Source organism: Mytilus galloprovincialis, chromosome 9, assembly GCF_965363235.1.
Source record: "Mytilus galloprovincialis chromosome 9, xbMytGall1.hap1.1, whole genome shotgun sequence".
In the NCBI taxonomy this organism is placed as follows: domain Eukaryota; kingdom Metazoa; phylum Mollusca; class Bivalvia; order Mytilida; family Mytilidae; genus Mytilus; species Mytilus galloprovincialis.
The window spans coordinates 29846541-29990719 of record NC_134846.1 but is presented as its reverse complement, the minus strand read 5'-3'; the positions used below and the strand labels follow the sequence as shown (position 1 = coordinate 29990719).

The following is a 144179-nucleotide window of genomic DNA, read 5'->3' as shown; positions in this document are numbered from 1 at the left end:
CATTAGCTTGCATTTGTCTGTATTATTTTAAAAACCCTTCTTTAGGTCCTTTGTGCTTTAAAAATGCATTCTTCATTTATCATTCTAAATCTTCCGATTTACACAGCAGAAGGCTAAGTATCCAGCAATTTGTCTTAGTTAATACCGCACTCAGAAAATAAATGCCATACCTACTCTATTTCAGCTTGTCAAATGTTTTTCGATGAAAGTTTGATGTATCATACAAAATGTGATTTTTAGCCAATTGATTCCTTAAATTTCAAAAAATACTGGAACCTCATTCAGACAAAATAGGCTGGTTTTTCTAAATACAGCGTGCTTGGATGATTCTGTTGATGATATTTTTAACAGTTGGCTAACTTAAAACTTTACATTTTATGGATTGTTATGAGGCTCAACGCAAATCAACGTCGACATGAGTGATTTGAAGCAACTCTAATGTATAAAGATATGCAATAAAAATAAAGATTTATATGAGTTAAAAAACAAAAAAATATGATGTGCCACTCTATATTCAAGATTAGGGAGACAGAACTTTTGGCGGTAAAAATATAAAATAATTATTAAGCAAAATCGATGAATAGTTTTCCTAAAAGTGATCGGTGTAAAGTGTAAACTATAAACTTTTTGGGGGCTGATGAGAAGGTATCGTTTTGCTCAATCAACAAAGGTCTCAAGTGTTTAAAAAAAGCTTTTTGGAAATTCGGCTGTTTAACTGAATGTCATAACATAATGTCAGATAAACGAATTAAAAATTTGAATCTGAAAAATCCAATATAGTTTGAAATATAATACTTCATTACACAAGTGCGGGCGTTAGATTTCTTTATTACATTGTTTTACATATAATACGGTGCTTTTTATCGCCAGCTACTAGTAAGTAGTATTGGTTTTGGTCCTCGGTGAATGCTGTACGATGACCTATCATTGTAATGTTAACAACTATGTCATTTGGTCTGTTTTTAAAGAGTTTTGTCTCATCGGCAAGCATACCAAATGATCTCATTCGTTAGATTTATTATATTTAATTAAGCAGCTTCACATGCATCTATAACTCTTTTTTTTTTCAACATTATTCAATAAAACCTGAGAGGAGCTTAATGTATATACTTCTTACATACACAGATGCTTTTTTATAAGTTTTCCAACGGTTTAGAAATAGTATATAAAAATACCGAACTCCAAACCATGGTAGATATGAACACAACTACGAAATTCCTGGCTTTGCACGATTGAAAGAACATTGACATGTTAGTATCTCAGACCTTGATTTAAACTTTTCGTTCCTGTTCTATTCTAATTTATTATTCGTTATAATATCCATGCTTACCTTACTCTGTTTATTCGTCACAAGAGATGTCTTAATATTGCAAATTTATGGTCCTTTGAAAGCCATGAATACTTAACCCTTTGATAACACAATGAGTTTACTGTTTTCATTACATCAGCTCGTCAAAGATTATAAGGCTTATGCTAGTTAATTGTATTTAAAATGATAAATGCGAATATGATAATCACAAATTTAGTTATGAGGACGACATACCTTTCCTACGATTATAGCTTAACATTTTCTGTAATTCAGAAATCAAATAATTTTATAACAAAATAAACAAACTCTAAGGCATATTTAAGAAAGGGAACTTCATTTACTTAAAGTAACATAGGCCGTTAGTTTTCTAGTTTCAATGGTTCAATGGTTGTTATTTCAGGGTCTTTTATAGCTGAATATGCAGTATGGGTTTTGTCTACCAGTGACCCAAACTTGTTAGTTTCTATGTAATTTGGTCCCTGTTTGAGAGTTGTCAATTATACCACATTTTCGTATTCTAATATTCATTTTGTAGACAGCATACTTCAGCTTATTTTGTGTGTTTTTATCTTCTTAGCTTTTTTTCAACTGTTCAAAATATGAAGAGGAAAAACGAATTACTATGATATAATTTATTTTCTTCTGCAATCTGCCAACTATTGTTCAAATAAGAGGTATACAGTGCGTTTTGGCTTTATTTATACTTGACAATGACAATGAGGGTCGGCTGAAAATAAATCTTTACAAGAAAAGAGATGATTACAGCTCCCTAATTGTGAACTTTCCATGTCTATGTAGCAACATTCCAGCAGCGCCTGCATACGGAGTATGTATCTCCCAGCTGATACGATATTCCCGGGCTTATATTTCCTATCATAATTTCCTTGATAGAGAGTGGCTGCTCACAACACTTAATTTTCACTCGACATTCTTTATTTGTCTGATTATTTTTTAATAATTCTTAACATAGTATGCATTTGTCTAATAAGGTTATTGATTTTTCTTAACAAGTGTCTTGACAGTATGAACATTGTCTAAAAAAAAATTTTCCTGTATCATCTGATAAGAGTCTCGATCAGTCTTGGCATATTCTTGACATTCTTAATAATGTCTGAATTTGTCTTGATATATTCTTCACAATCTAAATAATGTCTTGACACATTCTTGACAGTCTTAAAGCTGTCTTGATATATCTCGACACATTCTTGACAGTCTTAAATATGTCTTGACACTATCTCAACAGTATAGGTTTGCTTGAAATGACAGAAATGGCAAAAGTGCCAGTCAAATTTGCTTTACTAAAATAGTTGACTTGAGGCAGTTTTAAAATGTGACCATGTGTCTCTTTTGGACCCCACAATTCGTCTTTTGTGTAAGGGTGGCTAAAAAAGGGGAGCTTTTGTTTCCGTCAAAGAATTTGTTCTCATCTTGATTCAAAAAAGACTTTTGTAGTGTAAGGTACTATTAAACAAAGAGTTCCAAATGATGATTTTCGTTAATTTTACAGACGACATGTACATCAAGAGTTGGTTGACCGTTATGGAATATCCGTTTCACAGATGATAGCTGATATGTTCCTTATGCCGTAGCTAGAATCCTGTTCCCTTTTCACGAAAGTGATCCACCGAATAAGACTTATTGTCGGCTTCGTACTAACATGATCAACACGACGACTGCCACATGTGGAGCAGGATCTGCTTCCTCTGTCGCATTGCCTGAGGTCACTCTCAGTTTTTGGTGGTGTCCGTGTTGCATAGTCTTTTTTTTTTCTTCTAATGTTGTATTTTGTGAACTATTGTTTGTCTGTCTTTTTCTTTTTATGTCATGGCATTGTCATTTTATTTTCGATTTATGAGTTTCACTGTCCCTCTGATATATGTCACTATTAGTTTATGAAAATTTATTTTTGATAATAAACCGTTCTATAAGTTTGATGTTGATGACATAATCTTTGTCCGACACAAAACAACGTGCCTCGATTTGACGATTTAAAACCTAGATATTCATTGGAAAAGAGGGACGAAAGATACCAAAGGGACAGTCAAACTCATAAATCTAAAACAAACTGACAACGCCATGGCTAAAAATGAAAAAAACAAACAAACAACAGCACACATGACACAACATAGAAAACTAAAGAATAAACAACACGAACCTCACAAAAAAACTAGGGGTCATCTCTGGTGCTCCGGAAGGGTAAGCAGATCCTGCTCCACATGTGGCACCCGTCTTGTTGCTTATGTGATATCAAATCCGGTAATAGTCTAATTCGGTAGGTCACATTCATTAAAGGGAATGGGATTGTAGTTACGACGTAAGGAACATATCCGATATCATTTGTGAAACGGTTATTCCATAACGGTCAACCAACTCGTGATGACGTCCGTAAAATTTACGAAGGGATGATTTCAACTTCACCATTTGGAACTCTTAGTTTAATAGCTTCCTTGTGAGCAGCAACCCTCTATCAAGAAAATCAAGAGAGGAAATGCAAGCACGGGAATATCGTATCAATTGGGAGATATATACCCCGTAGGTAGGTGCTGCTGAAATGTTGCTACTTAGAAATGGAAAGTTCACAATTAGAAAATTGTTTTCAACCGACCCTCATTGTCAATTTCTTGATGTAAGTCAAGATATAAGGCCGACTTAACTGTATCTGTAGTATCTTTTATCTCTAGCTCGATGGGATAGATGCGTTCCACATAGTTACCAAATTTTGAATTATTTAGTGAAAGAACATCATCTATATAGCGGAAAGTAGAGTTAAAGGATATTGCTAACTTCTTATCTTTCTTCCTAAGAAGTTCCTGCATAAAATCAGCCTCATAATGATAAAGAATCAAGTCGGCAAGTAGAGGGGCAGAGTTTATTCCCATTGGAATGTCGACAGTCTGTTGAAAAACACGTCCTCCTAACGTAACAAATATGTTTTCAATCAAGAAATCAATCTTGATAATATCAGTTTCAGAGAATTTTTTGTTTGAATCAGAGTGATCCTTTACAAAGTAGGATTTATCCCTCCCTAAGACAAGATACTTGTATCTACGTTGGCCATTCTTTTTTATGAAGCAAAGCAATACCAACTCTTGCAATTTGTCTCTTAGTTTGGAATGTGGAATACTTGTGTAAAGAGTAGAAATGTTTTAATACTGTTATAAGATGAAAGAGAGTTAGATTGTATGTTCTCTAAAAGATCTTTGGAATTTTTAACCTGGGAAACAAAATACATGCAAAGGACTTTCTTTATGATTTTTAAATGATTATTAAAAGCGATACTTGATATGACATTAAGGCTGGGATCAGCTGTTGAAATCACAGAATTTCTATCAAGTTAAGATTTCCGTATAAACAACTTTAGAAGCATTATAATAAAGTTAGTGAGTAATATATATTGTATCAGTGAAAACCAAAAATAAATTTAATGTTGATGACATATACATATATACTGGTTGTTTTTTCAAATATATTTACAACGTGTTTCGAGAAAATGGTATAACTTTTGAAACAATATACAATGGCCTTTCCTAAAAAAAATAATGAGTAGCAAAAGCGATACTTGATATGACATTAAGGGTCGGATCAGTTGTATCATTGCGGGATTTCTATAAAGTTATTTTTTCCGTATAAACAACATCAGAAGTATTAAAAGAAAGTACGTCAGTAGTATATCATATATCATAGCTGAGAGAAAATAGTTAATCGACTTCAATTCTCATAACAATTTTCAATAATTTGTTCTTCAGTTATGCCATGGTTTATACAATATATGTACAGTTAAATTTGCGCTGTGAATAAATTGATAAACTATCCAAAAAAAAAAAAGGTACAAACTGCCTTAATAGATAAACTTGATTTAGATGGAATAACTTTAAACTCACCAACAACATGTTTTTTGATATTTTAACAGATTGTAATAATTTAACAGATTTTTCTCTTAAAACAAATTGTGACTTTTTGTCCAATGGAAAGGTTATCTCCGCCGTTTCTGGCAGAACTTTTTTTAAATTTTTTGTCCCCAGTGCTTTTCAACTTTATATACTTGTTGACTTTCAAACTATTTTGACGAAACGCGCGTCTGCCGTATAAAAATGTAAGTCTGGTACCTTTAATAAATATTTGAATTAGTGTCAGTTTGCATGTCGAGTGATGCATGCACCTGTCCTAAGTCAGGAATCTGATGTACAGTATTTGTCGTTTGTTTATGTAATTTATACGTGTTTCTCGTTTTTTATATAGATTAGACCGTTGGTTTTCCCGTTTGAAAGATTTTACACTAGTAATTTTGGGACCCTTTATAGCTTCATTTTCGGTGTGAGCCAAGGCGCCGTGATGAAGGCCGTACATTGACCTATAATGGTTTACGTTTATAAATTGTTATTTGGATGGAGAGTTGTCTCATTGGCATTCACACCACATCTTCCTATATTTATAGCATTTTATGTTTACCCTGTCAACGCATAAGGTCTATTTTGGAGTTTTCTCTATTTCAAATCTATTGACTAGATTGAAACATCGGTAAACTGCCATCGCCCTAATTAATGCCTTTTGGGTTACAAGTTCTTCACATAATATTTTCTCGGTGTTTTTGTTGGGTGTTTTTCTATTTGATACCATCTGATGAGTTAAGTCTTTATCAACTGATTTTGATAGTTCGTTCTTATGTTGTTTACCCATTCACATAATGTATAACTATTATGTACCTGTCCCAAGTCAGGAGCCTGTAATTCAGTGGTTGCCGTTTTATTGGTGTATTACATATTTATTTTTCGTTCCTTTTTGTACATAAACCAAGCCGTTAGTTTTCTCCTTTGAATAGTTTAACATTTGTCATTTCTGGGCCTTTTATAGCTGACTATGCAGTATGGGCTTTATTCATTTTTGAAGGCCGCACGGTGACATATAGCTGTTAATCTCTGTGTCATTTGTTTTCTTGTGGAGAGTTGTCTCATTGGCATTCATACCATGTCTTCTTTTTTATATTGGCTTTCATTTATTTGCGTTAGCGTTACTTGTGTGGATACTTCCGGATGTACTTACTAATAGGTGACATTTTAAAATAATCGAAAATTTAAGATTGATACTTTAAGTTGGAAGAGAAATAGTTCACAATTAAAATAAGCTAAAAAAAAAAATTGATATGTTGTGGAGGTCCTTTAAGGGATATTTGATTTTTTAAATGGTGGGAAAAGGCTGACTAGATCTTTTTAAGATATAGAAAGATGTGGTAGGAGTGCCAATGAGACAACTCTCTATCCAAGTAACAATTTATAAAAGTAAGCATGACCTACATAAGCAGACGACATCTACTGTACACCAGACTCCTGACTTAGGACAGGTGCAAACATTTGCAGCGGGATTGAACGTTTAAATGGTTCCAAACCTTCTCCCTTTTCTGAAATAATAATATAACATCACAATAAAGAAATACACACTATAAAATATTACCTTATATTTGAATTGGTTTCATTTGGATCTTAAATAAAAAGGAAGGATATCTAGAACCTTTTGAAATTTTGGTGAATAACCTTTTATGAGTAAGTGAAGTCTTCCAAGAAAACAACTGGTGTAAGGGGTCAAAAAAGTTTACCCTGTATTGAAAGGAAAACAACAAGGAGTTCGAACATCTGACACAAATTCCTTAACTTTACCTAAGTACATCGTAAACAAAAATAATCCAGTAAAGCGTTAAAGAGGCAACCAGTTTAAACCTAAGACTTATTAGTGATTTGATATTTCCTTACGTTTTATTTTGTTAGGTTTTTTGGAATTTTCCCCTTTTTTTTATTAACCTTCAAGTTTGTAATCTACTAAACACCTTTTTTTCTTTAAGTTTTTAATGGACACAGTGTATTCTGATATACACAACAATGTATTTATACCTTCAATTAACTACCAAACACTAAAAATGATTCCATTAATGAGATGTTAATCATGATCATTATGATTTAAGTACAACATGAAATTGATCGGATAACAGGTCTATTGAATATCATTAAATCTTTCGTATGACTTCATAATTAAGTCTACATATGATCAATAGGAACATAACGTTAATCTTTTTCCGTAAAGACCGTCTCATCAACACAGTTTAACGTGAAGCATTAGTTCATCAACAGAATTAAAAGAAAACAAAAGATACACAAGGGAACAAATTACAGTCATTAAAAGAATGACAGCATCTTGGCCAAAGGAATCAATGATGAATGGACAAACAATGTAGGTTGCATTTCTAAATATTGACAATGCAATTTCCCATAGGAACTCCTTTTATGCATTTGTTATGGCTTAAAAAAGTTTTGAAAAAACTTAACCTAGAATTGAAAGTTCATATGCACTACATTGTTTTTCAAAGGTCAAACTATAGGGCTGTGCGGCATATTTTCAACGTTTATATGCCCTGAACTTTTCAAAGTTTAACCTAACACAAATTTTCTGACCTACACCTAAATCGAATGAAGGGTTACCACAGATTTCAATGTAAAGAATATGCGCATGTATATTTACTGGTAACATTTCCAAGTTATGTCTCTATGAGATGGAACACAGAGAGCATAACTGGGAACCAGTATGTACACAAAATTGATTTTCTATCATATTAATTATCCAATCCTGCCTCTGTTTCCAGTCCACATATTACTGTATGCCTATTTGTCAATTAAATATAAAAAAAAGAAGATGTGGTATGATTGCCAATGAGACAACTATCCAAAAAAGACCAAAATGACACAGACATTAACAACTATAGGTCACCGTACGGCCTTCAACAATGAGCAAAGTCCATACCGCATAGTGAGCTATAAAAGGCCCCGATAAGACAATGTAAAACAATTCAAACGAGAAAACTAACGGCCTTATTTATGTAAAAAAAAATACATTTTCTAATAGTCCAGTCGATTAGTGCAGATTTTTGACAAAATTGCTCAGATTGTGGTAAATCATGAAATTTGGCATAGTAGTAGTATATGTCATGGACAACATTTTAAGCTATGGACCCAATCTGAAAATCGAAATTGGCGGAAGAGGCGGCCATTTTAAAATGGCGGCCGTTTGATCTCAATAGATTAATAATAGAAAATCATGAAAATGATATTAGAGAAGATATTGACATGAAATCTGGTTGATAGAATAACAGTGCTGAATCCAATTGTCTTGTAGAACAAAAGTTTTGGAAATATTACCCATATTGAATGGCGGCCATCTTGAAATATTTTTTTTTTAAGCCACAATATGTAGTCATTATTCGATATAATAAAAATATGCATTGTGGAAGATATATACAAGTGTATTTGTTTGAGGTATATAAACAGGACAAAAAGCTAGCCTTTCCCCCTCCCCCGAGTTATTCTTCTGTTTTGTAGCGGGTACAAAAGCATTAAAATGCGGACACGTAGTGAATCATAAAATGAACTATTACTCTGAAAGCAATATTCGTGCAACCGCTTTTTCGACATAGAATAACAGGAGAAGTTTATTTTATACGTAGAAATAAAGCAAGAAAATATTTGTCGTTTATAATAGTTGGCTGATTACTGGATAATTCGTTTTGTTGATGTTGTTAATTTGAAACAACTTTCATAAACCTTGATTGCAGACATAATGAATTTTATATCATACAAGTAATGTTATAAGAACACCAACTGCTCAAATGTTCTCAATTGACGTTAACAATATCTAACAATAAATGAAATATACATGTACATGTTTTGTCAAACCACACTCTGTTTATCATATTCTATCACACTGTCCTTCACATTAACATAGTTGTACAACTTAATACTGCCTTTACACATTTGCAATTCCTTAGTAACCGTTTTCACTTTGACTTACAAGTTAAGCGCATGCTGCAGGAAATTACTATATAGTCACATGGTATATTCATCGCAATTGACAAGGACTGTCATCTGAGGACTTCATATATATTGATTTTTTGGTAGCCATCTTTATGATGGCCATTTTGAAAACATGAATTTCCTATATATCATTATTCGCTTATCTTATTAATTCACTGTTTGCATTCATACTATTTTTACTAATTTATGTTGGAAATTCACAAAGAGGTCAGATAAGGCATGCACATATTTACAAAATTAAGACATCAGTATCAAAATTTCTGCTACTTACACGATTGCCTAAGTAACTTTTTAAAACAGAAATTACGTATATATTATATAATTTATGACCAAAAGTTTTATTTTTTTTTGGAAAAGATCAAATTTTAGATTTTTTTCGAAATTACTGGAACTAAATATAAGAAAAACATAATGGGCAATTAGACTGGAAGGCATGTGTGAAACGGCAAGAGAGGACATGTAAGGGTTTGCAATGCCAAGCAGATACAAACAGAACAGTCATAAACATTTGAGCTGGCAATCACTTTTTTGATGCAAGCATACGAAGATGTTGGGTCTTAAATTGGTTTTCCTTTCGCTCAATTCGAAACAGTTGAATTAGGGCTATGGAACTGCAGAAGCACTCCAGAATCACAAGGCAAAATGGCACAAACCATGTCAAACAAATTTTCAGACCTCAAAATATTTCATCAGCAAAAGGGAAAACATACTTCTGATGTTGAAGATAAGTTGCTAATTGAAAGGAAACAATAAGTAACCAGGCACTGTAAAGTAGAACTAGTTCAAAAAGAACAATAACTGCAATGTATTTTTTCTGTGGTGATGTATCTGAAGATCTCCATGGTACATCGACATTTTCAAATCGACAAAATAGGGCATGACTTTGCACTTGTACTACAAGACATATTCCCTTAGCCAAAGTAAGAGCTGGAGATGTCAAATCACAAGTATCATGCTTGATGATTGATGAAACTTGACAACATAGCAAATAGGCAGAATAAAAGACACAGAAAGAAAGCCAGGAATCTTTTATCCTTCGAGTGCTTTCCTAAATAATGAAATACATTGATGGCACAGGGTCTGGAAGAAGTATTGTACCAATCTCCAAGTTCGCAGATCAAACTAAATTGTACAGTAAACGCCTGGAGGATCTCGGAGTTATCATGGAAGGAAGAACTGATACAACGCAGTTAACAAAATTGGAATGTAGCTGCTATAGGATATCTATAAGTATACAAGCAAGATAAATTAGTGCTCTTGATTTTCAACAAATGTAATCGTGAAGCTCTGAAACAGATCTAATAAAAAAAGGTAAAAATGAAGGCATCTCCATAGCCATAGCAGGCAAAATATATATGCTTGATACTAAGAATAACTTTACAGGGACAATCAATAACAGCTGTTGACACGAATCAGTTCAACAGACATAAGTTTCCTTAGTAAGAATGATTCAGGATGGCCAAACATCAAGACATCAGTCCAGAAATATCGTTCAATGGCAGACAAGACTTACTGTTTCTCAGCTATAAAAGTTCAATTGTGCAACTCGTCGTTGAAAGGATACAACTGCAACTTATCAGTCCTCAGATAGAGAGTAAGATGTCTCAAAGATTGTGGAACTGATTCATTTGGAAAGCCTACATTGAATGTCCCTGTAAACCTTTTTATAGTAAAAAGCTTAACTCTTCAAACTTTTCTAGTTACTTTGACTATGAAGAGGTCTGCATCATCACGACTAAAAGACATGGCCTGTTTCAGAACTTCCCCAACTTATTCGTTGAGAATCCGGAGAAAGACGCAACCTTTCATGTGTGCTTGCATATCATCTTTGGCAGCTAGTATTCAATTTTTCAGAATTGTTGTATCAATCATTCCTTCCATGACAACTCATATTTACTAAGAAAGTTTACTGTACAATTTACAAATATCATCAGTTTCAAATATTAAAACAATATCTGATCCATAGTGTGAGTCGTCATTGTTTTCTATCAATTTGGCGAGCCCAATTCCATGGATAACAGATTCTTGACTTTTTTCTGTGTCTCGAATTCTGTCTAATTGCCCTGTCGTGCAGTTTTAACAAACATTTAGCATGATATCCAGCACTGAGTCTTGCTAAAAGAACAATGGTTAGTAGTTCGAGTGATAGTCACATACTCTATTGTCGATCATAATTGTCGAGGCTTCATGATGATAGTCAGATACCTCATCACGATGAAAGAAAAAAATTCCTGCTATCATATTGTTCTTGTTAATTCAACCGTGGCTGGTTATTTTATTGTTATTTTCAATCCGTGACTCATCTGAGACATTTTTCGTTTTTCCTGACAAAATATATTTTGATCTTAAGATTTGCTTTGACATGATAAGAACCTTTTGCCTTGTGATTCTCCCATTACATTGCCTTCGCCAACTTGGAACAGTTGTATGCTTACAGAAAATGACTGATTACCAGCTAAAATGTCTATGTCTGGTCTTTTTGTATTTGATTGACATTGCAAATCCTCATGTGTCCTCTCTTGGCGTTACGGAATTCTTTCCAGTCTATTTATTATTTTTTCAGCTCCATTGACTTAATACCTACATATTATTTCTTTTCAACATACAGTGGTCATAACTTATATTGTATATATGCATTTTTTTTTTGGTGGTAAAAAAGTAACTAAGCCCTACATGCTAAACTGCAATTAAAAGAATTTACGCATATTTTTGAAATACATTTATTAGTTAACATATGCATGCCTTATTTCAGCACTTGGTGAATATATTATATATGAATAGCAACAGTCATATACATAAATTATAAGAAAAACTAGTTGTAAATGCATATAAAACTTAGCATTAATTCAAAAAAAAATAGAATAGAGAATAATGATATATTTGAAATTTACGTTTCCAAAATGGACACCATTCAAGATGGCCACCTAATATTTCAACAGTCCTCAGTTGATATCCTTTGTCATAAGATATACGAAATTTTATCAAAATTGGTACATGATTTCAAAATGGCCGCCCAGAGCCGCCATTTTGATTTTCTGAATTGGGTCCATAGCTATAAATGTTAGTTATGACATCAACTAACACTCTGCCAAATTTTATGCTTTTATCACAATCTGACCAATTGTTTCACAAATCGACTGGACTATAACTCAAATGGTCAATTTAGAATTATTGTCACAACAGTATCATCTGTAACCATATTTCTGACATAATTTACCTAATAAGTATACTAGAGGTGTACAAACAAAGCCATATTTGAAATAGTTGTAGGTATGCAGATACCAGTCTGAGATATAAATTCCCTTAAAATGTCATAGAGATGACTGCTAACATCTGATTTTTGCATAACTTCCAAGCATAGTTATTGTTTTCTATATCAAGAACTTAAAAATCATAAAAACATAGCATTTACAAGTTAAATTATTTGTTTTATGACCCAGGGGGTAGGCAGTTTTCTGTTTTTCACCCCTGGGTCCTCAAATTTCCTAAATTATTCTGCTGTTTCTAGCAATTTGGAATATTTAGTACATATTCAGGATAGAACACACTATTGTAAGTTTTCTTGAGATAGTTTTGTATTTCTAGCTTGTATTTTTTATGCCGTGGTGACAAAAAAAGCAATTTTAGGTGTTCCGGCTTACTTTTTGGTTATCGACAGAACACAAACACCCCATAAATAATATTCAGGAAGGATCGACAAGTTTCAAGGACTGCGAAGAGTAAATATAAGCACTTCTTAACAATTTAACTTACATATATGCAAAACTTCAAACTTCAAATTCAAAACTTCCTCAGGCAACTTGATCTAGATCTAACCGCTCTAACCGCACTAACAACATTTCTCTTGTGGTATAACTACAAACACTGTAATTTTACAGATTTTTTCTTATTATAAACTTTTTTACTGAGGGTTGAAAATTTTTTTTGGATGATGCATGTTTACCCTGCTGATACATCAGGCCAATATCATTTGAAGATCTAACTTTTTTTTTGTGTTGTTGCTTCCTTTTTTCAATTTTAAATCGATTGACTAGATTAGAACATCAGCAAACTGCCATCGCCCTAATTTTGGTCAAAAGCGCTTCATATGTTTATGTTTTAGGTAGCCAAACATTCTTGGATTTCATTTAGTGTGTGTTAGCGTAACATTTAAGGATACTAAAGGATTGTACTGAGTTGAAATTACAAAAATCTAGATTTTAAGATTGATACTATAAGACGGAAGAGCAATAGTTCACGATCAAAATAAGCTAAAAAAAATAGGTTATGACGCCCCTTTTCGGGATACTTGATTTTTTTTAAATGGTGTGAAAAGGCTGACATGGACTTTTACCTTATATTTGCATTAGTACTATTTCGTTCGTAAATCAAAATAAAGGACATCTGAAATATGCTGCAATTGTGGAAAATGACCTTTTTATTAGCTATTGAAATCTTATATGAAAAGTAAGCAGGATCGAAACTTTAACCCTGTATTAACTGAAAAACACAAGAAGTCCGAACAGCTGATACAAATTCCTAAACCTTCATAATAACATCCCTAATAAGATTATTCCAGTAAAACGTATCGGAGGCAAAGAGTCTAAACATTGCTAAACGTGTTACTTTAGTGATTTGCTATTGCCTTACGTTTTATTTTGTTAAGTTTTATGGCATTTTCCCCTTTTTTAATTAACCTTCTCTTTGTATTCTTGTTAATACCTTTTTTCTTTAGATTTAAATGGAATCAGTCTATTGTGATAGATCTAAATACCTCCAATTAGGTATCAAACACTACTTACAAAATAGTCTATGGTCTATATGAACAGAAAGTTAATCTATTCCGTAAAAATTGTCTCATCATCACAGTTTAACACGAAGCATGAAGTCATTAACAGAATTAACAACAGATTTCCAGGGCAATTAAGCACAGTAAATCGAAGAATAACAACACCTTGACCGAAGGAAATAATGGTGAACGGACAAACAGCATGACATACATAGTGAATCACAGATTTGTCATCACCAACCGAAGTAAAAAATTGTTGCCGCATGGAGAGTATAATCTGCCCATGCTTGCTAAAAACATGTTATTTTAATGGAAACAGTCTATTCTGAAAGATTTATACCTTCAATTAAAATCCAACTACTTCTTGGAAACATATTCTTTTAATTAAAGTTGTTAAGCATGAACGTAATGATTTATTTACAAAATGAAATTGAAAAGATAAAAACCGAAGGAGTCCGAATATATGACACAAATTCCTAACCCTCACCTAAGGCTAAGTACATCCTCAACTATATTACTCCGGTAAAGCGTTTAAGAGGCAACCAGTTTAAACGTGCTACTTTAGTGATTTGATATTGCCGTAAGTTTTATTTTGTAAGGTTTTATGAAATTAACCCCTTTTCAATAAACCTCCAAGTTCGTATTCTGGTTAATACCTTTTTTCTTAAAGATTTTAAGATTTTAATAGATTGTGAAACAGTCTCTTCTGATAGATTTATACCTTCAATTAAATACCAAACACTACATGGAAACTTTATTCATTCTAAAAGATGTTAATCATACCAACATTGAAGTATTTTCTAGTGGGTAAATGACTTGTGCACTCACAAACTTATAGTTAAACTCATCATATACTATTATACAAGGATTGGAGTTTTGTATTTTCGCAAGAGACTCATCAGTAACGCTCGAATAAAAAATTGTGAAATAAGCCAAATTATACTTGAAGAGCATTGAGGACCAAAGTTTCAAAAAAATGTCAAATACAGCCAAAGTAATCTATTCCTGAAGTAAAAAATAATTGGTATTCAAAAATTCAAAGTTTTGAGTGTACATGTAATACGATATTTTTTTTTCTCGGATGCAGTATGATTGTCGTTTACACTATTTCTCTTTTTATTAATGTAACTTTGAATAAGTTTATTAAATCTAGTATTTCCAAACCACCCCTATAAGATATAGCTTTTTGAAACTTAAAATTTTCTTTAACAATAATAATAGTCTTTTATTCAGAAGCAATACAGCTTATAGAATTTACATATATACAAATATAATAGCATCAGTGAATAATTACATACATGTTTTATAATTACAAACAGTTTGTATCAATGGCGGAGAATGACAACAAATAATATAACTAATGAAATATAAGTATAATATTATGAATAACGAATCTTATCAGCTTAATAAAGGTATTTACCTAGATTGTTAAGCTCTTTAATGTTATGAACAGACAATAATTGTATAAGTTTATAACAAGATGGTTTTTTCCAATAAAATGGTTTTATATATGGTTTCCTTATATCAGAATATCAGAATATAGTAAGCTTATAGTACTATATTACTTTTATTTTATTTTCTGAAGACTAATTGTTTACAATTGCTAATTAACCATTATTACTAATGAAGTAATTACTAAGTATTACTAATTAACTAGACTTACCTGAAGCGTTAGTTAACTCTGTCTTTGATTTAGACACTTGCTTTATTTTAAATCGTTTTATCGACCAAGGCGGTAATATCTTCCATAACCTGATTGGACAATTTTATATCGCATTACGCTCAACTTTATAGATAATATGCACACGAAAGATATTTCCTCGTGAAATCAAGCACGCTTAAAGTCGATGTTTCTTTGGGAGTGATTGCAATTCAGGTTAAGTAAAATTTATAAAATCTATAAACTAGAAATTAACAACTATTTGTTATTTAATTTATGACCCCACAGAAACACGACGTTAGTCTAAAGCATCATTTTGCGTCTGAATTCGCTATTTGTCGATTTGTCGCTTCTTTTTCTTTCAATTTTTGTCATGGGATTGTCAGTTTGTTTTAGACTAAGGCCAAACAAATAATACATGTGCTTCCGCTAAACCTACCTACGCTAATTGTTAGTGCCTACCCTAACACTTGTTATGCCATTATGAAACATGGACTGTAAAAGCCAGACTGATTCCCTAGTTGTAACTAGCTAAAAAAAAATTTAAAATAAAATGATATTGCCTACCTATCTACCCTATTTCTTCGTCGGTATGGGACTAAATAGATATTGTAGTTACATATATATATGCAGTATAACTTTAAAAAGTAAATTCACAAAAATACTAGACTCCGAGAAAAATTCAAAATAGTCCCCAATCAAATGGCAAAATCAAAAGCTGAAACACAGCAATCGAATGGACAACAACCTTAATATTACTGACTTGGTACGGGCATTTTCTTATGTAGAAAATGGTGGATTAACCTAGTTTTATAGATTGCTAATCCTCTCACTTGAATGACAGTCGCATAAACATTATATTGACAACGATGTGTGAATAAAGCAAACAGACATAATAGGTGAAAAAAGTCAAAACTACGGGTACAGCAGTCAATATGGTGGTCTTTAATCAATATAAAAACAAACAATTATGTAAACAAATATTTCTCATGACAAAAAACACAAAGGCGGGTACATAAGTACAGTGCCACGTCATATGTAAAAAAAGAAAAAAGAAACAGAAAACCCATATAGACAAAGTATATTAGCAAATACAAAAGACAATGATGTGTTCATCCTTTTAACAATATGACATGTAAAATCATGTTGCAATTTAATCGGAAATTATGGTCCAGTGATATAACTACACCTGTCAAATGAGTATATCTTCAGAAAACATGTCAATGTTTTCATCAACCCTTTACTGTTGATTTATTTATATTCGTGGGTATCAATTTTCGTGGAGTAAGGTAAACTTACATGCTCGTGAATATATAATTTCATTGTGTTTGCGAATTCTGCATAAAAGCCTATGAAAAATTTTTAATCGTTGAACATTTAATTTCGTGGTTCACCTTTACCCATGAAATCCACGAAATTGGTTTTAGAATAAAAAAATAAATAATCCATAGTACAAAACTACGAAATATTTTAGTTTTATTTATTCCTTTGTGACAACACATAGTATGCAATATGCGACCAAGCATAATAAAAAAAATACACAGTACACATGCATTACAGATCTTAAACATGTATATCAAACAATTTGGTGACTATGGAGATGATAACGACGTTTCTTAGTTTATACATTACAATTGACAGTGACGTAGTCGTGAGCTCTATTGAGTTGTTATAAAGATTTATGGCTGAACAGACGTGTTTGTTTATATCAGCGAAAATATCCTACTTTTAACCTTCACAGTGAAATTTTTGAGAAAAAAATATCAATATTCTTCAGAAATATAGAAAGTCTTTGCATACGACTTTCACATCACAAAACAACGTTATCCTTCCATATTGTTTTTTCGGTATGGATTGTTACTTTATCATTCATGAAATTATTTCGTCTGTATGTATTATAAATAACTATATCATTTCTGACATACACAAAACAAAATCAAACCAACTGATTATTGACTTAGCGTACATATTCCCTCTCCTGGAGATATATATTTTGACACAAGTCTGGTTTTTTTTACAAATACGAAAAAAATAGATGCTCTTAATGATATTACCAAGATTCTAACTTCTTATCTAGGTCTATACTAAATATCCCATAAGACTGATCCTGATAGGAACTTGTTAAATCACTAAACTACGATGGAAAAAACGATAACTCAACATTACATTGTAGATCCAAATAGAAAGTATTACCATAAATCACTCGTAACCAGACAAATGATGTTTTTATTTGAAAACCAAATGATGACATTAGTATATCTTATTAATCGATTTACACTAATATTTTTTTGTTTTAAGTGCATTTGATTCAAATATAATGGTGAGTGAGTGTCTCCTTAAATGCAAGTATCACCAACCATGCAAATCCACACTCAGTCAATATGGCCTAATGAGAATTGGACATAATCAGTTAAATTACGGATCTATTCAATTGACTGGTATCAAAGTGCATGGAATCTACATTGTAACTATAAATCTTTACTCCCAACATTATCTCTACAAATCATTCAAGTATGTTCCGATTACAGTAAAAATATACTATCTATTTGAATGCCTAAACAATTCTTGAAAAAGAAGCCACAATAAATGAATCACAATGATGTCAGTGGAATTGTTAAATCAAATTGTTAACTATCTGTTATGCTATCAAGCTGAAAAACAAGGCTCTGGCCGCAGTTTTAAGCGCTTTTTAAAGGCCAAAATATTGTTCAAAGTCAATTAACAACAAAGGTTTTATATAGTCGTAATTTGAACTTGCATTCATGAAAACGATAAGGTAAAATATGAGCCTCTTCTTGAACATATTGCACTCACCTTGTTCGGTTTAAAACCCAATATGAAAAACATACCTGGGTGCAAAAAATCATGGAAACAACACGTTATATATTGTATGCGACCGAAACGCTTTTGTTGATCTACCTCAGGAACGCTCAATGCATGTCAAATATCTAAAAGCAAAGGGTGTAAATAGTAAAATAAAAAAATACCGATTCTCCGAGAACAATTCAAAACGGGAAGTCCATAATCGAATGGCAAAATCAAAAGCACAGACACATCAAATGGACGGACAACAACTGTCACATTCCTGACTTGGTACAGGCATTTTCTTATGAATAAAATGGTGGTTTAACCTGGTTTTAAAGCAGCGCTAAACCTCTCTATTGTATTTATATATATATTTGTTAAATATAGTGATTTTTTATTTTTTTTTATTTTAATGGTGAATTTTTTGTGACTTTTTACGGAATATATTTGAAATTTTTATAGAATTTTAAGCTTTTTAGTGTCTCATAAGTCGTTTTTATGGCTGGATATTGATTGTTTTATGTGTATATATTTATATAATGTTGCTTATATTTATGTCAATCAATATGTGACACTTTAATAAACTATTTACTTACTTTACTTACTTACTATGACAGTCGCATCAAAATCCATTATATTGACAACGATGTGTGAATAAAACAAACAGATAATTTTGCGCCTGTCCCAAGTCAGGAGCCTCTCGCCTTTGTTAGTCTGGTATGATTTTTAATTTTAGTTTTTTGTGTATAATTCGAAGTTTAGTATGACGTCCATTATCACTGAACTAGTATGCATATTTGTTTAGGGACCAGCTGAAGGACGCCTCCAGTTGCTGGAGGTTTTTTATGATTTTTATTTCAGAAGAAATTTCAACAGAAATCACATGTTTTTCCTTAATCTTCTTTGGGTACAAAGTATGATGATAAAAAAATATGTCCATCAAACTATATGTCCATGTTAAATTTTTTCTAGCTGTATTCTAACTGTTTTTGTGTTGTTTTTCCCATGCTGGTTAACTTTATTATGTTACAAGACTTGAACAAATAAATTAGATACATAAAAGACATGAAGCCATATAATTATTTACTTCCATTCCGTTTGAACTCTGGTAGATTGTTGTCTCATTGTAATTATATCACATCTCGTTATTCTAATATGACCTTCGATGACCATATATACAGTCTTTAGATCTTTACATGAAATTGCAATTATGTATTAAAATCGATACTTATCAAAGTTCTATATTACCATGACTAATACTCAATTAAGGTTCTGAGACAAAGAATGTGCCCTGTAATTATGTCATGCCAGATGCTACTAATGAAATATGACTGTATTCTTTATACAAAGAAATGAAATGTGCTTCGTCGAGTAACGTCTAATATAGTTATAATTTCAAGTGTTCAACAGACTTCCTTCTAACTTCTTAGTCTTCAGTTACCTGTAATCAGTATGACATTTAGATAATCATAATAATCAAAATATAGTGTTGTAGATTATATTTTGAAACATATTTTTGATAAAGAAAACTCAGTCGAATCGCTCACATACTTAATTTACTTTGTGGGTGAAAAGTAGAGTTTCATCTCCCAATCAATTATTCCGTAGGCATAAATTAATGTATTACTTACAGGTTGCAAGAGCGCATTTTTTAAAACCTTTTCCATAGGTAGAAGTGGTATCCCTTCATTTCTTAAAGATTATACATTATCTGGAGAAAAAAATTGTAGCAGTTCATGTTACTAGAAATGTCACGGTTGTGTAACAGCCACACAAATATATACATGTATGGTCATGCGGCAGAAGTGGGAGTGAAAATGCAGTTGATGAACAACGTCTATTTGTGTCGCTAAATAAAAGAAGCATTGTTTAATAGCTCCTACTTGCAGAAATTTAATGCATTTACTTTACTTTATAAAAAAGGAACTTATTTTTTCTGAAATTTTTAAACCGAAAAGGATAAGCATTTGAATAAAAGAGATTCCAATCCAAAACGAACAATTTTTATCTAAGAAGCTGGCATTTTAACTGGTACATTTCCTTAATTTGAATGTGTTTCTATATAAATCATACAGGAAGCAATCGTTAAAAGTAGTTATTCATCCTGAAACTTGAATATAAAGCCTCTAAATCTGCAACACAGAAATCTAGGGAGAGATGTTTGAGAAACAAGAGCATTGTAAACGTCTGCTTCTGCTCGCTGGAAAAAGATTATGGGTACGATTCCTTCCGTGCAATAAATTATTTGGTACTAACAGTTCTCAAAAAAAAGAAAATTTCTTCAATTCAAACCCGCCGCCCTGTGTCAAATATAGCCGACCATTATTCGTTCATTATTTGCTTATAAATACGTGTGTTAATACGCTGCACTTTTTATAAACTGTCTCTAGTGTTCGCTATCAATTCTCAGAGGTGAAATAACCCTATCAGCGTGTATGTACCCGTTTCGGCGCTCATGTATATATTTGTGTGGCTGTTATAGTAGGGTGCCCAGTATCGAAAAAGACGTCTAGTTAACGAGTTTAAGGGCATCCGATACAGTTTCTCGATAAAATGTCATTTTTATAATTTTTTAATATGTTGTAGGCCTTGGCGAGTTATAAAATAAAACACAAAATAAAACATAGGTCACCGTGCTTGTTTTCGAGAAAATTGAGGCTGAAAATTGGGGATTTGTGCAATTTTGTAAAACAATTAGGCAATGTTATAAATTTTTTGGAGTAGATATTTTTCGTCGTAAATTATTAAGATCGGGTTCAATCTGAAGCTGTGATAAGTGGCAATAAGGAAAAAAATAAATCACTACATTTTTGTACACGAATAACTATAAGATTATTCAAGTCTTGCTTGACATTGCGGACCAGATGCTCAAAGTGGTATTTTTCTAAACCTAAAAAAATGGAAAAAAAACTGTTTCTGAAAATGTCATTTTTATCATTTTTCTGCATAAACTGCATTTTGTCATGCTTTCTCCAAATCTCAAATAAAAAATATAGGTCACCGTGCTGGATTCCATGATAATCACGATTTATCCTAAAAAAAAATGCGTCACCCCTTTGTAACCTCAACGTTAACGCTAAAGTGCACGACGTCGCTGGCAGACAATTTCGACGTTATCGCTTCAAATTACCGGCGACATTTTTCAGATGTATAAATATTACTTGTTAAGTACTATCTATAAATTGGTAACATTGTTTTCGGAAGGAAAATCATGTGAATAACAAATACCTCTCTGTGTTTGTGGTCTAAGTGAGAAACTTCTCAAGAAAAGTTATTACGGACTGTTGATAATTTTTACGGCTTTCAAAAATTTAAGACTCGATCGGCAATTTAGAACATGACATACAGGTACATTTACTGTACACACTCGTATATTATTTCATACTGTATGATGACCTCTAGATGTTGTTCTTTGTTTTGTTTTGTTTGGTTGGCTGCTGTTTCATTACACATACTCCTTAATACCCTTTAATTCACGTTGTTATCACTGAGAAAATCCGTTTTTGTTGATACGAATTTTAAAAAAGTTAGCGTCGTTTGGACAGTAATCAAATTTGCCGTTACTTTTCTCGTTTGAGTTGTTTTACATTGTCATTTCGGGACCTTTTATAGCTGACTATGCGGTATGGGCTTTGCTCATTGTTGAAGACCTATAGTTGTTAATTTCTGTGTCATGTTTGTCTCTTGATGAGAGCTGTCTAATTGGCAATTATACCACATCTTCTGTTTTATGTGGTCAGAAAACAGAAGCAAAATGTTACAAAGGAGAATCTTCAATTTGCTAATGGATGCTTTTGTCCAGACAGAGAAACTATAATTTTGAAATTTTTGATTTGGCAAAAAAATGATTGAATTAATAGCGAGAGGACTGGATATATTACGATTAGTTGCAATTAAAATCATTCTCTCATAGCGTAATTTTATTGGTAAATAACTATATATTTTTTTCACCACAGCGCGTACATAAAATACCGCATGTCCATTCCCCTGTCTGTCCTTCCGGACTTCTGGTTAATTAGATTTTTCAAGTGTACAATTCTTGCCAACTTTCTATAAAACTGATATCGTATGGACACGTTCGAAAATCAGTGCATATCAACTATTCTTTAAAAGAGTTATGCCATTTGGAAATATTAATTATATTGAAATTGCATTGTATTTTCTGTCATTCCGTCATTTCTCTAATATATCTATAAAAAAAATAAAGAAAAAATAAACAGCTGCGCTTCGAGCGCATGATACGCCCTTCGTCTCATGAAAAAAAAAACAACATAATATATGTTTTTAAAATAACACGGGGGTCGTACGGAAGTCATGCTAGGTATATCCTGACTCATTCATTATTCTTGCTCAATAATAAGTTTATATATCACAACATGTTTTATATGATCCCCAAATTAAAGCTCAATAAAAATTCAAGAACTCAAAAATGAATTGAAGAATCATCACGAAAAAGTATACAGATCTTAAGAATAATTTAACTAAAAAGTATGTGAAGTTCTATGCAATTATTATAGATAGTTTCTGAGATACGGCGCGACATGTGAACCCCCAGCCCCTTTTTGTCATAAACTCAATAACTCTAAAATCAAATTCTGAATCATTCTCAAAAGTATATACAAGTTCTTCAGAATTATTTAACTAAGAAGTGCGTAAAGTTTAGAGCAATAGTCATAAAACGTTTTCTAGATGCAGCGCGAACTGTAAAAAAAACTGTTCTAGTTACAAAGTCCTGTAACTTATAAAGTTCACCAAAAATGATACAGACCGTTTGACCATCATGACTGAAAAAGCAACCATGTTCAGTTTAATGATAATATGCTGTACCATATTTACGACGGACAGACGGACGCGGGCATTTCTATACCATTTTACGTAAAATTTTTACGGGTGCATAAACATATTGTTTGCTATTGCCTTTTGTTAGATAAACTACGTGCAACGTGGAGGAAATAGAAACTTTGTTCTTTTACAAAAGTTGTATCATTGTTTGTGTTAGCGGCATACCATTATTTTTTGTTTACATTTAAATTAAATAAATTTTTCAGAAAGGAAATTGACTTCTTCGTGTACATACATTTTCGGTATTAGTTTTTAAATATTATTGGTTTTCTGTGCTGTAATAAAAAATCGGATCCGGACCAAATCGTGGATAATAAAATTTTAATTGACATGCATGATATTAGTAACACCAAAAGGGTCAGTCGTCTTGAGATTGCTCACTATACGATATTTGTTGAAGATCTTAAAGAAACAGTAATATGTTTTATTTCTTATTATGTTATTAGACTGTTATCCTGGTATAATCAAATGCACTGACTAATATTAATGGCGTAGAAATTAGCATGCGGGAGAAACAGAAATTGGAGCATGGAAATTCCACATTACGTTTCGTATTACGGAAAATGACACGCATTACGTCCCGCAAAAAGTGACGTTTTGCGGGAATTCAAACGCTTAACGTCGCGCCAAGAGTTAACTCCCTTGAAACTGTATCGGATGCCCTTAAGTTAACGGATAACACACGGCTATACTTATATGCAAACTATTGCAAAATCATTATATTTTCCAATCATGAATGTCGTCGTAATCTCCCGTGGTCACGTTTTTCAAACTTTTGTGGTTTCTCAGGGTACCCAAAAATACCCCATCTTACAGGCCATCTTCAACACGCAAAATAAAATTATTTCTTTCTGTGTTATCTGTTTAAATGAAACTTATCATTTAGCTTAAAAATTAAATTTATTATAATACGAAAGCTGAAAAGATTTATATTATTTAAGTACAAGTATTTAATGATTTTAGTAAGACTATTTTTTTAGCTGAAATTTACCACATTTTGAACGAAAGAAAATTTATTGCGTGTTACTTTCATGTGATTTTTACTCTGATTGCATCAATAAGACATGGTTTATATGTGTGCCAAATATCTTTCGTGTAATGTTAATCGGTGAGAAGAAAATAGCAATTTAAAACACAAATTTAGTGATAATTCTGCCTTGTTTCAAACACGCCTTTTCTCGAGACGTTAATCGTTTTGTAGCTGACACTATAGGTCATTATATAGGACAATTGTCACTAACTTCTTTTCGTTTTTTTTTTTTTGTTTTTTTTTTGTTTTTGCTTTTTATATAGTCGATTTGTATATTTGGAATAATCCAGTTAGTTTGAAGATCGTTGTTTTGTAATTGGAAACATTTTTTTTGTTGGTTTTTATAACTTTAATTGTTTCTTTTTCAAATCCTTCGGTCAAGTTTCAGACCCTGAATATGGCACACATTCACAGTCTTGTTAAACTATGCCCATCAAGCCCGAAACGAAGTAAGAATGAAATACAATGGAAAAAATGTGTTATATGTCAGGGTTCTTCGACTAAATTGCTTAGTAATATACGAGGAATTAGCACAAACAAAAGCTTTAACGAGGTTATGGGATCACGGAAAGATTTTAGTTTATTGCATAATGCTTCAGACCTAGACCATCTCCGTACTGCATGATTACAAAATATTGTACCATCATTCTTGCTATTAATCTTACACTAGAAGACACAACTGCAGTTATTTTAAAGCTGAATCAAGTTCGTTGTTCGTCTTAAAAGTGTTTCAGGTCATATATAAAAGGTCGTCAAATTCCTGACTGGAAAAGGTTTCTTTGAGTCAGTGAAAACCAGCAGGCCTTAATCAGATTCATTTTTGAATCGATTGTTCAGTATCATACATATGATCGATCAACAGTTACTGTGATATATAGGAAGTCATGTTCTAGCTAGCACCTTCAATGACTCTAAATCAGTTAAGAATTCGAAGGGGTATTCAGGTTTTAAGAATTACTTTGTACGCCCGGTGAAGTAGATACTCGCATGATTTTACATGTATTCATGTAGACAAAGAGTTCGGTGTGAAAGGAATCAAGGTTAGGATAATAATAAAGTCACAATACACAACTGTTCGATTTCATTTTTCTGTATGTACCTTATAAGTCATTTTCAGCTATCGAATGAAAGTGAAAATTAAGCAGTCTGTAACAATAAAAAAAAAACATCTACTCAATTTTGAAATCGTAGGAATTATAGTTATAATCTATCCAGTGGGGATTCCGAAAGATATGTAAAAAATAAATAAAAAAAGACCCTGCACTATGTATACTAGCCTCGATCATAATTTTCTATTTGCATTTGTTGTTGTTTTTTCGTGTTTTTGTCATGTTGTTGTCTGCTAGTCTTCATTTTATAAGTTTTCAATGATCCTTTGGTTTTTCACGCCTTTTTTGTTTGCAATTGTTTTAAGATACATCGGTGCTGTACGTAACCCTCTCTCTTATTATATTTTTTGAATACTTGTAGACATTAAAGCCAATTGTTGCTTATTTAGTCATCTATATATATGTAGGATTGGTGTTTTACCTGTTTCTAATAGACGTTTTGTTTTCACAACTTTTACCCCCCTTTTCCCCCCTTTTCTCTGTTTACAGTAATTTTTACTTTTTTAAACCAAAGCTATACACAGAGCTTTATATTCAACCAAGTTCGACGTTAATTTTGAAACAAAACATTTAAATATACTCTTTCAAACCCAATAACAGAAATCTGATATTTACTTAGAAATTGACGAACACCTTACTATCAAAATACGTGAAAAACACATTTTGTTTGCGACAAACGATTAAAGTTAAGATCTAGAAAACATCTTTAGATCTTACTTGTAACGAATTGAATACAAAAAATTGAAATTTAGAAATTGAAATAGGTCAAGGTCACTGTTATTTAACAGCTGTTTGAAAATTTCAAATTTGCACCCTATATGCAAAAAAGTCAATTTAAAGTCATTTTTGGCGATAAAAATATGAAATAAGTTCTAAATGTAGATACAAAAGACATTTTTTCTATAAATTATTTGTTTTTATCTTGCTCCAAATGCATAAATGTAGGCGAACCAAGCTATCTAAATGTGACAGTGCATTTTTCTTGATTTTTTGCTTTGACCTTTGACCCTGATTTAAAAAAATCGTGACCACGAAAGACAACGACGACAACGCTATGTCGATTAGACATGTTCTCCTCTTTCCAATGATATGAAATATAGCCGTGTGTTATTCCGTTAGGGCAAATCGATCAAATTTGTTGATTGGGCACCCTGCTATTACACAACCATGACATTTCTAGTAACATGAACTGCTACAATTTTTTTCTCCAGATAATGTATAATCTTTAAGAAATAAAATAGGGATACCACTTCTACCTATGGAAAAGGTTTTAAAAAATCTTTTTTTTCAAATTAGTCATTTCAATGGAGATAACTCTTTTAGTACAACATGTATACAGTATATATAGGGAAATTTTCATTTTTTACTTGTAGCAAGAAATCTAGTTCGGTGAGACCATATTTTTTTCCCTTAAAATATGTTATAAAACCTATCTTCTCGTATTTCATTTAAAAATTTCTTTTTATGCACAAAAATATGTTTTTTCATTACTAATCTAAGCAATTCTGGCAATTTTGAACGACTTGTACTTTGAAAAATAGCGTGGTAAAAAGGGACTTTTTAAAAACGTTAATTATTACTCTAACGAAAAATCGTAGCTTCTTTATCATTGTATGTAACATATTATCTACAAACTAAATTCAATCAGCGTACGGGAGGTTCATGTCCATCCTGTTACCGCTACTTAAATCAGCCATTAAATTATTCTCCGTATGAATATTGAATCAGTCAGTGTTGATTTCAAAAGTGCAAAGTAATCTTTACATTTAAAACGCATCGTTTCTTGAACGACCGTGTAGAGAAAAGAACTTTCAAGACATTTAGTGCAAAAATTATAGAGTGTACTTTTTCTTATGTCTATGCTGTTACCAACAATGTTGATTAATTACACCAACAGTATGCTTGTTATGTTTTTCTCATATATTTTATGATGGTATGATACTAAACCCCTAACGGGAAGGATTGTGCCTGATATTCATATGATGAAGACATAATCCTTCATCAGTTTAATTGAAGTCTGGAGCTGGCATGTCAGCTAACTGCTAGTAGTCTATTGTTATTTATGTATCATTGTCATTTTGTTAATTTCTTTGGTTAAATCTTTTGACATCAGACTCGGACTTTTCTTGAACTGAATTTTAATGTGCGTATTGTTATGCGTTTACTTTTCTACATTGGCTAGAGGTATAGGGGGAGGGTTGAGATCTCACAAACATGTTTAACCCCGCCGCATTTTTGCGCCTGTCCCAAGTCAGGAGCCTCTAGCCGTTGTTAGTCTTGTATTATTTTTAATTTTAGTTTCTTGTGTACAATTTAAAGTTTAGTATGGCGTTCATTATCAAGTATATATTTGTTCAGGGGCCAGTTAAAGGACGCCTCCGGGTGCGGGAATTTCTCGCTACATTGAACACCTGTTGGTGACCTTCTGTTGTTGTCTTTTCTATGGTCGGGTTGTTGTCTCTTTGACACATTCCCCATTTCCATTCACAACTTTATTGTAAAAAGTGCAATAACGTGTTGGAAACCAAAGTCCCAATAGAAAACCATAATCATTTCACCAAAGGGAGTAGTTATTTCACAACAGCAATCAAAAACGAAGAAATTTTTCTATCCTGTTATGTCTATCCTGTTTCTATGGTTGCTATGGTTACAGTAACAGGATAGACAATTGTAGACAAAAACATCGTTAAAAACGAATGAAATTTTTCGTTGTTTGAACACAACTTAGGGTTATAACGTCTTAATCTTCCCAATTAAGCATTTCCAGGTGCAATACTGATATCGGTAACAGGATAGATAAAAAGGTAACAGGATAGACTTTTATATAGTGATATATCAGAAACGGACGTTCCTGTTTCCAATGAAATAAAGAGACAAGTAAACTAACTTATAAGGGATTTACTTGATGTTGGGTTTATTTGAAAGGGTGAAAAAATGCCGAACAATATAAATTGCTTTCTTAGACTTGCATTACTGGTGGTAATTTTTACAACCTTTGAAAACCAATTTTTAGAGGCATTTTTCAGTACAACCTGGAAAATTGACAACAATCTATTATTTTACAGAATGAATATATATAGAAGATTATTCTCTTGAAAACCATCTAATTGGCTACGTAAAACCAGCTTAACATTTTATCTAAACCTTTTCTTAACAACCCAAATGATTTCTTTTGAAAATGGTAACAGGATAGACAAAACATTGTACCACCGATCAAAAAATGTTTCAAGATATTCTTGTATGACATCATTAAGATTGCATCTTTTAATATGTTGTTCTTAAAGTACTGTTTGTTTTGATTTGCTTATGTAGAGGGTTATTTGATTAAGTAACTTTTAATATTTTTTTCAATTTCAAAATTCGACATTTTTTGAAAATGACCCATGTACGATACAATATGCGTAAAAGGTTGTCAATTCAACATTATTATATTTTTTTATTGTAATGATGGATACTAACATTAAAATGGCCTTTTTACATTTTTATTATAATATATAACTACAAATTTGTATCGCTATCAAGTTATAAAGGATGGAAAATATTAGGCCCAAGTGCCAAAATATAAGAATATGGAAAATTAAAACGGTGGACTGCAAAAAATAAAGAAAAACTGACAGAAAGGAAGACTGCCAACCAACACTCAGATCAAAGGTTAACAAAAAATGAATATCAAAAGGAAAATATACCTAGCTGGTAGAAAAAGGGTAACTGTGCAAATAATAAGGTTAGAAGGACATGCAAAATACTTATGCAGATTTTTACAATAGTCATACTGATCAAAACAAAACTACTCACATACATGTATGTAACAAACGAAAAAATATAAATTTACACACAATTGACTGCTGTCTCGAAACAATATCACGAATATGTTAGACCAGTCTAAATCGAGAATGATCAATCTCTACCCACAATTTACAAAAACATGGACAGCAATAGTACACTATTGAGTCAAATAGTTCATAAATACTGTAATTAGATAACTTGATGAAATTGAATCTGAATTCCTATTTATCTATATTGTAATCATTTAAAATGTTTATGGTGATGAATGTTGATGACATATATCTTGATGGTTTTGATCGACTTACATTAAATATTTAATGAATTTTCCTGAAACTGATGCCAGCTCTCAACCAATTTATTTTAAACCATAAATGTAATAAATGGGAATAATATACGTCATTAATCTTTTAATCGGTGTGTTGTTCTTTTCTGTCTCAGTTTGTTGTTTTTGAAGATATATTGTTATTCAGCTGTGTCATTTTGGACTCTTGTGGAGTGTTGTCTCATTGGCAATCATACCACATCTTTTTTTTTATATATATATAGTAGTAGGCTATTTTGCCGGCTTGAATTAGGATATAATAATCAGAGCCGGCGAAATAGCAACTTTGCTCTTTTGTCGGTGCCAGCAAAATAGCCTGACTTTTTTAGATTTATTTCAGCAATGATCTCAGTTTAATTAGTATTTGATTTTATATAGGTGAAGAGTTACATACGGTTAGTCCAAATAACTAGCATGTCGTCTGCAATTTTATTTTATTTTTTTTTTTTTTTTCGCAGAAAATACTAAAATAGCCTTGCAATACGTCCTAATTAATTGGGCTAGTGAAGCCTATTCGGTAAGTTATTTCAAGGTTTTTAATGGTAATGACAGAGAAATATACAATATTATTATTATTGCATCACTCCGGGAGCTACCATTTGAATTGTATGGAAAGGGGGGCTAGGATGAAGAATTGTGTCCTGCATTATTTTCACGAGTTGTAATCTATGTCCTGCCTTATAATTTTTCTTTCAATTCGGTCCTGCCTACACTGCATGACATATAGGTCATTTTTAAAAAATGTCGCATTAAAGTTAAAGTTAGTTTACTTTTCTCTTTATTTCATTGGTAACAGGAAAGTACGTTTCTGATATATCACTATATAAAAGTCTATCCTGTTACCTTTTTTATGAGGCTCCGTTTTACTATTTATTCACTATTTTCTGATATCAAAAATTTAATTTTTTATATCAAAAAATATTTTCTGATATCAGAAAATGGATTTTTTGATATCAAGAAATCTATTTTTTGATATCAAGAAATCTATTTTTTGATGTCAAGAATTCCATTTTTTGGAAAAAAAGTACACTCTATATTTTTTTGCACTAAATGTCTTGAAATTTCTTTTATCTACACTGTCGTTCAAGGAACGATGCGTTTTAAATGTAAAGATTACTTTGCACTTTTGAGATCAACACTGACTGATTTAATATTCATAGGGAGAACAATTATGTCAAACCGTTCTCGTCAAAACTATGTTTAAACCATTTTTCGAAAAATTTACACACTGAAAATTACAAGAAAGCACAGTGAGATTTAAAACTTGAAACACACACTGAGAATTAAAAATTACGCACTGAGATTTCAAAAAGACGCACTGAGATTACAAAAATGAAAAACACACGCTGAGAATTGAAAATTACACACTGAGATTTCAAAAAGACACACTGAGAATAAAATAAACTGAAAACACATGCACACTGAGAATTTGAAATTAAAACACTGAGAATTTAAAATTACACACTACGCACATATCTAATTAACATGCTTAATCTGAATCTATTACAAGCTTAAAACAACTAGGGGACAGAACTCGCTAGTCCTTCGATTTAGTTCAAAATTAACTTTAGAAATACAAGAACACTGAAGAAAAATACCCACTTACACTTATTACAAAAAATAAACAAATGGTGAAAAACTTTATTAAAATTATAAGAAAACATTAGAACAATCTGCAAAAAAACAAAGAATGCAATTTTTTTACTCAAGTGTCTATTATAGCATATAAACGTAGCAAAAATATAAAAGATTACCTTGCAAAATCAGGGTAACAGTTCGGGAAGACTTTTGAAAAGGGACCCATGCTTAAACGATTTTAAGTTAAAAAAAATCCCGATACAGCTGGTGGTAATGATCTGAATAATAGGCAACAAACTTATGAATATGAGCTGAGACTATTATAGTAGTCTCAGATATGAGCGATGTTAAGTCTTGAACTTTATTACGAATGTTGGTTGAAGCATGGAAGTATGTTAATATAATACTTCCATGGTTGAAGGAATCGCATTTCAGTATAATGACAAGAGTTCTTGAGATCAAGATATTAATCTGTTGAATTATTCATCTCATGAATATTCATAAGTAATTTGCATATTAATCGCAGTGTGTAATTAACAATTATCAACGGTGTGTTTTTCAATTTATTTCATCTCAGTTTGTCTTTTTAAAATCTCTGTGTGTTTTTAATTTTTTTAAATCTCAGTGTGTAACTTCGATTTCTCAGTGTGTTATTTTAGGTTTTTAAATCTCAGTGTGTATTTTTTTTTTTTTTTTTTTTTTTCGAAAAAATGGTTTAAACACAGTTTTGACGAGAACGGCTTGCCATTAACAATTTAAGGGCATACGATACAGTTTTGAACCTGTATTTACAAGTTAATGAAAATTAGGCTATTTTTTACCTGATTAAATCAAATATGTAATAAAAAATATACCTTCATGTGCTACTTTTTGAGTAAAATGAGGTCAAAATTTTGTATATTTGCTCAAAATTCAGATTTGTGTCCGTATTTTCTTTTTCGAAAGATAGACATAACTTTTTTGTTTTAAAAGATAAACATAAATGGTTTTTTGTTAAATAATCGGTAATTTCTGTATTTTATAAGTATCATTAAAAATTATGCAATTTTTATTCAGAAATAACTCATATTTATCAAATGTTCATGAATAGAGGAACAAACGTCATTTTTTGCTGCATGTTTATCAAAATTTTAAAAAATCCTCTATTTACAGTTTTTTTTTTTGGCTTTAACATTGATTCACTGATAGGGTCTTTGCATCGGAACTAAACACATTTATTTCTAAAAAAACAGTTGTTGGCATGACACGGGTTATGTTCTTCTCATATATTTTATGATAGTATGATACTAAACCCCTAACGGGAGGGATTGTACCTGATATTCATATGATGAAGACATAATCTTTCAATCAGTTTAATTGAGGTCTGGAGCTGGCATGTCAGTTAACTGCTAGTAGTCTGTTGTTATTTATGTATTATTGTCATTTTATTTATTTTCTTTTGTTACATCTTTTGACATCAGACTCGGACTTCTCTTGAACTGAATTTTAATGTGCGTATTGTTATTCTTTTACTTTTCTACATTGGCTAGAGGTATAGGGGGAGGGTTGAGATCTCATAAACATGTTTAACCCCGCCGCAATTTTGCGCCTGTCCCAAGTCAGGAGCCTCTGGCCTTTGTTAGTCTTGTATGATTTTAAATTTTGGTTTCTTGTGTATAATTCGGAGTTTAGTATGGCGTCCATTGTCACTGTACTATTATGCATATTTTAGGGGCCGGCTGAGGGACACCTACGGGTGCGGGAATTCTCGCTGCATTGAAGACCCATTGGTTGCCTTCGGCTGTTGTTTGCTCTATGGTCGGGTGGTTGTCGCTTTGACATATTCACCATTTCCTTTCTCAATTTTATTATAAAATTTGGGTCACATAATGTCCTTGCAAAATGAAACAAATTGCCGTTTTAAAAAATAGGGGTCCATGCACTCGTTTTCAAATTAAATCAGTTTGAATGATAAAAATCAGTCGAAAAATGCATCTTTTCCCGATATGTCATAGTTTGACGTCGCGAAAATAACATTTTACGTTAGCAACGTCATTACCTCCCCTGTAACTGTATCGTATGCCCTTAATTACTACGTGACAGCTCAGTGATTTAAGTAGCGGTAACAGGATATACATGAACCTTCCGTACGCTGATTTAATTTAGTTAGCAGATAATATGTTACATACAATGATAAAGAAGCTGCAAATTTTCGTTAGAGAAATAATTATTAAAGTTCTTAAAAAGTAAATTTTTCGCATTGATATTTAAGTACGTTGTAGTGGAGTTGGTGCTTTGTTGGCAATAGTTGCTTTGTGTGTCTGTGTCATATTTTCGACCACCAAATTGATGACGTATACACATCAACACAAGCACATGTTCAGAAAATAAAATGGGACGAGGAAAGAAATTGGTAAAGTATTTATTTGTAGATTTCTGCGGGGAAAATAAGGATTTTATCTACAACGGAGAATCATATTCATTTTTAACAATGCATATTTTTCTATGAAATTCACATCACTCGGGCCAGGAATATAGACTGTTCTCAGCTCCGGCCTAAATTATCCACAAATAATTTATCAGTAATCAGTCAAGGGTCTAACTTAAATAAGTTATTCATTTGTGTTATTAGAGAAAAATAACATGCATGTCGTTATTGTGGGCTAAAATATCAAAATACTGTAATAACATATAGTATGTTACATGTTTCAAAGGGACAATATACATGATATACAAACTTTATTTTGTTAAAGGGAAATTCCGCGATTTTTTACTTATCATCTAATTATGTTCATCTTAACATAAAAAAACACATTTGCAAAGTTTTAAATTTATATTCCTTCTAATAACGGAGAAAATCAAGTATTTGTAACTTTTTTGGTTGAATTCTCGAGTGGGTCGTGACGTTTTAGCCCGATTTGTTGAATTCTGGGAAAAAATAAAATCTGTTTAACTCTTATAGCTTATCGACAATATACGTAATTAAAAGCGCACAGCTGACGAATGGTCGTAGTTATTAACCACAATATAAGAATTAACGAAAATGAATATGCATATACTGTTTTATATTGATTGAATTAAACTCCTATAAAATGATCTCTAGTAAATGTTTTGGAATAAATTTCATTAATTATTGTTGAGATTTTTTTCATAAAATATTTATTGAACATTTTTACTGATATTGAACTGAAAATATTTCAGTTCTATTTACCGTTATTGTTTTGATAATCATTTCAATGCAACTAATGTGTGAGCAGAGTGTGTATATTAGTTTGTAAAGGTCACTGTATATTTCTCGGCTTGAGGTCAATTCGTTTACCTTCTAGCTATTTAGCCGCAGGTGTGAGTTCAAGCGTACACAGGTATAAATGTTGTTATTTGGAAAGGATAAACAGAAAGGATTAGAAAGAGTATGCTGTATTTAATACACTAAGATTTAATACACGATGAGAATAAAGATACAATAATTAAATTGTGTAAATTAATTGAAAATAAAATTCAGATTCGTAATTCCGAAAGTGTATAAAAATAAAAGGAATTATTACATTGGTTGCAATGAATTACATTGATTTCCCAGTTAGATAAAAACCGATAATTTCACATGTGAAATAAACGTGGTTATTTCACTCTCTGACGTCATACAACAATAGGCGTTGTCAAGACGTCAATAACGTCGGATCAAAACAAATTGTCAATGCGTAGGAAAAAGATATAGTTCCTTACATTTTCTACATTAATTTCATAAAAAAAAAGCCATTTGCCCATGTAATAAAAAGCATAACTAATCGCCGTATTTGAATATCAAAAATAAGACAACTTGTGACCGAACGCCGCTATGGATTAAACTCGTGCTGCGCACTCGTTTAATCCATGCGTCGTTCGGTCACGCGTTGTCTTATTTTTGATATTCAAATACGGCGATTAATTATACTATAAACAATTTTTGATTACTTTCTTAGCGGCAATTGGCATAAAGATTCAAATATGAAGTAAAAAAAATAGTAGTTTTAATCTTGAATAAAAACTTAATGCAATATTACCCAATTTGATATACCATTGCACATCTGTTTGATGTCATTGACTTTACCCGAATTTCTTAACTTGTATTCAAATCTGGCTGTGTTTAAATGCTAACAAGAGTGCACACGCTGAAATGTCTCGCCTTCTATACTAATCATTGATATTATGTTGATAGTCCTAAGTATAAAGCTAAGCTTTATTACAACTGTCACATAAACTTAACATTAACCAAGATAACTAAACAAAGACCAATGAACCTTGAAAAAGAGGTCCAGGTCAGATGAACCATGCCAGGCAGACAGGTACAGCTAACAATGCTTCTATACAACATATATAGTTGACACATTACTTATAGTTTAAGAAAAATAGACCAAAACACAAAAACTTAACACTGTGCAATGAACTGTGAAAATGAGGTCATGGTTAAATAAAACCTGCTCGACTGACATAAAGATCATAAAATATTTCCATACACCAAATATAGTTGACCTATGGCATATAGCATTAGATAAAAAGACCAAAACTCAAAAACTTAACTTTGACCACTGAACCATGAAAATGAGGTCAAGGTCACATGACATCTGCCCGCTAGACATGTACACTTAACAATCATTCCATACAACAAATATAGTAGACCTATTGCATATGGTATGAGAAAAACAGACCAAAACACAAAAATTTAACTATAACCACTGAACCATGAAAATGAGGTCAAGGTCAGATGACACCTGCCAGTTGGACATGTACACCTTACAGTCCTTCCATACACCGAATATACAGTACAACCTGTGACATCCTCTTAGTTATGTCCACCCTCTTGCATGGTCAACTTCAATGGTGAACATTTATTGAGGTATTCAATCTTGAGATGTTGGCCATTTATTGGGGGTCATAAAACATAGGTAGATGTGTTATCTAATTATGTTACCTGTTAAAATCAATCAGGGTTGAAGTTTTTAGTTGGTATGTTTCATTAAAATTTACCTGTACAGGTAATTCAGTTGACAGTTTTCTTTTAAAATTGACATTTCACCTTTTTAGCTCACCTGGCCCGAAGGGCCAAGTGAGCTTTTCCCATCACTTTGCGTCCGGCGTCCGGCGTCCGTCGTCCGTCGTCGTCGTCCGTCGTCGTTAACTTTTACAAAAATCTTCTCCTCTGAAACTACTGGGCCAAATTAAACCAAACTTGGCCACAATCATCATTGGGGTATCTAGTTTAAAAAATGTGTGGCGTGACCCGGCCAACCAACCAAGATGGCCGCCATGGCTAAAAATAGAACATAGGGGTAAAATGCAGTTTTTGGCTTATAACTCAAAAATCAAAGCATTTAGAGCAAATCTGACATGGGGTAAAATTGTTTATCAGGTCAAGATCAATCTGCCCTGCAATTTTCAGATGAATCGGACAACCCGTTGTTGGGTTGCTGCCCCTGAATTGGTAATTTTAAGGAAATTTTGCTGTTTTTGGTTATTATCTTGAATATTATTATAGATAGAGATAAACTGTAAACAGCAATAATGTTCAACAAAGTCAGATTTACAAATAAGTCAACAGGACCGAAATGGTCAGTTGACCCCTTTAGGAGTTATTGCCCTTTATAGTCAATTTTTAACCATTTTTCGTAAATCTTAGTAATCTTTTACAAAAATCTTCTTCTCTGAAACTACTGGGCCAAATTAAACCAAACTTGGCCACAATCACAATTGGGGTATCTAGTTTAAAAAATGTGTGGCGTGACCCGGCCAACCAACCAAGATGGCCGCCACAGCTAAAAATAGAACATAGGGGTAAAATTCAGTTTTTGGCTTATAACTCAAAAACCAAAGCATTTAGAGCAAATCTGACATGTAGTAAAATTGATTATCAGGTCAAGATCTATCTGCCCTGAAATTTACAGATGAATCGGACAACCTGTTGTTTGGTTGCTGCCCCTGAATTGGTAATTTTAAGGAAATTTTGCTGTTTTTGGTTATTTATCTTGAATATTATTATAGATGGAGATAAACTGTAAACAGCAATAATGTTCAGCAAAGTAAGATTTACAAATAAGTCAACATGACTGAAATGGTCAGTTGACCCCTTTAGGAGTTATTGCCCTTTATAGTCAATTTTTAACCATTTTTCGTAAATTTTAGTAATCTATTACAAAAATCTTCTCCTCTGAAACCACTGGGCCAAATTAAACCAAACTTGGCCACAATCATCATTGGGGTATCTAGTTTAAAAAATGTGTGGCATGATCCGGTCAACCAACCAAGATGGCCGCCACGGCTAAAAATAGAACATAGGGGTAAAATTCAGTTTTTGGCTTATAACTCAAAAACCAAAGCATTTAGAGCAAATCTGACTGTTGTAAAATTGATTATTAGGTCAAGATCTATCTGCCCTGAAATTTTCAGATGAATCGGACGACCTGTTGTTGGGTTGCTGCCCCTGAATTGGTAATTTTAAGGAAATTTTGCTGTTTTTGGTTATTATCTTGAATATTATTATAGATAGAGATAAACTGTAAACAGCAATAATGTTCAGCAAAGTAAGATTTACAAATAAGTCAACATGACTGAAATGGTCAGTTGACCCCTTTAGGAGTTATTGCCCTTTATAGTCAATTTTTAACCATTTTTCGTAAATCTTAGTTATCTTTTACAAAAATCTTCTCCTCTGAAACTACTGGGCCAAATTAAACCAAACTTGGCCACAATCACAATTGGGGTATCTAGTTTAAAAAATGTGTGGCGTGACCCGGCCAACCAACCAAGATGGCCGCCACAGCTAAAAATAGAACATAGGGGTAAAATTCAGTTTTTGCCTTATAACTCAAAAACCAAAGCATTTAGAGCAAATCTGACATGTAGTAAAATTGATTATCAGGTCAAGATCTATCTGCCCTGAAATGTACAGATGAATCGGACAACCTGTTGTTTGGTTGCTGCCCCTGAATTGGTAATTTTAAGGAAATTTTGCTGTTTTTGGTTATTTATCTTGAATATTATTATAGATGGAGATAAACTGTAAACAGCAATAATGTTCAGCAAAGTAAGATTTACAAATAAGTCAACATGACTGAAATGGTCAGTTGACCCCTTTAGGAGTTATTGCCCTTTATAGTCAATTTTTAACCATTTTTCGTAAATTTTAGTAATCTATTACAAAAATCTTCTCCTCTGAAACCACTGGGCCAAATTAAACCAAACTTGGCCACAATCATCATTGGGGTATCTAGTTTAAAAAATGTGTGGCATGACCCGGTCAACCAACCAAGATGGCCGCCACGGCTAAAAATAGAACATAGGGGTAAAATTCAGTTTTTGGCTTATAACTCAAAAACCAAAGCATTTAGAGCAAATCTGACGTTGTAAAATTGATTATTAGGTCAAGATCTATCTGCCCTGAAATTTTCAGATGAATCGGACGACCTGTTGTTGGGTTGCTGCCCCTGAATTGGTAATTTTAAGGAAATTTTGCTGTTTTTGGTTATCTTGAATATTATTATAGATAGAGATAAACTGTAAACAGCAATAATGTTCAGCAAAGTAAGATTTACAAATAAGTCAACATGACTGAAATGGTCAGTTGACCCCTTTAGGAGTTATTGCCCTTTATAGTCAATTTTTAACCATTTTTCGTAAATCTTAGTTATCTTTTACAAAAATCTTCTCCTCTGAAACTACTGGGCCAAATTAAACCAAACTTGGCCACAATCACAATTGGGGTATCTAGTTTAAAAAATGTGTGGCGTGACCCGGCCAACCAACCAAGATGGCCGCCACAGCTAAAAATAGAACATAGGGGTAAAATTCAGTTTTTGCCTTATAACTCAAAAACCAAAGCATTTAGAGCAAATCTGACATGTAGTAAAATTGATTATCAGGTCAAGATCTATCTGCCCTGAAATGTACAGATGAATCGGACAACCTGTTGTTTGGTTGCTGCCCCTGAATTGGTAATTTTAAGGAAATTTTGCTGTTTTTGGTTATTTATCTTGAATATTATTATAGATGGAGATAAACTGTAAACAGCAATAATGTTCAGCAAAGTAAGATTTACAAATAAGTCAACATGACTGAAATGGTCAGTTGACCCCTTTAGGAGTTATTGCCCTTTATAGTCAATTTTTAACCATTTTTCGTAAATTTTAGTAATCTATTACAAAAATCTTCTCCTCTGAAACCACTGGGCCAAATTAAACCAAACTTGGCCACAATCATCATTGGGGTATCTAGTTTAAAAAATGTGTGGCATGACCCGGTCAACCAACCAAGATGGCCGCCACGGCTAAAAATAGAACATAGGGGTAAAATTCAGTTTTTGGCTTATAACTCAAAAACCAAAGCATTTAGAGCAAATCTGACATTTAGTAAAATTGATTATCAGGTCAAGATCTATCTGCCCTGAAATTTTCAGATGAATCGGACGACCTGTTGTTGGGTTGCTGCCCCTGAATTGGTAATTTTAAGGAAATTTTGCTGTTTTTGGTTATTATCTTGAATATTATTATAGATAGAGATAAACTGTAAACAGCAATAATGTTCAGCAAAGTAAGATTTACAAATAAGTCAACATGACTGAAATGATCAGTTGACCCCTTTAGGAGTTATTGCCCTTTATAGTCAATTTTTAACCATTTTTCGTAAATCTTAGTTATCTTTTACAAAAATCTTCTCCTCTGAAACTACTGGGCCAAGTTCATTATAGATAGAGATAATTGTAAGCAGCAAGAATGTTCAGTAAAGTAAGATTTACAAACACATCACCATCACCAAAACACAATTTTGTCATGAATCCATCTGCGTCCTTTGTTTAATATTCACATAGACCAAGGTGAGCGACACAGGCTCTTTAGAGCCTCTAGTTTTAACAATTTTCACAAAATTTGTAAAATTTTACTAACATTTTCCACTGTAACTACTGGGCAAAGTTCATTATAGATAGAGATAATTGTAAGCAGCAAGAATGTTCAGTAAAGTAAGATCTACAAACACATCACCATCACCAAACCACAATTTTGTCTTGAATCCATCTGTGTCCTTTGTTTAATATTCACAGAGACCAGGGTGAGCGACACAGGCTCTTTAGAGCCTCTAGTTTTGAAAATGTAGAATAAAATATTGTTTTATTCTGTCAATTTATTATTATTTTTCTTTGTCATTAATTTTTATTATTATTTAATAGTTTTTTTTCATTGCTTTTTTGTTTCTTATTCTTTTAATTTCTTCTTGGTAAGAATCTCGAGTAGAAATGGCAAAAAATCAAAGATAAAGTTATTGACAAGCATTTGAAATAAACAGACTTTTAATTATTGTTTTTTTTAAGTAAAAGGTTAATGTACATGATGTACATTGTATTCAATTGTTTGTTTGCATTATTAAATGAATTATTACTATGAATAATAACTAATAATCATGCAAATGACATTTAAAAAAAAAATGAAAGTAATTAAACAATAAAATTGAGAAAGGAAGTCAGTTTCTTAACAAAATAAGATGATCAATATCAATCCTTTTACAATAAATTTTGATAACATCTAATACATGTAATATTATTCTGGAAAACTACAAGCATCATTATATGGTTTAGGAAAAAACTAATTTTGTTTATCTAATTTTTTTTTCAAATCTCAAAACAAGAGTTGTGCACAAACAATCACTGAATAGACTTATTTTCCAAATGCCCACCTAGTTATCATCAAAATTTGATAAATGTTCATTAAAAATGCTAATCATAATGAAAAATGTTCTTATATCTGAATAAAGTGAATCTTATGAAAAGAAATTATTTAAAGAAATTGTCTTGAAACTTATCCATGTTATCAAATATGTTATCTTCAGTTTGGTTAATTGGTGACACTTTTATGGTCTATTAATTAAATCAATTTTTTTTCGGTGTATTATATTGTCAAAAGTGCTGGACTGGCATGATACATATTCTTGGTATACATTTGCAAAGAATATTTCACTCAACCTAGGCCTTTTAGATAAAGTTAATAATTGCAGGGACTTGAATGAATTAATATAAGACTTTTAAAGTCCTTGATAAAAAATTAATTTAAAGAAAAATCTAAGAATAAAAACTTATGATAAAAACTTTAAACTTGATTGTGTCAATAAGTGGAGAATTATTGGTCATAATTTAGAAATAGAAAATAGTGGACAATATAAAATTCCTAGAAAGGATAGAATGTGTAAACTGTGCCTCTTATTGGTCAATGAAGAACACTCCTTCCTTGATTGTAAAATTAACAAAACAACTGAGATAATCTATTTGAAAATCATTTACCTTCTCATAATGTTGTCTCTTACCCAAGGATTTTATTTAGCATAAGTCTTAAAGACAATCTTAAACATATGTTAAACAATGTTGAATGCAGATCAGTCTATCTACAATAATAAACCATTTTGATTTTAGAAAATTAATTTGAGAAACACCTTTTCAATAGAAAAAGGCATGCATTGTAAATGTTTGCAGTTATATTTGAAAATGATATTCATTTATTCTTCACTTACCAAAAAATAGACTTAATACATATAAAAAGTAACTTAAATTGATTAAAAATTATATAAAAGGTATAATATCAAAACTAATACAATGTAGTCATGAGACAATTTTTTTTTTAACATGATTAAGCTATTTGTTCAACTAGTTTTATTATTTTATTTAATTTTTGAATTTCTTGTCATAATCACAGTTAATAAATTTGACAAACACATACATGTATATTTTACCTGAGACACATGACCTGTAAGTTACATAATTTTAACACTTCAATGCATTCAAGATTTCCCTTTATCCTTGACTACTTTTTGATTAATACCTTGTGTATTAAAAAAGCAACAGGGGGTATGATGATGGACATATAGGGCCACCATGGTGAACATATTTTTTATGGCCACCATTAATAAGATAAAGTCACAGGTAGTACTGTACTAGCCCTATTGCTTATACATGTTATAGTATCTGAGATATGGACTTGACCACCAAAACTTAACCTTGTTCACTGATCCATGAAATGAGGTCGAGGTCAAGTGAAAACTGTCTGACAGACACGAGGACCTTGCAAGGTAAGCACATATCAAATATAGTTATCCTATTTAGTGTTTCCTGCAGTTTTTAAAAAGGGCAGGGTAATTGTTAGCTCAGAGGGCACATTAAGCACGATGGACAACAATTTTAGGGCACTTACTTAATATAAACATGCAATTTCTATAAAATGGATTCATTTAAAACATACTAGTTTAATGCTATAAAATGGACATATACATCTGTAATCAATCATTAAAACAAATTGTTAAACAAGAAAAAGTGTTTAAAACATATATATGAAATATTTAAAACAATAAACACAATTAAAAACAAAATCAGTTCTTTAAAAATGTTTAAAAACAAGAAAGAACTATGTCATATATATATAAAAATATTGCTTTGGTCATATCAATTGTCATTGACAAATCCTCCTTTTAATCCCTAAAAACAGGTTGACACATTTCCTGATATCCAAATCATCTATTGATTTGGTATTTGCTGACACTAGAACAAGATTGTTTACGGTTGACACATTCAGTCTATTTCTGCGTTGTGAAACTGTCATTTGAACTTTAGAAAATATATGTTCCGTGCCTCTTTGGTGCTGAAAATAAATAAATTACACATAAAACAAGAATATCTTAAATAATCTGGAAGTTTTTTTATAAATTGTTTCTTTCTTAAATTAATCATGTTAATTCAAATTAAAAACTGAAGAAGTAAATTTAAAAAAAATAATTTGATGAAAAAATGAATTAATTGAAAGTAATTAATATGCAAGTGATTTCATGAGATCCTTGGCCTAACTCAACTTTAACCTTAAATTATCCCTTTGTCAAAAGTTTATTTTTACCCCCGAAATAACACCGTTGCAAGTGCGTAACTATTTTGTAATAAAAATCTACAAACCTTTGAAAAAATGATAAAAGCTTTCTGCATTTTGCGGCCTGTTTCTCATTTTCTTCCTCACGTTTTCGCTTCATCCGATTTGTTAATGGCATGATTAGTATCTGTATTCACTATTCAATCTATTGCAGTTTGCTAATCAGCTGATTATGAAATCGATTACAAAATGGTGTCCTAGTGAACTTTTGTTTACGTTTGAAGGGAAATAACTCGAGCGGTATTCATAAAATATGTCTTTCAGTACCGGTTGTTAATTACATCGATAAAGGCATGGCGTCAGGATTTTCGACAAAATTAGGGCAGGGCGCCAAATTTTTTTCCCAAAAAGGGCAGGGCGTCGAGAAATCGCGGCAGGGCGCCATTACACGCAAAAACCACCTGTAGGAAACACTACTATTACTTATAATAAGAGAGAATTCAACATTACAAAAAATTTGAACTTTTTTTTCAAGTGGTCACTGAACCATGAAAATGAGGTCAAGGACATTGGACATGTGACTGACGGAAACTTCGTAACATGAAGCATCTATATACAAAGTATGAAGCATCCAGGTCTTCCACCTTCTAAAATATAAAGCTTTTAAGAAGTGAGCTAACGCCGCCGCCGTAGCTGCCGCCGGATCACTATCCCTATGTAGAGCTTTCTGCAACAAAAGTTGCAGACTCGACAATAAAACTATCGCAATTTTAAAGTTTTTAATTGAAAAAAAATACAACATACAATATGCATGATTTTTTTTTAGTTTCTTTTTAACATTTCATTCTTACATAATTAAATTCATTAGACAATCATTTACACGAACTTTTTGTGAAAAGAATACCAATTATCTAAGCTAAGGCATTATTTTTTTTCAGGATTTTTGAACATTTTTTTAAAAAATTCTATTATAATATTTGTGCAATGTTGAACATGATAGCCGTCATTAATCCAAATAAGTAATACAGTAGTTGTAATAAAACTTATATTTTAGTCATGCATAACTGATATTGACGAATTTAGAATAGTTCATCCATACAGCGTTGTTCTTGAAACAATCATTATTAGTATACATGTAAGTTTCCTGACGTATAAGCGCCATTGAGGATGAGCTCCAGAGAAAGCAGACTAGTAGCGTTTCGTTCATTTGTTTGTTGGGAAAGGAGAGGAAATGCAACCACTTGTACAGATAAACGACAGAATTACCATACAAGCATTTATAGTCAACACAATCAGAAAGAGTTCCCATCGTTGGACGGGGAATATGAAGGCTTCCAAGAATGAACAAGTGACATGTCTAACTCTGAACAGTTAGAAAACGGACTATCGACATCGACCGCTTGTTCTTGATATTTGAAACTGCATGCATATATACGTATACGTTTATGATAGTGATGAGTTCTTGCGTCTGACAAAAACTAAATTGTAAGGTGATTACTCAAAATCGTTATTTGAAAATCCTGTTTGTGAGATGTAGATTCATTTCAATACAGAAATTTCGTCTATATATTAAGTTTCACAAGTGTATAACACGGAGAAGCTCTGAAGGTACATTACTCCCATTTTGTTTGGGTGTGAACCATCGATGTTTACAGCAAATCAAAGAATAAGATGATGATGGTAGAAAGAACTATGGGCGTCATGTGGCAAATATTACATGCATATGGGACCATGAGTTGTCAATCTGTATGAAAAGATTTCCAATACAACCATATTATTGAGAAGGAATGTTTACATGCTATACTCTCATACTAGTATTACAGGGTTCTTGTGGCGTTCACCTTAGACACACATCTTTTTAACGATGTTTAAAAAAAAACCAGAACCAATTTAATGTCATATTTCCCTATTTTTTGAATATAACTAAAAGTCTTTTATCTGACAAGAATACCCCTATTTAGCGGACAAGTAATTTATTCTTTTTTCTGTTATTGAATACCAAGAAAGAAAATAAATCCCGAAATTAATTTGAAACTTTGATACTCAATAGTTTCCCAGCAAAATATTCACATCCCTTGGGGATAATTAGTGTTCTTCCAGTGGCATATATAGCAATTGTGATGACGAATTACTTCCTTTGTTCGAGAACAATCTTATTGAAATATAAATCTGTGATTTTACTATGTCCACAACTTCAATGAACCAAAGCAAAAGTCATACATCGACCTGTATTTAAATCAAATTGGTTCTCTTCTTCTTCTTCTTCTTCTTCTGGTATACAATAGTCTATCGACATTCGATGATTACATGCTGTTGGCATAAGTGGACTAGTCTATTTACAAAACTTTTAACCCAATTTATTCAAAATATATGTTTTTTTCTTATGTTCAATGTATACATGTATATATTTTAAATTGCGCTATAGTTCCGTAACTTTCTACCCAGTCGTATAAACGAATCGTCGACAAGTGCGTACATTTTTTTAAATCAATATTTCTGGTATGTTCCAATCTGTCCTTCACTATTGACAATGAGTATATATTACATTTTCCCAAATTCACCCTTGGAAAAAATATTTAAATAGATTTTAATTTCATCAAATCTTATTTTTTGGGTATTATTTATATTTTTATGAATAATATTCTTTACACCATGTACACCAGAAATGTTATTTATAAACAAGCGTATGAGTTTAGTAATGACAAGTAAGATTGAGTTGTATATTATACATCTGATAGTTCAAAATGGAAAGTTATAAGTTTTCGGCCGTGTACACTGAGCAATACCTCAGAAGTGAAACGATGCATGAACTTGCAAGCCCGACAGGAAATCGCTTGAATACCTGGACGTGTCACCTCACACTCCTCACAATACCTTTGGAAGTAATACCTTTAGCTATGCTGGTGATCAGATGAGGGAAGATCAGAATTTATTTTAAAAAAGTTTATTACTTTAAAGAATTATGAACAAATTAGATTTTCGAAAACAATTTTCACGGAACACTTATTTATGATTTCAACTTTGACTTTTTACCTAATTCCAATATCAACAGTTTAAAAACAACAGACCATGGTAATTTAAAAAAAATAAGAATATTTTCCGTAACAAGTTAGTTAGTCGGATAAAACAACCGTACGATTGACAAGATATCGACACGCAATTACGACTACATCGGTTACTGTAGTTTTGTTCCTTTGTGGTTTATAGACATATCGTTGTTATTAATCGGGAAAGAAGACAAAATGGCCGAACGCAGAGAATTGATACTCTAAATTTAAAATCGATGGTGATCGCTTATCTAGCGGAATAAAACTTTAATATCTATGAATTTGAGCATTTTTATACAGAATGAACATAATATCAATTTTTGATTTTTTTGCGAAGTTTCCCTTTAAATTTTTCACAAGTTCTATTGATATTATAATTTTCTTTGTGTATACTTAACTTTGCAAAGATATAGTATAGCAGTTCATAGTTTACCAATCATGCATAGTACACCTACATGTATGTTATTACAGAAAATATATTCCTGCAATAACTAAAGGGTGTTATTACAGCTTCTCTAAATCTCTTTAAGACTTTGCTCAGACATATATCACAATGTATTTCAATTCATTGTAAGAAATGATGATCAGAACTTGTAATGAGGCACTGCGCAAGATTCCAAGTAATTCCCAAGTGTCTCATTTACTCTCATATAATAAGTTACATGACTGTAATAACTAAGCCTTGTTATTACAGCTTAATTTTCCCTTAAAGGCCTTGTCTCATTGATTTACTATGGTTGATCAAAATTGTATTAATGGAATTAGAAAATTAGTTATCAAGGTAATATATTAAGCCACTGCGCAAAGTTTCAAGTATTCCCAAGTGCCCACAAAAGACAAAATATTTATGATATATTTAACTGATAACAAACATATGTTACTACAGATTAAGGAAAAAAGAGTAGACAACTCATGAAAGTGTCTGTAATACAATATAACACATGCATGTTATTTTTCTCTAATAACTTATTTAAGTTAGACCCTTGACTGGTAATGGCTTTCATTCCATATTAATATAAAGCCATGTAAGATTGCTTTATATACCTCTTCAACCAATACATCAATAGTAGTTTTCTTCATTTCCACAAAAATGCAGTAGTATCCCCATGGGGCATGAACCCCATAATTTTTTATCTGTTCATAATATATTTTTTTCAATGACAATGTCTTTTTGCTCTTACTCACTATGTAATGAGGGTAGTGATAACAGGCACTTGTTTCTATCCATGGGAAGGTCGATTATCCATATTAAAAGAAGAAGTTGGCTAATGAAAACAAAATTGAGGTCATGTCTCCACTTTGGATGCTTTTTGTACCCTTAAAGCTGGGAACAGTACCATATATTTAACGGGAAATGAATCTGATAGGATTATAGTATAAAACTTGCTGAGATTTATAGATTTTGGTAACGTCTGACTAAAAAGCTATCTGAACTGCTCAATAAATTAACCACTGAACTCTAAATCATAAATAAATACAATTTTATCACAAAGAAGATATACATGTATTTTGCATTATAAAATTACCAAAATAAGTTTGGTTTATGTGATGTATAGTGTTTTATAATTGTTTGGGAATTAGGGTACCATCGTGGTAATCACCCCCAATTTTCTTATCCCCCAGTTTGCATTCTCATTCTGTGATGAAATGAATGCAATTTTAACAAATTTGAAGTGACAGAATACAAGTTGTTGATACACTGACATGACTGACATCACTATACAACTGGTTTGAATGACATTTTATTGATATTATCAGAAATTATTAGGATAATAGCAAGTCAGTATTTTACACAAATTCTGACAAGTATACGTAATAATTAATTGCCCCTATAGCTTGAAATCATTTTTTTTTTAGTTTTCTCTTTTAGGTGGGACACACATTTTTATTGACAACCAAGAGCTAGCTGAAAGAGAAAATGTATCCAGATCTGTGGAAAGAAAATTTACTTTAATAGTCATTAATTAAATAATCTATATATATTCATGATATTGTCATATAAACACATGTTTGTGACAGTGAACAAAAAACTAACATACACTCATATATATAATATATATATGTATATATCAATTGTTGCAATTAATGATGACACAAAATAACAAATCTCTTTTAACTGAAACGATGGGGAACCAACACTTTTGATTTGCGTTCTGTTTTATGGTAACAAAACTACACTAACACAAGTACATGACTTGTGATTGAATTTCAATTTTATATATTTATATTATTAATTAATTCCTTTACAGGGACGGTCTGCCAAGAAGGCTAGGGCAAGTCAAACAGGAAATGTAGAAGAAGAATTTAAGAAAGCACCCCATTCCTTTGTATTCCATCGTGGACATGTTGGAAAGAATATCAAACAGTTAATTACAGATATGAGACATGTGATGGAACCCTATACAGCCTCAAAGTTAAAGGTATTATTACTTGTAAACTTACACATGTTACATTGTTACACTGTTTATACACTGCTCAGAAATTAGTTGAACAACAAGCAAAGTCATGAATGTGTCTCTATATATACCTGTAGTACTGATTTAATGGAAATGGATACATGCAGTTGGGCTTGGATTGAGTCAGACTGACATCCTTTTTGATGGAATTCTAACTACTAAGGATATACAATTGTTGTATTGTTATTTGTGGGAAACTAGTCATTCCTTTCACCTGGTACTATTACCCTTCTCAACCAGTGATCAGTATCATCTATATAAAGGAAATTTCATATATAAGGTATTCAAAAACTAGACTTTAACCTTCTAAGTTTACAAGTAGGAAAAGTACCAAATCACTAAAAAAGATAAAGGGTTGAATTATCTATGTTAAAAAAGAGGGTGAAAGATACTAGACAGTCAGAGCTCATGATCAGACATAAACAAGTCGATTTTTGTTTTTGACTTAAAGAAGTCAAAACATGTATTTATCATAAAAATTTGTTTTCAATTTTAGACTTACATTGTATCTAAGTCAGAAAATGACAGACTTGTTTAGGTCTATTTATGTTGATGAAAAAACTTAATTTTACTTGGTGGCCAAAGTACACCACCTATGACAGCAAAAATCTGTCTGAGAGTTCACAAGGACTTGAGCTATCTATATAGCTATATTTAATTATCTAATTGAACATCCTTACTAAACACAGCTGTTTTACCTCATTAAGTGTGGTTCCAGGTGGTTGCATATCTCCGATTTTTTAGACTCTCAGTCATATTTTTCTTTAGAAGACAAAGCATTGTCTTTCAGTGTTGTAATTATTTGATTTAGATGCATGACCTTAATATGCGTGGGTCTTGATGAAGTTAACCAATTTTGATAACATATCGACTCCTAGACTTGTAGGAGTCGATATTTGCAACTTTTTGATTCTGGTCAATTATTTCTTGCTTAACAATATTTGACTTATTAAAGTCGTATTTTGTCTTGCATTAAAGGGAGACAAATCCTAAAACTTACAAATTTAGACCTCTATGAGTCAAAAGCAGATTCAGACTTGTTTATGTCTGAGCTCTGACTGCTAGAGAGACAGTCAAACTGACTCATAGATCGAAAATAAGCTGACAACACCAAGGCTAAAAAAGAAAAAGAAAAGTACACAATACACAACTTAGAACACTTAACTTTCTGGGTGTATATTATGAAAACCACAAATCCATGTGTCAGTGAAAAGACATTTTATTTGCCTTGATCATGAGAATTATAATATAATAATACTCTATTCTGAAAGCAATACAGCTTATAGGATACTAAACTAATACCCTGGCCCACAAAAATATTTTATCTTATCTATATTGGCTTTTTACTGTTATGTATACAGGTATCTATTGATGCCTGGACTTATACTACATGTATTTGAACTGATTCTGTATACCTCCTTCCTACAATGCAGTTAATATGCCTCAGTAGCCACAATGTCAACAAGCATGCATTTGTTTTACTTAACAGGTTAGAAGAAAAAATGTACTGAAGGATTATGTGGGCGTGGCTGGACCTCTTAATGTATCACATTTTCTCATGTTCACAAAAACAGAAGTGGCAACAAACTTTAGAGTTATTAGAATACCACGAGGCCCCACGTTGACTTTCAAGATACAGAACTATTGTTTAGCCAGAGATGTCATTACGTCTCTCAAAAGACCAAACTTGGAACAGAAGCAGTTCCAGCACCATCCCCTTCTGGTCATGAATAATTTCAGTGGTGATGATGTGCACCTGAAACTGATGGCCACCATGTTCCAGAATATGTTCCCATCTATTAATGTCAACAAGGTTTGTATATTCATGTTTTTGTGTAAGAATACAATACATAAGATATATATAATAAAAATTAAATGGTTCATTATATATTTATCAGGCTTAAGTGATAAATAGGCGAAAGATACCAAAGGCATAATCAAACGCCGAAATTAGAAATGAACTTACAATGCCCAGACACAATGCCAGATGCCATGGCGAAAAATGAAAAACCACCAAAAGATGAAAAATATGTGAAAGATACCAAAAGTATTTATCAAACTCAGAAACTGAAGAGGAATTGACAATGCCATCATGGCCATGGCAAAAAATGAAAAACCATAAAAAAACAAACAACAGTTTACAAAACACAACAGAGAAAACTAAAGACTTAGAAACACTTCACCCCTCTGAAAACAGAGGGTTAGATATATATGTGAATAGATGTTCTACAAACAATGGACAAGCTGGATTCTCAACTTTTTATTTTTACTTTGAATTAAAATCTTTTAATAGAGTCATGAACATACTATATATACAAAGATATTGTAAAGCAACTTCTTTTTCATGGATACTTTATTTCACCATAAGACCTTTCTAGCCCACTTCACAAAAAAATGCTTCAGGGTGACTAATTTTGCTTGATTTTCTAACTAACTTAATGTAAGCTAGCACAGAAAGATCCAAGTTGTACACCTTCGCAGCAATTTAGATTTGCAATATCTTTCTGGTGTGAAAGAGTGTTTCTAGCACTTTTTTTCACTAGTTTTTAGCTCACCTGGCCCAAAGGGCCAAGTGAGCTTTTCTCATCACTTGGCGTCCGGCGTCCGTCGTCCGTCGTCCGTCGTCGTCGTCGTCGTCGTCCGTCGTTAGCTTTTACAAAAATCTTCTCCTCTGAAACTACTGGGCCAATTTTTACCAAACTTGGCCACAATCATTATTAGGGTATCTAGTTTAAAAATTGTGTCCGGTGACCCGGCCAACCAACCAAGATGGCCGCCATGGCTAAAAATAGAACATAGGGGTAAAATGCAGTTTTTGGCTTATAACTCAAAAACCAAAGCATTTAGAGCAAATCTGACATGGGGTAATATTGTTCATCAGGTCAAGATCTATCTGCCCTGAAATTTTCAGATGAATCGGACATTCCGTTGTTGGGTTACTGCCCCTGAAATGGTAATTTTAAGGAAATTTTGCTGTTTTTGGTTATTATCTTGAATATTATCATAGATAGAGGTAAACTGTAAACAGCAAAAATGTTCAGTGAAGTAAGATCTACAAATAAGTCAACAATACCAAAATGGTCTGTTGACCCCTTTAGGAGTTATTGCCCTTTATAGTCAATTTTTAACCATTTTTCGTAAATCTTGGTCATCTTTTACAAAAATCTTCTCCTCTGAAACTACTGGGCCAAATTAAACCAAACTTGACCACAATCATCATTGGGGTATTTAGTTAAAAAAATATGTCCGGTGAACTGGCCAGCCAACCAAGATGGCCGCCATGGCTAAAAATAGAACATAGGGGTAAAATGCAGTTTTTGGCTTATCACTCAAAAACCAAAGCATTTAGAGCAAATCTGTCATCAGGTAAAATTGTTTATTAGGTCAAGATCTATCTGCCCTGAAATTTTGAGATGAATTGGACAACCCGTTGATAGGTTGCTGCCCCTGAATTGGTAATTTTAAGGACATTTTGCTGTTTTTTGTCGAGCCTGCAACTTTTGTTGCAGAAAGCTCGACATAGGGATAGTGATCCGGCGGCGGCTACGGCGGCGGCGGCGGTGTTAGCTAACTTCTTAAAAGCTTTATATTTTAGAAGGTGGAAGACCTGGATGCTTCATACTTTGTATATGGATGCCTCATGTTACGAAGTTTCCGTCAGTCACATGTACAATGTCCTTGACCTCATTTTCATGGTTCAGTGACCACTTGAAAAAAAAGTTGAGATTTTTTGTAATGTTGAATTCTCTCTTATTATAAGTAATAGGATAACTATATTTAATATGTGCGTACCTTGAAAGGTCCTCATGTCTGTCAGACAGTTTTCACTTGACCTCGACCTCATTTCATGGATCAGTGAACAAGGTTAAGTTTTGGTGGTCAAGTCCATATCTCAGATACTACAAGTAATAGGGCTAGTATATTCGGTGTATGGAAGGACTGTAAGGTGTTCATGTCCAACTGGCAGGTGTCATCTGACCTTGACCTCATTTTCATGGTTCAGTGGTTATAGTTTAATTTTTGTGTTTTGGTCTGTTTTTCTCATACTATATGCAATAGGTCTACTATATTTGTTGTATGGAATGATTGTAAGGTGTACCTATCTAGCGGGCAGATGTCATGTGACCTTGACCTCATTTTCATGGTTCAGTGGTCAAAGTTAAGTTTTTGAGTTTTGGTCTTTTTATCTAATACTATATGCCATAGGTCATCTATATTTGGTGTATGGAAATATTTTATGATCTTTATGTCAGTCGCACAGATTTTATTTGACCGTGACCTCATTTTCACGGTTCATTGCACAGTGTTAAGTTTTTGTGTTTTGGTCTATTTTTCTTAAACTATAAGTAATAGGTCAACTATATATGTTGTATAGAAGCATTGTTAGCTGTACATGTCTGCCTGGCATGGTTCATCTGACCTTGACCTCATTTTCAAGGTTCATTGGTCTTTGTTTAGTTATCTTGGTTAATGTTAAGTTTATGTGACAGTTGTATTAAAGCTTAGCTTTATACTTAGGACTATCAACATAATATCAATGATTAGTATAGAAGGCGAGACATTTCAGCGTGTGCACTCTTGTGGTTATTATCTTGAATATTATTATAGATAGAGATAAACTGTAAACAGCAAAAATGTTCAGCAAAGTAAGATCTACAAATAAGTCAACAGGACCAAAATGGTCTGTTGATTTCTTTAGGAGTTATTGCCCTTTATAGTCAATTTTTAACCATTTTGTAAATCTTAGTTATCTTTTACAAAAACCTTCTCCTCTGAAACTACTGGGTCAAATTAAGCCAAACTTGGCCACAATCATCATTGGGGTAATTAGTTTAAAAATTGTGTCCCGTGACCTGGCCAACCAACCAAGATGGGGGCCATGGCTAAAAATAGAACATAGGGGTGAAATGTAGATTTTGGCTTATAACTCTGAAACCGCAGCCTTTAGAGCAAATTTGACATGGGGTAAAATTGTTTATCAGGTCAAGATCTATCTGCCCTGAAATTTTCAGATGAATCTGACAACCTGTTGTTGGGTTGCTGCCCCTGAATTGGTAATTTTAAGGAAATTTTGCTGTTTTTGGTTATTACCTTGAATATTATTATAGATAGATTAAACTGTAAACATCAATAATGTTAAGCAAAGTAAGATTTACAAATAAGTCAACATGACGGAAATGGTCAATTGACCCCTAAGGAGTTATTGTCCTTTATAGTCAATTTTTAACAATTTTCATAAAATTTGTAAATTTTAACTAACATTTTCCACTGAAACTACCGGGCCAAGTTCATTATAGATAGAGATAATTGTAAGTAGCAAGAATGTTCAGTAAAGTAAGATGTACAAACACATCACCATCACTAAAACACAATTTTGTCATGAATCTATCTGCTTCCTTTGTTTAATATTCACATAGACCAAGGTGAGCGACACAGGCTCTTTAGAGCCTCTAGTTTTTTTCAAAGTGGATTGCTCAACACCTGCAAAAGTTTTTGTTTTTAATTCACATATACACTGACTTAATGTTTTTCAGGTAAAATTAAACCAGATTAGAAGGTGTGTTATGGTGAATTATAATCCAGAAACAAAGACCATAGATTTCAGACATTAGTAAGTTTCTAATCAGACTAACATTATCTTATGTAATAACGTATGCAAGATGACAGATATTTGATAGTTTCTGCTCTATGGTCGGGTTGTTGTCGCTTTGACACATTCCCCATTTCCTTTCTCAATTTTATCTGTTAGATTCATTCACCTTTTTTAGCTCACCTGGCCCATAAGGTCAAGTGAGCTTTTCTCATCACTTGGCGTCCGTCGTCGTCCGTCATCCGTCTTCGTTAACTTTTACAAAAATCTTTTCCTCTGAAACTACTGGGCCAAGTTTAAGTTTAACCAAACTTGGCCACAATCATCACTAGGGTATCTAGTTTAAAAAATGTGTCTGAAAATAGAACATAGGGGTAAAATGTAGATTTTGGCTTATATCTCTGAAACCAAAGCATTTAGAGCAAATCTGACAAGGGGTAAAAGGTCAAGATTTATCTGCCCTCAAGTTTTCAGACAAATCAGACAACCCATTGTTGGGTTCCTGCCCCAAAATTAGTAATTTTAAGGAAATTTTGCAGTTTTTAGTTATTATCTTGAATATTATTTTAGATAGAGATAAACTGTAAACAGCAATAATGTGCAGCAAAGTAAGATCTACAAAAAAGTCAACAATGACCAAAATTGTCAGTTGGCCCCTTAATGAGTTATTGCCCTTTATAGTCAATTTTAAACTTTTTTCTAAAATTTTAGTTATCTTTTAAAAAAATCTTCTCCTCTGAAACTACTGGACCAAATTTAACCAAACTCTGCCACAATCAATAATGGGGTATCTAGTTTAAAAAATGTGTCCGATGACCCAGCCCATGAATCAAGATGGCGGACATGGCTAAAAATAGTACATAGGGTAAAATGCAGTTTTTGGTTCAAATCTCTGAAACCAAAGCATTAAGAGCAAATCTGCTGTGGATACAATTGTTCATTAGGTCAAGATCTATTTGCCCTGAAATTTTTAGACCAATCTGACAACTTTTTGTTGGGTTGCTGCCCCTGAAATGGTAATTTTAAGAAAATTTTGCAGCTTTTGGTTATTACATGTATTATCTTGAGTATTATCATAGACAGAGATAAACTGTAAACAGCAATAATGTACAGCAAAGTAAGAACTTACAAATAAGTCAACATGACCAAAATGGTCAATTGACCCCTTAAGGAGTTATTGCCATTTATAGTAAATTTTTTACAATTTTTGTAAGTTTTGTAAATTTTTGTTTAAATTTTTATGCCCCACCTTTGATGGAAGAGGGGCATTATGTTTTCTGGTCTGTGCGTCCGTTCTTCGTTGGTCTGTTCCTTTGTCCGTTTGTTCGCCCTGCTTCAGGTTAAAGTTTTTGGTCAAGGTAGTTTTTATGCAGTTAAGCTGCATTATGCGAGCACCCTAGATTTGTGTTCTACCCAATAAATCCTGAAATACTTGCCATTGTTATTATCTAGCTTGTTACTATGTTATATATAACTAATTGAACACTTTTTTAATACTTTTTATTCTGGATTACAAAAAAAATGACCAGAAAAACCTTAAATGATCGTCGATTTATCCAAATATTTTAAAGTTACACATAGGAAGTAGTGCTTATTAAAAATCCTTGTGTAGTTCATTATGACTTGTGCTTTTAGCTAAGATGTCAAAGAACAATTGTATGAAATATTTAATCGCCGAAAATTTCTTAAGACAAGCAGTTAAGATTTCCTAAATGACAAAACTCGTAGGAATATTGTTTGTCATCAATACGTAGTACAACTACGTCAGTAGTCTATTATATAATTCAACTGTTCATGCTGTTGGCGGCAATTTCAAATTAGAAAAAGAAATTTTCGTAGCTTTTCAATTTGGAGGCAGGTGTGCAATTAGCTAGCTTTATACAGAAAATTGCCGACAAATATTGTATAAATTCGAGTAAAATCGTATCTGATTGAAAAAAACAACATTGTAAACACATAACAATGACGGCCGTGAAGACAAAATTTTACAAAATCGGATCCGATTCCGGAAGCGGATAAGGGTAATTCCGGGTTTGACGATCATTTACAAATAAATCCAAGCAGGTGAAAAAATACATCTATGCATGGTAAAGGAATATAAACACTAGTATTGTAAACCAAAAGATATATGTAAAAGAAAGAAAAAGCAGAAAAATATTTTATTCAAAAACTAAAAATTACTTTTTGATAAATTTTAATTTAAAAATCCAATACAATGTGACAGCTGGGAACAGTATATCTAACAATATACATGTTCATGGTCACAGTCTAAATTTTCTTTATAAATGATAAATGATGATAATGCATGTGAGATGCTTTTAAAGTGTAAACATATTACTGCAATTTCGAGGGACTATTTGTTTTTTCTCAATTTTGAAGGGTCAATTAAGGTAGCTGAAAGTTTCATTCTTTATTTTCACAAATAATGCAACTATATTATATATACCTTAATGTAAGTAAATCATATATCAATATGAAAAATCAAATGAAATATAGGAAGAGTCGCTAGGGGTCACCCCACCCCTCCTGTTTTAGAATTTAAAAATGGTCGAGATCCCCATCCCTAAACCATATATATTCATGTATGGGACAATATAACAAATCAGATGAAAGATGGGGGGAGTCCCTGAGGTCACTGTTCACGCTCCTGTTTGAGAACTTGGAAATGGTCAAGATCCTTACCCCTAAACCATATATACTCATGTATGGGACAATATAACAAATCAAATGAAATATAAGGGAAGTCCCTGTGGTCATCCCAACCCTCCTGTTTGAGAACTTGGAAACGGTCGAGATCCCCACACCAAAACAATATATATTCATGTATGGATCAATATAACTAATTAAATGAAATATAGGGGGAGTCCCTTGGGTCACCCTACCCTTCCTGTTTGAGAACTTGGAAACCAATGAGATCCCCACCCCTAAACCATATATATTCATATATGGGACAATATAACAAATAAAATGAAATGTAGGGGAAGTCCCTAGGGTCACCCTACCCCCAGTGGTGGATCCAGAAATTTTCATAAGTGGGGCCCACTGACTGACCTAAGAGGGGCCCGCTCCAGTCATGCTTCAGTGATTACCTATATAAGCAACCAAATTTTTTCCAAAAAAGGGGGGGGGGGGCCCTGCCCCCTAAATCCTCTGCCTACCCCTACCTGTTTGAGAACTTGAAAACCGTTAAGATCCCTACCCCTAAATTATATATACTTATATGTATGGGACAAAATAACAAATCATTTACATTTACTATGGGCAAGTCAGTCAGACCTCATCTTTGATCCCTGTTGTAGTGAACATTTGTCTGATTCGTGTCTCATAACTTTTGTACTATAGAACACACACTCAGTTTTCTTTCCAGGGAAACCAGTCCATTCATACTATTACATGTTCATACTACGTCAAATTGAACTTCTAGCAGTCAAATAAAACCAAGGTTAACTACCAAGTAGAACAACTGCAATCATTGGGAACTTGTACCACTGCAGACTCACCATAAAAAATATACATTTATATATGCATTGCTTTTGAAACCTTGATAACATATAAATTATTTGTCTTAATAAATAAATCATTAGATAAACATGAATGTACTATATATGAATGTTTAATGTTGAGGCAACATTGCCACAGTTTTCATAATTACGGTTGCCTTGGTTTTTGGTTAACTGCCTTCAGCGCTTACAGCGCTTTGATTTATGAAGTTGAAGTCCAATCAACTTGAAACTTAGTACACATGTTCCCTATGATATGATCTATCTAATTTTAATGCCAAATTAGAGTTTTGACCCCAATTTCAGGGGCCACTGAACATAGAAAATGATACCGCGAGTTGGGCATCCGTGTACTTGGGACACATTCTTGTTACAAATTATATTCAACTGTCACTTCTGGGCAAAATTAATTATAGATAGAGATAACTGTAAGCAGCAAGATTGTTCAATAAAGTAAGATCGACAAACACATCACCAACATCAAAACACAATTTTGTCATGTGTCCTTTGTTTAATATGCACAAAGACCAAGGTGAGCGACACAGGCTCTTTGGGGCCTCTTGAATTGTTTACTTTTAATATAGAAAATCAACTTGAAACTTCTTCTTTTCACATTATGGATTAATCAGTGATGAAATAATGTCTGTTTTGTTCACGCATCGTTGTCAATATAATGGAATTTTATGTGACTGTCATACAAGTGAGAGGTTAAGCTAGCTATAAAACCAGGATCAATCCACCATATTCTACATGAGGATATGCCCTTACATAGTCAGGAATATGACAGTTGTTGTTCATTCGCTTGATTTGTTTTATCATTGGATTTTGGGTCCGTGTATATCTGCGTCCATTCGTTTTTCGTTTTGAAATATCAAAAACAAAAAACAAAAAACGAAAGTGTTTTCATTTTTCGTTTTTGATTTCATAAAAACCAAAAGGAAAATCGAAAGTGTTTTCATTTTTCGTTTTTGATCTCTTAAAAACCAAAATGAAAAACAAAAGTGTTTTCGTTTTTCGTTTTTGATTTGACAAACAAAAAACGAAAAACAAAAGTATTTTCATTTTTGAATTTTGATTTCTCAAAAACTAAAATCGAAAAATGAAAGTGTTTTCATTTTTCATTTTTGATTTCACAAAAACAAAAAACGAAAAACGAAAGTGTATTTATGTTATCTTTCCAACACAGTTTAATTGTCATTCCAAAAATGACAATGTTGTCATTTGTCATTCATTTAAAGGTCGTTAAAGTATACATGCACAGCGGTTGTCAGATCAATACTACTTTAATCGAAGATAATGTCGACGGATGCAAAAGTCTTTATCAATCTAAACAATAAGGGTGCGTGATCTTTACTTTTAAGTTTGGAGAGGTTAATCTAAGATGATAATATTGTAGCGTAACTAGCCTCTTTTACAAATAAAGCAAACTATATATTGTTGGCGCGGGAAGGGCTCAAGGACTCCAGAAGAACTGGAAAAAATTATACAAAATCTTTCACACCCTTTCTTAATCTAAAGCGCAAGTTTTAATTTATCTATCTATTATGTTCTGGTCTCGGAGCAAAATGTATAGATACAGTGTAAGACTTTTAGTATTTACATGTATGAACAATATCAAAAGACATATGTAGGATGATGAAAAAAATAATATAATACACAAAGTCAAGTGTGTGGCTATTGTTAGTTTAAACATATTTATTAATAGTGGATTGGAAATTTTCTCACCGGAACGGTGATCGAACCAGGAACTTATGTTTTTGTATAGTCCGATGCACTAACCTATGTTACTCTTGTATAATGAGGATCAATGGTCTACAATGTAGTTCCTCGTTGAAGACCCTCCAGCTCCTTTCAAGATGAAGAACAGGCATAAAAGCCCTGTTCATTAAACATTTGTATTTTTTCTATATATTGTGTGCGATTTTGTCCCGTGTACATTTACTCCACATCTCTTTATTTTCTATTTCGGACCTGGACACGGCTCAATGCTAGTTTAGACCTCCAATGTTAAAGGTCATATGTTTTTTTTTAAATTATATGATGTCGTGGGATTGGGATTTTTAGCTTTAATGTAAACCATGTCAGGTTTTTAACTTGTATTTACAGCAAAGATAGCCAGTTTTGTGTTTTGTAATATACTGTAACAGTTAGATTTTACTTGTCCGGTCGCATCGGAACTTCTCAAAACATCTTCCGAACAATATCTGGACGTTGATTTCGTGGGCATGTACAATTGCTAAACCACACTTGAACGTTCTTTAGTCCTCGTAGATCTATTCCAACTTGAAGTATTTTTGAGTCTACGACAAGCAGAATATGATATTTTATACCATTAAATATTGAAGCCATAGTCATGAAGATCGATTACTTGATTGATGTTCCGTTAACGTAGCCGCAGAACAAAAACGCGAGTGCTACTTTTGAATATTTCTACAATTTTAAGTAGTTTTCCACTCACATACACAATAATATTTTCAACATTTATTAAAATATTTTTTTTTTTACACTTTTTAACTTTTATGTTGTTTTAAAATATCAATTTGACTTGAATTTGGGATCCTGCTAACATGTTTAACCCCGCCACATTCAAAATGTATGTGCCTGTCCCAAGTCAGGAGCCTGTAATTCAGTGGTTGTCGTTTGTTTATGTGTTACATTTTTGCTTTTCGTAATTTAGTTTTCTTGTTTGAATTGTTTTACATTGTCATTTCGGGGCCTTTTATATCTGACTATGCGGTATGGGCTTTGCTCATTGTTGAAGGCCGTACGATGACCTATAGTTGATAATTTCTGTGTTACATGTATGTTGGTCTCTTGTGGAGAGTTGTCTCATTGACAATCATACCACATCTTCTTTTTTTATATTTATATCAGTATATCAAATAAACATGTATATACCAAGCTAAGTCAGTTCATATCTTGTTTTTCGTCTGACTATACAAAAGGCGAGGAGAGCTACTTAATAGATCAGATTTTTCGTAATTTAGTTTTCTTGTTTGAATTGTTTTACATTGTCATTTCGGGGCCTTTTATATCTGACTATGCGGTATGGGCTTTGCTCATTGTTGAAGGCCGTACGATGACCTATAGTTGATAATTTCTGTGTTACATGTATGTTGGTCTCTTGTGGAGAGTTGTCTCATTGACAATCATACCAACATCTTCTTTTTTATATTTATATCAGTATATCAAATAAACATGTATATACCAAGCTAAGTCAGTTCATACCTTGTTTTTCGTCTGACTATACAAAAGGCGAGGAGAGCTACTTAATCGATCAGGTTTTTCGTAATTTAGTTTTCTTGTTTGAATTGTTTTACATTGTCATTTCGGGGCCTTTTATATCTGACTATGCGGTATGGGCTTTGCTCATTGTTGAAGGCCGTACGATGACCTATAGTTGATAATTTCAGTGTTACATGTATGTTGGTCTCTTGTGGAGAGTTGTCTCATTGACAATCATACCACATCTTCTTTTTTTATATTTATATCAGTATATCAAATAAACATGTATATACCAAGCTAAGTCAGTTCATATCTTGTTTTTCGTCTGACTATACAAAAGGCGAGGAGAGCTACTTAATAGATCAGGTTTTTCGTAATTTAGTTTTCTTGTTTGAATTGTTTTACATTGTCATTTCGGGGCCTTTTATATCTGACTATGCGGTACGGGCTTTGCTCATTGTTGAAGGCCGTACGATGACCTATAGTTGATAATGTCTGTGTTACATGTATGTTGGTCTCTTGTGGAAAGTTGTCTCATTGACAATCATACCAACATCTTCTTTTTTATATTTATATCAGTATATCAAATAAACATGTATATACCAAGCTAAGTCAGTTCATACCTTGTTTTTCGTCTGACTATACAAAAGGCGAGGAGAGCTACTTAATAGATCAGATTGACTGATAAGCTGTCTATATAAAGTAATGGGACAATGCATGGCATGAAGACATCACCAAATCACCGTATGCAATACTCAAAAAGACATCCAGAGCTTACCATATAGTCATCAACTACCCACCAATAGGCCGTGAGCTTTGGTTGGCTCTTAACTCAAATCCAAGAGCACAGCAAAATGTCAAAATATTCTATTCAAACTGGGTGACCTGGGAGAAAAACATTGAAATTTTCCAAAGAAACACACACACCCCTCAACTTTTAATAAGGAGATTTGGTATTAATGCAAATGAGTCAACTATCCAACAAAGTTCAAATGTAGTGGATGTAAGCAATTATATATAGGCAACCATATAATCTTCAACAATGAGAAAAAACATACGTTATTGTCGGCTACAATAGTCCATGAATTGAAAAATATGAAACAGTTCAATTGAGAAAAATAACAGCCTATTTTAAAACAACATGAATTACGAAAAACACATATAAAAGACATCAACAAACGAAAACCATTGAACTGCATGTTCCTGAGTTGGAGCAGGCACATGCAATATATTGTGGCGTTTAACATGCTTGTAAACAGCCGGGACAGTTTTGTTACATCACAGCATAAGAACAAACTATACAAATCAGTGGAAAAGGGCTTAACGTATGAGATCGATACAAAACAGAAGGGAAAAAAGGTCTAACAAAAACACATACCGAATGTGGCAGGGTATTTTTACCTCGTTTTCAAACAATCAAAGTACTGAAGTACTGAACATCGAATGACTGCAAGTTCTTTTGGATTGTCACAAGCACTTGTCTCAGAAAAAAATCACATCTCTATACTTGAAAGTGAAGTTAATGTACAGATATATTTTTTTTTGAAACTCAGTACACATATTCTATATCATATGATCTTTTTAATTTCAATGCCAAATATAGAGTTCTGACCCTCAATTCCACGGTCCACTAGACATGGAAAATGATTGTGCTAGTGGGGCATTTATGTGGTATGGACACATTCTTATTCAAATCCTGTATTAAAGAAGTCAGTAAATTTACTACAGATAACACTACATTTGTAAATTACACGAACTAATCTAATCAAAATGTATATCTCTAATTTCGTAATACTTATGTGTATGAGAAAATTAATATATATATTAATTTTAATAAGATTGTTGAACGAACGCGTTCAATCTTAGGATTTTATTCTTGTCATTTTTTCCGACCGAGCAGAGCGAGTCGAAAACAATTAAAAAGATGTCTTTCAAGCCAAAGTTAATATGTTTGCTATACACACATATGATTTTATTTAACTTGGTTATCAATTGTTAATCAAAAATACAGTCCTAGATAATAAAAAATCATGAAATATTTGGTCTAGTAATAAAAAAATCACGCAAAAAACAGTAGTTGTCGTTTGTTGATGTCGTTCTCGCTTCTCGTTTTTTAGCTCACCTGACCCGAAGTGTCAAGTGAGCTTTTCTTATATCTTGGCGTCCGTCGTCCGTCGTCGTAACTTTTACAAAAATCTTCTCCTCTAAAACTACTGAGCCAAATTCAACCAAACTTAGCCACCATCATCATTGGGATATCTAGTATAACAAATGTGTCCGGTGACCTTGCCAACTAACCAAGATGGTCGCCATGGATAAAAATAGAAAATAGGAGTAAAATGAAGATTTTGGCTTATATCTCAGAAATCAAAGCATTAAGAGCAAATCTGACATGGGTAAAATTGTTTAATAGGTCATTATCTATCTGCCCTGAAATTTTCAGATGCATCAGACAACCTGTTGTTATGTTGCTGCCCCTGAATTGGTAATTTTAAGAAAATTTTGCAGCTTTTGGTTATTTTCTTGAATATTATTACAGATATCGATATTTTTGATTGGGGTCTGGAGCTGGCATGTCAGTTACTGCTAGTAGTTCTTTGTTAATTTATGAATCATATTCGTTTTGTGTAGTTTCTTTTGTTTACTATTTTGTCATCGGACTCAGATTTCTTTTAAACTGAGTTTCTCTGTGCATATTGTTGTGTGTTTGTTTATTCTACATGAGCTAGATATAATTGTATAGCGGGAGGGTTGAGATCTAACAAAGCATGTTTAGCCCCGCCGTATTTTTGCGCCTGTCCCAAGACAGTAGACTCTGATCTTTGTTATTTTTGTTATTTTTTTTTTTGTCTAAGTTAAGTGTGACGTCCATTTACTAGTATATATTTTTATTTAGAGACCAGCTGAAGCCCGGATTTTCTCGTTGTGTTGAAGACTCGTTGGTGGCCTTCGGCTGTGGTCTTTGGTTAGGCTGACTGTTGTTTCTTTGACACATTTTTTATTTTCATTCTCAATTTTATTGATTGATCAATTGATTGATTGATTGATTGATTCATTCATTCATTCATTCAATCATTCATTGATCATTTTACTACAAGCAAAAGTCATGATCATTTGAGAATCCTTTATTTGTATTGTAGTGTTAATTTCACCAATGAAACTCGACATTAATGTTTGTCTTAATATTAAATTTCTTTGTAAACTCTAAAATTACCGTCTGATTATAATAAGACACGCAAGAATAAAAACAAATATTTGGCCTTCAATGTCTCAACCTTTTTTAATGTGAGTAACTTCATTGTTCGCTTAGATTTCGATTTTGATATTGTTTTTGCAAGTTTCCATAAAAGATTTCCGGTAATTGTTCTGCATAAAACTCTATGGGAAAGCACATTAACTAAATTTTCCAAACGTTTATTGGAACCTAATGATTTGGCAAGGTGTTGCAACCTGTAATGTAAAAATGTTACAGCCGATTGCACTGAGTGTGTAGGCAAAGGTAGCCTATCCTTGGTTAGCTTGCTTGTATTATTAGGTTAGGTAAACTACCCTCCTTTAAGAGTAGACTAGTTCGACAAATAACCAATCAATCTGTCTGTAGGACTAGGCTCCTTCTACAGGAGGGTGGTATACCTTACCTAGTTACTTCATAGTTCAGCTAACAAACAAGCGATCCAAAGATATTACCTTTGTCTACACACTCAATGTAATCGGCTGTAATGAAAATGCGGAGTTTGTGAGACCAGGCTCAAGCAACCAGTCGGTAGCAGTCAGTTTTCAAATATATAAAAACAAATATTGCATAAGACTCAAACGTACTTAAAATGTTTTTATTAATATATAACCACTATATCATCAGTTTTTAAAATTTCATTTCTGGTTTATTTAAGAATTGAATGCTTTTTTTTGTTTCTTCATTGAGGTGTAAAGCGATGACCGAAATACATTTTGTATGAAAAGCGGAAGCGCTTCATTCAGAAAATGTACGCACGGCAACGCTTTTACAACCCTATGAAGTTACAAAAAGAAGTCAATATTTATAATTACATGTTTTAGCTAGGATCATGAAAACACGACTTTTATCAAGTTTTTATTAAATTCACCTTTGCACTTTATTGTAGGACCTCGTGTCATCATGAATAATGATTTTCGTTGTGTAATGTAACATGAAATGTGCAGTTAGCCAATCAGAATAACGAATTATAATGAAACATACATCTTATGTTATTATTAGTTATATAAAGCCAAAATCAATCGCTTTCGATATATTACACAGCGTACTGTCCGCTTTACATTTTAAATAGTCAACACTTGGAGTGTTTATAGAATCGTAAATAATTATGATTTTTTTTAATGATGGCAAAATTGCACTATTGGGTGAAATAGCTTTCCTTATTATCGGCATCCTGTCAAATAGTTCATGAAAAGTAATAATGATTCTGCATTAAAAGAAAAGAAAGTTGCACTTGTGCTTTACCTTTTTTTGGCCACACAAAACTGTTTTTACAAAACATTCTACCTCTGAACTAGTGGATTTCGCTTAAATATGACTGGACAAAAGGTTTATTTTTTGTATTCAAAGTATGGTGGGCAAGTAAATTATTTATTAGCTTAAAAAAGATTGATCTGTGCTATAAATTAACTTGTAATTTTGATCAAGTAGGCCCTAGATCTCTAGCTTACGTTCTCACCTAGAGCAGATAAAAGTATTTCCGCAGAATTTTTTTATTAACTGTAAGGTAAGGGTTTTTGTAGGGTATACGACCTCAACTTTAGACCTACTTTGGAAAAAAAAACTAAGCATAACAACACCCTGGATTTTTCTACTGTAGACCCAAGCTACCCAGCTTTCCTTTGCACCTAGTGAGGACAATTTTTATTACATTTTCGGTAAGGATGGGGTTCGGTGTTCGACCCCAACTTTGGACCTATCTATGAAAAAAAATAAGCTAAACAGCAACATTGATTTTTTTCTCCAGCAGACATCAGCTACCAAGCTCCCCTTTACACATTGTTAGGACAGAAGTATTTCCGTAGACATTTGTTTATTAACTTTTATGTAATGATGGGGTAGGGTGGGTAACTGCGGTTCACTTGAAAATTTTTAACAGAGACTCCAATGTGGTGTGGTCTATGCAGAACAATTACCGGAAATCTATGGTAGTTTGCAAAATAATAGTCTTTTTTTATAATGTGATATGTAAAATGTTGGTAAATAATGAAAGCATGCTTCTGAATTAATAAACATAGAAATAAAGAGAAACCATATGAAAACCAATAGCAATCTCCCAGAGACAAACTAACGTTCATTAAGGCAACTAGTATGATGGTCTGGATTCCTGGTCCATTGTCTCAATTATTTATAATTTCTCAAAAATTAATACCTTATAGGCTCCTAATGACAAACCAATTTTATATCCCAGTTTGAATTGTGAAATTGCGGAAATTTTGAAAATTAAATCAAGCAAAATACATTATCGTCCTCGTAGTTCGTAAAATACTGGCAGATGGATCTTGGTCGTCAATTCTAATAATCTTGGATCGACCTTTCTAAACTTAAAAGTAATAAAGTTCACGCATCCATATTGTTTAGATTGCCAAAGACTTTTGCATCCCTCGACATTATCTTCGATTAAAGTAGTATTGATCTGACAACCGCTGTGCATGTATACTTTAACGACCTTTAAATGAATGACAAATGACAACATTGTCATTTTTTGAATGACAATTAAACTGTGTTGGAAAAATAACATAAATACACTTTCGTTTTTCGTTTTTTGTTTTTGTGAAATCAAAAATGAAAAATGAAAACACTTTCATTTTTCGATTTTAGTTTTTGAGAAATCAAAATTGAAAAATGAAAATTCTTTTGTTTTTCGTTTTTTGTTTGTGAAAGCAAAAACGAAAAACGAAAACACTTTTGTTTTTCAATTTGGTTTTTAAGAAATCAAAAACGAAAAATGAAAACACTTTCGTTTTTCGTTTGGGTTTTTAAGAAATCAAAAACGAAAAATGAAAACACTTTCGTTTTTCATTTTGGTTTTTATGAAATCAAAAACGAAAAATGAAAACACTTTCGTTTTTTGTTTTTTGTTTTTGATATTTCAAAACGAAAAACGAATGGACGCAGATATACACGGACCATTTTGCCATTTGATTAGGGACTTTCCGTTTTGAATTTACCTTCTTTTTTTTTAAATTCATTTTCTATTTTGAAATAGAAGACAATTTTAATAGTTCTCTTGTAAACAAAGCTCATATGAGATTAAAATGAAAGAATGCATAATTTTATAATGCTTATTTGATTCCTTTTCACCAACACTTGTTCTAGCAAAATAAAAGATTGTAAATTTAATACCTTTATATCAAAAGTGAATACTATATTTCTTGTATTTTGTATTTTTAGCAATATAAGAGTGGTACCAGTTGGTATGAGTAAAAGTGTGAAGAAACTGATCAAGGCAACAGTACCTGATATGAGTAAATATAGTGACGTCAGTGAATATATCACAAAGTAAGTTGAAAGGTTACCAGTCAGATCTGTACTGATAAAGATGTTTGATAAAAAAGTTATACAGCTCTGTATATGGTCTGTGAAACTATTCTTTCCTGACCAATTTCTGTTACTTTCCCTAGCATTTACAAAAATTACAAGTCATTTCTTCCCTATGTACATTTTACGTGTATGGCACAAAGAGTCATCAGGGTAAGCCCTTGAAATAATCGTACGGACAGACTAATGCAAATTTACAGTGAGTTAAAATAAATATAATTGAAGAGTTATATTTCTGTAGATATGAACTTAAAACAAAATCTTAGTAATTCAATCAGAATTCGTCTTTTTGAATGTACTTTTGTTGTTTTATTATGTTATTTTGGTAACATAATTTATCCTGTAGATCATAATAAGTCAAAAGAACGCAACATTTTCTCTTGGTACAGATTGGTAGAGTAATCATAAATCCAAACTGTGAAAAAGACAACAACATCGATATCCTAGTTATGGCAAGAAAGTGGGGTTTTTTATGCCCTATTTATGGGCATTGTGTTTTCTGGTCTTTTTGTCCGTCCATTCGTCTGGCTTCTGGTTAAAGTTTTTAGTCGAGGTAGTTTTTGATGAAGTTGAAGTCCTATCAACTTGAAACTTAGTATGCATGTTCCTTCTGATATGATCTTTCTAATTTTAATGCCAAATTAGAGATTTTACTCCATTTTTCACAGTCCACTGAACATAGAAAATGATAATGCGGATGGGGCATCTGTGTACTTGGGACACATTCTTGTTTTACATGTTTCACCTATCAGTGTGGCGTCTTCATGACAATACAATGATTAATTTAATAATATTACACATGATTTTAATACGCCCGTCAAAATTTTGACGGGACGTATTATGGTATACAAATGTCCGTCCGTCCGTCTGTCTGTCTGTCCGTCTGTCTGTCCGGCGTAAACATGTCGCACCGTAACTTGAGAACGACTTATCTAAATTTCATGAAACTTAATATAGTTGTTTTTTATGATGGTCAAATGATCTGTATACTTTTTGGTGAAAATAAGATTTAAACTTTTTGAGTTACGGCACTTTGTAACTAAAACAGGGGTGTGTTTTTTTTTCACATGTCGCACCGTATCTCAAAAACGATTCTTGATTATTGCTTAAAACTTTACACACTTCTAAGTTATATTAATCTTAATATCTGAATACTTTTTGGTGATGATTCAAAATTTAATTTTTGTGTTATTGAGTATTTTGTAAAAAAGGGGGAGGGTTTTTTACATGTCGCGCCGTATCTCAAAAACGATTTATGATTATTGCTTAAAACTTTACACACTTCTTTGTTATATTAATCTAAAGATCTGTATACTTTTTGGTGATGATTCAAAATTTCATTTTTGAGTTATTGAGTATTTTGTAAAAAAGGGGGAGGTTTTTTTTACATGTCGTGCCGTATCTCAAAAACGATTTATGATTATTGCTTAAAACTTTACACACTTCTTTGTTATATTAATCTAAAGATCTGTATACTTTTTGGTTTGATTCAAAATTTTATTTTAGTGATATTTGTAAAAAGAAAACAGGGTGGGGGGTTCACATGTCCCGCTGTGTCTCAAAAGCAATAAATGGTAATTGCTTAAAACTTTCTCAGAAACTATTTATGATCATTGCATAAAACTTCCACACAAGACGTCGGGCGTATCATGCGCTCATGGCACAGCTGTTTATTTGCTATCCAATTCTCACTGAAGAAAATGGAAAATAATAGTATTATCTTGTTTTTTCTAACTTTTCAGCCCTATTTATAGAACGATTTAATACTGTAACTGTGATGTTTGTTTAGTCAAAATGCATTGACCCTATAAATGTTGGCTTTATATAGTTTGAGACATTGATAATGTGTTTCTGAAGTCTTGATTTGAAACAAGCTTTAGGCACAGAATGAGCCTCACCCTTTTCATATTTGTAAGCCTTGTACAAATAAAATTTCTACTTTGAGACAAAAACAAGTTATTCTATATGTATTGCCTTTGACATGTTAGATTACTTTTAATTTGATTATATTTTCAGAGCTGGTTATTTATCTGACAGTGAGGCTGAGTTAGATGGGGAACACAATGAAGTTGTTTTACCACAACATGTGGGTAGCAGAGGAAATATTCAAGCCACAAAAAGTGCAATTAGGTCAGTGAATCTCCAATAGCCCATCATTTCCTTGACACACCTATTTCCATGATTACTGGATAAATATTATTTAGTTCAATTTTTGTAAATGAAATTTTCCTAAATTATACCTTAAATAATGTAGTAATTATGCTGAAATATAATCTGAATTTACCTGAGCAGTAATTGATTATTTAAACATATGTTCCTTCATTAAAACTAGCATCTTTTTCATTTGCATTAAGATGGTAAACAACACTACATGCAGATAAATCTGCAAGATCAATTGAACGTTTTCATCAAGTTCTATTGTTAAGAAAATATGAAGTTTCTCAATGATCAAAATTAATGTTTGTCAAACTGCTATATATCCAACCATTTTTTTCAGACAATGTGTTTGGTTCAAGTTTTTTAGAAATTTTGATTTTTTATGTCAAAGGGTTCAAGTCAATATTTTGTCAAAATTTTATAAAAAATTAAACGAGCCTTATTGATTTTAGTCAAAGTGTTGTTGTCTGTACGTCCCAAAATTGGTTTCTGTTATCTAACTTTGTTTGCCTGCAACAAATGTTATAAAATTCATACACAATACTCATTACCTATGTTCGACCAAATACAGATTGGGTCAAAAAAAAATCTTGACATAATTTATAAATGAAATACATTGTATATTTACAATTTTTATTTTTTTCCAAAAAAAATGACATAAGTGGCTTGTGTTTTGCCTGGTAGGACTATAAATTAACTGATTTATTACTTTCAACAGATTGACAGAACTAGGCCCTAGACTTACATTACAGCTAGTCAAGATAGAAGAAGGGATCTGTGATGGAGAAGTTATGTTTCATGAATTTATTGAGAAGACAGGTGACGAGGTTAAACAATTGAAAGCTCTGAGAGAAAAGAAAAGGTTTGTTTTTATACTGAAACGTGTCTAATTCATAACCATTTTAGTCTGAAATATCAGCCGAGTACAACAAGTGTTTTGTTTCCTTGGCAGGTTACTGTTACTTACAAATTTTTGTGCTGGGATTATTTTGTCTTAATCTTGTAATCATTTGTAAAAAACACAGACAATTTTAGCCCTGTAAAAAAAAAAAATTTGTATAAAAGATTTGTGAAGAATGTCCTTAGGCCAGGATTTTTTAATTTGTTGGTTTACAGATCTGCCGGCCCGATTTTGCCGATTTCTAGAATAAAAATAAAATTGACTTTTCATGCTTTTTTAGCTCACCTGACCTGAAAGGTCAAGTGAGCTTTTCTCATCATTTGGCGTCCATCGTCCGTAAACTTTTACAAAAATCTTCTCCTCTGAAACTACTGGGCCAAATTTAACCAAACTTGGCCATAATCATTCATGGGCTATCTAGTTTAAAAAATTTGTCCGATGACCTGGCCATCAAACCAAGATGGCCGCCATGGCTAAAAATTTGTAACTTGTACAAAAATCTTCTTTTCTAAACTTATGGGCCAAATTTAACCAAACTTGGCCACAATCATTACAAGTGTATCTATTTAAAAAAAGTGTCTAATGCCCCTGCCTGCCAACCAAGATGGCCGACATCAGTAAATACAGTAACAGGTGAGCGCACAGGCTCTTGAGAGCCTCTAGTTATTCCTGCCGACCCTAACAAATGCATTATGAAATGAAATGCATTAATCACTAACAAAATTGATAACACTTTCTGTTGTGAAAAAATAAAACTTCCAGTTTACGTTTCTAAAAATAGACAAATCAATTATAACTGACCTTGAAATGTTGTTTGCGCTAATAATTTTGCGGAAAGAAACTTGTGTTTAAAACAATTACACAATAAGTTTGTTTCCCTTATTTGTCATCAGTTCGTAAGATGCATCATTTCATAGAAATAGACTTGTCCAAATGTGGACAGGGTGAAGGCATCAAGTTGAAGTACTGAATATTAACAAATCATTTGGAATTTTCTTGTTTCATAGATAATAAAAAAAATTATCGTCCATTTGGATAAAAAACCGGAATGCGAGACAACAGATTAACCCGATAATCTCGTTTTTCCAGTGGATTTTTGACATGTGTGTTAAAACTTATTTTCTTACGACGTTTTTGCATTTTTTCTTTATCATTTTTTGTGCTTGAAGATCATTATTCACCAAGTTTTCTGGAATTGATTAAGAGCTACCCAAATCTGTTTTACTTGTTTCTGAAATGACGATTTAATTTCGTCTTTGTCTGTGCACCCCCCTTTTTTTTACTGTAAATTATTAGACAATGTCATCTGATGTTTATAACAGCTGAGTAATAATATTTCATTGAACTAAAATTTAAGAAATGATGATAAAATAGCATAACAAACATATTGTTAGATAGGTGAAATATATATTGAGATTTTTTTTCTCTTTTTTTTCCCGACCGATCAACCCGACTTTTTCATGGCAAAAATCCGTAAACCAACAAATTAAAAAACCGTAGCATTACCAATAATTGTTTGGTAAATTTATATATAAAAAAGAAGATGTGGTATGATTGCCAATGAGACAACTGTCCACAAGAGACCAAAATGGCACAGAAATTAACAACTATAGGTCACTGTATTGCCTTAGTCTCTATTGAAGTAAATGCATTAAAAATGTCCTTGTTTAGTAGTGTAACAATGGAAACTTAACTGTGACCCTTACTCAAAGCTCCATGGACACATTGACATTTTCTTGGCAAATATTCATCGTTTTAATTCCTGCAGGACAATCTATTATTTAATAACATTACACTCATGACATTGCATGATGTATCTTTCAGAAAGTTGAAAGAAATCAGGAAAAAGAAACAAGAAGAAAATGTGAAAAAGAAGCAAGATGAAAAAGAGGCTAATAAGGTAAAATCGTTGGAAGGAATGAAGAAAAGTGACGATGAGGAGGAAAGTACAGATGAGGAAAAGGAAAAAGTTGAAAATGGTATGTATTCTGTATTATTACATAAGTTGCAATGAATAACATTGATTTCCCAGTGGAAAAAAAAAACATGATAACTTCACATGTAAACATGGTCAAGATGTCGATTACAGTGGATCAAAACAAATTGTGAATGTGTAGAAAAAGATATAGTTCCTTAAATTTTATACTTTCATTTCATTAAAAAAAAAGCTCCAATTCATGTATTTTCTGGAAGCCAATTGCCAATTTTATAAAAAGAATAACTAATCAAAGAATGAAAATTTCAAAAAAATTCAACTCATGACTGAACAACACTGATAAATAACTCATGCGCTAGGTGTATTCATGAATTAATGTGTTGTTTCAGTCACTCGATGAATATTTTTTCTATTTGAATTCTTCCAATAGCTATTCTATGATAATGGCTTGACCAAGGTTTTGTTTCTAACTTCTGTGCCGTCAAGTTGTAGGAAAATTGTTATTAGGTCACACAGACAAGACATATTAAAAAGTTAACTGTTAATGTGGTTTAGGAAAACTAGCTTCAAGTCTCCTTTCAACAAAATGCAAATTCATATGTTGATATGATTGTGAACAAGAAAACTATCCACCGGAAACATAAGGACAAAGTTGCAAACAACAGAAGGTCATGGCTCAAAAGTGAAAACAATCAAAATACATAGAACAGTATAGAAAAAACAACATGGAAAACCAAAGACGGAGCAACATGATCCCCACCATAAACTGGGGGTGATCTTATTTGCTCCAGAATGGTTAGCAGATCCTGCTCCACATCAGTCAGGGGACTTACTTAAATGAGTGATTTTCTAAATCACTGATTTAAGTAACATTATTTCCATACAGATTGGAAGTAAGAGTTGTCTTTTTTAATAATCACCTATAAGTAGTACAAATTAATCACTAGAAGAAGTGATTCAAGTTTATTATAGCTTTAAATATAGAATACTAATGATCCAGAGACTAATTATGTTTCTAAACTTATCAGAACCAACATCTGTGTTGTCTAGGATGACCAGGTCATTTCAGGTGATGACCTTGTACTGAATCTAGGATAATGACATAAAAATCACTTGTTTAAGTATCATACCTCAATTTCCTTCCCAAAAATTATTTTAATACCCCCCACTAATTTCAACAATCAGCACCCCCCGAACAGTGAAATTTTTATCGCGAACAGTAGAATTTTATTCATAATCTGAAAGATGAAACTTTGAACTTTACAGGAAAATTACTCCCACTGCTGGGAAAAATCTGTTAAGAAAGTATGAGTTTATTATGTAAAGCCATTATTATAGCATTTTTTCAACTAAAATAGAATTTGCAGATAAATGATAGCATCAAAGGCATAAACCTTGCTACATAAAAGAAGCAAAAAGTTCATTTTTTCCAATTTTATTAATGAAAAGATATTATTAAAACCTATGTGTTTAAAATTTTGGTAAAACTACAAAATCACAATTTGTGACAAAACTTCAATTTTGCTACTCAAATAAGTGATTTAAAAATCACTTATTTCAGTAAGTCCCCTGACTGCACATATTGCACATGTTGTGTAGTTGCTCATATAAGTACAAACACGGCAAGTTAAAAAAGAGGAGGTTTTAGTATGAGCAGAAAACATGTGGTGTTTATTTTAGATAAAGATGTTATCAAACTAATCGGTAAACCAGTCAGAATGTTAAGTTTGATCATTTGCAGTTATAAGAAATATTTTTTTTATATTTATAGACCATGATAATGATAGAGAGTACTACAAACAGGAAGTTGGTGTGGAACCTGATGCAGGTATGTTACAAACAAAAGACATATTCTATAATTGTACTACAAACTTTAGGACCTTAAGGCTGTATCTATAACTTAGCTTAGTACAACCTAATGGATTTGTGGAGAATAGGAAATAACAATTTTCTGACATGACTTCTACATCTTTCAGTCATTTTAAGCTCTTACATTAATAGAATTGATAGAAATATTAGGAAGCAAATTAAAACATTTAATTAAAGGAGCACTAGCTGTCAAATTCATGGTCACTGATTTGACTCAAATTCTCATATTTGATTTATAACAATGTAAAATTTTTATCCAAACTATCAAAAGTCTAAAATAATTAGTTTACAGAGCATGGGGTAGAAAATATATAGGTTCGTTTTGTGTGAATTTTAGTCCAGACGCCATCTAATTAACTATCGGTTTGACCTCAGATGACCATATAAGCGATGTAAACATGAATAAAGATATGAATAGATTAAACCAACATGTGCAATTGGATTTTTATAGGTCTGTTTGATTTTATTTTATAGATTAAAAATAGATGTTTCTCATTGTTTTTAACTGTATAAGAATGATTTTATGTGCATTGAATTAGTATTCAAATGAATTACCGTAGTTTCACTTTCATTGTTGACATTCTTTTTCTTTAAACAACCAGTACATGTACAATGCATGCGTTGTCAATCTCTAGCTAGGGGTTAAATTGAAGTTCACATGAATACGGATTTAAAGAGGTCGACTCATTCACTTGCAAGTGAATAACTAATTATCAATGTTTCTTAGCGTAATTTGACAAAATTGTTTTTTCACTATTTAACTTTCATTATTGATTGAAGAGAAAAAAATCAAACTTTAGATTTTTTATATATCTCGTAGCTAGTGCCCCTTTAATTAAGGTTTATCAAGTGTTTTCCACCATTTTGGATTGTAAAAAGCAGAACATGTCTACAAATAAACAAATTTGATACAAAGATTCATTAATATTCAAGAGAAGAAATTTATATGTTGTATCTTATTTGTTGGACAGTTTAAAAAAAAATACAGAACATTTATTTTATGATTCAATTTATTTCAGCTTTGCCATATAAGGGGAGATAACTCAGATAAAATTGCCTTAATTAATTTACCTTAATGGTTCTGCAGCAAGAAAATCAGTCCCTTGACCCTAATTTAAAATTCTATTTTCTGAAAACATTACAGAATTATTTTCTCATAATTTATTTTTAAAATCTGTGGTTTTGTTTTCTTTCTATCATAAAAAATTTGTTTTTTCCATATATAATCATGCTCAGGAATCATAGTATTTATTATTATGAAAAGATTGCCTACTTTAAAATAGGAATTACTTACTCTATGAGAGAGTCTGAGTTAATCTATGATTTTGAAGGTTTTATTGTTGTACAATCTTTAGTATGGTGGTTAATGCTTTTGTGGTGTGGTGTTTGTCTTTTCATCTTGGTCCTTCCTTAGTTAATGGCTATTTAGTATCATCTTTAATATGCTTTTATGTCATTACTAATTATAGGTGAAACTAGTTGATTATATATTAGTTATTCTAATTATATTTCTTTGTGATATTTTCAGAATTGTTTCCAAAAGCAAGAGCCCAGAAGAGAAATAGATCTCACTCCAGACCTAATGATAAGACTAAAAGATTCAAGAAAGATACAGAAAAAGATTTTAGGAATCGTAAAGAGAAAGATTTTACCAATCAATATGGGAAAGATTTTACCAATCGAAAAGAGAAAGATTTTGATAATCGTAAAGACATGAAATCAAATTTCAAAGGAAACAAGTTTTCTAAAGGAAATTCAAAGGACAAATTGAAATCTGGGAAAAGTTTTTCTAAGGACAAAATGCATGGAAAGGACAAGAAATTTACAAACAAAGGTTCATTTGCAGGGAGGGGCAAAGAGAAAAAGACAGGTTTTCGGAAGAAAAAATAAAGTTTTGATGATTAATTATTGACTTTTTACTTGTGAAAAATTCTGCATTCAGTGGTTTATTTATTCTTTTCATCACAATCCAAATTTTTTGAACGAACATTCATAGATAAAAAAAAATTGTTGTTTTTGTTAGATCACTCTGAACATTGTCACATATTTATCACGATCTGATCATAGTGAAATAGAGGTAACCAATAAAATTTGATTTCAAATATAATTTGAAAACATATATACCAAGCGAAACCACCTTTAAGGAGGCTCTAGGGTATAAATATTTCAGAAAAAATTAAACATTTATTTTTTATTACAAATTTTATTTATTACCTTTAGTAGTTGTTACTTTATCATATGGTACAAAAATCATTCAAAAAAATCAATTCGTGTGGGCCCCAGATGACTTTTCAAATGTAGATATCATTGACAAAGCTCCAAATTATCTACCTTTGGTACAAAAATGCCACTAAAAAGTATTAGATAATGTTCATTTATAGAAAAATATAGCAAAATCCTATATTAAATTAAAAAAAATATTATGGCCTGTGAGCCCCTTTAATTGATCAAAACATTATGAAGTCAGTGTCAACTCTGACAGCAATAATTAGATAGCTGTGGAACCATAGCTCTAAGTCCTCATGATATTTTTTTGACAAATTGCGGACTATAGAGCTACAGATTTTACCTATTTCAAAACCTTCCTAATTGTGACCCAGGTTCAGGTAGCATTTATTTCCCCAAAACATATTGTTTATTGTTGGTGAATAGTTTGTTTCTATTTTTCCAGGATATGACATACCTATTTATGTTTGATTATTCATTTCCTTGACACTATTATCTAATAATTACCATTTGTATACATTCTCCACCTATTTTAATCAGCCATATTGAATCTTGTCATGAAGTCACGAAAAACAAAAGAAAATAGAACATAGGAGTGAAATGCAGTATCTATGAAACTAAAGCAAAAGTATAATGGTGGCATTTTTTCATGTATCAATTGTAAATAAAAATATCAATGAGCGACACAGGCACTAGTGCAAAATTGTAAAACTTACAGTTCTGTATTTATAGATGAACTTGGTATCAAAGAATATAAAACCAATGGCCAAAATAAACAACAATCAAAAACAAACAAATATTGCTAAAGGAAAATCTATCATTGACTGATGCAAATCTGTGTTTATTCATTTGCAAATTGTTCACAGTTTATACAATAAATCTAATTAGAACTTTTTGTTACAAAAAGTATTTGATATTGTTAAATAGCATTGAGAAAATGTAAGCCATTAAATGTTTAATGTAAAAACCATTTGTAGGGAGAAAAATTTAATATTAAAAAAATATCCACAATATTATAAGTAACATGACATCTTGGTTCATATTGACAAGCACTTCACAAGAACAACTAATACTATTACCTACTCTTTTTCAAAAACATGGACAAAATGATTATAGTTTGTCAATTATTAGGAGTAATTCTATTTTAATACGAGCAGATATAAATACAGTCCACCAAGTAGTATGCACTATGCTATAACTGAACCAATTTCAACAGACTGACTCCTTTGGTGTAGTTTTACTTTTAATATTGCTGTTATTTTGTTTTTTTCTACATTGGCTAGAGTTATAGGGGGAGGGTTGAAATTTCACAAAACCATGTTTAACCCTGCCACATTTTTGCACCTGACCAAAGCCTGAAGCTTTTGTTAGTCTTGTATTTTTTTTTATCTTGAGTTCATTTATATGTTTTGGAGGTTTGTGTGACCTTCATGTTCACTGTGCTAGTACACATTTTGTTTAGGGGCCAGCTGAACCCCGCCTGTGGATGCATGATTTTCTTGCTGTGTTTAAGACCCATTCCGTGACCTTCTGATCTTTTCTGCCCTTTGATCGGCTTTTTGTCTCTTTCACACTTTCTTCATTTCCCTTCTTAAATTTAGAACCACTATTCATTTACCTGCTCAGTTTTTGTTTTAGTAATTTTGACATTTGATTTAATTTTTGATAACCTTTCAAATATGAATATTAATGATAATAAGGAATATTCTAAAATCAGTGGATCTATATGCATTTGTCTTGCTGAATACTAAAAATGTTTAAAAGATGCTGACAAATGTATCATTGGAATATGGGTGCTGGTACTGAAAGATAGTCACATTTTTAATCAAGTGAGCAATTTAATTAATAATTTAAATGTTGTTCGAAAACAACTATTAGCAACTTAGTGAGTTTATATGTTTTACTGTAAAAGACAGAGGCATAATTTAGATATTTGTACAGTTTCTTAATGTAGAATCATAAAAGCACCAGGGGAAAAACCAGAATGTTTAAATTCAGTTTCCTATATTTTTTAGGATCACTGTATTTGTCAAAGTTGAAACATGATACATTTTATAAATATACATTAGTGTGTCTTTCTTTTCTCTTCGTTGTAATCATTGATTTAATTGTACTCAAATAATTGTAATCATTTTGTAATCATTGTACCAAATTTAACTTGTGATTATTCTGCCTGTAATGGGCGTCTTTAATTGACAATAAAATATATTTGATTTGATTTGGTACAGATGGTTTTGAAAGCTTGAACTCTTTGATAATAAATTGTAACCATCCATTTATTGATAAATCCGTTAAGAATTTTTTATTACCACAAGCATTTTAAGTATATTAAATATATATTATAAAGCAACAAACATGTACTTTGAGAAGAAATATATATAAAATAAATGTCTTTACATAATGGAACCATATTGAGGTACTGTTCATTTAGAATTTATGGCTTGCAATTATTATTGAGTTTTGTCATTTAAGATTAAAATGCGATTTTAGATTTTGCGATATTGAGAAAAATCCTGTTCATTTAAGATATAAAAAAAATCAAATGCGAGTGTAAATTATTGCTATCATAGCCCTGTTGCATTTTTCCCAATAATAAAAACATGGCAATAATTTCTGAATTTACAGTAATGTCCAATATTGTACCTCTTATATGGATGGCAGAATACTGTACATTTGATATTTGAAATCAGTAGTACTCATCCCAAACAAAACAAGCCGACAGCTTTCCAGCATTATAAGGCCAGTATTAGAAGTAAAATTGAGAATGGAAATGGGGAATGCGTCAAAGAGACCACAACCCGACCAAATAAAAAACAACAGCAGAGGGTAACCAACAGGTCTTCAATGTAGCGAGAAATTCCCGCACCCGGAGGCGTCCTTCAGCTGGCCCCTAAACAAATATATACTAGTCCAGTGATAATGAACGCCATACTAATTTCCAAATTGTACACAAGAAACTAAAATTAAAATAATACAAGACTAACAAAGGCCAGAGGCTCCGGACTTGGACAGGCGCAAAAATGCGGCGGGGTTAAACATGTTTGTGAGATCTCAACCCTCCCCCTATACCTCTAACCAATGTAGAAAAGTTAACGCATAACAAAACGCACATTTAAATTCAGTTCAAGAGAAGTCCGAGTCTGATGTCAGAAGATGTAACCAAAGAAAATAAACAAAATGACAATAATACATAAATAACAACAGACTACTAGCAGTTAACTGACATGCCAGCTCCAGACTTCAATTAAACTGACTGAAAGATTATGGTTTCATCATATGAACATCAGGCACAATCCTTCCCGTTAGGGGTTTAGTATCATACCATCATAACATATATGAGAAGAACATAACCCGTGTCATGCCAACAACTGTTTTTAGAATGAATGTGTTTAGTTCCGATGCAAAGACCTAGCCGATTCCTATATCTTTCTGTGACCATTTGCTAGGCATTACCAACAAAATTATAAATTATAAAAATGGGCAAGTTATATATAGGTACCTTGCATAATTTTGTTGAATATTACTGGCAGTAATATCTCGGAACGAAGATTATTTACTGTTTGCGCAGCAAGGCCTATATATATATATATTTACAAAAACAAAAATATTTGGAAATAAATTTGAGGTGTGTAATTTTTTTAAATTGTGATTAAAACTATGTACATAGGCTAATAAAGAGTTCAATGAATTTGTGAAGAACAGCTGGTGTACTATTTTGTAGAACATTATTAATCTTGTGCGTGTTCTTCTTTCTTGTAGAGTGGGCCAGTTTAGGGTGTTTATCATATCTGTGGGGTTACTGATGTTATGGTATTTGTTACAGACATATCTGGCAGCTCCCCTTTGGACCATCTCGATTTTAGAGGTTTGTTCAACTGTGTGAGAGTTCCATACTGAACATTGCCATTAGCTATGATGTCTAGCTGTATGTTTTGACCATTTCAGGTTTGCTTGAAGTGTAATGCCCCGAGATATTTAGCCGAAGAGACAAGTTCCAGTTTGTGATTGTGGAGGATATAGTCATGTTTAAATAGGTTTTTCTTCTGTGAAACTGTAAGGACTGTGCATTTGTCTGAATGGAAAGCCATCAACCAGTCTTACTCCCACCTAGCAGCCGCATCTAAATCTAACTGTAGTGCATCACAATCACTTATAGATTTGATGGATTTGTAGATGATACTGTCATGGGCAAACAGTCTGAGCTTACTGGATGATAGGTATTCTGGAAGGTCATTAATGTATATAAGAATAATACTGGGCCCAGAACTGTTCCTTGAGGGACACCTGAGGTGACGGGCTAGGTCAGATGACTCACCATCCAGGACAACTGTTTGTGTTCTGTCATTTAGGAAGGCAGAGACCCAGTTTAAAGTTTTATTTTGGATACTGTAATAGTGTAGTTTAGTTTGTAGAGTAATCTTTTATGAGGGACTTTGTCAAAGGCTTTGGCAAAGTCCATTATAATTTAGTCTACTCGAGTGTTGTTGTTATTATTTGCTGCAAGTACTTACATTTAGCTTAATGAAATAATTACTCCAGAAATGCTTCCATCATTCATCAGCATTCAACTTGGTCTTGCTAATTGTTTTAATTGGAAATACAAAGAATGATCTTCATATTGACTTGAGACGGTTCATTTTACCAAGGATTTATAGATTTGCCAGTACTGTAGCAAGGATCTCAACAACAGTAAGTATTTCATTCATGTGTATTACAATGCACAAAGGTATGTTCAATGTTGTTAACAGCCTTATTTAGTTTCGTGTAACTAGATTTTTTAGGTTTCTATGCAGTAGCATTTGATTGACAATTTCCAGTTTGTATTCTGTTTAATTTCTGCCATGATTTTTCTTCCGATAAAGTTGTAAGATTACGTTTTTACACCTGATGAGCTTTGAATTTTTTACTACATTTTTTTTCATGCTTAAAGCAAGACATGAAACAGCAAATGATTGCAATCTGCGATACGCTCTTATTAAATGTTATTGTTCTATTATTATATTGAAAATACTTAGAACGACAAATTATAATATTCCTTTCCTGTGTGACGTAAAGTTATTATGTCAAACACGCGACTCTCAACTAGTGTTGATCATGTTGATGGCAAGGTTCTTGCAGTCACAGGACTTCAAATAATACAGGTTCATTTTAAATACATATATAACATGTATAAGTAAGCAATTAATGCATGTAGTTATTAAATTTTATATAAACTTTTAGCTCACCTGGCCCGAAGGCCCAAGTGAGCTTTTCTCATCACTTGGCGTCCGGCGTCGTCGTCCGTAGTCGTTAACTTTTACAAAAATCTTCTCCTCTGAAACTACTGGGCCAAATCAAACCAAACATGGCCATAATCATCATTGGTGTATCTAGTTTAAAAAATGTGTCCGGTGACCCGGCCAACCAACCAAGATGGCCACCATGGCTAAATTAGAACATAAGGATAAAAGTTCAGTTTTTGGCTTATAACTCCAAAGACAAAGCATTTAGAGCAAATCTGACGGGGTAAAATTGTTTATCAGATCAAGATCTATCTGTCCTGAAATTTTCAGATGAATCGCACTACCCGTTATTGGGTTGCTGCCCCTGAATTGATAATTTTAAGGAAATTTTGCTGTTTTTGGTTATTATCTTGAATATTATTATAGAAGGAGATAAACTTTTAACAGCAATAATGTTCAGCAAAGTAAGATTTACAAATAAGTCAACAAGACCCAGAGGCGGATTTAGGGGGGGGGGGGGCCGGCCCCCCCCCTTTTTGGGAAAAAATTTGGTTGCTTATATAAGGAATCACTGAAGCGTGACCGGAGCGGGCCCCCTCTTAGGTCAGTCATTGGGCCCCCACTTATGAAAAATTCTGGATCCGCCACTGAGACCGAAATGTTCAGTTGACCCCTTTAGGAGTTATTGCCCTTTATAGTAAATTTAATAGTAATCGTAAATCTTGGTAATCTTTTACAAAAATCTTCTCCTCTGAAACTACTTGGCCAAATTAATTCAAACTTGGCCACAATCATCTTTGGTGTATCTAGTTTAAAAATTGTGTCCGGTGACCCGGCCATCCAACCAAGATGGCCACCACGGCTAAAAATAGAACATAGGGATAAAATGCAGTGTTTGGCTTATATCTAAAAAAAAAACCAATACATTAAGAGCAAATCTGACGGGGTTAAATTGTTTATCAGGTGAAGATCTATCTGCCCTGAAATTTTCAGATGGATCGGCCAACCGGTTATTGGGTTGCTGTCCCTGAATTGGTAATTTAAAGAAATATTGCCGTTTTTATACGCCCGTCAAAATTTTGACGGGACGTATTATGGTATACAATTGTCCGGTGTCCGTCCGTCTGTCGTTCCGTCCGTCCGTCCGTCTGTCTGTCCGGCGTAAACATGTCGCACCGTAACTTGAGAACGACTTATCCAAATTTCATGAAACTTAAGATAGTTGTTTCTTATGATGGTCAAATGATCTGTATACTTTTTGGTGAAAATAAGATTAAAACTTTTTGAATTACGGCACTTTGTAACTAAAACAGGGGTGTGTTTTTTTCACATGTCGCACCATATCTCAAAAACGATTCTTAATTATGGCTTAAAACTTTAAACACGTCTTAGTTATATTAATCTTAATATCTGTATACTTTTTGGTGATGATTCAAAATTTTATTTTTGAGTTATTGAGTATTTTGTAAAAAAGGGGGAGGGTTTTTTAAATGTAGCACCATATCTAAAAAACGATTTATGATTATTGCTTAAAACTTTACACATGTCTTTGTTATATTAATCTGAAGATCTGTATACTTTTTGGTGATGATTCAAAATTTCATTTTGAGTTATTGAGTATTTTGTAAAAAAGGGGGAGGTTTTTTTTTACATGTTGTGCCGTATCTCAAAAACCATTTATGATTATTGCTTAAAACTCTACACACTTCTTTGTTATATTAATCTAAAGATCTGTATACTTTTTGATGATGATTCAAAACTTTATTTTGGAGTTATTGAGTATTTTGTTAAACAGGGGAGGTTTTTTTTTTACATGTCGTGCCGTATCTCAAAAATAATTTTTGATTATTGCTTTAAAAAACTTTACACACTTCTTTGTTATATTAATCTAAAGATCTGTATACGTTTTGGTTTTGATTCCCAAATTTTTTTTTAGTGAAATTTAGTTTTTTGTAAAAAAAAAACAGGGTTGGGGATTTCACATGTCCCCGCTGTGTCTCAAAAACAATATATGGTTATTGCTTAAAACTTTCTCAGAAACTATTTATGATTATTGCATAAAACTTCCACACAAGACGTCGGGCGAATCATGCGCTCATGGCGCAGCTGTTTATTTGTTATTATCTTGAATATTATTATAGATAGAGACAAACTGTCAACAGTAATAATGTACAGCAAAGTAAGACCTTAAACATAAGTCAACATGACCAAAATGGTCAATTGACCCCCTAAGGAGTTATTGTCCTTTATAGTCAATTTTTAACAATTTTCATAAAATTTGTAAATATTTACTGACATTTTCCACTGAACCTACTGGGCCAAGTTCATTATAGATAGAGATAATTGTAAGCAGCTAGAATGTTCAGTAAAGTAAGATGTACAAACACATCACCATCACCAAAACACAATTTCGTCATGAATCCATCTGCTTCCTTTGTTTAATATTCACATAGACCAAGGTGAGCGACACTTGCTCTTTAGTGCCTCTAGTTTGTGCTTCTTGTTAAATATTTTGTGGTTTTGTTCTGATTGAGATTGTGACATGATGATGTTGGCTGTATCCCTATTTTGATTTTTCTCTTAAAACTTGCTGTGTATTTAAAGATTTATGGGTTCCTTACCTTCTTTTAATTATTGTGACAGGATGTACAAATAAATAAAATATAATATATAGACATTGAGTGAATACACAGGGCATGCGTGTGTCAACACTTTTAATTGAATTATATACACATCTAGTTTTTATCTTAATAGACATGTTACGAAAAGGTATATTCTCGTCGCTGAGGTTGACAAATTACACTTTAAATTTGGGGACGGTGTCAAAACATTGATTATAGATAAAAATTAAATCATTGCGTCTTGGTGAATTCAAATCACATTTACGTAACATCCTAATATTATGACAATTGCTTTTGTGATATTGTTGACTATCATACGACTTGAAAGTTGTACGCGTGCAATAGTGGGTGTGATAGAAAAAGGGGGGCTGAGAGTTATACAAGTTCATTCGATTTTAGATTGATTATATATACATAGTAAGCCAGTTAGATAATAATTTTATTGTTGTATTACAGTTCCTGAAAAGATTTAATGTATGGCTTTATTAATCCCACACAACGCTCTATTGTCTGATTGATTTCTTCTCTCGGGTTTCTCCATAAGCTTTCATTGACTCTGAAAGTTTTGAAGCGCCTCATGTCGTGTTCGACATATACCCGCCACTCTGATATACGCAAATTCATTTTTTTTTTTTACATTTTCTGCTTTCTGCTCGTCGTTTAGCTCTTAGTTGATGCCTTTTTCAAATCTAATCATAGCCCCCTCCCTCTCCCTAAAAAAACCAACTGGTTAGTACACATCTATAAAAACACCATAATAATTATTTTAAGAAACCCCTAGCATTGTTAGCTTATCTAGAGGAAAGACCCATCGGCCATCGGTGTTAATTTTCCTATTGTCATTTTGTTATGAAACGGTTGGCGAATTTCAACCAAACTTTCCAGGAATTTGTAAAATACAAAATATCTGCATAAGTAGGTGTTAAGTTGTAAATGCAAAGTCATTATATAATGCTTTTGAAACTCTGCGGGAATGTTCAACTGATGAGTCATATTTTACACAAACCTCTTATCGTTCTAAACAGGCATTACATATTTGCCACTGAACGTTATGCAACCAATAATCAATCAATCACAAACACCTTATAAAGAAAATACAAATTGAGCTGAAACTGTTTAAATTAAGACAAAGTTGGAAGGAAATAAAGGAAGAAAAGTCATGCCCTCGAAGCTATGTGACCGGGAGTATAAATTTTCTAAACTGGAATGCAACAAGATTCGAGTTGAAATTGTATAAAACTCATGTATATGTGTTTTAAAACAGACCCCGTCAGATAAAAATTTAGGTGGCAAACAAAAAACTGGATCAAAATACATACACTTCTGTGTGTGCTTTTCATACCTATATAAAAATGACCGTTACATATATATATTCACGAGCAAGTATTTGTAAATCAGATTATAATACTTAAGATTAGTTGCAACTTCTATTAATTTTGCAAGGGCTCGCCCGAAATATTTACACACGCATGTACCCCGTGTCTCCGTTGCATTTACATGACCGCTAAGAAGGCGTATTAGTGAACATTTTCTGTCTTTACAAGTGACTACCTTCGTAATCCACGAAAACTAAAACAGATAAGTATAGAAGAAGAAATTATCATTGATATATATATATAAGAAGGTGTGGTATGAGTGCCAATGAGACAATGTCCCATCCAAGTCGCAACATGTATAAGTAAACCATTAAAGGTCAAACTACGGTCTTCAACACGAAACATTAACTAACACCGAATAGCAAGCTATAAAGGGCCACACAATGACTAGTGTAAAACCATTCAAACCGGAAACCCAACGGTCTAATCTATAAGGGAAAAAAACGAAAAACACATATGAACCACATCAACAAACGACAACCACTGAACCTTAGTTTCTGACTTAGGACAGGTGAAACAATAGTGTAACATCACACCATAGAACTAATATTTGTATGGAACAGTTGAATTAAAATTAAATTATTTTATGACCAAATCTAAGAATAATGTACACCTATGCATAAGCTTTACAACTGTTACAGCTATATATATTTCAGAGCCAAATTGATATAAGCACATCTCATCGAATTATTTTCGAAATGAAGTAGGTTCATATATGACACTGAGGAACCTTAAAAATCCTTTTGTGTATATGAAAAGTTCAATGGAAATAGCATACTTCGACGTCGCGCAAAATACTGGTGATAATAACGTAACGTCGGAAATATAGCAAAAAGCCGTCTTATTTTCTTGTTTTTTACGTAACGTTTTTCTAATGTGATTTCTAATGTGTAAGCATTGATTCATTCAGGTTTTTTTTCATGGGAATATTTTTTTTCAGTAAAGATATTCATGTATATTTTATTTAACGAAAAATGTATATATATATATATATACAACTCGTCTAAACATTATGTTTAGACGAGTTGTATATACATTATGTACACAGCCATGTATCACCATCATTGATGGCGATCCGATGGATACATCTGTTGTAGGGTTGTCACTGACTCAGACGTACTTATATATATATATAACATTGTTGGGTTGATGTTTAGACGAGTTGTATATATATATATGACCCGCACTACCAATAATGTGGTGTTCGTCTTGGGGAAAGACTATTTCCCTTGAAAGGACCCCACCCGCACTACCAATAATGTGGTGTTCGTCTTGGGGAAAGACTATTTCCCTTGAAAGGACCCGACCTGGACTGTATGCATATAAGAAGGACTTAGGCTTAAGTACTGTGTAATTACCTATTACTCGGGCGTTGTAAACTGTATCTTCGTATGCGTCTAGCTTGTAGTTGACCATTGGCTGAAGAGGGCGCTGCAGGCGTGCGCAGGCTCTGACATCCGCTGTATCCAACCAGAGGCCCATTGGTGTCCATTGTCTACTCCTGGCAGGGAGAATGGTATCAGTTGTCTACTCCTAATAGGGAGAACCCGGGCTTAGGGTAAAGATACAACACCCCCCTCCTTCCTAAAAAGGAGGAACTATAAGTTCCGACAAAGGCCTGACAACTGAAGACGCCCCTTATGCCTTAAATTCAAAATACTAGTTAATTTACCTAACCAACGAATGGGTTATTTCTAAAATCCACCCCCCTGTTCCCTGGCTATTGGGTCTCTATCTAAATTTTATCTTTTCCCTAAAAACATGGCATTTAAAAAAAATAAATCACTGAACTATTTGCCTAAGACAATGAAAAAAAAATTTTTCACATCCGTTACTCGGAGCCACAACTCAGAATTGTCCTAATTCTGAATCACATATCTCTAAAATACACAAAAACTAAATCTACTACAAATAATCAAAAATTTACAAAGATCTCTATTTCTGTCAGTTCATTAAGCTCCCCTTGAATTTCCAATTAATCTAAACTACCTGCTATTCTACTAAATCCCCCTTTAAATTAAGCACCAGTTCCAGCATGGAACAAAAAGTGAAAACCATGACCATAAAAAACAATGTATACACCAATACCGTTCTTCAATATGGCGATATGTAAAAAGGTTCAACACTACTCTACTAATTTACAATTTATACACTGGCCTGGTTTTCAAATCCTGGGGAGTACAGCTTCCAGACAGGAAGCGGAGGCTAAGCCAAAACCAAAAAGAGTCCAGAATTACATTCACGTTATTGTCACTTCTGGGTAGCTCATTTGACTGTTACCGTGAGTTCTGCCATGGCTGGCAGCAACTCCATCCTGACGGATCTGGTTAACTCGGCTCCCAGGTAGGTCAGCACGACCTCCTGGTCTTCCAGATCGAACAGTTCCCTGGCCTGAGCCACAGCGCTGGCAACAGATGTTACTGCCACTAACTTTCTAGTGTTGTGGTACACTAGAACCACCAAGGATTCGTCTGGCTTGGTGGCCACGGCTGCTGGCTCCTCCACTGGTGGAGTGACCCTCTCTTCCTCCTCCTTCTGGGGTACCGACTGCACTGTCTGTGTCACTGGTGGGGCATCCACAGAGCTAGAGCTTGCCTGAACAGTAGTCTCCGGCACTGACACACTGGTTGTGGACTGAGCCACGACGGGCTCTGCCACCTGGCAGAATCTGGCATTGGCCTGACATAGAAGGTCATATGTCGGACCGTTAACTCCCTGGTACTCATCAAGAGCGACGCAGGCTCTGTGTGCTGGGCTTAGGTACCGAAGCACACCTAGGATCACCCTCCAATATAAAATCACTACCGGGCTGGTGATGGGATGCAGGGAATACACACTGCGTTTCTGCCAGTTCATCTCCAGACAAACGGCTCTCAGTGGTGGCATGTCCACTCCTTGGATCTTACAGCCGCTTGGGATGGCTGCTCTCTCCTGCAACCAGGAGACAAACTCTGAAGAGGTTACGTCTTCTCGGCCAGTGAGCCACCTGGCCAACAGGATTACCATATGGCCCCTGAACTGGTGGAAGCCTTGATTGGACATCACTTCCCTGTTGAAGTTGGACTCAAACATTGGGGACACATGATCCCCCAATGCGTGCTCCCGCAAGTGCCTCGTCATTACTGGGCATCCAGGGACTGGACAAGCGACGTCCCTGACACTCACCCTCCAGGTCCTCTCCCTGTAACCACTTATGGGGCCTGTCCAAACTTGTGCCTCCCTGCCCCTCCATGCGTCCGGTATTTCTCTCTTGAAAGCCATGGGGTCCGTGCTGGCAGGCACTGAAGCAGACTGCTCCCTACTGTGTGTTGTAGGCACTTCCCCCTGCACCTCTGGCTCTTCTGTCTCCTCTGGAGTGTTAAGAGTCTCTTCTGAGATGACAAGTGTCTGCAGGCTATCAACCAGAACAGGTACCTCCTGTTCTCCTGAGACACTTACCTTGGCTGCTACTGGAGCTGACTGCTCCACAGCCTCGACCACCAGTTCCCGTGGCACCTCATCCTGTGTCTCCTCTGGAGTACCCTGTACTCGAACAGGTACCTCCTGTCCCCCTGACACACTTACTTCTGGTATTGCTGGTACCTCCAGCAATACTGTAGGCGTTACCTCAACAGGTCCATCCTGGGCAGGTTCCTCCCTCCTGTCCCTTCTCCTGTTGGTGGCCGTGTCCAGTAACCTCAAATCAAAGGGCTGGATGCCCACTCCCTGCTGGGAGTCACCATCACCACTTCTCTCCTCCTCACTACCCACGCTGGAGCATGATCTGAATGACTCAGAATCCGACATTCTAAAAAATATGAAAAAAAATAAACAAACATTAGTTAAACTGACAATTTACGTATCTAATTCACAATAATTAAACTGACTATTTACACAATATGGTTACCTACTCATTTTCTCCCCCTCTTTTATCTTTTGAGGGTGGAGTAGGACGGACAAGTTGGCAGTTTGGGCAAATGTAGGGATCTATCTCATTGGCCTCTTGGATTGACATACCTATGCAGGTTAAATGGAACCATTCCCTACAGTTATCACATTGGACCATTGTCTCACCCGTGTCTGGGCTCCGACACACACAGTACTGAGGGGTAGTAGGCTTGGTCTTATTGCCTGCCAAGACGTCAATACCTTGTTTAAATTTGTCCCTACAAGTCTCCAACCAAGCAGGAATTTTCCTATCCCCACATGGCTTGAGTCGGTCATGATTAGTGTTAAAAACCACTCTTTGGAGTTTCACCTTGTACACGTACCCGGTAACCTTACTAATTACAATGCCTGGCCCTTTCCATGGTGACCCTAATTTTTTACATTTACCCTTAATTTGGGCAGTGTCTAAAACATACACAAGATCCCCCGGCTGGTACGATTTTTCTAAGACCCTAAGGTCATAGTCTCTCTTCATTCTCTCCTGGGAGGTCTTGAGCTTATCCCGAGCAATGGTATGCGCACTTTTAATAGCTTTTTCAAGGTCTATGATATAGCTATCAGCACCCTCATACTTCCTTTCGCTCTGACTGCCGAACATAAGGTCTGCTGGCTGATTGGTTTCCCTGCCCAGCATTAGCTTGTTTGGTGTATACCCTGTACTCCTGTTGACACTAGATCTCATGCCTCCCCCTAGTTGAGCAATATGTTGATCCCAGTTTTCTTGTTGTGAATCAACAAAGCATCTGACTGCATCCATGAGACTGCGGTTCTGTCTCTCAACCTGTCCATTGACTATATATGAATATATATATATTTTATATTTTTTAATTATAAGCAGAGCCACGTTGAATCATTTCATTTGAATCGGAAAGGTCTACTAAAATATTTTATGAGTGGCTAAACAACAGTGCATGATGTTTTATAATTTAATTCTTATTTCAATCCAAATTGTCCAATACAGAAAGAATGTCTAGATGGGTGTCCTCTGAAATAGTTATACGATAAGAGGCATCTACATCAGCAAGTATGTATAGCAGAGATTTCGTCGGTACCAAAGCAGTCTTTGTCTTTAAAAGTTTATATTTTAACGGATCATTGTCACTGATTTTGTCATAATAATGACCCCGGAAAACCTCGAATCCAGGGGGATATGTAGCACCCCAGCTGTCACTCTCTGCTGAATTCAATACGTGTGAACCTTTGGAAATTTTCATTAAATAATAGTCAAAGTTATCATCGTCGGTTTTGACAGCCACAACAGAGTTTATGGATACCAAATCTGATATGTTTTCTGAAAGAATGTCAGTGTCTTGTGCTACTTCTTCTTCGTTAGAAGTTTGTGTTATTTCGCGTGGCTTAATAGTTTTCTTTACCCCGGTATTTTCTACATTTAAACAGTTAAGATAATTCCCCAAAATGCATTGATCGCACGTGTAACAAGAGAGATCGGAAACAATGATTTCATTACATGTACTAGTAAAAACATGATGTATTTGTCTATTTTGCTGGATCGGCTTAAATATTTTGGAATTGTGTCTATCAATTGAGTCCACATATCGAAATACCCTTCTTTTAAATAATGCACTTCTTGGCTTTTTAAGGCTACTTTCGCAGAACGTAAATAAATCCTTCGCATTCTGAATCACTGTATTGCCACGTAGAACAGATATGTCCGCCTGTCTTTTTATAAATCCCCCCGCGGCATCTTGAGGCCCTTTTGCATGGCTTGTTTCAAAGAAATTTCTATGGAATGTTTTATATCCGAAAACAGGGATGGCAGTAGATAAACTTCCTAAACAGTGCCGCGATTTATACTGGCTAGAACAACCGTCTGTGAATTCATGCATATGATCAACTGTGTATGATATTGAATCTAAATATTCCTTAACTTTCTTTTGGACATATTTTGTAAAATCATTATCATGTTGCAGGTCCGGGGAAATTACGAAAAAATGTTCCGTAATTATTTCCGGAAATTCTTCTGTACTGTCTACACCATCGTATTCTAAAATGGCGTGTCGGTGCATGACGGTTACATGAATGCTGCATTCAGTTCTTTGGAAGTAATTGGATTGGATTTCTTCTTTCTCGACACAGCGATAATTTTCCGAATAATCGTGGATGCATATGCAATGATTGACTGGCAAGTTCTGAACAAGACTTTTAAGTTGATTGCTTTGCCAGTTTGATCGGTGCTGGTGAGCGGGGAAAGTTTCGAGAAGCTTTTTTAAATTGAGAAACATTTCGTTTACGCTAGTTTTCTTTTTTATCAGGGTCAGTCGGCGCCTTACATTTTTACCCTTCGATTTTTCAGTTATATATTCATATTTTTGCCATTCAACAGTTGAAGACGACTGTGATTCGTTGGGTGAAAGTTTGAAATTACCAACTCCGCAAAGGCTACATTTTCGGTCAAGACAATTTTTTCTATAAAATCCATTTACTTTTGGACATAGCGTAATATGTATAAGGTCTGACATTTTCTCAAATACGGGATAGTCACTTTCTTGCGAATCGGTTTCCCTGTCACACGATTTTCTGAACTTCATACATGCTTTGAAAACAAGGTTTGCTTCCACGTGATATCTACAACAGCATGTATTTCTATCTTTTTCAGATGCAGGTCTTACGAAAAACGGTCGAAGTTTCTCAAATGCTCTTTGTCCAATTTTAATTTCCGGATATTTGGCGACAAAATCTAAATACGCATCAGTTTGTGTTTTTTCCAGCACGTGTGTCATATGCGAAGTATATAAGTTTGGTCCCAATCGTTCTCTTTTGATATCGGATTTGTTGCCGGTCGGGTGTGATATGCCATCAGAGAGCCAAAAGTTATAAACTGTTTTCTTTGTTTCTTCTGAAATGGAATCTTTTCTTGTTTTCTGTTGCGTAAGAGCCCATGCAGACGATTCACTTTTAAGAATTCTAGACCTAATACGCTGGCCTCCAGCAACCCTTCTTGCTGGCAAACCTAAATTTTTACACAGTTTAATTTTACCTCTCGAGTTTGCTAAATTTTCCCCGCTGATTGATGCAGTAACAGAATTCATTACCGAACGTGCATTCTTAGATCGCTTTAATTTTGTAGATTTTATTATTTCTTGAATATCTGCAACGACGGCCATTTCAACTGGCGAAACTGAATGTTTCAGATTAGCTATTGTTGGCGATCGAGGGGATCTGCGGGCCAAATAAGTCGATATAACTGCGCATCGTTTAGATGGAGATTTTGGTAAACCTTCTTTAAATTTTCTTAGGGCTCTGGCCTTTTCCATTCTGTTTTTGAAAACATTTGAACCTTCTGGTACAACAAGTGACATTGATGAAAGTTCTACATTTTTTTTTACCTCTGTGTTTACGGACATTCATTTTATTTTTCAGTTTTCTTTCATTTATTTTCTTAGATTTCTCCCTTTGTTCTCTCTTTTTTCTTGCATTAATCGTTTGACTATATGTTTTTGTCTCGCTCTCTTTATTCTTGTACAACTTTCCATAAGATTTTCTACTCGTTTCATTTTTCTGAAGCCTTTTTCGTTCTCTGTTCCTAATAAGTATTTCCTTAGCCGAAAGTTTACTTTTTTTTCTGTTATTCATATTTCTGAAAGCATATTTATATTTGAATGTACACAAAATTTTGGTCTGATTTTTTTAAGTCCGATTATTTTAATTGATTGTTGGTTTATAAATACATTCAATAATTAAATATGAGTCTTTTTTGTCTCGTGTTTTATTTTTTTGGAACTAATCATTCTCCTGAAACACCAGAGATCATTTCGGTTGTTTGAAGGGATTGGTGCCTCTTGTTTTGTCTACGAAAATTATCTAATATGGTAACTCTTCTTTTAGATTGTTCCAGAACTTCCTAAAGTCAAATCATTTTTTACGAATTTTAATATAGAATAATATTTTTATTTCATTAAGGGAGCAACCATTTGATTTTAATGGGGGGTGTTAGGATGAAAAATTTTGTCCGGCATTTTTTTTAGTTGTTATCTCGGTCCTGCCTTTTTATTTTCACTATATTTGGTCCGGCATTTTTTTACAAGTTTATCCTGGGTTTGTTTGCCAACTGCTCATCCTGCCCTTTTAACCCCACCGCAGTTCGCGCCTGTCCTAAGTCAGGTACCTATAGCTTTTGTTAGTCTTTTATATTTTTTTACTTTTAGTTCATCTCTGTGTTTCGAAGTGAAGAGTGGCGTCCATTTTCTTGATCTAGTATACATTAGGATTTCGGGGCCTACTCAAGACCTCCTCTGGGTGCGGGATTTCTCGCATGTTGAAGACCCATTGGTGGCCTTGAGCTGTTTTCTACGTTTTGGTCGGGTTGTTATCTCTTTGACATATTCCCCGTTTCCATTCTTATTCATTATTTTTTTACTCGAAACTCCTGTCTGCCTTTTTTTTACACTCAAAACCCCTGTCCTCCCTCTTTTTCAAATTTCATTCTAGCCCCCCCCCCCCCCCCTTAAAAATCAAATGGAAGCTCCCTAAGGCAAAAACATGCCCATATCGTTTCATGTTTGGAGATCGATTCTTTACAAGTTCTTCTTATAATTTCTTTTGCGTATTGACTCTGTGTGAAATATACCGCGCTGAAGTACGTCCATTATTCATAGTTCATTATTCATTATTCAATAATGAATAATGAAATAGTTCACTATTCAACATTGTTCAATATTCAATATTGAAAAATGAATAATGAATAATGAAATGGTTTATGTTTCATTATTCAAATTGAAGCGGTGAATAGTGAAAAAAATATAAAAAAAAATTGACTGTGACACTATAGCTATATTTTGATTCGAAATTACCATAAGACGGTTTACGGAGGACCTAAATGCCACAATATGCATAAAAAAGAGGAAATACTAAAAAAAAGAAGATGTGGTATGATTGCCAATGAGACAAATATCCAGAAAGACCACAATGACACAGACATTAACAACTATAGCTCACCGTACATCCTTCAACAATGAGCAAAGCCCATACCGCATAGTCAGCTATTAAAGGCCCAGATAAGACATTGTAAAAAAATTCAAACGAGAAAACTAACGGCCTTATTTATGTAAAATAATGAACGAAAAACAAATATGTAACACATAAACAAACGACAACCAATAAATTACAGACTCCTGACTTGGAACAGGCACATACATAAATAATGTGACGGGGTTAAACATGTAATCCAATTTTGAATAATGAAATGGATATTTTGAAAAATTGAATGGACTGCTGTGACCCTTCAACCCTAATAACAGATATATATTCTACCCCAATCGAAAGCTTATTAAGAGAGGAACAAAATGTATATAGTCAATATGTTCCGCAACGCATTTTAGAGGACTAACGAAGGACTTACATATCGAAATACGCCTGAACATTGAGAAATAGCCAATTTTGAATAATGAAATGGATATTTTGAATAATGGAAAGGAGTGCGGCGACCCTTTAGCCCCTAATTATAGATAAACCTTATACCTCATTCGAAAGCTGATTACAAGACGAACAAAATGTATACAGGCAATAGGTTCCGCAACGAATATTAGAAGACCTAAATGCCAAACTACGCGTGAAAATTAAGAAATAGCCAATTTTGAATAATGAAATGGATATTTTGAATAAGGGATTGGACTGCTGCGACCCTTTAGCCCCTAATTATAGATAAACCTTTTACCCCATTCGAAAGCTGATTACAAGAGGAACAAAATGTTTATTGTCAATATGTTCCGCAACGAATATAAAAAGACCTAAATGCCAAAATACGCGTGAAAATTAAGAAATAGCCAATTTTGAATAATGAAATGGATATTTTGAATAATGGAATGGACTGCGGCGACTCTTTAGCCCCTAATTGTAGATAAACATTATACTTCATTCGAAAGCTGATTACAAGACGAACAAAATGTATACAGTCAATATGTTCCGCAACGAATATTAGAAGACCTAAATGCCAAAATACGCGTGAAAATTAGGAAATAAACAATTTTGAATAATGAAATGGATATTTTGAATAATGGAATGGAGTGCGGCGACCCTTCAGCCCCTAATCATAGATAAACCTTATACCTCATTCAAAAGCCTATTACAAGACGAACAAAATGTATATAGTCAATATGTTCCGCAACGAATATTAAAAGACCTAAATGCCAAAATAAGCGTGAAAATTAAGAAATAGCCAATTTTGAATAATGAAATGGATATTTGAATAATGGAATGGACTGCTGCGACCCTTTCACTCCTAATTATAGATAAACCTTATACCTCATTCGAAAGCTGATTGCAAAAGAAACAAAATGTATATAGTCAATATGTTCCGCAACGAATATTAGAAGACCTAAATGCCAAAATACGCGTGAAAATTAAGAAATAAACAATTTTGAATAATGAAATGGATATTTTGAATAATGGAATGGACTGCAGCGACCCTTCAGCCCCTAATCATAGATAAACCTTATACCTCATTCGAAAGCTGATTACAAGACGAACAAAATGTATATAGTCAATATGTTCTGCAACGAATATTAAAAGACCTAAACGCCAAAATAAGCGTGGAAATTAAGAAATAGCCAATTTTGAATAATGAAATGGATATTTTGAAAAATGGAATGGACTGCGGCGACTCTTTTGCCCCTAATTGTAGATAAACATTATACTTCATTCGAAAGCTGATTACAAGAGCAACATCATGCTTATAGTCAATATGTTCCGCAACGAATATTAGAAGACCTAAATGCCAAAATACGCGTGAAAATTAAGAAATAGGCCAATTTTGAATAATGAAATGGATATTTTGAATAATGGAATGGAGTGCGGAGATCCTTTAGCACCTAATTATAGATAAACCTTAAATTTCTCTCGAAAGCTGATTACAAGAGAAACAACATGCTATAATCAATTTGTTCCGCAACGAATATTAGAGGACCTAAATGCCAAAATACGCGTGAAAATTAAGAAACTATAGCCAATTTTGAATAATGAAATGGATATTTTGAATAATGGATTGGACTGCTGCGACCCTTTAGCCCCTAATTATAGATAAACCTTATACCCCATTCGAAAGCTGATTACAAGAGGAACAAAATGTTTATTGTCAATATGTTCCGCAAGGAATATAAGAAGACCTAAATGCCAAAATACGCGTGAAAATTAAGAAATAGCCAATTTTGAATAATGAAATGGATATTTTGAATAATGGAATGGACTGCGGCGACTCTTTAGCCCCTAATTGTAGATAAACATTATACTTCATTCGAAAGCTGATTACAAGACGAACAAAATGTATATAGTCAATATGTTCCGCAACGAATATTAGAAGACCTAAATGCCAAAATACGCGTGAAAATTAAGAAATAAACAATTTTGAATAATGAAAGGGATATTTTGAATAATGGAATGGACTGCGGCGACCCTTTAGCCCCTAATTATAGATAAACCTTATACCTCATTCGAAAGCTGATTGCAAGAGCAACGTCATGCTTATAGTCAATATGTTCCGCAACGAATATTAGAAGACCTAAATGCCAAAATACGCGTGAAAATTAAGAAATAGCCAATTTTGAATAATGAAATGGATATTTTGAATAATGGAATGGAGTGCGGAGATCCTTTAGCCCCTAATTATAGATAAACCTTAAATTTCTCTCGAAAGCTGATTACAAGAGAAACAACATGCTTATAATCAATATGTTCCGCAACGAATATTAGAGGACCTAAATGCCAAAATACGCGTGAAAATTAAGAAATAGCCAATTTTGAATAATGAAATGGATATTTTGAATAATGGATTGGACTGCTACGACCCTTTAGCCCCTAATTATAGATAAACCTTATACCCCATTCGAAAGCTGATTACAAGAGGAACAAAATGTTTATTGTCAATATGTTCCGCAAGGAATATAAGAAGACCTAAATGCCAAAATACGCGTGAAAATTAAGAAATAGCCAATTTTGAATAATGAAATGAATATTTTGAATAATGGAATGGACTGCGGCGACTCTTTAGCCCCTAATTGTAGATAAACATTATACTTCATTCGAAAGCTGATTACAAGACGAACAAAATGTATATAGTCAATATGTTCCGCAACGAATATTAGAAGACCTAAATGCCAAAATACGAGTGAAAATTTAGAAATAGCCAATTTTGAATAATGAAATGGATATTTGAATAATGGAATGGACTGCTGCGACCCTTTAGCCCCTAATTATAGATAAACCTTATACTTTATTCGAAAGCTGATTACAAGAGGAATAACATGTATATAGTCAATATGTTCCGCGACGAAAATTAGAAGACCTAAATGCCGAAATACGCGTGAAAATTAAGAAATAGCCAATTTTGAATAATGAAATGGATATTTGAATAATGGAATAGACTGCTGCGACCCTTTAGCCCCTAATTATAGATAAACCTTATACCTCATTCGAAAGCTGATTGCAAAAGAAACAAAATGTATATAGTCAATATCTTTTGCAACGAATATAAGAAGACCTAAATGCCAAAATACGCGTGAAATTTAAGAAATAAACAATTTTGAATAATGAAATGGATATTTTGAATAATGGAATGGAGTGCGGCGATCCTTTAGCCCCTTATTATAGATAAACCTTCAATTTCTCTCGAGAGCTGATTACAAGAGAAACAACATGCTTATAATCAATATGTTCCGCAACGAATATTAGAAGACCTAAATGCCAAAATACGCGTGAAAATTAAGAAATAACCAATTTTGAATAATGAAATGGATATTTTGAATAATGGATTGGACTGCTGCGACCCTTTAGCCCCTAATTATAGATAAACCTTATATCCCATTCGAAAGCTGATTACAAGAGGAACAAAATGTTTATTGTCAATATGTTCCGCAAGGAATATAAGAAGACCTAAATGCCAAAATACGCGTGAAAATTAAGAAATAGCCAATTTTGAATAATGAAATGGATATTTGAATAATGGAATAGACTGCTGCGACCCTTTAGCCCCTAATTATAGATAAACCTTATACCTCATTCGAAAGCTGATTACAAGAGGAATAACATGTATATAGTCAATATGTTCCGTGACGAATATTAGAAGACCTAAATGCCGAAATACGCGTGAAAATATAGAAATAAACAATTTTGAATAATGAAATGGATATTTGAATAATGGAATACACTGCTGCGACCCTTAAGCCCCTAATAATAGATAAACCTTATACCTCATTCGAAAGCTGATTACAAGAGAAACAAAATGTATATAGTCAATATATTCCGCAACGAATATTAAAAGACCTAAATGCCAAAAAACGCGTGAAAATTAAGAAATAGCCAATTTTGAATAATGAAATGGATATTTTGAATAATGGAATGAACTGCTATGACCTTTTAGCCCCTAATTACAGATATATATTATACCTCAATCGAAAGCTTATCAAGAGAGGAACAAAAGTTATATAATCAATATGTTCTGCAACGCATATTAAAGGAGTAACGAAGAACTTAAATATCGAAATACGCGTGAACAATAAGAAATAGCCACTTTTGAATAATGAAATGGATATTTTGAATAATGGAATGGATTGCTATGATCTTTCAGCCCATAATAACAGATATATATTATACCTCAATCGAAAGCTTATCAAGAGAGAAACAAAAGGTATATAGTCAATATGTTCCGCAACGCATATTAGAGGAGTAACAAAGGACTTAAATATCGAACTACGCCCGAACATTGAGAAATAGCCAATTTTAAATAATGAAATGGATATTTTGAATAATGGAATGGACTGCTATGACCCTTCCGCCCCTAATTACAGATATATATCATACCTCAATCGAAAGCTGATCAAGAGAGGAACAAAAGGTATATAGTCAATATGTTCTGCAACGCATATTAGAGGAGTAACGAAGGACCTAAATATCGAAATACGCTTGAACATTAAGAAATAGCTTAATTTGAAAAATGGAATGAACTGCTGCAACCCTTTAGTCCCTAATCAAGGCAAAATTTATAAACTAAATTAAAAATTATTGATAGAGCAATAAACTGAGTATAAGCGATATTTGTTGTAATGACCATTAGAGGGTTTACAGAGGACCTAAATGCCAAAAGTCGCGTGAAAATTCAGAAATAGCCAATTTTGAATAATGAAATAGATAATTTGAATAATGGAATGTAATGCTGTGACCCTTTAGCCCTAATTATAGAGAAATCTTATACCTCATTAGAAAGCTATTTACGAGAGGAACAAAATGTATATGGTCAACATGTTCTGCAACGCATATTAGAGGAGTAACGAAGGACCTAAATATCGAAATACGCTTGAACATTAAGAAATAGCTTATTTTGAATAATGGAATGAACTGCTGCAACCCTTCATTCCCTAATCAAGGCCAAATTTATACACCAAATTAAAGCTTATTGATAGAGGAATAAACTGAGTATAAACAATATGTGCCTGAAAATTAGGAAATAGCCAATTTTGAATAATGAAATAGATATTTTGAATATTGGGATGGAATGCTGTGACCCTTTAGCCCCTAATTACAGATATACCTTATACCTCATTTGAAAGCTTATTAAGTGAGGAACAGTAGTATATGCCACACCCCTATTTTTAGGTTGGGGTCGGGATAAAATGAAAGAGTGAGAAAAAAAAAGAGTGCAAACGCCGAAATGTCTCGCCTTCTTTACTAATCATTGATATTATGTTGATAGTCTCAAATATAAAGCTTTATTACAACTGTCACATAAACTCAACATAAACCAAGATAATGAAACATTGAACAATTAACCATGAAAATAAGGTCAAGGTCAGATGAACCATGCCAGGCAGACATGTACATCTAACAATTCTTCAATACATCAAATATAGTTGACCTATTTCTTATAAAGTAAGAAAATCAAACCAAAACACAAACACATAACACTTAGCAATGAACCGTGAATATGAGGTCAAGGTCAAATAAAACCTGCGCGACTGACATATTATAGATAATTATGCAAATAATTTCCATACACCAAATATAGTTGACCTAATGCATATTGTATTAGAAAAATAGACCAAAACTCAAAAACTTAACTTTGACCACTAACTCATGAAAATGAGGTCAGGGTCAGATGACACCTGTCAGTTAGACATGTACACCTTACAACCATTCCATACACCAAATATAGTAAACTTATTGTATATAGTATTAGAAAAATAGACCAAAACTCAAAAACTTAACTTTGACCACTGAACCATGAAAATGAGGTCAAGGTAAGATGACACCTGTCAGCTAGACATGTACACCTTACAATCATTCCATACACCAAATATAGTAGACCTATTGCATATAGTATAAGAAAAACAGACCAAAACACAAAAACTTAACTATAACCACTGAACCATGAAAATGAGGTCAAGGTCAGATGACACCTGCCAGTTCGACATGTACACCTTACAGTCCTTCCATACACGACATATGCTAGACCTATTGCTTATAGTATCTGAGATATGGACTTGACCACCAAAACTTAACCTTGTTCACTGATCCATAAAATGAGGTCGAGTTCAAGTGAAAACTGTCTGACGGGCATGAGGACCTTGCAAGGTATACACATACCAAATATAGTTGTTTTATTACTAATAATAAGAGAGAATTTTCTGCTTTCTGCAACAAATTTGCAGACTCGACAATAAAAATTCACAGATAGAATAAACACACTGGATTTTACGATTACAAATATGTCTGATCAGAGATAGAATACGGTGCAAAAGGTAGAAATTATGAAAAAAGTGGACACTGTTAAGGCCAATCGAGAACAGCGCTGCAATGATTTTGAACAGCGGTATACTACTGTTGCCTTTATTTATGAAACTAGCGTCGAACTGATTTGTGCAACTCAGCTAGCTCATCGGTCCAGCGAACAATTTTTTAACACCCAGACCGAATCGAACTTTGGTACCGATGATGGGTCCGACGATGCTGCAGTCCAAGCGTTCGTGTGTGGTAGTGTTGGGAATGGTGTTAAGCGAGGCTAGCATAGCTTCGTCACACATGGTGTTGCGTGCAGTTGCATCCTTGTGCTGGGCATAACAAAGATCGTGGTGATATGCTGCCTGGTCAACCTGATTAATGGGTTTTGACCAAGCCTTCGGGTGCCATCGGGAAGTAGTCGCTTGCTAAGTCTAGGCCCTCGCCCAGTGTCCGGATGGATGCATTTCCATCGGTAATCGGTTGATTAGTTTGTTCATGAACCCTGTACCGGTTGTAGCAAAAAACTGAGACTTCTTGGCATCGCACACCTTGCAGTTGCCAACCTTCTCCGTCGCCCGTTGCTGGTCATTACCTCGCTTGTGTTAACTGTGTCCGTCTTTCTATGACTTTCACGCAGAGAATCATTGACTTTCTCGCAGAGAAGCATTGCTATTTTATTTTAATAAATGAACGTTGAAAATATTTCCTACAAGCCGCAAGAACCTCATGGTGAGCCTCATGGTGTTCGACGACTTGATGCTGAGAAAACAGAACACGTGTGAAGACAACGTCGATTGTTTCTTCCTGTGCCAGAACTACTTCACACTGCCCAGCCAGTCGATCCGGGAGAATTCCAACTTCCCCTGTCTCTTCCAGCAGAATGCTAAGAATATCGACCACAACCGACGCGATCACTGCAACGATCTCACCAAGGAACAGTACAGTCTGACGCTCTGTGTAAGTATTGCTGGTCTAAGCCCTATGGATTTGTAACCATCGATTTTACAAGCAGCAAGGCAATGGAAAATATGCAAATTAAATGAGTTCTTTGAGGTATAAGACCAAGAACGATCAGCCCGGAGATTTCTTTAGGAAACTGAAGTATGAAGAATATCTGGACACAGAGGAACCCCAGCCCTGCAAGTTCGAATGGCCCTTTAAATGCAATTTTGAGTGGGTTCCAGGTTGAAAATGCAGTTGCGTGATCCTTCGACCTATTTAAAGCAGTGGAGGTGATTTTAACGCATGGAACTCCACCATTGTGGTAAGGTGGATCGATTTTCTCAACCGTAATGCCCTGCCAAGACGATTTGAGGCTACCAGTGCACATATACCCATGACACTTGAATCTTTCGAAGAAAAGGGATCCATATCAGCTGTGTATTACCTTCATGCGCAACTCATTGATTAGGGGCGTTCACACCAACGCTTAGGGGCGATCAACAACATTCGATCCTATTAGATAAATGACGTTTATCAAGATTGTCGACCCTAAGCAGCGTGAGGCACTTGTCAAGGAGTTTCAAGACACCAAACGGAAGATTCAAGCCAGTAATACATGTAATATGCAACATCGCCTGGACAAGATTGAACTTAGCCGGGACCTTTACAAGGTGTTCAAGCCTGTGATTGAGGCTTAGCGAGAGGCAGCTTCACAGATCACCAAAGAGATCGCAGACCTTCCTGCAACAGTGCCAGCCCTCCCTCCTCGGCCGCCCGAGTTTGCCGACCCACTACTCATTGCACCACCTACAGAAACCGTCCTTGGAGCTCGAGCACAGCAGCATTTGCAGCTCAGTATGACTACTTCCACTGACCACACCTTTGGATTGCGATCTGAAAGCGATGGTATCTTCATCGGAAGCTCACCAGTTACTTTTGACGGCGATAATTTGTTCATGGATATTGTGAAGTACAAGGGAACCCTTGGCCTCTGGGAAGTCATTGTGAAAAAGAAACCAGAATCGAGCACAACGACCTTGACGACTATGCAGAGATCCTGATAAGTTCCGGTGCTATGTATAAAGGCAATTCCATCTTTTCAAGAACCCCGAAGGCGAATTACAAGTGAAAGGAAATCGTGTCCCACATCCACCAGAAGTATAAGTTTGGCAGTGATCTGCAAACCGTGTTTTTTTTCCAACTTCAAGCAGCTTCTCGATCGCTTGGGACTGTGTGCTGCAGCATACCGAGCAGGAAATAATGGTGTGCGAAACGAAATTGTGTCGATTATCCATGCTATGCAAAAGGGTAGATATATCAGCATCGAAGAAAATATGGCGCTTCATCATAGTATCCTATAAGTAAATGTTGAAAATCAAGAAAGGTTACGCCTGAAAGTAAGCATACGATGGTAGAGGACTGTTTGACACAATCGCCAGTTTGGCTGGACGCATGTTTACTTCCTCTGCCACCAAAACCATAGGAAGTAAGGTCGTAAGTGCAAACACCAATTCAGCCTTGAGAGGTGTTGAAAAAGGGGCCACAAAGCCGTCTATAATGTGGTTAATAAAGTGACCAGCCCCCGAAAACGCAGAATGTCCACTCAACAGTCCAATGTTCAAAGCAGCAAACCGCAGCTAACCCAGTTGAACAATCTGATCTCCGGTTCTGGCATTGCTTCCATCCACGACTTTGTGCAGCGCTATAAATAAATACATAATGTCCAACATCCTTATAATCACCGAAGGGTTGACCTTTGACGAAAGTCTCCAAGAATATAAGGTTCACGAATACGAACCTCAAGCTGGTGCCAACCTGAATAATCCAGGTGAGATCCGAATCAACATCGAAACCCAAGATTTGTTCCTCCATCCCGCTGAAAGTTATCTCTTGGTAGAGGGGCGACTGTAAAAGAACCCGGTAGTGCATATGCTAATGCAAATCTAGTGTCTCTCATTCACAATGGAATCATGTATCTCTTCAAGACTATCAGTTACAATTAATGCAAGCTCTCATATGGAACGCCGGAACTGTCTTATAGTGTAAATATTTAATGTGTTCTGTCACATTGTCTTTACGTCCTGTCGTTTCTTCTTTATATTATGTGCAAATGTCTGTATTTCTTGACACGGCATCTCTGTGTTATGTCAAATTAGTTATTTGTTTGGTCAAACAGTAGTATTATATGTCATTGCTAAAGTTTGTTGTGTACACTAGGCATTACATCATGCTTTTACTACTATATATTCTGTCTCAGGCCAGCTGATCAAACATATCAACGACCCAGTCGTTGCCATCACTATGCTGGGAATGTGATTTATCCCAACAATTTCTCCCAAATCACAAGGTCTCAACTAGCTGTAGTACAAAGATTCATCTACCGAAACCGAGGCCGAAAACACAGGGTTTGCAGCACGTCATGGGTATATTATCACCAAGCCCGCCAATAAAAGGATCGTTTTCATTCACCATACCCCTGATATATATTTTCGGCTTTGCAGACGATTACAACAAGATTGTGTATGGATTCAAGCACGAATTGTCACTCGTACGCGACTCGGACGACAATGCCATCCTGCTGCTGCCATCAATGACGTGGCGAAAATAAACCTGAGGTCGTGGCGAAAATCAACCTGAGTAAGACCTCTAGGTTTGTCCCTCACGTCCTTCCTTCCGATGAAAAAAAAACTGCGGTTGTAAAAGACCATCAAGAGTACGATCGATTGTGGTTTCTGAATACAACAGTGTGATTCTACAAGTGTTACCTAAACCTTACAGTTCCACTGGCGTTTGTCTGCCAAGAGCGGTCGGGAGAAACCGAGATACATCATTGTTGCCTTTCAGACCGATAAAAGTACGATCGAACTCAAAATGAAGCCGTGTTCGACCACTACCGGTTGCGAATTATCTTCGTCACTCTCAACGCAGAATGCTACCCGGCGGTAGACTTCAATGCCAGTTTCACGTAAACCAAGATCGCCACATTGTACAAGAATGTCGCAGAGTTCTAACTAGTTCAACATGGACCGTTTCATCAGCAACTGCAACATTAACCCCTCCGATTTCGTCTATCTTTATCCACTGTTTGTCATTGATGTGAGTCACCAGTCCAAGTGGTTGAAGAGTCGACCGTTGACATTCAGATCCTGATCGAGTTCGAGCCCAAAGTACCTGCAAACACCGAGGCATTTGCACTTGTGATTTCCGACAGAATCCTGCAGTTTGAATCCGATGGTCAAAAAAGTAAAAAAATGGATAAAATTCACCTACAAGTAACTCCTCTTTGCCAGCCGCCATGCCGAAGTCTACGCGATCGTGGTGAAGTTAATTAAACAACTGAGAAGTATGGCGGTATCGAAGAGTGGAAGCAAAAATATGTGACAATGGTGTACCATAAATAAATGGATAACACATGGTTGCAGCAAATTGCTAAAATCACCAACCCCAATCATGGGTTTTCCTTCATCGTTTCTGGAATTGATAGCCAAATCCTTACCCGGTTCAACCCCCACTGCAACTCAAGGAATCCAAGACCTACGAGATGGCATTGGTAAAACTGGTAAACCAATAATCCATCCCTAACATTCATATGCATACAGGTAACCATTCCTTCCGCTACTCTCCCGATGATGGTGCCAACTGATTTTCCATCGCACTGAGCACAGGTTCCTATGACATCGAAGACATCAACAATGAAACCCAGCAACAGCTACGGCTCAACAAACACAAAACGAAGATCATCATCGATGCCAACCGGGCGACCCTAAAAGCAACGCTGATCCTCGCCAAACTCTATCAAGTAGACTTCAAAGTTGTCAATAACATCAACACCGTCTTGGGATTCAAGTGGCAGATTTACACGTTCGGTATGATCACAAACGGTTATACAGAAGGGTAGCACATTGTAAATATCATCAGAATCAACAGCATTCTGGTGAATAGTGATATCAACTATAAAGTTATGTAAATGGTACACAGCAGTCTTCAATCTACAGCTTTTGTTCCCGCAGACGGTCCTGGTATGAAAATCATTCAAACCCCCAGCACCTATTGGTAGTATACGTGCCAGTGATCTTGCGAACCAGCAATCGCATGCAAACATATCTCAACGATCAAGACGGTAGGCTCATCAATCTCAGAGGTGAACATCTCACTATCCGTTTTCATCTTCTTGCGTTTGCACAGTGAATCCCAGTGGCAACGGTCTTTACCTCAAATCCTCAAACGCCCTGATTACCTATGGGTATGGACTCTAATTGGAGCGTGGTCAGCAATTCCACGACGGAGCCGTTCTGATCTTATATTTAGATGCTTACAGTCCCTTTAAAAACATTCCCCTCCTCGGTATGCTCCTATAAAATAAATGAACGATTTAGATTCTTGGTACCGAAAGACTATAGTCAATGTGTGTGGAATCAACTCGATGCAGACATTTGAAGGTATCAAAATACCTTGAATGTCTATAAACGTTCGGACAAAGCTGTATCTGTAGCACTAGGTTCTTGTTCTGTGGTTAGTTTGGTGTTAACCAGCAGTACCCTGGGTTCAGCTTGACTGGTACAGGTGTTATAGCCACAATTCCTCTGGGGTTTTTAGCTTGCTTGAATGCTACCACCGTAATGGATCTCACACTAATTTCTAGGCATGTAATAATAGAAAAGAAACACCACGATGCCTTGCGATTGCCAAAGTCCAAACAGTCCTTGGTTGAGCAATCATGTGTCCGCTCTGCTTTAGCTTATGATGAATAGATCTATGATGTCGAGTTTGGGAAAGTCGTCACCTGCCTCAAAAACTACTATGACCATAAAGATTAGCTGCAGCAACCCGTGTCCAATTTCAGCGAGGATCTGTCAAAATGTTTCTTTTAGGTTTTTCCCACCATCCCAAATTCAATGGTTTAAGACCCGATTTTCAGGCTTAAACAACATATCCTAACACTTCCAATCATACCGTCCTTATCAAAAATATAAAAGTCGTGGTAATCATAGCCGGTGCGCCTGGGTTTTTTTTCATCCCATAGCTCGATCACGATTTGCACAGTTCCATCGGTCTCTCTCTTTTCCCGGACGGTGGTCAGCTGTTTGTTTAGTCTTTCACATCCCCAAGTGCGGATATTTTCCCCTTTCCAGCACAAGGTTATAATTTTTGAAAACCCACACTTCGTGTTAACATCTTTAATGTCTTTGACAATCCAGGGTGAGTCCTGACCTACTTCTAAGAGTTTCCTCATCAGTATTTTCCAAAATTTCTACCTCTTGCGCCATATTCTTTCTCTGATCAGACATATTTGTAATCTTACAATCCATTGTGTTTACTATCTGCGGATGTTTCTTGATGTGTTTTCTTTCTTCCACAAAGATACATTTTCCCAGGACCCCAACCCCACTTTTTCCCCTTCAACCCCAACCACCAACGTTTTCCCTTCTTAACCTCGTCAGAGAGCGTGCAAGATTTTCGGATTTTTCGGTCAGGTCCTAGCAAACATTCCTCTCAAAATGTTCACGCGTATTTCGATATTTGAGTCCTTCGTTACTCCGCGGAATAAATTGACTATATACCATTTGTTCCTCTCTTTATAAGCTTCCGAATGAGGTATAAGGTAGATCTGTAATAAAGGGCTGAAGGATCAGAGAATTCCATTCCATTATTCAAAATATTCATTTCATTATTTAAAATTGACTGTTTTTTATTTTTCACACGAATTTTGGCATTTAGGTCCCCCGTAACCCCTTAAATGGTCATTGCAGCACATATTGAATTGTTTTTTTTCTCAATTTATTCATCTATTATTTCGACATGTAAGTTCGTCGTTACTCCTCTAATATGCGTTGCCAAAAATATTGACTATATACCTTTTGTTACTCTGATAATAAGCTTTCGATCAAGGTATAATATATATCTGTAACTAGGGGGCTGAAGGGTCATAGCAGTCCATTCCATTATTCAAAATATCTATTTCATTTTTCAAAATAGACTATTTCTTAATTTTCACGCGTATTTTGGCATTGATGTCCTCTGTAACCTCTGTAATGGTCATTTCGGCACATATCGATTATACTGAGTTTATTTCTCCATCCATAAGCTTTAACTTGGTGTATATTTATTTTCCTTAATTAGGAGCTGATGGGTTGCAACATTCCATTCCATTATTCAAAATAAGTTATTTCTCAATGTTCACGCGTATTTCGATATTTAAATCCTTCATTACTCCTGTAATATCCGTTGCGGGACATATTGACTATACACATTTTGTTTCTCTCTTACTCATCTAATATGCGTTGCGGAACATATTGACTATATACCTTTTGTTCCTCTCTTATTAAGCTTTCGATTGAGGTATAATATATATCTGTAATTAGGGGCTGAAGGGTCCTGCCAGTCCATTCCATTATTCAAAATATCCATTTCATTATTCAAAATTGGTTATTTCTCAATGTTCACGCGTAAGTCGATCTTTAAGTACTTCGGTACTCCTCTAATATGCGTTGCGGAACAAATTGACTATATACCTTTTGTTCCTCTTTTAATAAGCTTTCGATTGAGGTATAATATATATCTGTAATTAGGGGTTGAAGGGTTCTGCCAATCCATTCCATTATTCAAAATATCCATTTTATTCTTCAAAATTGGCTATTTCTTTATTTTCACGCGTATTTCGGCATTTAGGTCTTCTAATATTCGTTGCGGAACATATTGACTATATACATTTTGTACGTCTTGTAATCAGCTTTCGAATGAGGTATAAGGTTTATCTATAATAGGGACTAAAGGGTCGCCGCAGTCCATTCCATTATTCAAAATATCCATTTCATTATTCAAAATTGGCTATTTCTTAATTTTCACGCGTATTTTGGCATTTAGGTCTTCTTATATTCGTTGCCGAACATATTGACTATATACATTTTGTTCCTCTTGTAATCAGCTTTCGAATGAGGTATAAGGTTTATCTATAATTAGGGGCTAAAGGGTCGCAGCAGTCCATTCCATTATTCAAAATATCCATTTCATTATTCAAAATTGGCTATTTCTTAATTTTCACGCGTATTTTGGCATTTAGGTCTTCTAATATTCGTTGCGGAACATATTGACTATATACATTTTGTTCCTCTTGTAATCAGCTTTCGAAGAAGGTATAAGATTTATCTATAATTAGGGGCTAAAGGGTAGCCGCACTCCATTCCATTATTCAAAATATCCATTTCATTATTCAAAATTGGCTATTTCTCAATGTTCAGGCGTATTTCGATATGTAAGTCCTTCGTTACTCCTCTTAAATGCGTTGCGGAACATATTTACTATATACATTTTGTTCGTCTCTTAATAACCTTTCGATTGAGGTAGAATATATATCTGTAATTAGGGCTGAAGGGTCACAGCAGTCCATTCCATTATTCAAAATATCCATTTCATTATTCAAAATTGGCTATTTCTTAATTTTCACGCGTATTTTGGCATTTAGGTCTTCTAATATTCGTTGCGGAACATATTGACTATATACATTTTGTTCCTCTTGTAATCAGCTTTCGAAGGAGGTATAAGATTTATCTATAATTAGGGGCTAAAGGGTAGCCGCACTCCATTCCATTATTCAAAATATCCATTTCATTATTCAAAATTGGCTATTTCTCAATGTTCAGGCGTATTTCGATATGTAAGTCCTTCGTTACTCCTCTTAAATGCGTTGCGGAACATATTTACTATATACATTTTGTTCGTCTCTTAATAACCTTTCGATTGAGGTAGAATATATATCTGTAATTAGGGCTGAAGGGTCACAGCAGTCCATTCCATTATTCAAAATATCCATTTCATTATTCAAAATTGGCTATTTCTCAATGTTCAGGCGTATTTCGATATGTAAGTCCTTCGTTACTCCTCTTAAATGCGTTGCGGAACATATTTACTATATACATTTTGTTCGTCTCTTAATAACCTTTCGATTGAGGTAGAATATATATCTGTAATTAGGGCTGAAGGGTCACAGCAGTCCATTCCATTATTCAAAATATCCATTTCATTATTCAAAATTGGCTAACATGTTTAACTCCGTCACATTATTTATGTATGTGCCTGTTCCATGTCAGGAGTCTGTAATTTATTGGTTGTCGTTTGTTTATGTGTTACATATTTGTTTTTCGTTCATTATTTTACATAAATAAGGCCGTTAGTTTTCTCGTTTGAGTTTTTTTACAATGTCTTATCGGGGCCTTTAATAGCTAAGTTACTATGCGGTATGGGCTTTGCTCATTATTGAAGTCTGTACGGTGAGCTATAGTTGTTAATGTCTGTGTCATTGTGGTCTTTCTTGATATTTGTCTCATTGGCAATCATACCACATCTTCTTTTTTATATTTCCTCATTTTTATGCATATTGTGGCATTTAGGTCCTCCGTAAACCGTCTTATGGTCATTTCGAATCAAAATATAGCTATAGTGTCAGTCAATTTTTTTTATATTTTTTTCACTATTCACCGCTTCAATTTGAATAATGAAACATAAACCATTTCATTATTCATTATTCATTTTTCAATATTGAATAGTGAATAGTGAACTATTTCATTATTCATTATTGAATAATGAATAATGAACTATGAATAATGGACGTACTTCAGCGCGGTGTGAAATATGACGTTTCATTATTTTTCGACGTTTTTTGTCTCATTGGACATTTTTTCTGATTTTTCTTTTCTTTATTTGCGAAAAGGATAAAATATAAAAACAGCCAGTATTTATATTATCATGTTCAGTATTTGTTGTAATTTTTGAAATCTGTATCAGTATTTTTCTTCTGATTTAATCGCGATACATCGTAGATCCCGAAATCGTCAAAATGGAATATTTGTTTGGATTTCAGATGATACGGGACATTTTTTCTGATTTTAAATTTTTTCAATAGTTTTTTTTTAAAACAAGTAAACTCAAAAAGTTTGGTACCAATTTAAACAGAAATGTTTGTAATTTATAAATTATAAATATAAACGATATCCTTTTAAAATTACCTTCAGTATATGAATTTGATCTTCAAAGTTTGCAGTTGGAGTCTAGATTATTTGTCACCATTACAGGATCAAAAAGTTGCTATGACGTCATTTTTCTACATGTATGACGTCATATATGTAAGTAAAATTATGTAATTCAAAACTTTACATATGGTTCTTAATTCCTTCCAAATGAGAACTACCTTTGGCTACTCAATCCATATTTCATTCTCAAAAATGTTTGGAGATCTCAATGTTCAATGTTACGCATTACACGGCAAAATTGCCTATTTCATAAAATTTAGCGCTTCAAATCGAAACCTATTCGTGAAAAAAATATCATGAAAAACAGATATTTTGTTGCCATTAGATTGGGTAACGAAAATTATTTAGCGATTCTGCAAATTGTTGCGTCCTAAACGGACAGTTAGCCTTTTCGCCGATTTTTCTCGAATCACCTTCAAATTGTCACCAGTATCTTGCGCGACGTCTTCACGAGAAAGAAAAGAAGGCTTATGTCATATAAAGACTGAAGATAGTATGGATGCAATTTAGACAGCTATTGGAAATGAAGTTTTGTCTTTTTTGGATTTGTTCTCTTCTATGGGGTCATATCGCATGATACCGAAAAGTTTGCAATAAGACTGTTCCTTTCACTTAAAATATTGTTTTAGATAAAGTTTCAAACTAGAATTAACTAAATCATATTATGTTCATACACATTTATTTAAAATTATTCGGTTCTTCGCTAGACTATGCAGCGGCTTGATATCTCCTATTCTTAAAAATTGTTCTTAAATACTTAGAACGACAACATTATCATATCTCTTCCTGTGTGACGTAAAGTTCTTGCGTCAAACACGCGACTCTCAACTAGAGTTGATGGCAAGGTTCTTGCAGTCACAGGTCTTCAAATAATAGGGTTGATTTTAAATACACATATAAAATTGAGAATGGAAATGGGGAATATGGCAAAGAAACAACCACCCGACTATAGAAAAATCAACAGCAGAAGGTCACCAACAGGTCTTTAATGTAGCGAGAAATTCCCGCACCCGGAAGCGTCCTTCAGCTGGCCCCTAAACAACTATATACTAGTTTAGTGATAATGAACGCCATACTAATTTCCAAATTGTACACAAGAAACTAAAATCAAAATAATACAAGACTAACAAAGGCCAGAGGCTCCTGACTTGGAACAGGCGCAAAAAATGCGGCGGGGTTAAACATGTTTATGAGATCTCAACCCTCCCCCTATACCTCTAGCCAATGTAGAAAAGTAAACACATAACAATACGCACATTGAAAATTCATTTCAAGAGAAGTCCGAGTCTGGTGTCAAAAGATGTAACAAAAAAAAAAAAAAAAAAATGACAGTAATACACAGATAACAACAGACTACTAGCAGTTAACTGACATGCCAGCTCCAGACTTCTATTAAACTGATTGAAAGACTATGATTTCATCATATGCATATCAGGCACAATCCTTCCCGTTAGGGGTTTAGTATCATGCCATCATAACAAAAATTAGAAGAACATAACCCGTGTCATGCAAACAACTGTTTTTTTTTAATAAATGTGTTTATTTCCAATGCAAAGACTCTATAAGTGAATCAATATTAACGCCAAAAACTGCAATCTTTAATGACCTGATAACAGTATCGTAACTATATCCCTTCTTAATAAGTCTGTTTAAAGGTTTTGTTAGTTTCTGAGGTGAATACTGACAATTTTGTGCTTTATAAAGAATATTTCCATAAAAAATTGGAGGTGAAATACCTGAACGTATAAGAAGTCTGCATGTTGAGCTATATTTACAAATGATGTCCTTATACCGGTGATAAAATTTAGTAAATGTTTTTACTAGTTTGTGATATCGAAAACACTGGTGTAATAATTTTTCAGTAATACATAAATTTCTCTCGTTAAAATCTAAAACATTGTTACATACACGAGCGAATAGTACAAGTTGAGCTATATAAATATCGTAAGATGGTGACAAGGGAACGTCACCATCTAAAAATGGATACTAGTAATTAACGATAGGAAATGAAAAATCTGTCTTTTATCATAGATTTTAGTATTAAGCTTTCCATTAGTGATATAGATATTAAGATCGAGGAAAGGGCAGTAGTCATTGTTAGTATTAGCTTTATTTAAAGTAAGTTCAACAGGATAAATTTCTTTAGAATACATACTGAAGTCGTCATTATTGAGAGCACAAATATCATCCAAATATCTAAAAGTATTATTAAATTTGTTTATCAGATGTTGTTTCGATGGGTCTTTGCTGATTTTTGTCATAAATTGTAACTCATAGCAATACAAAAACAAGTTCGCAATAAGTGGTGCACAGTTAGTCCCCATTGGAATTCCGATAACCTGACGATATACAGAATCTCCAAAGCGAACAAAACTGTTATCTAGTAAAAATTCAAGGGCATATATAGAATGAAAGCATGTCCAATTGACATTCATTTTTTGTTTATTGCTACTACAAAATTACCTAAAAGAGTTTGAACATATATATAGTTTCAAATTAGAATTAACTAAATCATATTATGTTCATACACTCTTTTTTTTTTAATTATTCTTCGATAGATTATGCAGCGGCTTGATGTCTCCTTTTCTTAAAAATTGATCATCGGTGCCCTGTAGTCTATAGGATGCCCAAATGGAAATCTGAAAATGGAAATTATAAATATTTTTTTTCATATTGTCATTACAAAAATATATTTTATTATACCATTCAATCTGTATTGAAAATATGGATTCAACCTAATTTATTGCATGTTCTCTTTGTGTACTCAACTAAAAATGGGATTTGATGTAGACCAGATTGAGCACAATACCTCGAATTCATAGCAACAAAAACGTTGAGTTGAAAAAATGTACTAGCTATGTATATGTTAGCATCAATAAGTGAAATAAGCCATTAAGCTTAAATCCTCGGCAATAAGCTAACGCCTAGGCATTAAGTTATTACCTGAAATTTTCAGGCATTAGGCTTATTTCCTGAAATCTGATGATGATTCTTCATCCTATTGCCGAACCAAATTTTAGGCAATAAGTAAACTCTGGAACATATCACATATGGTGATTTATTCTTGATTTAAAGTCGTTTGTTAATTACATTTCTAATAATACATGTATTATTTATTAGCTTATTGCCTTAGGATTTAAGCTTAATGCCTAATTTCACTTATGTCCGCTAACATATATACATTTTGTAACATCTTTGTGATCAATTAATTTGGCAATCGTTAATGGCAGTCAACAGGGTTTAAGAACAACAGCTGTTTGTCAAATACGTTTTTTTAAAATATACTTTTTCACTCTTTTGGTATTTTTGGAAAATGTTGTTTTTACTGTATTTAGACCCCTCTACAACCAAATCTGTTTTTCATGCACACGTATAAAAATCACAATCACAGGTTTGAACGTTGTTTTCAATTTAGACTTGTTTATATTTATTTCGTTTGGGCTTGTATTATATTTTCCCTCCAATTTATATAATCCGTTAATCCTATTTCGACTCTTTAGAAATCAAGAGACTATCCTAGGTAGATTGAGGTAGATTATATGGCTTTCCAAATACTTTTTCGATCTCTAAAATCAATGAAGAGACATAAATTGTCAAAATCCGGATAAGGTGTTACACAAAAATTAAGCACCTTATGTTTGTGGTTTACGAACTTCGCCCCAAGTTTATTTTTTTCAGTTTGGTATTAAATTAATATATAAATCCATTTTGTAAACATCTTTGTGATCAATTTATTTGGCAATCGTTAAAAGCAGAAGAAAGGGTTTAAGAAAATCATTTGTTCGACCTGGTAGTCAAGATACTTTAGTACTCTTTTGATCTTTTTGGAAAAAGGTTGTTTTTGCTGTAACTATACCCTCTACAACAATTTTATTTACATGCACACGTATAAAAATCCAACGCAACCATAGGTTTGAACGTTGTTTTCAATTTAGACTTGTTATAAAATTATTTCGTTTGGGCTTGAATTTTATTAAGTTATAGCTTCATCAGGCGTGTGCATCTCTCAAGGTGAAATCGGATGCATGATAAAAAGAATAATTTGTAGCTTGAACTACCCAGAATTTGAGTAAAAATGTAACATATTTATGGTTTTTTAAGACTTGTATAGGGTTGATGTTTAGACGAGTTGTATATATATATATATATATATATAATGACTGAATAAATAGTCAACGATCAATCTTATAGGGCGATGGATCATGTAATATGATTCTGTACATTACAACTTGAAAATATAATATATAACACGTCAAAAAGGGTACAACATCACCATTAAATAACTATAAAATATACAAATATTAGATATTTCGGATAACAGATATCCTTCTTCAATAATAGCACGATGTCAAATGAATCATGTCAATATATTCAAACTGAGATACTTTTTCTAAATCTTGAATTTATACAATTTAAGCGAACACCACAGACGCTGATACAATTTTAAAATTTCAAAACACGGCGCAAAAGATTACAAAGATATGCCAAATGAAAATAGTTATTTTCGTTGTGAACTGGCACAACTCTAGATTTCCAAAGGTTGTGACAGTTGAGATGTTATAACTGCATTGAGGGCAGTCCTCAAACAAAAAGATCAAAAATGTCCTAACCGATCCCAGGATGGTATAAATTAGACAACGGTAAGGCAATTACAACAGAAACTACATATTTAAGCCTCCTAAACGAATAGCAGTCTAATAATGATTGAAAAAATAAGTTTTATATAATGAGGTAAAATAATTGAACGTGGCAACGTACTTATACATTATCCCGAATCAATGGAAACCTGTAATTTAAACTGTTATTTTTTTAAATAATTTCGAACTGTAAAGCCAGTACTAAATCCGGCGTTGTTTGAAACAGGTGGTCACAGGAAAATGGAGGACTCGTTCTATGTTTTTTCATTTATGCCCTCTGGGGAAACTGTCCGTAACTTTCTTATCCAAAATCTTTCCCGAGCGACTCTGTCGACCTTCGACCAACCCTCGTTGTGGTCTATGATTGTGATGGTAAGGTTTTTGAGATCAGCTTGTGTGTGTCCAGGTGATCTCAAATGACGACTTACGGGTAGGTCGGGCTTGCAAGTGTAGTCACTTCGATGACCATTCATGCGTTGGTTAAATGGCTGCTCTGTCTCGCCAACATACTGCATGCCACATCGACACTGAAGGAGGTATACAACATTCTGGGTTTTGCAAGTTACATTGCAATATATAGTGTACACAGACCCAGTCGAGTGGCAAGTGAATGTTTGAGTATTCAGTATTTGTTGACAAGTCAGGCAACGTCTGTTACCACATGACTTGCACCATCCTGCAATTGAACAGCTTTTATTTGAGGAGACGTCAGCTCTAACAAATAAGTCTTTCAGACTTGCTGGTCTCCGAAAAGCTAAGACAGGAGGATTGGGAAAGATCTTGGATAATTTAGGGTGTTTGGCAATAGTTTGCCAATTGGCACGGATCAAACGTGAAAGGTTATTAAAGGCTGGATTGTATGTAAGAACAAACGGGACTAGTTTGCTGCGCTTCTTCCGTTTGTACTGTAAGCGGTCATTGCGGCTGTTATTGTTAGCGCGCGCAAACCCCTTATCTATGTCCAATTTCTTATAACCTCGTTTTGTCAAAAATCCGCGAAGTTCCTGTAACCGTTTCGTGACAGCCTCCTCAGAGGAGCAAATCCGCTTGACTCTGAGAGCTTGACTGTACGGGATACTTTTTGTACAGTGTTTGGGGTGACAGCTTTGGAGAGAAAGGTATTGATGTTTATCTGTGGGTTTACAGTAGAGGTCTGTCGATATGACACCGTCCTTTATAGATGTGGTTGTGTCTAAGAAAGATATCTTAGAGTCGGAAATTTCATACGTAAATTTAATTGAATGGTGACCGTTGTTTGCATGTCTGATGAAATCATCCAGTTTTTGTTGAGATTCAATCCATTTCATGTCAACATCATCAATGAAACGGAACCAAGACAAAGGTTTGGATAAAGATGCTGCAATAATTTGTTTTTCTAATTTGCCCATGAAAATATTGGCGTAAGACGGTGCCATTTTCGTCCCCATCGCTGTCCTGTTAATTTAAAGGTAATGATCACCATTAAAGGTGAAATTGTTGCATTTCAGGACCAGAGTAAGCAGCTGGACAAAACATTCAGTAGGTGGTTCTAAAATGTTGCGCGAGTCCCATATTTCCCAACAAGATTGTATGCCGTCATCATGAGGTATGTTGGTATACAATGAGGTGACATCTAAAGTGACAAGGAGGGTTTCCGGAGGAAGAGGGTTCATGGATTCCATTTTACGAAGATATTCTGTAGTGTCTTGAATGTGGGAAGGAAGATTTTCTACATGAGATCTTAAATGAAAATCGACGAATTCCGAGATTTTTTCAGTCGGATGGCCGTTTGCGGATACAATGGGTCTACCATGGTTGTTAACCTTGTGTATTTTAGGAAGAAGGTACAATCGACCAGGCTTGGCATTCTCTGGCTTTAAATAACCAATTGTATCCTCATTTATGTGACCGTCATTGTACATGGTTTGTAACGCAGTGATAATTTTGGAGCTAAACTCGGAAGTAGGGTCATAGTCTAGCATTCTTATAAAATCTCTCATCAGAGAGCTGACGCACTGCTTCCGCGATGTAGTTAGCTTTGTCCATTATCACAACGGCACTGCCCTTGTCTGTTGGTTTTATCAAATGACGAGTACTTGTTGCTAGCTAGATGAACAACATCCGATTTGATTTTGTCGATAACATCTTCCAGTGTAGCAGATTTACTAGGTTTTGGAATCCATGAACTCTTCTTTTTAAAATGCGGAATTATGATTTCTTCCTCCGAATCAGACGTGTCTGTGTCTTCCTCATTATCCACCTCTTTATCCTTGTTACCAAAATATTCTTTGATTCTGAGGGTTCTAGCAAAGTTATCAAGGTCATCTCCCAGTTTCATATTATCTATGTTATTGGGAGTAGGGCAAAAATTCAAACCCTTGGACAAGACTTTAGTTTCGTCCTCAGATAAAGAGACTGAGGATAAATTGACAACCGTGTTGTTGGGATTCATCGGAACTCGAATTTTTCTTTTAAATCTACGATTTCGAGGCTTTTTCTTAGATTTTGTAGAGGGTCTAATTTGCACACCATCACGTTTAAAGGAGTAGGTCCAGTAAGAGCCCTTTTTGGCCTCAAAATATAGCAGTTTTACAAAATTGATAAAAAGTAAACTTTTAGTTATTTATTGAACAGTAGAGTGCTTCTGCTAGATAAATATGGGCTATTTTTGACAATATAATGAACATATATCGGGTACTGGCACCTTAAAGTCATGCTAAATTACTGAATTCTTCACAATTCTAGCATTTTAGTTAAATTTTAGACGGTTTTCGTGTAAAACGAAAGTGGCCGCATTCGTGTTCATCCTTAATATTGAAATGGAAGTTGTATTTTATGATAATACATAACATATATAAAGGTTGAGGATGAACACGGATGCGGCCACTTTCATTTTTGACAAAAAACATCCGAAAAGTGACATTTTTCGGCACATTTGGTTGATTTTTCATATTTGAGCTTGAATCGGATCGTTTTTATTGTCCAAATCTTTCACATAAACTAATCGATTCAAATGAAATAGACTCTTAAGTGTTTAAAAAGTGGTCAAAATCTTTTGTCAGATAAATCTGAACTTTGAGGCCAAAATCGGTCCTTACCGGACCTACTCCTTTGTTGATCTGTTTGACGTGGAGCTTATGTGATTCAATATGGTTGATATCACCAAGACGTACTTGAATTTCGTCAAGTTCAGGATCAGACAAATGTTCACGGGATCGGCAGTGCAAATTATCACGTAGTTTAAATAAATAATTTACTTGATGAATTGCTTCTTGGCGTAAAAGATCCATCAGACGAAAAGAACTGTTGTATAAAATGTTGTTCCATCTGTGAAAAAATCTGTTCGACTTTTCTCCTGTTGTAAGTGGGGAGGCTTTTAAAATTAGTCCTTTCGGAATAATTCCTTGATTTATGTAGGTTTCTAAATTTGAAATGTGATGTTCCGTTTTGATAATTTTGATAGTAGAGGATCTTAATTTCTTAATATATTTGACTAACAGGTCGAACAACTGATGTTCTTTAACCCTGCTGACTGCCATTGGCGATTGCCAAATAAAATTGATCACGAGATGTAACAAAATGGATCTTAATATAAATTTAATACTAAACAGAAAACAATGAACTTGTAAACAAGATGTTATGCCACAAACACAAGGTGTCAATATTTTTTTGTACACCAGATCTAGATTTCGACAATATATGTCTCTTCAGTGATGTTAGGGATCGAAACGGTATTTGGAAGGCCAGATAATTTACCCTCAATTTAAGATTGACTCTTGAATTTTAAGAGTCAATATAGGATGAACGGATCATATAAACTGGAGGGAAAATATGATACAAGCCCAAACGATAAACTATAAACAAGTCTAAATTGAAAACTACGTTCAAACCTATGATTGCGTTGGATAGAAACCGCAATTTTTATACGTGTGCATGTAAAACAAATTTCGTTGTAGAAGGGTCTAAATACTGCACAAACAACATTTTCCAAAAGACCAAAACAGGGAAAAAGTATATTTAAACAAAACACATTTGACTAACAGGTCGAACAACTGATGTTCTTTAACCCTGCTGACTGCCATTGGCGATTGCCAAATAAAATTGATCACTAGATGTAACAAAATGGATCTTAACATATACATGGCTGTGTACATAATGTATATACAACTTGTCTAAACATCAACCCAACAATGTTAGATCTGCAAATTTGCTTTCGCAAATTTTTGGCTCTTCCCTCGCCGGGATTCGAACCCATGCTACTGTGATATCGTGACACCAAATCGCCTGCACTGTAGTCGTTCCGTTAGACCACACCACCACCTGGGCTCTACAAAAATAGAGCTTTCGCTGGCCGTGTGTTACCTTTCTTTGAGCTGATCTGTAACAATAACATCTCCATGCCTTATATATCATGTACTGTAGTACGACGCTAGATTAAAACTGACGAGGAAAGGTAACACACGACCACCGAAAACTTTATTTTTGTAGAGCCCAGGTGGTCGTGTGGTCTAGCGGGACGGCTGCAGTGCAGGCGATTTGGTGTCACGATATCACAGTAGCATGGGTTCGAATCCCGTCGAGGGAAGAACAAAAAATTTGCGAAAGCAAATTTACAGATCTAACATTGTTGGGTTGATGTTTAGACGAGTTATATATATATATATATATATATATATATATATATATATCGGTGCCTATAAAATGCAACACATATATTTGAGTGTGGATTAAACAGTACAAAGAATAATTCAATTACAGAAATGAAATTATAAGTTGCCTAACAATGTAACTTTTACTAACTATTTATAAAGTAAATATTAGAATGTTTAAAAATATTTACAATGCGATAAAAAAAATAAACGGCATATTTCTTTTAACAAACTAGCTTCATCAATCGTGCATCTATCCTAGGTGAGATGGGATCATGTAGATAAGAAACTTTTGTTGCTCATATATATTATATACATAACTACCTTTAATATAATAATACAACTGTTACAATGTTAAGTCTGAAAATTTACTTAGGTTAAATTTTTGTGCTTCCCTCGTCGGGATTTGAACTCATGACATTCGGACATCCAATCAACACTACCCGCGCTGTGTCCATCGCTCCAGACCACTCGGCAATTAGACTGTTAATTATGTGCAGATGATATTGAGTCACGAAAACAACAGTAATATATATCTTAACTCACAACAGTAATATATATCTTAACTGAAAATCGATGATAGTAATAAAGCTCAAACGATACCTGTTGTTGAAGGGCCAGTAGTACATGCCCGGAGGCATCATTCGTGGAACGGCTGGAAAATCATATAAGGGTTGTTGCTGGACATTATGTATTGGTACAACTGCAATGAAAGCATATTCAATCAAAATGCCTGTAAGCACTAAAGGGTGAATATTGCTTCAATATTTCAATGGAAAGTAAAAATAAACATTGCATCGTAAATACATTGGTTGTAGTTGACTCGAACAAAATTATATATAGACAAGGAAAGATAACTCTAATTTTACAGATTACTTTAACAATGACATCATTGTTATATTTAGAACAGATATTTGATTACTGCACCTGGTACAAGTAATGTGATTTTCTTGAAAAGCATAACATCATTTTGTAACTTGAATATTTGAGCAAATATTTCATTGATAAATTTCTGGAAATGTTTATGAATAGGATTTTTAGAATGTTATGATCACTAAAAATTAGTAATCAACCTTTGAGGATTTAGATGTCTGTACCATAGGGTTTTGCTTGCATTTCTTGCAATTCTTAGTTTTACAAGTTAAATAAGCCCGATAGAATCAACTCTGATAACTTTCTGTTGTTGAAGAATCAGTCAAGTTTTGATATTTCAGGTCAGTCAAAAAACAAGACAAAAAATTCTGCTGCCAAAAATTTGGGCAATAGATATAATAAAAAGAAAATCGTCTCAAATTCGATTAAATAGAGTGATATTTTGCTACCTAATTAATTATCCCACGCCACAAGTTTGAGCATCTTAGTTGAGAAGAAAAATAACACGAATATAAAATGTTCAACATTGGATCTTTCTTTGTACAATGTATACGTATACTAATCCGAAAAATTCAGTCCTCATATTTCGCTGATTTACGACAACTTCATTAAAAAAAGATAGGCCGCTGGTTTTCTCGTTTAAAAACATTGCACATTAAATGATAACTCATCAAAAGCAAAAGGCTCATAATTTGGAATCAGGAGATCATTGTCTGCATATGTGTTCAGATTTAAAAACCCAAATTTTCGAAAGCCTTAATTATTTGGAATATAGCTGACTATAAAAAAAATAACAGCACTTGCAGAAACAACAACAGTTCTGTGTTCAAACAGAAAAGAAGTAATTCAGCTTCAAAACATTGGAAAAACTTACTTTCACGACGTAACTTAAGCATATTGCAAGTATCTAATATCAAGCATCTTATACGTTAAAGTGAATTATTATCTTAACCTTTGAATGGAAGCCTTCGGTACATCAATGAGCCTCGTAAATCTTAATGTCAGTTTTTATAGACTTCCCCGTTTTGAATTTGTTTTGGAGATTGTTATTATTACCATACCTTTTTCATCAAAATTTGTTCAAACTTTTAAAGTCACACAAATACATATCTGAGAGGACTCACATTTACTGCTTCAAAGCCAATAACAACTCATGAAAACAATATGTATCTGAGACTAAAATATCAATGAGTACACATCTAACATCCGATAGATTACACTTGTTTTATCTCCTATTAATATATTCTAATTTCATATACATATCAGACAAGGGTCCCGGAATTATTGAAGGTTTGCTTTTGCCTTTTCGAATTAATGGTATTATATGCAATTGTAGGGACAAAATGAGGGTGAAACTATCTGATTTTCAGTTGATATCGTGTTTGGTGAAAGTTACAGCTTCAGAAAAGATATGATTCATAAGATAAAAGAAGTGATATTCTACATTTACTTTAATTGTGGGGACACTTGTGACTCTTTCATGTCACTTTAATAACATATGTTATGGCCAATAAATGCAGAAGGTTGCCTTGAAAAAACAAGAAACACAAAATCTATATAAGGGAGTGTGTCCAAATGGAACAAATATAATGCACCCGCTTGCATTTAACATTATAAAGGAACAAAACTGATGAACAGTGAAAGTAATGCTAATCAAATGTGTAATTGATCTGAATTTTGTAGTAATAAGTATTGTGTATATAAAAACCAGAATATTTAAATTCAGTTTCCAAATTTTTTTAGGATCACTGTAGTTGTCAAAGTTGAAACATGATACATTTTATAAATATACGTTAGTGTGTCTTTCTTTTCTCTTCGTTGTAATCATTGATTTAATTGTATTCATTGATTTAATTGTATTCAAATAATTGTAATCATTTTGTAATCATTTGTACCAAATTTAACTTGTGATTATTCTGCCTGTAATGGGCGTCTTTAATTGACAATAAAATATATTTGATTTTGTATAAGTTTCATTTATTTAGGGGAAAAGACGAATTATGTGTTTTTTGTTAAATTTTCTAATTTTGTATTGGTAGCAACTCTGATTTCTTGGTTTTACTCTTTGTCCTTTTTGGTTTGATCAGATCTTCAATATGAATATTTTAAGTTTTAAATTAAATTTGCAATAGTAAGACACGATCTACGCTGAGACATTATTTTTTGTAAATATCAGGGTTAATAGATTGATTGTTGGTGATTTAAGGTCCAGTTACATGTTGGTGATTTAAGGTCCAGTTACAAATATTTCATGGTAGATATCAGAACAAGGTAAATACTGACTCACTTCAACATTGACATAGACACATACACATATGAAGTCCATTTCTAATCTTAAGGGGATAAACTTCTTGGATAGCAAAACATGTTTTTTTTCTTGAGTAACCATTTAAAAATAAGACACTCTAAAATAGATAATTTAATCAATATGCACACAGTTTATTGGCACAAACGAATCCTGCATACTTTTGCGATTGTTACCTTCAAAAATTAAATGAGGAAAACCTTATTTATCTTAAAAGACCTGAGGCCTCGGATAACTATAGCCATGTCCATATCTTCTTCAACAGTAGTGTATAAAATTTAAATATTCGTCAATGTGCTTTTATGCATATTTTTTTTTTACATACAAATTCTCAGTTTGACTACAAAATATTTCAAAGAGGACAACGCCCCCAGAAAAAAGAGGTGATGGAACATGCATTTTTTTGTGGATAGTTGTCTCATTGGCAATCATACCACATCTTCTTTTTTATATTGAAGGAGATAGACGGCAAAAGACAAATGACTTGATGAAATTACGCGGCATTCAAACATACACAATCTAAATAAAAATATGGTTGATTGACTAATTCATTGTTATTTGATACTAAATTTTCAAAAATAATATTTATTCACTACTTCAAAATCCAAGTCTGTTATAAATGGCTCCAACTTAACAATTTCAGATATTTAGGTTAGGAGAAAAGTCCTGGAGCTAAGAGTAAGGTGGTCAAAAACTGACCAAAAGGGAAAGTCTGTTACTTTGTTGATACCTGAGAACGGGAAAAACTACTGTCCGATACGACTCATTAACGAATATTTAAAGGTACGACCTACCTGTAACAATACATATTTGTTTATCCATTATACTGGTATGCCTTTAACTAGATACCAATTCAGTAGTATACTGGAAAAAGCTTTACATTTTCTTCATATTAGTAAAGGTAATTTTAGGTCACATAGTTTTAGAATTGGGGGATCCACGGAACTAGCCAGGCAGGGGGTCTCAGAGGTGGTAATTATGAGATTAGGCATATGGAAATCGCATGCTTATTCTCGCTATATTAGGTTACAATTTTTCTAGTTTCAAAAGGCTAACAAGCTACAGGTTTTCACAGGTCCCAAGATTTTATGGATTGTTGGAAGTTCCCTTGTTCATTGGGCCAACGTAGAGGCGAAGAAATATCGTAGGAATAACCTGGGACTGGGGTCAAAAGGTGTAACAACATACTGGATTGGGCAACCTGGTTTACAGATTAAAGATATGGACTCCCTACTGGACGCAAAAAGAAATTTTTTACCTTCTCCTCATTTTATTATTATTCACTGTGGAGCTAATGATTTGACAGACTTAGAATTGACAGGGAAGGGTTTAATGGAAAATGTAAAATGTTCTATCCTACGTTACAAGGCTTTGTTTAAGAATGTTATTATAATATGGTCTTCAATGCTACAGCGCAGATACTGGCATTTTGCCCCCTTGAATGCGGGTGCAATAATCGAACAGAAGAGAAAAAAAGTGAATTCAGTGGTCAAAAACTTTGTAATAGAAAACGGGGGAAAAGCTATATTACATGAGAACATTAGGGCAAGTGAAGGGTCTTTATACAGAACAGATGGAACTCATTTGTCACAAACTGGAAATCAGGTTTTCTTAAATAATATACAAGGGGGGGGGGGGTTGAGTCTTTCCTACGCACAACAAATTGTACTTTTCCAATGATTCGATAATGAAAATTTTGTGAAGGTGAGAACCCCAGTCAGATTTGGTAGCTGACTGGGGCTCTTATGTTGCGGTCCAGGGAGACTGGTAGTGATTGGGGGATTATTTCACTCGGCCCTTGCTCTCGGCCTGACAAGTTCTACAATTTGCAGGTTTGGAAAATGTGGTAAGTGGTTACGGTGGGGTCTGCAGATGGGTAACTCTGGGACCTCCTCTACCTCATCTTATAGAGGGGAGGCCTACACCTGCCAACAGGTGGGGCACTAATAACTGAAGCATTGGTAATACGAGTGTTTTCCCCGGTCACTCCCCATGGTAGGTGGTGGTGTAACCGTGTTTAACTACCAGGGGTTTTATGACACTATGTCAACATAGGTCAGCTGATAGCCACTGTGTTAGGTAATCGGTAGTCACCCTGGCGCCTCAACAAAATATTATAGAATACTCTGTAGCCAAAGTAATGCCACAAAGTAAAAATGTATATTCTAGTCATGAAAATGTAAATACAAGTTGGTGTAATAAAATGTATGTTAAATTCAAAGGATTGTTTTTGTATTAGTTGTAAAAGTTATAAATGAAAAACAGAGGATGGAACCTCTACACAAATGAGTATAATATACAGAAAGTCTGTATCATGTTAATTTTGGTATTTGTGAATTACTGTAAAACAACAGATAAAGAGAGACAACTCTAGATTAAATTTTAATCACTTTGTGATTAAAGGAAGGACTTCCACATAGTTTAAAATTACGTCAACAACTCTTCATCGTTGTTCTTCATCTCATTGTTATTCGTTCAGTATTGATATAGGGTCTTCTTCTATGAGTATTGCAATTAATTGAGATTATAAAAAATTAATATTTTCAATAATCTGGTTTAATTCAATCAAATATTCGTGTGGGTGCGTGGGTGTTGCAGCCTGTAGCTCAATGCCATATTTGGCATGGCCATAGCGGCGCTCGCAGCATGAATCAGAATTTTGGAATTCCCAAATCAGCTTGAATAGAATTTTGGAAATCCCGTATCGGGCACTTGTTAATTTGCTGTCGACAAGAAAGCAGGTGTTACGAAAATTAGTTAAACTCTCAAAACCCGTCCCTCCTCCCTATGAGAATAGTTGCTGCTGTTTTTGTTTTATATTTTCAGGCACTGGTTTGATGTATTTGATTGCAATATTATGGTTATCAGTATTCAAGCCGGACCTTCATAGTATTGAACCTAGACAGGATTATTAGGAATAAACTTGCGTTTCTATCATTTGGACATTTCCGTCATTAAGCACGTTATTAACATATGGACTATTGTGATTTAAGCATCCAGAATTAACTCTAGTTTTAAGTAAGTAACAATTTTAACAACTGGAAAGAAAACAAGACATTTTAAAGAAATTGATTATCTTCTACTATCCTTAGACGAAGAGTCAATTTTGAATGGGGGGAGGTCCAGGGAGCCTGGTAGTGATTGGGGGATTATTTCACTCGGCCCTTGCTCTGGGCCTGACAAGTTCTACAATTTGCAGGTTTGGAAAATGTGGTTAGTGGTAACGGTGGGGTCTACAGATGGGTAACTCTGGGACCTCCTCCATCTCATCTTATAGAGGAGAGGCCTACACCTGCCAACAGGTGGGGCACTAATAACTGGAGCATTGGTAATACGAGTGTTTTCCCCGGTCACTCCCCATGGTAGGTGGTGGTGTAACCGTGTTTAACTACCAGGGGTTTTATGACACTATGTCAACATAGGTCAGCTGATAGCCATTTTGTTAGGTAACCGGTAGTCATCCTGGCGCCTCAACAAAATATTATAGAATACTCTGTAGCCAAAGTAATGCCACAATAGTTCGTCCGTACGGCAAATGCAATATATATATTTGTTGAGTTATTATTTAGATTTATATAGTTTGAAGTATAGTTCAATTTGTATTTGGTATACTGGTCAGTCAACATTGAGTATGTTTGGTATATCTAGTTTGGTATAGTAAATACATACAAGTTGGTGTAATAAAATGTATGCTTAATTCAAAGGATTGTTTTTGTATTAGTTGTAAAAGTTATAAATGAAAAACAGAGGATGGAACCTCTACACAAATGAGTATAATATACAGAAAGTCTGCATCATGTTAATTTTGGTATTTGTGAATTACTGTAAAACAACAGATAAAGAGAGACAATTCTAGATTAATTTTTTATTACTTTGTGATTAAAGGAAGGACTTCAACATAGTTTAAAATTACGTCAACAACTCTTGATCGTTGTTCTTCATCTCATTGTTATTCGTTCAGTATTGATATAGGGTCTTCTTCTATGAGTATTGCAATTAAATACATTTTTGTATATTTGTTTAAAACAAATATTTAGACCGAACTAGTAAATATACCAAAAAACAGAGACACATATATACAATGTGTGTCCTGCTTGTTCTATATGTACATGTTCAAGTGCTTATCAGACACATATCTGATGTCTGTACGGACGTGTCACACATCCCGTGCTTTTAGATGGGTTTCTAGAACCAGGTGTACACCTCTTGTTCTTATCCTTGTTTGTAGTTTTTCTTTAGTCCTGATGTAATATGATTGAGCGCTTCTAATTAAGGTCTTTCCTTTTTCTATAAGGAAAGACCTTACTGTATTTCTTCTGATTATTATTCTTTTTGTTCCGCCAAACTTTTACAAAATAAACCTCCGTAACCGTAAACCATGTCGCTTTCATGTTCACACTTTGTATCGGTGTCATGAATACCTATCCGGAACTCACCCTGTGAGTCGAAATATTTTGTCGGTTCGGAGTAATCCCTCCGAAACCCAAAAACCTTGTTATCGTTCCAACACCGTAACCGTAATAGGTAGAAAAAAAACGAAGGGTGAAATTTGTTCAGGACCAGACCCCGGTTCTTCGTTACATTTAGATCGAAAAGATTCAACGACTCATTGGTAGGGTTATCCCCCTATGAAAATTAACCGGTGTCGGATGGCCACCAAAAATCAGAAACCGTAAGTCGTAGACACCTAGGATCTTCATCAATCATCATCAATTCATGTATCTTTGAAAAATACCTCAAGGTCAAATTTGTATGTTGACCTTGACCTTTGACCTAACACCTTGTTATGGGATAATCTCAGAAACCATTATACTTACAGAAGTTTTAAATAGTGGAAAATGTTTGGGTCATTACGGCGCAACTTTATTACATTTTGACCAAAGAGATTTGACCTTTTTATAAGGGGCATAACCCCTGTTTAAGGTTTCTGAAAAGACAAAATCAGCTTTTACTATATAACAAAAGGTCTAGACCCATGGAGTCTTCAGCAATGACATTGGGGACTAATGACCTTGACAAAGGTCAAAAGGTCAAGGTCATGTCCCATATAGCGAATTTTGTGTTTTTTACCTTATTTAAAGGATTTTCAGTGTGTTTTAAAGCTTTTCAATGCATTCTACGTCTATTGGAACATGTATTTTACATTAAAAAAGGAAACCCTCTCAATTGTTCAAGAACAATTGACATTTTAATTTTATCTGTTTCTTAACAATTGAACTGAGATTAAAAGTGTCCTACACCTCAAGCTCATAGTAGTCTTGCTAAAGTCATACCTTGAAAACGAAATTGTCCGTCTCCTGGAGTTGGATCATGGAATTCTGGTCCTAGGCCAAAATCTAACTCATTCTGTAAAGAAACACATACAAACGGTAATTTATTTCAGAAGCACTGTTAATCACTATGTAAACATCATCTATTCTCTGATATCTAATAAATAGAATTATCATTTATTTTTATGTTTTTTATTAAATGTTCAATTTGTAGTCATTAGTTATGCAACAAAATCCAAAATATACATTGAAAAATACCATTTACGGCTACTTTTGATTGAAGAGTTCGTAATTTTTTTTTTAATTTAAAAAAAAATCTAGATATCAAAATCGATAAAAAAAATTAAAAAATATCAAATTGTCAAAAATTAAAAGCAAATTATTATTGTGATGAAGAGTAACATATCCACTTGTGTTCAAAATATTTTTCAATAGAGAAATATTGTGAACAAAGGGAAATTATTCTAGCTAATTGAAATTATAATACAAATTATCTCTCTTATACAATGTGTTTTCATATCAAAATCTAAATGCATTTCAATAGCAACTGTTATAGTTGATTAAACCAAGGATTTGTAATGATTAAAGAAAGTTTTTGTTTTATTTCAATTCAAAAGAGTCTAACCGAAAGAAATAGTTGTCTATTGAAGACAAGAAATATGTGTATATTTAAATTAGTTTTTGCTTACAGCATGTATAAAATGTTTGGTTTTCAGTGAAATCCATAGATTTGTTTTCTTCAAATTGTTCATGTAGTGTTAACATTTCCAGCATTTTGCAGGTGTTTTTTTCATCTCTTCTTTGTTTTTTTAAAGCAGCGAACAGTGAACACACACTTCATGACATTTACACCAGGAGCACAGGAAGTCATGTATATCTACTGAGAATTAGGAGCAGCTAATTCAAAAAGCTCTTGCTATGCAAAAATTAAGCTTCAAGCAAATCAACAAAAATAAAATACATATAAATATAAGCTAAGCGCTAGTAGAAAAGTATTACATAAAGCATGTTAGGGCTATACGATTGCGTCTCTTTTTAAAATAATAAAATTCTGCAATAAATTTTAAATCAATAGTACTCTTTTTTTTAGTCTTCACTTATTCATTCAAATCCTTTGTCAAAATCTCACCTTTTGTCATAGTATTATTTGAGACAAGATAACAGTAAAAAAGCCTGTTGCATAAGGCTTCATTATAAAAAGACTTCTAATGATAAATTTTGTGTAAATTTTACAGTTTTACAGTTTCTATTATCTGATGAGTACTGACCTTTCGACCAGTCATTTAAGCGTGAGAAAATATAAGTCATAAAGTTTTACAGTTTTGAGACTATATGATATAAATATATGACATATACATAGTTTAAACTAGTGTCTTATCTTGGCTATTTTTGTGGGTTGTGAACAAAAAATCTTGTTTGTACCTGTAAGTAAACAAAAAGGCAAAATACATTCTGAAAAGCACTAAAATAGAAAAAGCTGTAGTTAAACAAAAAATCAGCATAAAAAATTACACACATCACAAAAAACGAAACAACATTAACACATTTATACTTACTGGTATGTCACACCCTGAAACATATTAATGAATTATAAATACATTTTTGTATATTTGTTTATGAACACAAATATTTAGACCGAACAAATAAATATACAAAAAAACAGAGATATATACAATGTGTGTCCTGCTTGTTCTATATGTACATGTACAACTGCTTATCAGACACATATCTGATGTCTGTACGGACGTGTCACACATCCCGTGCTTTTAGATGGGTTTCTAGAACCAGGTGTACACCTCTTGTTCTTATCCTTGTTTGTAGTTTTTCTTTAGTCCTGATGTAATATGATTGAGCGCTTCTAATTTTATCTGTTTCTTAACAATTGAACTGAGATTAAAAGTGTCCTACACCTCAAGCTCATAGTAGTCTTGCTAAAGTCATACCTTGAAAACGAAATTGTCCGTCTCCTGGAGTTGGATCATGGAATTCTGGTCCTAGGCCAAAATCTAACTCATTCTGTAAAGAAACACATACAAACGGTAATTTATTTCAGAAGCACTGTTAATCACTATGTAAACATCATCTATTCTCTGATATCTAATAAATAGAATTATCATTTATTTTTATGTTTTTTATTAAATGTTCAATTTGTAGTCATTAGTTATGCAACAAAATCCAAAATATACATTGAAAAATACCATTTACGGCTACTTTTGATTGAAGAGTTCGTAATTTTTTTTTTAATTTTAAAAAAAATCTAGATATCAAAATCGATAAAAAAAATTAAAAAATATTAAATTGTCAAAAATTAAAAGCAAATTATTATTGTGATGAAGAGTAACATATCCACTTGTGTTCAAAATATTTTTCAATAGAGAAATATTGTGAACAAAGGGAAATTATTCTAGCTAATTGAAATTATAATACAAATTATCTCTCTTATACAATGTGTTTTCATATCAAAATCTAAATGCATTTCAATAGCAACTGTTATAGTTGATTAAACCAAGGATTTGTAATGATTAAAGAAAGTTTTTGTTTTATTTCAATTCAAAAGAGTCTAACCGAAAGAAATAGTTGTCTATTGAAGACAAGAAATATGTGTATATTTAAATCAGTTTTTGCTTACAGCATGTATAAAATGTTTGCTTTTCAGTGAAATCCATAGATTTGTTTTCTTCAAATTGTTCATGTAGTGTTAACATTTCCAGCATTTTGCAGGTGTTTTTTTCATCTCTTCTTTGTTTTTTTAAAGCAGCGAACAGTGAACACACACTTCATGACATTTACACCAGGAGCACAGGAAGTCATGTATATCTACTGAGAATTAGGAGCAGCTAATTCAAAAAGCTCTTGCTATGTAAAAATTAAGCTTCAAGCAAATCAACAAAAATAAAATACATATAAATATAAGCTAAGCGCTAGTAGAAAAGTATTACATAAAGCATGTTAGGGCTATACGATTGCGTCTCTTTTTAAAATAATAAAATTCTGCAATAAATTTTAAATCAATAGTACTCTTTTTTTTAGTCTTCACTTATTCATTCAAATCCTTTGTCAAAATCTCACCTTTTGTCATAGTATTATTTGAGACAAGATAACAGTAAAAAAGCCTGTTGCATAAGGCTTCATTATAAAAAAACTTCTAATGATAAATTTTGTGTTAATTTTACAGTTTTAAAGTTTCTATTATCTGATGAGTACTGACCTTTCGACTAGTCATTTAAGCGTGAGAAAATATAAGTCATAAAGTTTTACAGTTTTGAGACTATATGATATAAATATATGATATATACATAGTTTAAACTAGTGTCTTATCTTGGCTATTTTTGTGGGTTGTGAAAAAAAAAATCTTGTTTGTACCTGTAAGTTAACAAAAAGGCAAAATACATTCTGAAAAGCACTAAAATAGAAAAAAGTATAGTTAAACAAAAAATCAGCAAAAAAAGATACACACATCACAAAAAACGAAACAACATTAACACATTTATACTTACTGGTATGTCACACCCTGAAACATATTAATGAATTATAAATACATTTTTGTATATTTGTTTATGAACACAAATATTTAGACCGAACAAATAAATATACAAAAAAACAGAGATATATACAATGTGTGTCCTGCTTGTTCTATATGTACATGTACAACTGCTTATCAGACACATATCTGATGTCTGTACGGACGTGTCACACATCCCGTGCTTTTAGATGGGTTTCTAGAACCAGGTGTACACCTCTTGTTCTTATCCTTGTTTGTAGTTTTTCTTTAGTCCTGATGTAATATGATTGAGCGCTTCTAATTTTATCTGTTTCTTAACAATTGAACTGAGATTAAAAGTGTCCTACACCTCAAGCTCATAGTAGTCTTGCTAAAGTCATACCTTGAAAACGAAATTGTCCGTCTCCTGGAGTTGGATCATGGAATTCTGGTCCTAGGCCAAAATCTAACTCATTCTGTAAAGAAACACATACAAACGGTAATTTATTTCAGAAGCACTGTTAATCACTATGTAAACATCATCTATTCTCTGATATCTAATAAATAGAATTATCATTTATTTTTATGTTTTTTATTAAATGTTCAATTTGTAGTCATTAGTTATGCAACAAAATCCAAAATATACATTGAAAAATACCATTTACGGCTACTTTTGATTGAAGAGTTCGTAATTTTTTTTTTAATTTAAAAAAAAATCTAGATATCAAAATCGATAAAAAAAAAATAAAAAATATCAAATTGCCAAAAATTAAAAGCAAATTATTATTGTAATGAAGAGTTCATATCCACTTGTGTTCAAAATATTTTTCAATACAGAAATATTGTGAACAAAGGGAAATTATTCTACCTAATTGAAATTATAATACAAATTATCTCTCTTATACAATGTGTTTTCATATCAAAATCTAAATGCATTTCAATAGCAACTGTTATAGTTGATTAAACCAAGGATTTGTAATGATTAAAGAAAGTTTTTGTTTTATTTCAATTCAAAAGAGTCTAACCGAAAGAAATAGTTGTCTATTGAAGACAAGAAATATGTGTATATTTAAATTAGTTTTTGCTTACAGCATGTATAAAATGTTTGCTTTTCAGTGAAATCCATAGATTTGTTTTCTTCAAATTGTTCATGTAGTGTTAACATTCCAGCATTTTGCAGGTGTTTTTTTCATCTCTTCTTTGTTTTTTTAAAGCAGCGAACAGTGAACACACACTTCATGACATTTACACCAGGAGCACAGGAAGTCATGTATATCTACTGAGAATTAGGAGCAGCTAATTCAAAAAGCTCTTGCTATGCAAAAATTAAGCTTCAAGCAAATCAACAAAAATAAAATACATATAAATATAAGCTAAGCGCTAGTAGAAAATTATTACATAAAGCATGTTAGGGCTATACGATTGCGTCTCTTTTTAAAATAATAAAATTCTGCAATAAATTTTAAATCAATAGTACTCTTTTTTTAGTCTTCACTTATTCATTCAAATCCTTTGTCAAAATCTCACCTTTTGTCATAGTATTATTTGAGACAAGATAACAGTAAAAAAGCCTGTTGCATAAGGCTTCATTATAAAAAGACTTCTAATGATAAATTTTGTGTAAATTTTACAGTTTTAAAGTTTCTATTATCTGATGAGTACTGACCTTTCGACTAGTCATTTAAGCGTGAGAAAATATAAGTCATAAAGTTTTACAGTTTTGAGACTATATGATATAAATATATGATATATACATAGTTTAAACTAGTGTCTTATCTTGGCTATTTTTGTGGGTTGTGAAAAAAAAATCTTGTTTGTACCTGTAAGTAAACAAAAAGGCAAAATACATTCTGAAAAGCACTAAAATAGAAAAAGCTGTAGTTAAACAAAAAATCAGCATAAAAAATTACACACATCACAAAAAACGAAACAACATTAACACATTTATACTTACTGGTATGTCACACCCTGAAACATATTAATGAATTATAAATACATTTTTGTATATTTGTTTATGAACACAAATATTTAGACCGAACAAATAAATATACAAAAAAAACAGAGATATATACAATGTGTGTCCTGCTTGTTCTATATGTACATGTACAACTGCTTATCAGACACATATCTGATGTCTGTACGGACGTGTCACACATCCCGTGCTTTTAGATGGGTTTCTAGAACCAGGTGTACACCTCTTGTTCTTATCCTTGTTTGTAGTTTTTCTTTAGTCCTGATGTAATATGATTGAGCGCTTCTAATTTTATCTGTTTCTTAACAATTGAACTGAGATTAAAAGTGTCCTACACCTCAAGCTCATAGTAGTCTTGCTAAAGTCATACCTTGAAAACGAAATTGTCCGTCTCCTGGAGTTGGATCATGGAATTGTGGTCCTAGGCCAAAATCTAACTCATTCTGTAAAGAAACACATACAAACGGTAATTTATTTCAGAAGCACTGTTAATCACTATGTAAACATCATCTATTCTCTGATATCTAATAAATAGAATTATCATTTATTTTTATGTTTTTTATTAAATGTTCAATTTGTAGTCATTAGTTATGCAACAAAATCCAAAATATACATTGAAAAATACCATTTACGGCTACTTTTGATTGAAGAGTTCGTAATTTTTTTTTTAATTTAAAAAAAAATCTAGATATCAAAATCGATAAAAAAAAAATAAAAAATATCAAATTGCCAAAAATTAAAAGCAAATTATTATTGTAATGAAGAGTTCATATCCACTTGTGTTCAAAATATTTTTCAATACAGAAATATTGTGAACAAAGGGAAATTATTCTACCTAATTGAAATTATAATACAAATTATCTCTCTTATACAATGTGTTTTCATATCAAAATCTAAATGCATTTCAATAGCAACTGTTATAGTTGATTAAACCAAGGATTTGTAATGATTAAAGAAAGTTTTTGTTTTATTTCAATTCAAAAGAGTCTAACCGAAAGAAATAGTTGTCTATTGAAGACAAGAAATATGTGTATATTTAAATTAGTTTTTGCTTACAGCATGTATAAAATGTTTGCTTTTCAGTGAAATCCATAGATTTGTTTTCTTCAAATTGTTCATGTAGTGTTAACATTCCAGCATTTTGCAGGTGTTTTTTTCATCTCTTCTTTGTTTTTTTAAAGCAGCGAACAGTGAACACACACTTCATGACATTTACACCAGGAGCACAGGAAGTCATGTATATCTACTGAGAATTAGGAGCAGCTAATTCAAAAAGCTCTTGCTATGCAAAAATTAAGCTTCAAGCAAATCAACAAAAATAAAATACATATAAATATAAGCTAAGCGCTAGTAGAAAATTATTACATAAAGCATGTTAGGGCTATACGATTGCGTCTCTTTTTAAAATAATAAAATTCTGCAATAAATTTTAAATCAATAGTACTCTTTTTTTAGTCTTCACTTATTCATTCAAATCCTTTGTCAAAATCTCACCTTTTGTCATAGTATTATTTGAGACAAGATAACAGTAAAAAAGCCTGTTGCATAAGGCTTCATTATAAAAAGACTTCTAATGATAAATTTTGTGTAAATTTTACAGTTTTAAAGTTTCTATTATCTGATGAGTACTGACCTTTCGACTAGTCATTTAAGCGTGAGAAAATATAAGTCATAAAGTTTTACAGTTTTGAGACTATATGATATAAATATATGATATATACATAGTTTAAACTAGTGTCTTATCTTGGCTATTTTTGTGGGTTGTGAAAAAAAAATCTTGTTTGTACCTGTAAGTAAACAAAAAGGCAAAATACATTCTGAAAAGCACTAAAATAGAAAAAGCTGTAGTTAAACAAAAAATCAGCATAAAAAATTACACACATCACAAAAAACGAAACAACATTAACACATTTATACTTACTGGTATGTCACACCCTGAAACATATTAATGAATTATAAATACATTTTTGTATATTTGTTTATGAACACAAATATTTAGACCGAACAAATAAATATACAAAAAAAACAGAGATATATACAATGTGTGTCCTGCTTGTTCTATATGTACATGTACAACTGCTTATCAGACACATATCTGATGTCTGTACGGACGTGTCACACATCCCGTGCTTTTAGATGGGTTTCTAGAACCAGGTGTACACCTCTTGTTCTTATCCTTGTTTGTAGTTTTTCTTTAGTCCTGATGTAATATGATTGAGCGCTTCTAATTTTATCTGTTTCTTAACAATTGAACTGAGATTAAAAGTGTCCTACACCTCAAGCTCATAGTAGTCTTGCTAAAGTCATACCTTGAAAACGAAATTGTCCGTCTCCTGGAGTTGGATCATGGAATTGTGGTCCTAGGCCGAAATCTAACTCATTCTGTAAAGAAACATACAAACGGTAATTTATTTCAGAAGCACTGTTAATCACTATGTAAACATCATCTATTCTCTGATATCTAATAAATAGAATTATCATTTATTTTTATGTTTTTTATTAAATGTTCAATTTGTAGTCATTAGCATTATGCAACAAAATCCAAAATATACATTGAAAAATACCATTTACGGCTACTTTTGATTGAAGAGTTCGTAATTTTTTTTTTAATTTAAAAAAAAAATCTAGATATCAAAATCGATAAAAAAAAAATAAAAAATATCAAATTGCCAAAAATTAAAAGCAAATTATTATTGTAATGAAGAGTAACATATCCACTTGTGTTCAAAATATTTTTCAATACAGAAATATTGTGCACAAAGGGAAATTATTCTAACTAATTGAAATTATAATACAAATTATCTCTCTTATACAATGTGTTTTCATATCAAAATCTAAATGCATTTCAATAGCAACTGTTATAGTTGATTAAACCAAGGATTTGTAATGATTAAAGAAAGTTTTTGTTTTATTTCAATTCAAAAGAGTCTAACCGAAAGAAATAGTTGTCTATTGAAGACAAGAAATATGTGTATATTTAAATTAGTTTTTGCTTACAGCATGTATAATGTTTGGTTTTCAGTGAAATCAATAGATTTGTTTTCTTCAAATTGTTCATGTAGTGTTAACATTTCCAGCATTTTGCAGGTGTTTTTTTCATCTCTTCTTTGTTTTTTTAAAGCAGCGAACAGTGAACACACACTTCATGACATTTACACCAGGAGCACAGGAAATCATGTATATCTACTGAGAATTAGGAGCAGCTAATTCAAAAAGCTCTTGCTATGCACAAATTAAGCTTCAAGCAAATCAACAAAAATAAAATAAATATAAATATAAGCTAAGCGCTAGTAGAAAAGTATTACATAAAGCATGTTCGGGGACATTTTAGCGCAGACATTAGAGTCCATTTAAGCGCAGGATTAAAACGTTCAACTGTATTTTCGATAGGCCATTTTAACGAAAACGTACCTTGTTAAAAAATACTCGCCGTAATAAAACCATAAACAGTAATTTATGCTTGTTTAAGTTGCTTATACGTTCACTTTAGCACATCAAGCATTGGGCAGAAGTTGTAATTCAAAACGAAGCCATAATGGTCCGGAATCATTTCATGCCCATTATAATGAGTAATTTTATAGTTATCGACCAGCTACGTTTTTATTGATACTATCATCAAATTGCAAACAACAACATATGTCAAAATACGAATTATAGACGAATGTGCTCCACACTCTAGACAAAATAACCAGGAAGAACAGTTCCTACTGCAATTTTATGAAAAGTATTGTACAGTGGGTATATCACGGGGCCATAACGTATGTTCTCTAGGATAAAGTCAAGGCTGGAACAAATTTTTTTTATATTTGATTTAACATTTAAGAGCTGTATTTTAATGGACAAGCATTTTTTTATTGTTAGTGTGGAGTCTTGATTCTATTAAAAACATATTAAAAATGGGTAAAAAAATGTTGCGGTAACATGGGCATTGATACTTTTAAAATAAGCCAAATATTTCCCGCTAAAATGGGTTATTCTTTGGAGCTAAAATATCCAATTTGTTCGCTAAAATGTTTGCTCAATGCGCTTAAATGTCCTCCGCTGAAAAATGATATAGACATATACACGTAACAAATGTAATGGTAGCTGTCATTTTGCATAATAATTAATGTCTAAAAATTATTTTCAAATATAGATAACTGATCATACTTTGAGTGTAAAATTAGTACAATTTAGAACGTTCTCAGTGAGACCTATGATAAAGTCATTTACATATTCTAATTCAACATATTCAAGATATCGATAGTTGAAGTTGAAATCCCTTCATTTGTGCACTGAAATTGTCATTTATACATGCGAGATATGCTTGCTGTAGTCTGATAATCAAAAACGGATGGTAAATGCAAATGAAATCTTCAGTGTTCATACAATTCAATACAATAAAAAAAAAATTATTGTCAATTATGACGCCCAATAATTTGAGCAGTATAATTAATTTAAATGTCATACAAGTGATTACATATTGATTACATTGATTATTTAACAATTAAACAAAATCAAGTCTATCTGAGCAGAACAATATCTACAGGAATAATATGTATGTATCGTTTTACAATAGTTTTACAATATAATATAGATGGACAAACTACTGGTGACTTTAAACAGTATCTAGAATTACATTTTTCTCTTTGAATAAAGTACACAAACATTTATTTACTTTTTTTCAATTATAACATTATCCTTAGATGACATTAACCATATTAATTTTGATTTATTTGTGAGGCTTTTAAAGTTTTTGTTAACCTTATTTAAGTAATTTATATATTCAGATCTTTTATTTTCTAAAACAGGACACCGAAGAAGAAAATGAAAATCTTCACATTCAGTGTTGCATAATTTACATATTCTATCCTCCACTCGAAGCCCCGTATGTCTGCCTCTTTCAATTTCTAATTTATTTGCACTGACTCAGAACTTTTTGCAGTCGCCTTTCATCCACATTCATAATTAATAAGTATTTTTCTATACCAGTATTTTCTTTTAATTATCTGTAAGTTCTTGGTTTATTTCCATGCTTTTTATTTTGTCTATCATTGTAAAGTTCAGATTTCCAAATACAAAAATATTTTAGTTTCAATTTCCGGTAAATTTGTGATTTAAAATCCATCTTTGAATTTAAAAAAAATTTAAGATCTATATCATAATATTTCATTATAATAACTATACAAATATACCAACTATTTTTGTTTAAATAAGATATTAAGTGGTCTAGAGACATTCGGAGAGAAGGATATCATCAGATTTTAATATATATTTATAATATATAAACATATTTAAAATCACTTAAAGAAATACGGGCTTTCTTCCCATTTCACCCAACAAACCTAGTATATTTGTAGATTTCCTACCTTAACCCATATAAAATTTATAGAATTTGACATGAATACTTTCTTGTTTCATGTCCTTGCAATAGTTTATCATAAAAATGCCTATTTTGTTTCTTGAAGTTTTCTAAGTGTTGAGATTTGATACATTTAATATTGTATTTGTTTTGATTACACGCGACTAAATTTTTCATTCCTACGCATTTCGGACGGCTGTAGATCATTTCAAGACAAACAAATATAATATGAGGTTTCATTTGATTCAAAAATTTATTAAATGTAAGAAGAATATCTTAATCGTCAGCTAGGTGCAATTTCGTCAGAATATAAAAGAAAAATATTACCAGTGATGTTTTATTGGCCCGAAAGTCAATCATTTAATGCGAATTTCTTTTTGATTTTTATCTGGAGATGGGTCCATCAAGTTTCTCTGTTTCCCAGGTATTGATGCAACTTTAGACCTTTTATTGTGATGGTATAAGTGAACGTTAAATGTTTTCGTTAATTTGTGAAACACGTTCAAATCGAAAAAAAGAGGAATAAGTTATACACGTTTTTATTATCCAAACCTACCGGAATAAATGTCGACGCCATGCTGAAAATAGATACACATTTATTTGTTACAACTTTAGAATTACTATATTCTTTTATAAACTAAAGAAATAAAACAGAACTATTTAGTTAAGTATTTCCAAAAAATATGCAAATAATTTGTATTTGGGTTGGGTTTGTTGTTATTTTTAATTTGTATTTGGGTTGGGTTTGTTGTTATGCGCCTGTATTCATGAACATATACTGAAATGTCTGAAAAGCTAGTGAACAGCGTACTTAATCATGCTAATGGAGGTAAATCTATTGAAAAGCGAAATGTCGAATCCATTTTTAAAAGTGTTATTTTCAATTCGATTTTTCAAATTATCAATCAAAGATCCAGGCGTTTACGCACATTTTTTTCCTTTCATATCATTGAATTATGAAAATTTACGATTTCAGTGCTTATGAACGTTTTATTAAAAGTGCAATCAAGTATGATAATTACAAATATAATCGGAAAAATAACTTATCTCAAATTAGAAGTGCTGAAAATGTAGCGATGAAAGCGTATCTTAGCGAAAGAGCTACATTATCATTAGTTTATGACCGCAATGATACTTTTGGCATAGTTTCTAGTAAAAAAAAAAATTCTTATATCCACTTTTGTTTTCATTTAACTCATGTAACTGTATATTATGCTTCCACTCATATATTATAAGTGGAAGCCGTAATTCGTTTGAGGTGAAAACTGATTTTTAATTGTTGGGTCAGTTTGTTCGTCACTGTATTTATTTCTTCTTTCGTCGCTATTAATTTTTGCTCTTCAACTTAGCACTTGTTTGGCTTTATAACTATTTTGATCTAGTGTCACTGATGAGTCTTATGTAGACGAAACGCGCGTCTGGCGTATTAAATTTCAATCATGGTACCTTTGATAACAATTTTGTACTCATTCGCAAGTCCGTTTGTGCGTCGTCATCTTTAAAATTTGTAATCAATATTTCTATTTTTACAAACCCGATTTTAATAAAACGGTAAAACAAATAAACCATATAGTGTTTAAAAGAAAGCATATTTTTCACTATTTTCATTTTAATGATTCTTTTCCTCTAGGTAATTTGAATTTTAAGATTTGAGTAAATGTCAAAATATTGATTCTGTTCCTCTAGGTATTATGGCCTTAAAGATTTGAGTCAGTGCCAAATCATTAATGGTGGACTAGAATTTTTTATCTGTATTCAATATCACATTATTTTTGTAAAAACAAAGAAAAAAAATATACAGTTTAGTAATGCACAATGAAATAACACGTTTCTGCAAAACAACAGAACATAGCAACACAAATCAATATACTGACGAATTATTTACAATAATGATCCAAAGTTCCATTTGCAAGCGAATTATTCATAAATATATCTGTCTTTCCAATGATAGTTAGTGGTACATTTTTTACTCCCAGTTGTTTTCTTATGTACTTATATTTTCTTATATCAAGTGTACAATATCTCATTTACTTCTAGAAAATAATAAAAGCCAAAGCTTACCTAGTATTAAACAAGCTCAATTTAACTGTCTCCGCCTAGCGTTGACAACGACACCTACAGGTAAATATTAAAACTGGCATTTGTATATTCATATTACTAGTCGTTTAAATGCTTATTTTAAACATAATGTATTATTTTTTACGATTTAATTTTCGATACTTTTGCCTTAAATTTGTTCCATGTAGTTAATCTGAGGCGTCGTAAATGTTGTTATATAAAAGAAACCTCAAAAGAAGACGCTTTAGTAATGCATTAGACAACCTTAACTATTTTGCAGCATCAATATGTGTTGTTCTATATCAATCTGATAAATGGTCAATCGGTTCGTGATGACGTCCATAAAACTTAAGAAATGGTTAACATTTTGAAAACACACAGTTAAAGTTAGCAGTTCGGCCCAATCCTATAAAAACTAGGTAATGAAAGCAATCTATTTTGTAGCGCATGAGCTGAGAAAAATAAACTCCACTCCCAATTGCTATTGGAATTTTGCTACAAAGGTGAGGGAGTTTTATTCAAAACAATACAATCAAATGTACCTGAACATAAATCAAGAACGCTATGGAAGCAAATATAACCCTTGCAAAAAAAGAAATATATTTATTTTCTATTTGGCCTTTTTAAATAATCAATAGGGTTTTGTTTTGAATTTTTGAAAAAGAAGCTCTACAGTGTTCACATATATGCTATTGACTGACGGACAGTCCCATTACAATACCCTTTCAGCAACTTTGTTTTGATGTGAAATTGTAATGTGGAGACATACAAATTCCACAAACGAATGCATTGGATTTGACAGGCAGTGCTGATTTGAACGTATAATAATATAACTGTAGCGTTAATGGTTCGAATGTATTGCAGAACTTTTTATTTGAAGGTATTTACAGGTACAAATTTAACGTGAAACGTCGTATGAACACATGTATTGTATAGGAAAAAGAAAAACCTGAATTATTCAAAAACGATTATTTGCTCGATATCTACTCTATTGAAAGTAGTCTAACACCGTTCAATCATTATAAATAGGATAAAATCACAAAAATACTGAACTCCGAAGAAATTCAAAACGAAAAGACCGTATTTAATGGCAAAATCAAAAGCTCAAACACATCAAACGAATGGATAACAAAGCTAGCTAAACCTCTCACCTGTCTATGCAGTGCTGTTCTTATATGATTGTTGTCTTTGATACGACCCTTCCGTTACATTTATAAACTTTAGATATCAGTACTCGGTGTCTTCAGTTATTTGAAAGGTATATTTAACATGGCATGTGACTGATTTAATCAACGATATTTGAATGTATCATAAAAATGTTTTGTTGGTGACACAAAAAACTACACAATAATGCATTCAATATAACAGTATATATCTTTATTCTCACAAACCAAATTACAAAGGTATAGAGATAGAGTATGATTATCTAATTAAAAGATTTTTTGACGCATGTTCTATTTTTGTCGCTAAATAACAAAGTTTGATTAAAAGGCTAAATAATTTTCAAATCTTAAAGGAATTTAAAGTTTTAAATACCTAAATAGATTATAGGTGTTAAAAACCAGTGTTTAATTTTTATGTTTAATATTTTATGTATACGGTTTTCTTATTTTCTGAAATGGCACTCAACCACTGTATGTTGCATCCAAGTCAATGGCCATTGTTAGGTTGATTGTCTCATTTGGGAATTAAACCAAGTCTTCAACATTTAATATCAGTATATGTTTATTAGGTCTGTGCTTCAAAAACATATGTGTCATGTTTCACGCAATTTCGACACATTTATATAGCACCACGTGTGTCCACATCTCGACTATTTGTTTTCATTGTCAAATTTACCACGATATTAAACGGTCATTTTGAACTGAGCAGCTTTCCGTTTATTTCTTAACTCATTCACTGTGGTAAATTTCGTACTTTTCATCGTTGTTAGACTCATTCACTGTGGTTAATTTCGTACTTTTCATCGTTGTTAGACTCATTCACTGTGGTTAATTTGGTACTTCCTTTCATTTTTACTCATCCACTGCGAAAAAAAACTGTCCTGGTTAGACAACTCGCATGAAATAAATTAAAATCTGTTTAGTATATATTTAGACTTTTCGGTAGTTGTTATTCACCTGTATTCATCAACATATACTGAAATGTCTGAACAAATACTGAACAGCTTACCTAATCATGTTAATGGAGGTAAATCTATTAAAAAGTGAATCGACTAATCAATTTTAAAAATTGTTATTTTCAATTTGAATTTTAAATGTCAATCAAAGATCCAGCATTATACTTCCACATTTTAGTTCTACTCCTTTCGTATCTTTGAATTGAAACGATTTGCCAATGAACGTTTTATTAATAAAATGCAATCGAGTATGATAATCCAAAAATATTCGAATATATAACTTATCTCAAAT

At 33.2% G+C, this 144179-nt stretch overlaps 2 protein-coding genes across 2 annotated transcripts; one reads left to right on the top strand and one right to left on the bottom strand.

Moving 5' to 3' along the window:
• Positions 1-33319: 33319 nt before the first annotated feature.
• On the top strand, positions 33320-76044 carry LOC143044772 (suppressor of SWI4 1 homolog). Its single transcript, XM_076216935.1, has 10 exons — positions 33320-33454; positions 48202-48372; positions 49898-50221; positions 53943-54019; positions 67130-67237; positions 69293-69406; positions 70152-70295; positions 72159-72313; positions 74042-74098; positions 75668-76044. The coding sequence occupies exons 1-10, from the start codon at positions 33434-33436 to the stop codon at positions 76027-76029; spliced, it is 1533 nt and encodes a 510-aa protein (XP_076073050.1). The 5' UTR covers positions 33320-33433; the 3' UTR covers positions 76030-76044.
• Positions 76045-113627: 37583 nt separating this feature from the next.
• Positions 113628-142989, bottom strand: LOC143044771 (uncharacterized). The gene is made up of 14 exons (XM_076216934.1): positions 142920-142989; positions 141772-141825; positions 140267-140288; positions 136679-136751; positions 136291-136304; positions 134740-134812; positions 134352-134365; positions 132801-132873; positions 132414-132427; positions 130860-130932; positions 130473-130486; positions 128920-128992; positions 121072-121171; positions 113628-113842 (listed from the first exon to the last, which is right to left on the bottom strand). The coding sequence occupies exons 3-14, from the start codon at positions 140285-140287 to the stop codon at positions 113791-113793; spliced, it is 594 nt and encodes a 197-aa protein (XP_076073049.1). The 5' UTR covers position 140288; positions 141772-141825; positions 142920-142989; the 3' UTR covers positions 113628-113790.
• Between the last annotated feature and the right edge of the window lie 1190 nt (positions 142990-144179).

Bases quoted from the DNA above. Each gene is read 5' to 3' on its own strand.
- LOC143044771 (XM_076216934.1), bottom strand. From the start codon at position 140,287: ATGGCGTCGACATTTATTCCG. The intron at 136,752-140,266 runs GTAGGTTTGGAT...GTTTCTTTACAG, and splicing joins TGGCGTCGACATTTATTCCG to AATGAGTTAGATTTCGGCCT. The intron at 113,843-121,071 runs GTATCGTTTGAG...TTCCATTTTCAG, and splicing joins TACTGGCCCTTCAACAACAG to ATTTCCATTTGGGCATCCTA.
- LOC143044772 (XM_076216935.1), top strand. From the start codon at position 33,434: ATGGGACGAGGAAAGAAATTG. The intron at 69,407-70,151 runs GTCAGTGAATCT...TACTTTCAACAG, and splicing joins GCCACAAAAAGTGCAATTAG to ATTGACAGAACTAGGCCCTA. The intron at 74,099-75,667 runs GTATGTTACAAA...TGATATTTTCAG, and splicing joins TGGTGTGGAACCTGATGCAG to AATTGTTTCCAAAAGCAAGA.